Genomic DNA, 141,231 nt, shown 5'->3' with positions numbered 1-141,231 from the left:
CTCAGTTTCTTCATGTGTCCAATGGGGGCAGGAGTGCCCCATTGCTGGGCATCTCTGCTGAGAGGCTGAGAGCACACCCTGACATCTGAGGTCACCTTACTGAGACATCGGATGACTTGTTCATTGCCTGCCTCCCCCCAGCATGTAAGTTCTGTGACAGGCAGGGCCCCGGGCCGACCAAGGGCCTAGACCCGCACCTGCCTTCGGGTAGACGCTGAATAAACATTTGCCGAATGAGAGAGTCCCTCAGTGAAGGAGGCAGAGGGTCTTTCCATTTGCCGACAAGGCAATCGGAGCTCAGAGGAAGAGCATTTGAACCTGGGCTTGGGAACTGCAAGCAGCGTGCTGTTCTTCTCCTGGGCCAGGCCGGCCCTCAGGCCCAGGAGATGTCGCCTGAGAAGGGATAGTGCAGGATGAACCGTGCATGCAAATGACGATCCAGTATCACTGGGGCTGGCTTCCACACTGTCCCGGGGCCTCTGGGGGAACTCTGAGATGTGGCTGTTGGAAGCTCTGCTGCACGCTGGTCCCTCAGGAGGCCGCTGGGGGTGGGGTGGGGGAGACCCCCGGAGGAGGTAGGGGCAGGCCAGGTTATGACACTGGCTGGGGAAGGCTTCAGCTCTGCAGGGGCAGGGCTCCTGGGGGCAAGACAGAGCATGTCTGGAAGTTCCACACGGCCCTAGAAGTGGGGGTCACCACCTTGCCTTCTCTCAGCAGCCTCTGAGACTAATACAGGTCAGAAACTAATGAACCTACCATCTCCCAGCACAATGGGGAAACTGAGCTCTGGGAGGCCTGGGGAGGGGCGACGCACCCAAGGTCACACAGAAGCAGGACTAGCACTCTCTTGAGCCACCCTTGGGGACACCGAGGACACCCCATTACAGGGGGGAACAGCATCAAGCTATGCAAGAATGGCTGGGAGACCCAGCCGCACCCAGGCCTTTGGCTCTGCTGCCCCCTGATGGTCACTGGCTTGGGTCTCCAGCTCAGGTCCCTGGCATGGCGGTGGGCCGGTCCCCGGCCAAGGGAACAGACAGAATATAGGGAAATGGGGGGCCAAGGAGGGGGAAGATGTGAGAGGGCAGTGAGAGCGTGACAGGGAGAGATAGAGGCTTGGCCTTCTCCCTTTATCCCACTCCCTCCAGACAGAAAGAGGTCCTGGCAGGGAGAGGGGAAGCCAGTCAGCGTGGGGGACAGGAGACCCAGGAGTCCCAGCTGCCATAGATTGGGGTTTTTTTTTTTTTTAAGATTTATTTATTTATTTATTTATTTGAGAGAGAGAGAGAGAGAGAGAGACAGAGGCAGAGGCAGAGGGAGAGGCAGAGGGAGAAGCAGGCTTCCCGCGGAGCAGCCAGGCTTTTCACTCCTGGGCTTCCTTTCCCACATCTCAGCTAACCAGAGCCCACGGGTCTCAGAAAGGTGCCTCTGGCCCCCTGGCCCCACCTGTCTCCCTGACAGGCCCTGGACGAAAGTGAAGCCACATGTGACCAGCCCACATTCTCCAATTATTGGTCCTTCACACATATTTCAAGAACGCCCCAGGGTCCATGTACTGGGCTGATTCCCACACTTAAACAAAAAAGTAGGTGAGAACAGCCTTAAGAATCAGACAAACCTGGAACAAAGCAGACCCCTCTAATTCCCAAGCACGTGACTACGGGCAAGTCACCTAGGCTTTCTGTGCCCCGTTAAACAGCTAAATCCCCAAGTGTATGCACCCCTTCTAAGACACCTCCCTGTACCCCTGGACACCAGCATCCAAGGCTGAGTCTGGTGTGGACTGAACAGTGGGGCTGGTCTCAGGGCTCGGTGAACTCAGACGGTCTGCCCTCTAGGTCCACAGCTGAGAGGCTGGGTCTGATGCCCTCAGCCACACAAGAGCCTCCCAAACTCTCTGGACTTTGCTTCCCCCTCTGTTCCCAACTCTGAGCTGCTTCCAGGCTGCAGAGAAAGGATGGCCTGTCATCCAGGGATCAGTGGGAAATGGACCTGTCTTTTGATCACTGGGAAGTGGCTTTTGATCGTCACTGTCGCCTTTGCCTGATGGCCCCCTGCACAGGCACCTGTCATCATGAGCACACGACTTCAGAGAATCGGGCTCCACAGCTTTACTCAAAATCATTTCATCTCCCAGGACTCAAAATGACAACTGTTACCACTGTGTCTCAGGCACAGCGCTAGGGACTTGCCATGTGTGCACTCAGCAAGTGTTTCTCGAGCGCCTACTATGTGCTGAGCGCTTTGCAGAGCACTTGGGAGAGAGCGATGACAAAAACAAAGATCCCTGGGCTTGTGGAGCTGATTTTCAAAGAAGAAAATTAAAATAATAATAATATAACAAATAATGATAAGATAATAATAGTAATAAATAAGTACATTAGACCGTAGGTGGTAAGCACTATAGAAAAAGGAAAACCAAATAGGGAAAGAGGATGGATATTGTTAGGAGAATTTCCATTTTTAATAAAGTGGTCAGGGTGGGCCTTCTGGAAAGGTGACTTTTAGCAAAGACTTAGAGGAGGTGAGGGAATGAGCAAAGCAGGTATATGGAGAAGGTGTGACCTGTGCAAAAGTCCTGAGGCAGGAAGAAGATGCCACGTTCCAGAATAGCAAAAAAGCCAGTGTCTGGGACAGGGAAGAAGTAGCAGGAGACAGGGCCTTGTAAGGGCTTTGGCTCCATGCTGGGGCCACTGCAGGGTACTGAGCGGAGCTGCACCAGGATGTGACTCACATGTTAAAAAGGTCCTTCTGGTCCTTCTGCGTGGGGAGTAGGCTTGGAGGGTGGAAGCAGGGAGAGCAGTGTGAGGAGGCTACCCAGCAATGCAGGGCAGCAAGACGATGGTGGCAGAGACAGGGTGGTCCCCGCGGAGGTGGGGAGAGGCAGTCAGAACCTGCAGAAGTTTGGAAGGTAGGGCACTGACCCGACTCCCCAGCAGATGGGGTAGTGCTTTATTCCCTGCCCCTCTGAAGGGGGGCACGATTATTCCCATTTCAGAGTTAACTCAACTGAGACTGAAAACTGAAGTCTCTCTCTCCCCACTCACTCAGGGACATGGCAGTCCCGTGTCACTTCGCAGTGAGTGGTGGTGCTGGTGTCCAGACGCCACGAGAGATGAGCACGGGGCCTCGGGCAGAGGGTAGTTAAGGGGGCCGACACCTGGCAGCCCAGCACCCCATAAAACGAGCTGGAGCATGAATTGATGGCCCATTAATGGCCCAGAGCTCAGAGTAGCCCTGTCTTCAGCAGTTTATAAACTCATAAAAACGCTGTGGTCACGGCCACACATCCCTGCCTCCTTTAGCTGAGAATGAATGGGCTTTCCTGGGGGAAGAGGCAACAGGCTGCGGGGGGTGTGCCTGAGCTGGGGCAGTACTGGACTCCTGTGCCTCTTCCCTCTTTGTCGCCCCCCCTGCCCCACTTCCCATCCCTGCCTCACTGCCCAAGGAAGGCCCTGGCTGGGGAGGACCAGGGAAGGAAAGCTACCCCTGGCCGTACCCACCAGGTGGCTGGGTGACCTGGGAGCATCACGGCATCCCCATAAGGTTAATATCACAGCCCCCGTGTGACGCTGACGGATGACAAACTAAAGGTCAGAGCACTGGAGGACCTCACCCCACATACCCAAGTCAGTGTCCCTACCTTTATCCTCAGAGCCCCGGCTGCACGGATGGAAAAGGAGAAACGTGGCACAATGTGTGTGCACCAACGCAGGCCACCCAGACGTGACCCCACCCTGGCATGACCCCCCCACACTTGTTCTAGGGACGGACGAGGTTGGGATCGGAACCCAACCAGCACCACACTGCCCGCCTTGCCTTCAGCAGCACCCCTCCACGCATTCATTCGGCAAGCGCTCCCCGTGCACCCAGACGTGGCTGAACACTTTCTCTACCAGGCACGGTGCCAAGCCCCTATCAGTTCATTTAATCTGCCCAGTGATTTTATGGGAGGTACGCTGTATTCTTTTCCCTGACTTACAGGTGAGGAAAGCAAAGCACAGAGAGGTTAAGTAACTGGCCCAAGGTCACACAGCTGGTAAGGGGCAGAGCCAGACTTCAACCTCCCGCATTTCCAACCACAGCCCGTTACATTACACTGCAGGCTTCCCTTCTTGCCGGTCTGGGCTGCTCATCCCCCCAAGGCTCCCACTCACTCCCCAGCACGGGACTCTCCGTCCAGGCCCCTGCGGAGGGGCAATAGGGGGATGCCTGCAATGCTGGAGATGAGGCGGCCGGGGCAGTCCCCACCCCCACCCCCAGGGTCTGATAAGGCTCTGCTCCCACTCCAGGTCACCCCAGGGGGGCAGTGGAGCCCCCTGCCCTGGAGTGACTTCCTCAGGGGCACAGACATCCAGGGCCAAAGAAGACAAGATTCAGCCCACACCTGAGACAGGTGGGGTCTTGGCGCCACCTCGTGTCCTTTCGCAGCTCTGTCGCTGGCCACACAAGCAGGATAGGACATGGGCTGGGTTTCGAAACCCAGACTCAGACCCTTCCACGCCACCTTCAGTTTTTGCTACAAACTGTTTGCTACCTAAGCTCAATAATGATTGACTCCATACATTGTTCCTTACATCAACTCACTGTTTTCCTTAGCTTCATCCTAGATAATAATTCCTGTGAAATCCCAGGTCTGATGTGCCATTGTGTTTTTTCATACTTTATCTTGTTTTTTTTAAGATTTATTTATTTATTTGAGAGAGAGAAAGAGAGAGTGAGCTGAGAGGAAGGGCAGAGAGAGAGAGAGGGAGACAAGCAGACTCCATGCTGAGCAGGGAGCCCAGGACCCCGAGAGCATGATCTGAGTTAGACGCTCCACTGACTGAGCCACCCAGGGGCCCCCTATAATACACTTTAAAATAAATACTAAATACACAGTTTCAAAACTTTTATTCATGTGCCTTGTAAAATTGCACCCCCACTAGCATTTTGGGCAGCACCGCCCACTCAAGAGCTTGTCCCTTCCTTCGGCGGGTCAGTCAATGAGGGTGGTTTGGCTCTGATAAGTCAGGGAAGTCAGACACTGAGGTCCTCACCGGACTCACAGCCAAGTGGCAGAGCCAAACATTAATCGAAAAATCGCAAAAATAGTTTAAAAAATTATGACAACAATGTTATTAAACTATAAAACTGGTTTACTGGAAGGAAGTAGAACACACTAGAAATACTAGAAAGCCCACAATAAGAGGATTTGGCCTGGTAGGGGAAGTCAGAGAGGGCTTCCTGGAGGAGGTGGTGATCGAGCTGAGATCTGAAGGAAGAGCAAAAGTCAACTAGGGGAAGAGGGAAGGAAAGAGTGTCCTGGGCAGAATGACCAGTGTTTGCAAGATCCCTGAGCCTCTCCCATGAGTCCTTAGACCACACCTTGGAACTTGCTTCGCTGCTCATGGGCAGGGTGGGATTTCTGTCTGCGGGGACTCCTTCTTTTACCTTCCTTGCCTCCAGCTCCAGCCTCTCTTCCACCCACATCCCCAGCACTGTCAGGGCATTTGGTCTCTTTCCTTTTCATCCCTGAACTCTGCAGTTTGGTTCTCAGGACCGCCCCTCCCCCTCATTTCCAAATCAGAGAAATAATTTCATAGATGTCAAGTTACTTTCCCAAAGTCACACAGCTTGGCAAAGCCAGGATTTGCACCTGGACCCGGAGGCTGTGCACTCTTGCTACATCAGTCTACCCCTCAACAGTCTCCCAACCCTTACTCCTGTGGAACTCCAGTCAGGAGACCTACGAGCAACGCTTGACTTGCTGAGCAAATGTGAGCAGGTTACTGCCCCTCTCTGAGCCTCAGTCTCTTCATCTGTAAAATAAGAGGTGTGTACAATAATACTACCTAACATGTATTATTCCCCACATCGACTCTTTAAAGTCACCGCTAGTGTTATTCCCATCTCATAGCTGAGGAAACAAGCTCAGAGAGGTTTAGTGACTTGTCCAAAGTCACACAGCTGGTAAGTAACAGAACATCATAGAACTTTCTCTGAGGTCCTTTCCCGTAATAATGTTCTCAGCCTGAATTTCCCAAGGAGTCCCAGCTTGTCCCTGGAATGTCAACCCACATCTGGCCCCTAATCCAGTGCTGCCCACGTTAGTCCATGCCCTGCTGTCCATGGCCATGATGCTTCTCTCTCCAAAGAGGCAGTGGTCCAGAACACTGCCTGCTCCCACTCCACCGGGTCCATGGTGAGCCGAACACAGGCCCTGGGGTCTTGGAGAAGCTCATCGCTGCTTCCCAGGCCACCCAAGCAGCTTCCCTCCAGACCTGCCTCCCAGAGACGTATTGACCCATTTAGAGACCCTGGGGAAAGCATTTGCTCTTCCTAAGAGGTCCCATTCTTCTGGCCCCCAATACAGGGTTTGTTCCTGGCATTGGAAAGCACTTAATTGCCATCTCCACAGCCTTCTGTCAAAGCTGCCTTCGCTCCCAGGCTCAGCCCGGGCCCCTTTGGGAGCCCTGAGGCAGCTGGGCTGAGCTGCTCTGGCCGAGGGCAGAGCCAAGACATGAGTGCAATTCCGGTCGGGGTCTCCTCTGGGGCCCCAGGATGTTGGTGCAGCACGGGCTCTAAGACATGCCATCAGGAAAGGACTATACAAACCCTCTGGCCAACACTGGGAACTGGCCCAGGCCAAGTATGCCAGCATGGCCCCTTTCCAGTGAGAGCCCCCAGGCGGATGGGAAGGACTGAGCCTCTACCTTCAGGGAGCCCCAGTTAGATGCAAGAAACCAAGCTTCTGCATTTGCGAGCCTCAGCCTCGAAGGAGGCTGGACACCAAGATGAAAATCGCACTAGAACAAAGCTACAGATAGACAAAGCCAAACAAAGGCCCAGGAAATGGAGTCTGGGCCACGTGAGCTCAGGTTTGGACAAGAGTTTGGGGTTAATCATGGCTGGCTCCATGCGGGAGGTGAACGTTGCCCTGTATTTTGAGCAAGGGATTAGCCAAAAGCATAAGGGGAGCTTCTTGAGAAGGAATACCCTGCACAAAAGCTCAGGTTTGGAATGAGCTGAGCAGCTGGGCTGTTGGGGGTCAATCTTAGCCTGCTGAAGAAGAGCTGAGTTTTACTGAGCACTTACTGGGGCTCAGTAAAACTGTGTCGGCTCTGTTCTAAAGGCTCCACATGCATCATTTCCCACGGCCCTCATGGCAACCCTGTGAGACTGGTGCTACCATATCATCACCCCCACATTGAGATGGAAAACGAATGCACAGAGGTTAAGTAACTTGCCCAAGGTCACAGCTGGTAAGTGGCAAAGCCAGGAAGTTTCCAAGGAATGACCCAACGTAATCTGTCTGTTCCAAGCAGCACCTAAAGCCCAGAGAGGGGCAGCAACTTGTTCAGTGTCACATAGCTACCTGGTGTCTGAGAGGTAGAGCCAGAACGTGAGCCGAGGTTGGAGCATCCTGGAATGCAAGGCTGGGAAAGATGATCAGGAGCGTGGAGATCGACCCTCTCTGTCCTGATGGATCCACGGAGCGGGTAGAGGTGGGGTGGGCAGGCAAGAGCAATGTGGAAGGCTCGTGGCCAGCAGGGAGAGAAGGGGCCACATTGCTGGGGAAGTCTCAGTCCTGCCACAGCCATCTGTCCGAGGTCAAAAATAGCACAGAATTAAATTTTCAACACAGGCAGAAGATGAAAACAAGACACTTCACCAAAGAAGATAGTCCAATGGCAAACAAGCACAGGGAAAGGGGCTCAACCTCCTTTTGTCATCAGAGAAACACCAGGGAAAACCACCGAGAGATGTCCCTGGATGCCTGTTCGAATGAGCACAGTTCAAAAAGGCTGAGCGGACCCAGTGCTGGGGAGGAGGTGGAGGACCCGGCGCCCTCGTGTCCTGCTGCCGGGAGCGCAATGAACAGCCACTTTGTAAAGATTTGGCAGTTTCTTTGAAGTTAAATTTATACCTACTACACGATCCAGCCTTGGGTATTTACCCAAGAGAAATGGAAGCCAATGTCCACACACACATACACACACACACACACACACACACTTGGGCAGGCATGCACGTTGAAGCTTTATTTAACTAGCCCCAAACTGGAAACAACCCACATGCCCATCACCAGGTGAATGGAAGAGAGGGATTGTGGCGTACCCACCAGATGGCAACAGAGGGTCATCAGCAGCAACAAGGAACAACCATTCATAGACATGAGAACGTGGATGAATTTCCAAATAGTTATACTACACAGGGAAGCGAGACTAAATGAGCACATACCGTACCGTCCCATTTATAGAAAATGTAGAAAATGCAAGCTCATCTCTAGCGACGGAAACAGATCAGCAGTTGCCAGGTGACGGCTGGAGGACACGGGGCGACAAAGGGGCACAGGGAAATTTTAGGGGTGATGAGTGTGATTTTGGTAATGATTTCAACAATGTCCACGTACGTCAGAATTTATCAAATGGTACACTTTAAATATGTGCAGTTTACTGTGTATCAGTCATATCCCAATAAAGCTGTTTAAAAAAACAGTCCGGGAGGCGCCCAGGTGGCTCAGTCACTAAGCGTCTGCCTTCGGCTCAGGTTATGATCCTGCAGTCCTGGGATCGAGCCCCCATCAGGCTCTCTGCTCAGAGGGAAGCCTGTTTCTCCCTCTGCCTGCCGCTCCCCCTGCTGTGCTCTCTCTCTCTCTCTCTGTCAAATAAATAAATAAAATCTTTTAAAAAATAAAAAAACAGCCCTGTGTCGAGCAGCCCCAAGCTACAGAGAGATGCCCCTGAACTAGAGAGGTCTAAGGAGGGGGCACCTACAGACTCTCAGGGATTCACCAGGCCCCACGTAACCCCAACCTCCACCTCAAAGCCTGGGATTTCCTCGGGGGGCTTACAGGTTAATCAGTGCAACCCCTTTTGGTAGAAATCCACTGCATCACAGCTGTTTCCAGACTCAGGCCAGGGGGAAGTGCAGCCTACAGGGCATCCCTGCCCGGCCAGGCCAGAACTATGGTCATCGTTGCTAAAACAGCCCATGGCCCAGCGCTGGACACACACCTGGTCCAGGCCCACTCAGATGACCAACAGGCTTGGGTTGTTCTGTCTCGCATTCTCTGGCTGTAAATGGGAGTAATAATGTCAGATGCTTTCTGAGGATGCTTTCGGGAAACTCAGTTCAATCTGATTTCAAACCACAAAGGGAATCCATTGGCTCCCATAACTGTGTAGCCTGGTATTAGGTCTGGTCAGGCCAGGTTTGATCCAGCGGCAACTCAGGGGTATGACCAAGAAACTGGTTTCTTTCCATCTTTGCTCTCTGCCTTTTGAAGTGAGGCCTTCTCCCTAAAGCCGGCAACCCACGTGATCCCCAATGGGGGCCAGCAGTGGGTCAGCAGTTATAGGCGTCCTTGTTCATACCCTGTGTGAACCAGAGGGCATCTTTTTCCCAGTATCCCCAGCCCAAGTGAGTGTGTAAGCATCCTCCAGCGGGCAGCACCATTGCCCAGACAGGTGCAGGTATGAAAAGTCCACATCCCACAGGAACTAAAATAAAGGGCATGTTCTGGGGATCCAGGCTGGGGAAGGAGATGGGGGGAGGCCTGAGCGGGTGGAGGGAGGGATGGAAGGAGAGCAGAAGCAGTGGCCAGAACTGACCACAGCCACATCCCTGGTTAATCCAACAAGGATCCTGGGAATCAATGGAGGTTTCCAATTTGTGGGAAGACGGTAGCTGAGCCAGACAGAAACCACTCTCAAGATTTGGATTTTTGGGGCGCCTGGGTGGCTCAGTCGTTAAGCGTCTGCCTTCGGCTCAGGTCATGATTCCAGGGTCCTGGGATGGAGCCCCGCATCGGGCTCCCTGCTCGGCGGGAAGCCTGCTTCTCCCTCTCCCACTCCCCCTGTTTGTGTTCCCTCTTTTGCTGTCTCTCTCTCTGTCAAATAAATAATAAAAAAATCTTTAAAAAAAAAAAAAGATTTGGATTTTTAAACGTATCAGAGAGGGTGCGTTTGAGAACAGAGACGAGTGTATGAAGCATCATGTGGGTCCTTGGGCAGTTTTATTGTAAATTTCATTTCATTTTAATTTTTGAATCGCTAATACATTCACATGCTTCAAAAACCAAAAGACATAAAAATGCATGTAGTATAAAGTTCTCCCTGCACCCTGTCCCCCATCCGCCCATTCTCAGCACCCCTCCCCTGCAGGGGACCCCTGTTCACAGTTTCTCATGTATCTCTACAACATTTCTTCTGAATACCCACACCAATAAGAACAGAGATTCTTGGCCGTCCGCCTTTTGGCACAAAATGTAAAATATTGAAAACACTGTCTTTCCTCTTAATTTTTTTTCTCTTGACAGTGGCATTCCATTGTATGGATGGACGATAGTTTAACGAATCAGTCTCTTATTGCTGGGCATGACTGTACAGTTTCCAACCATCTGCTGTTGTAAACAATGCAGTGGTGAACAACCATGTCATGTGTGTGCAGGTAAATCTGCAGAGGTGGAGGTGACAGAAGGAGAAGAAGAGAGAGAGAATTTTAAGCAGACTTCACTCCCAGCACGTGAGCTCGATGCAGGGCTCGATCTCATGACCCTGAGCTCATGACCTGAGCCAAAATCAAGAGTCCGACGCTGAACTGACTGAGCCACAACCCAGGTGCCCCTTTTTAACCTTATTTTTATGTAAGTAAATGAATCAGTCTTTTTAATAGCTTCTAGATTTTTGAGTTATAATTAGAAAGTCTCCGCACTTGGAAGTCATAAAGGAATCCGTCCATGCTTGTTTCTAAAACATTTATGACTTCATTTTCAGATTCCTGTGTAATTTGTTTTAGTTTAAAATAGGAATCCAGATTTTTTTTTCTAGGTGGCTCTCCAGTTGTCCCACACCGTTTGTTGTATAATTCAGCTTGTCTTCACCGGTTCGGGCTGGTGACTCTATCAAACACTAAATGCCCATCTGAATTTAGGTCTCTTTCTGGTTTTTCCATTTTATTTCATTGGTCCATTTGAGAATTCATGAGTGAAAACCACATTGTTTTGATGATTGACGCTTCATACTATGGTTAGTCCTTTCCATACGTACTCTCTTTTTTCTAGAGTTTTCCTCACTGTGCTTATTGATTAATGTTTCATAGGACCATTAGGATAAACATACCCAGTTCAGCAAAAACTATTGATAATTTTCCCAGGATCAAAGTACGTTTATCAATGAGCTGAGAGAGAATTAAAATTTCATGGGGTTGATTCCCCTTTCTTTCCACTTGTACAAATCTTTTTGTCCTTCTGTAATTTTGTTCATTAAAACACTTACTGAAATAAAACATATATCCAGAAAAGTCATAAATCGTTAAGGGTACAGCTCGATGACTTTTCTAGAAGCGAACAGCCCCGTGAAATTGCCACCCAGATTGAGAAGTAGAAAATGGCCAGGGCCCCAGGAGCCCCCCTCCTGCCCCCTCCTCCACACCCACCCTCCCCAAAGGAGCCACTTTCCCCACTTCGGCTGTCAGGAGCATTTCCAAGCTTCAGATATTGTAATTTAAATCACACTGTACCTACTCTTTGGTATCTAGCTTCCTTCCACACTGTGCTGGTGGGATCCATTCACGCTATTACTTGGTTCGTGTTCATTACCATATAGTTTGTCACCGCATGGCTATGTTACAATGTGCACAAGCGTCCTGCTTCTGATGGCTATCTGGGTTATTTCCAGGTTAGGGCCAGCGAGGATCGTGCTGCTATGAACATTCTAGCCCCCCGTCTTTTGGTGCAAATGTGAGCTCATTTCCGCTGGGCCCTCCTGGGAGTAGCACGGCTGGGTCATGGGGTATATGTATATGAGTTTTGGCAGATACCACCAAATAGTTCCTAAAGCGCTGGTACTCACGTCCTCTCCACCAGCTGTCTGCTCCAATCCGTTCTTCCCTTCCTCCTGGGCACATGGCAAGATGACGTCCCCCAGCCTCCCTTGTAATTAGACTAGGTCACGAAGCAGCTCACCTCACAGTACCTCAGGTGAGGCAGGTAGACTTCTGTTCTCCAAGCCAGTTTACGTGGGGGTCTTTCTGTTATGAGTTGGATGTCTTACCCTCAACAATACAGGAATTGCCACCAGAAGAGGGGTACCAGTACGTGACACTGTTTTCACCATCAGGCAATGGATGAGTGATTCGTGGTGCTGCAAAGATTCTCTGTAGCTTTTATTTACCCTAATAAGGAAAGAGAATCGAGGTGTGTTTCTCTGTGCATTTCGTGTAACTTCCCCATCATAGACACACCCACCATGTTACCCAGGGCCTCGCTGTCCGTCCCTCCTGCCCCCTCCACTGGGGCTCACACACTCGTTTATTCCAAAGTGCCTTTCTTTGTCTCATTAAATACTTTTCTGGACTGAACTCCACATTGTCGACTATGATATATAGCAAGACGTTTATCTGCATTTGCCTAGGTTACCTCTGCTCAGCTTTTACTTTCAACTACTCTTCCTTCCTGAATTACTCCGGTTCAGGTTTGCCTCTTCCATGGGGCATGGAGCCGTATTTGGCTCCGGAATCCAATCCGATCACGTTTCTTCACCCAGGCGAAGAAACCCACGTACACGTATTGACATGTCTAACATTCTCTTCTGTCCTTAGGGAGTTTTTTAAAATCTCTGGTAACGCAGCTTGTTCTCTTTGCTTTTATATGCGATTCTTCCACTCTACAAGGAGCTTTGCACTTTCGTTTGTCTATAACTTTGTATATTTTTGGTTCACCGTGTCTTAGGAAATGAGAAGATGAACGTGTTTCTTCTTGTCTCTTCCCCCACCATCCCACTTTGAGGCACTAACGTTTCCTTTCTCGGTGATTTCCTGTATTCTGTTCCATGGTGTTAGACTTCTGTTTTGATTTGTCAACTTTGAATGGCGTTCTTTGGTCCCCAGCCACGACAGATGAGGCACTCAGCAAAACACACTCTTCTCTGTCCCGTCCTGACACTTCTTCTTGGATGCATCAGTTTTGCTTTGTCTCTTTTTTTAAGTGAACTCTACACCCAACATGGGGCTCGAACTCATGACCCCAAGATCCAGAGTCACCGACTCTGAGCCAGCCGGGCGCGCCTGATGCATTGGCTCCAACATCATCAAAATGACTGTCATTGACCTTGTCAAGATACCTCTCTCTGTCCCTCCATCCCCCACTCTCATGTTAACCTCCGTTCCAAACTTAACAGCAGTCAGGACACCCCAGTCCCCTGCCAGCCATGCGTGAGTGGCTGGAGCTCATCTTCACTGTGAGTTTCCTAGAGATGGACTCCGTGGGACCCACAGCACTCGCTGAGCTCTGTGAAAGTCAGAATTGCCCCTGGGGCACCGTGATACTTGAAGGACTGCTCAGCTCCATGTAAACTCCTGCGTCCCACTGTCTTCCCTCAGTTAGATCTCGTAGGCAGGCTCTCCTGTCTTACGATACCTTAACATTTCTGTTGTCCCGGTCCCTTTAGACTACAGACTGGGTAAGAGTCAGGTGCTCCTGGTCTGGCTATTTATACGCAACTCCTTCTGCTCTTGTGGGATCTGAGAGATAGAGATGTTACCACGTTCCGGGTGTGCCCCTTGCCGACAGGAAGTATGTTTCCCGAGACCTCCAGTGGTTGAACAATCTTGCCATCGATACCCTCTCGCATAGTTTCTGTGACCCTTCTCCCCATGTCGCTTTTATACCAATCATAGCTGCTGTGGACAGCCATTGTACATTATTTTTGAGTCTGTGTTTTCTGAATTCTAGTTTGTGGAGACCTTTAAATCACCTCTCGTATGATATCCAGTAGGGAGAACGTGAAAATTGCTGTCTCATGCTGACAAGCTCACAGCAACATTCTGTCGAGTCATCCCAGCAGCCGCCCCTCCCTGCGAGCTACACTCCAGGTGCCTCATACAGGGGTTACAGCTCCCACCTCCAACAAGGTACCCCCAGGGGCACCTGTCTGAGTAGGAGATCCCCTAGGGCAGGAGCTCTGTCTCCCCCCTCAGACCGGGAATTCTTAGAGGACCTGAGTGATGTCTCCCCCTTCAGACCAGAAAACTTCCGAAGGTAGAAGTTATGTCTTCTCCCACTGTCCCACATACACATACAAGTTTATAATATATTCTGAGTCCTGGGGAGAAAGTAAGGTAGGAAAGGGGAAAGAAAAGTCATGGAGGCTACTAGTTTAGTTAGGGCAGACTTCTCTGAGCAAGTGATATTTAAGCAGAGAGCTGAATAACATGAGGGGCAGGCCATGTGGGCAAGAGCATGCCATGCAGAGGGAACAGCAAGTGCAAAGGCCCTGGGGCAGGAGAAGCATGACTGTGTAATGAATGGCAAGGGGGCCCGTCAGTGTGGCTGGAGTGGAATGTGCAAGGGGCAGCGAGGTCTGAGAGGTGGGTCACTGGGGGCCTTGACACTGGTTTTGGCTTTACTCTAAGTGGGGTGAAAGCCACTGTAGGATTTTGAGCAGAGGAGTGACCTAATCCGACTTACTTTTAAAAGGATCACTCTGAAGCGACGTAAAGAATAGGCTGTAGGAAGACAGGAAGTAGAAACAGGGTCAGTCTCACACGAATGTGTTTCTTGCCTTTGACGGTGACAGGGATTCAGCCGCTGAGGCCCAGAGGATGCCCCGCGAGCCTCAGGCCTCCGCTCAGCCAGGCCAAATCCAATGGCAGGAAACAAGGGGCCTGAGGACCAGTTGCTCTACCTAAGGGCAGGGACCTTATATCTTCACTTCCTTCTTTCCCCACTGCAATATTTGCCCTCCAGTGACCAGATACAGAAACCCTGGCCACGGGGAGCTTTGCAGGTGACTTTGGAAGCCACGTTCTGGCTCAGCTCTGCTTCGCGCAGAGAGGGGAGCGAGATGACCGCTAGGTGGCAGCATCGCTCCGCTGAGAAGGCAGCGCGGCGTGGGGAGGGGGACCTCTCTGTCCTCGTCTGCGACTGGGCTCTTGGGGCTCTTCCCTGTTGGGGATGACCGCAGTCAGCACGGTGACTGCTCCCGGGGCTTCTGAAACAATAAACGCCTTTCATAGCAATTGCCTCGTAGGACTCTCACAGCAAATTGTGTGGGATCGCCCCACTGGAACCTAGTAGCCCATTTTACAGGTGGGAACGGGGACCCAAACAGGGCACCGAGGCTGGCCCCAAATCCTTCAGTGGCAGAGCCCAGGACCTCCCCTCTGATCTTGCCACTCCTCCCTGAACCTGGAACAGTGGTGGGGAGAGCAGCGGGGGGGCGGGGGGATGGGGGATTGCCTTTGCCTGTGCTGGTGCAAGGGTCCGAGAGGATGAGGAGCATACTCCGAGTACACATACGGCCTTGAGAGCTGACAGTAGCGTACATCCATGGGGACTCTTGGGGGCCACCAGAACCCCATCATATCAGCTGGTAGAGGGGTATCTAAAGTCAACCCACGTCAAATAAAAATCAGATCAAAAGTCATGGCAGAGAAGGGATTGTAACTGCCTGTCATAAACACTCAGTGAATGGTATTATTATTTGTTATCACTCAAAAAAAGAGGGAGTGGATCCCCATATGTGTGCCCCCCACAGACCAAGTCGAGCCCCCGTATTATAAGACACCAGGTACCTCTCCTTTAGCCCAGATCTTTAGATCTAAAAGATCTTTTTTTTTTTTAGACTTCATATATTTATTTTTAAGGAATCTCTACACTCGATGTGGGGCTCGAACTCACAACCCCGAGATCAAGTCACATGCTCCACCAACTGAGTCAGCCAGGCACCCGTAAAAGAAGAACTTAAGTAACTATTAGATTACTATCTCTGTCCCTCACCAGACTGTTAGCTCCAAGAATAAGAACTGGGCTCTTTGTGTTGCAAATGGTATCCTCACCTCCCAGCAGGGGGGCGGGACGACACGTAGAAGGTACACAAATGAAGGAATGCATACGTGAGTGAATCAACGCATGCATGAACGTCTTGGCCCAATCCCACAGCCTCCACGGGGTCCATCCTGCCCCCGAGCTTTGCACAGCCCACAGAGGGAAGCAGTCTTTTGCTGTTTCAGGGGCAACTGCGTTCCAGGGACCCGGAACTGAAGTTGATGGGCAGACAGAGCAGAATGTGAGGTGGCCCAGGGAAGCCAGTCCCACTCCTGTTCCCCCCAGCTCCTTCCCTGGCTGCATGTCATGCCCACGTTGCAGGATGGAGAAGCCAGGAGAGCCCTGCTCATGAATTACATTCCAGGCAGTCTGCTGGGAAGATTAGGATCACACTGGTTTGGAGCCAGGGCTTTCCAGCATCTTCCTGCAGGAAACGTGGTTCGGGGATAAAGAGACTCAGCAGCGAAAGGGAAGGAGGGGAGGAGAGGAGGAAGAGGGAGGGATGGGAAGGGGAGAAGGGTGAGAAGCCAGAGGGAAGAGAGGGAGAGAGAAAAAGTCAGAGATACAAAAGACAACCAGAGAGATGAAGACCAGGAATCAGAGAGAAGGACCAGGAGACAGAGAAGTAGACAGAGAGACAGCTGAGAGATACATCACTGAACACAGCCCCGACTGCCTCTCTCCTCTATGTCCTGGATCCTAGGTGCTAGCATATGCAAATGTCTTTCTCTAGAAGATGAGACTGATGGCCTTAATGGTCCTGAGTCCCAAGGAGGAGAAGATCCCCTCCAAGCAAGGCCCAGCTTGGGAAAGATCCAGGGACTTTAGGACAGGACACCTGAGCCAATCATAAATGCTATTCTCGGGGTCTCCTTGTCGGAAGTGGGGAACCTCAAGGACAAGGGTGCCAGGGTCACACATGCCCACACTTGCTCTGTTTGCATTTGTTGCTGCCTGCATCCTGTTTCTCACCCCTGAGACCCTTCGCCATTTCCCCACCATGATGTAGTGCCTTGCACAGAATGAACTTTTGCCTCCAGAAAGATATGCTTAAATTCGATTTCAAGCCATAACATTGTAGAGGGGAAATGCCTGTAGGACTGGGATTCAGGACACCTGGCTTTTGACCCCTGTCAGCTAGGAACTCACTGTGTGGCCATGGGGTAGCCACATGGCATCTCTGGGCCTCGTTTTCCAGGCAAAAGAGGACACTGGAGTGGTGAGCCCCAAAAGAGTTTTCCAGCGCGAAGACTCCATAACAGCCTGCACCCCTCTTCGGAGGAAATCCCAAGCGAGAGAGCACTGGACTGGGAGTCCAGCATGCCCTGCCCCTTCAGACTTAGCTTACACCTCACCTCGTTCGGAGCCAGCAACTCTGGTTAAAATACAAGCATGTCTCCCACCCACGATGGCATCTGAGCAACCCCGTGGGTCAGGCTTTGTGATTGGGCCCATTATGCAGAGACAAAACCGGGGGTGGACCCAAGGTGACTCAGCTCAGGAGCAGCAGAGTAGGAATCAGATGGATGCGAGTCCACCCAGCTCCGCAGCCCGGCTCGCCCCCTCCCCACCCACAGTGCAAGGCCTGAACCCGAAGAGAAAAACCTCAGAGGGGACACAGGGAAGATAATGGTCAAGTGCACCCCAAGGCATCCCTGGCTCATCCCCCTGTTTTTAGGTCCAGGAGATTCCAGGGACCGTCTCCTTCCTAATCTCTGTTATGAAGAGATTTCTTGGACAGACAGGGAAACCAAGACTCAGGGGAGCTTCCACAGCTAGGCTGGCCAGATAAAATACAGGGCAATGTTTAGGACACATTCATGCTAAAAAAATATATATATATATATGATTGTCAATCTGAAATTCAAACTTGACTGGTCGTCCTGCCTTCTTATTTGCTAAACCTGGCTGCCCTGTGTGGGACACGCCCCACTCCCCACTCCCCCGCAGCCCTTAGGGCTAGAATGGGTGGGAGTGACACAAACCCAGACTTTGTGTCTCTCCCTTCCCAGCACGAGCCACACTCACCCACAATCCTGGGCCCTGCAATGAGCAAACACTGAACAAACACGTGGGAAATAATTATTTTCCATGAAGCGGTGCAGCCCCCAACTCTCTGGGGTTATCCAAGGAGGGAGGCAAAAGGCTCCTCCCAAGCCCCTGCCCTTTCGGGCTCTGTGCTGGGACAGCCAAGTGGCGTCAGAATCCGTCAGTTCCTGAATCACTCCCCTGGGCCTCAGTTTCTACATCTGTGAAATGGGAGCCAGGTCCTCTTTCCCTGCAGCCCTGGCCCAAGAGACTGCCGCTACAGAAACATCGTCCCACCCCCAGCACTGTGCGCCTCCAGGGGCCCAGGCTCTGGGCTCTGGTAGAGGCTCTGCGTCCTTCCTTCCAGGGCAGGGGGTAGGAAGGCAGACCCACCCTGCCCCCAGGAGATGCTGCTTCTGCCTCACCTGCTGGTGGGCAGGTGGGCTCTGCCGGCCACGCTGACCAAGCACTGTGCGTGCCCAGCTGTGCGTGCCACATGTCCCCAGCCCCCAGCACAGTGCCCGGCACACCAGAGTCCCCTCTGATGCCAAGTAAACAGCGTCCTGCTCCGAGCCCCACGTGAAGCCGTCTGTGTGGATTATCTGGTCTAATCCCCACAACCACCTCACACCCCCATGAGCGCGCTCATCGCTCGGTGGCCCTAGATTTACCTGCTGTGTGTTATCTGCCTGCCCCGCCAGGTCACACGGGCTCTGCCCATCCCGTCTGCTTCATTCACTGCTGTATATCCCAGGCTGGCCGGCAGGGCCTGGCTCGGAGGAGCTGGGCCAGATGAATGGGCAACACTATACGGTGAGCGCTGTTAGCGGCCCCTCTTACAGATGAGGACACTTGAGGCTTGGACAGATGAAGGAAGTTGCCCAAGACACAGAAGAAATGGATTTTGAACCCAGGCAGCCTGCTTCCGGAGCCTGTCCTGTTAGCTTCCACCCTACTGAGTGGACACACCAAAAACGATTCTAGGTAAGAATGAATGAATGCACAAATGAGTTTGCCACCCTCCTCCTCTTACCCGTTCCCTCAGGGGCCCCTGGTTCCCTAACAGTGGGGGGCAAGGCAACCCCTTCAAATCTGGAAGCAATCACAAAATCTAAGATCTTGATCCTTGACCCTGAAGCATCAGCTCATGGGATCCTGCTCAGAGACAGAGAGCCACCGCCCTGAGTCACAAAGCACTTTGGTAGGAGACAGGTGCCCCATCTTACCGTAGGCCCAGGCCCTCAACCTCCGCCCTCTGAGACCACCCTGTGCTGATGATCGAGCAGCAGCTGGGGGTCCAGTTCCAGGCTTGTTCCTTGCTCGCTGTGTGACCTTCCCTGAGGCATCGCGCCTCTCTGAGTCTCTCCTGCTCTCAAGTGGGAATAATGCTCCCGAACCCACAGGGTTGTCCCGAATATCACGAAGTGAAATGCTGGACAGGCAGCTCAGCTGGAGAGAACAGAGCTCTGCTCAGCAGACCCCACCAGCCCCCTTCCGGCCTCTTGGCCTCCACCCCGCAAGGACTGACTGGGGCCTGACAAACCCCAGAGCCAACCTGACAACTCTGTGAAGTCTGAATCAGAGGAAATAATTGAGGTTAATTCCTCAGCATCTCCATCATACCACCCACCTCTCCTCCCAGCAGGCTGGGAAGGATTTATGAGTTAATGGTGGCATTGTCATGTAAAGGGCTTTGAGATCCTCGGAGAAAGCCCTGGGGACGTGAGAAGTATGAAATGGGAGGCATAATAGTATTAGCACCCAATTACTCCGGGATGATCACTCAGGCTCCCCCGAAGCCATAACTGAAGAGCTGTCCTCTCCCTGCTACCCCTTCCACACACCCCTGCGAGGACCAGGCTGGGCCAGGCAGGTGCCACTGGCTGGGGCCCAAGTCCTTCCAGCTTGCTGTGTGGCCTTAGGAAGTTCACACACCCTCCCTGGGTATCTTGCCTCATTGGTGTCCCGAAGGTCCCTGCGAATCAACACATCCGTCAAGCGCCGTGCCTGCCCCTCAGCCCCCGTGTGGCCCTTCAGCTCTGCATCGAGGGACACATGAGCCTTGCATGGGGTATCCACCCAGGGAGAAAGCCAGGGATCTAGCTCCCAGCCCAGGCTCCACTGAGCCTGGCCACCCCTTCCAGGGGCACAGAGTCGAATGGGAATCAGGCCCTTTGATAAGAGTAGCTCTCACCTAACACACTGGGGTGGGGCAGCTTCCATATAGCACATCCAATCCTCACCGGAGCTCCATAACGAAACTACTGTAATCATCCCCAGTCTACAGATGGGGAAACTGAGGCCAGGGGGCAGGTCCTTGCCCAAGTTCCCACGGCCAGAAAGCATGGAGCCAGGCTTCAAATCCAGGGGGCCCAGTTCCACTCGTCCCTCCTACGTGCTCAATAGAAGCTTGGAGGAACCACCCCGACCTTCTCCATGTCCCCAACAGGGACATCTGCCAGCTTTCTGCTCACCCCCCACCTCCACCGCCACCCCAGCAGGTAATAGAGCCTCAACAAAGCTTTATTGAGCATTTACTACACACCAGGCTCAGTGCTGAGTGCTATCCCTTATATCTAATTCACCTCCTGGGAAATGCGGGGTTTCCATCTCGTGCCACAGGGCAAGAGGCATGGGGCTAAAATGCAGCCACTCCACCGCCTAAGGTGCCACCTGATTTCATATTCTTTACAGCGCCTCTCACTTGCCTCGCTGGTCTTTTCATGTGTCTGTGTCCAAGAAGGTGCTTATCCTGCTCGCCTTGACTTTGCAGACTCGTCTGGCCCTCCTATGCCAGGCGGGGTACCCAGTGCTTGGAAGGGTGCCGGGCACCGATATTTATAAATACAGGCTGGAAGGCAGTGTCTTGTAGTCCCAGGAGCCCTCCGCACAGGGGTGGGAGGCTCGCACTTACAGGCGGCCTGAGAGAGGCCTGGGTGGGGTGGAGGCCATGGAGGCCACTCACCGGAGAATCAGCAAAGGTATCAGGCCAAAGCTCCGTCCGACCCAAAGCCTCGTGATTTCTGGGACCGACACGCAGCCCAGCCCATCTGGCACGGTTGGCAGCCACACAGAGAGAACTCAGATCCCCTCTCTCAGGCGGCTGGGGGTCTCTGGGGTCCCAAAGCCCCCTGCCGCTCCATGGGTGCTGGGGGCCCACCTGTCTTTCCCATGCACAGCAGCATATCCCTTCTGGATAAATCCAAGGCAGCCCCCTCCCTCCTCGGATGCCACCAGCAATCTCCTTGTCTTTGCCGGGCTCCTCATCTTCCTCCTTCTGCTCCCCCACCCCTGCAAGGCCTCCCCCACCCATCCGAAGTTAATTCCTCGGAAACTTTCCTTGGGAGCAATTTCCACTTCTTATTATGCCCGCTGCGCCGGCCCAGCTCGGTGCTATCTAGCTCCCTACAGCAGGGAAGATGGCTGACACTTGCCTGGAATAGCAGAGGTGACAGAGTGGGGGGGACAACTCCTGGGATTATGATAAGGGCTCGCAGGCCGTTTGGTATGCCAGCCCAGGCCACATGCTTTACCTTCCATATTGGGGTGATAAAGATGATTTTCCATGCTGGTCCCTATCTCCTATCAAGGCCAAACATTCAAATGCAGCCCTTCGTTTTCAACCTCCTCCCCCTGCAAGATACTCCCTCCTCCAAAGGAAATTGAACCTTACGATTTGAACGGGGGGGAAAAAAATTAATTGAAGTAGCCAGGTCATTCCCTCCCTATGACTCTCGGATTTAATGAAAAAATGGAGGTGGTTTTGAAGCCAGGCGTGCTTGTGGGGTGTAGAAAAAGAAGGGGCTGGAAGGTTTTTCTCTGGAGGGGGGCTCCGAGGAGACCCCACTCCAGCAGGAGGGCTCGGGACCAGGGCACCGAGTCCCACCCCACTCGCGGGCTGCGCTGCTTGCAAAGTTGTCACATCGGAGAGGAGTCTGCAACGCAGGAGGAGGATATTGACCCAAAAGAGAGGGGCTGGGTGGAGGGGGGACAGGGAGGGAGCGTGACTTCACTTCTCATCTCAATAAAATTTTACCAAAGGAGAAAGAGGCTTCAGGAAGGTGTGGGTTCCTTTTTTATTATTATTATTATTATTATTTTGGGGTTTTGGAATTGTTTCCTGGGTTTGGAGTCTGTCAGCAGAATATTTATTGTACTTTATGGTGCATTAGTAACGATATTGTCTTCCCTCTCCACAGCCGACTTCAACCCCCCCCCCCCAATCTGGAAGGAGAGTGTATTAAGTAGGAGGATTTCTTTTTTGCCAAAGTCAGCAGCAAGAGACGCCCCAAGTCCCAGAACTCTGGCTTCGGTGGCATCACCCACGGGGCCTCAGGGGCGGGGGGAGGCGACCTGGCTGGGCCTGGCACCCACTGCCGTCCTCATTCCTCCGGCCGCTGCCCACACCACCCCCTCCGGCGCCCCCACCGAGCACCTCCCGGATTCTTCAGCTACTGGGAACCCCAGCGCCCCCGGGGAAGGGCACCCCAGCTCACGATGGGCTCAGCACCAGGCACAAATTACAGCCCAGACAAGAGGATTACCAGCCGGCAGGAAAGGGCCCAGAGGTGGGGAGGCCGGGATGGGGAGGCGGCCCATCCAACCCCCTCCTGCAGGAGCAGAGGGACAAAGGGGCCTGAACAGAGAGGCTGGCCGCCCAGCCAGCTGCCCGGCCCTCCGCTGGCTTCCCATACAGGTTTTACAGGTCTGCCTCGGAGGCGGGGAGAAACCGGCCACAAGCCATTAATTACAAATTGGTTCAGGGAGGGGAAGGCTGGAGAAGACATTTCCCCATCCCAGCTCCGATCTCCAGTGGAAATTCCTGCGCCATCCGGGATGGACCCCAGAGCGAGCCCTGGGACAGGAGAGGGCCCGGCACCCACCCGCGTGTGCTGGGGACGCCACTCGGATGGCTGCCTCTCTGGGCCTCACTTTCCCCATCTGTCAGCCCAGGGGTCGGATCAGGTCATCTCTAGGGATATTCCTGATTCCGATCATCACAATGATAACAATGACGGGCGCTAATGCACCAGCTGCCACGTACACAATCTCTCAGAGTCCTCCCAGCAACAGCGTGGCCGGTACTGTTATCCTCAGGGTGCAGTGTGGGGCCGGAGAAGGAGCGGCGAATGCCATGCCCCCCCCCCCCCCCCGGAGGCCCAGGAAGCCTCACCATGGGGCAGGGAGGGGCGGTGCCCGGACACCATCCTGCCTGGCTCCCCCAGGGTGACCCTAGGCCACCACCTCGGACAGTTCCACAGGCCTCGGATTATACATTCATCTTCCAACTTTTCCTCATCAACTAAAAAGAAAGAAAGAAATGTGTCTGGAATCTTAAAGACTTCCGGAGGAGCCCCCATGCTGTGGCAGTTCTCTGCCGGGCCTGTGCGGACGCCGGCTGAGACGGGGAAAATCCAGGTCTGGGTCTTTATTCCAGGAGGTGGACGGGGCCACCAAGCCCAGTTAGTAGAAGCACCACCTGCCACAGACCCTATGAGGGCACTCACTGTCTTTCCTCTTCTGCCAGAACCCCTAAGCCTCCGGGTGTCTCTCCTCCAACAGACCCCCTGCCCACCCTACACACCTCCCAGGCCCCAGGGCAGGGCCTCTCAGGCTCAGCGCTGACAGGGGGCACCGATAATTGTGGGCTGGGGCCATCCTGTAGAGTGGGTGCAGTAGCTCCCCACCCCCACCCCAGCTGCTGTAACCACCACAAATATTTCCAGGTAGTGCCTAGGATTCTCTGGGGGACAAAATTATCCCCCATTGCAGATCCACTGCTCTAGCAGTGAAAGGTACAGGGACCAGGCTACCCTGGGTCAAATGCCCCTTTCTGCCATTTAGCGGAATCATTGGCATGCTACTCGGCTTCCTACGGCTCAGTCTCCACACCTGTAAAATGCAGGTGATAATGATATGCAAAGATACGATCTAGGGGTTCCATGAGGTGCATGTGAGGGGCTCAACCCAGCATCAGGCAAGTGTGTGCAACCAAAGGAAATGATCATGATTGGGGGGAACAGACTGTGTCACCCAGAGAAGATGAACACCAATGATGGCAGTCACTGGGGCTAGAGCCGATGTCTTCTTGAGCTGAGCACATCACAGGTGAAATTTTATCTTTGGGTTTCAAGACCTGATCCTGAAAACCCTGGTGGTCACATTGTCCAGTTCTTGATCGGAAGACCCCACGTCAAGGTTTGTGTCCTTTTATTAGGTCATCAGTTCTCAACCATGGGACAATTTTCACCCCCAGAGGACATTTGGCATTGCCCATAGACATTTATTATTATTATTACTCAGAGAAAGAAAGGGGGGGGGAGGAACACAGAGGGAGAGGGAGAGAGAGAATCTCAAGCAGACTCTGTGCTGAGCACGGAGCTCGATGTGGGGCTTGATCTCACGACCCTGAGATCATGACCTGAGCTGAAATCAACAGGTGGACGCTTAACTGACTGAGCTACCCAGGCATCCCTGGAGACATCATTGTCATAGCTGGGTGGAGGGCAGGTGCTTCGGGGCAGGCTATAGTGCAAGGGACTGCACTCCACAACAAAGAATTACCCAGCCCAACGTGTCAATGGTACCTAGGCTGAGAGACCCTGCATCAGATTGATCAAACCCACTTGCTTTCCCTTTTTGCCCTGGCCACTAGGAAGCTCGGAGCAAAATTTTATATTCAACTGTCACAGCTTCTCTCGGCCAAGGTTTCTGATTCAACTCTTAGCCCCACTCCCATTTTTAATTATATCTTCTTTTAACCTTCCCGAAATAAGCCTATAGAATTTTTGTCTCATTTTAATCATGTTTTATTGTTATAGGAAGTGGGCAAATAAACCAAACCAAACCTAATCCCTGTTGGGGTTTTTTAAAGGGATTTTTAAAGATTTTTATGGCTTGCAGTTTCTCTCAAAAGTTATACCGTCCTCTGGACAGCCATAAAAGGCGAGTAGGAGAGGAAGCAGCCTCAGCCAAGTGTCTCTGTGAGTAAATGAAACTGGGGCTTTCATGTGAATTAAATGAAATGTCAGCGACTGAAGGAATCCTATCAATGTGCTTCGATAGGGAAGAGTAATAACTCTTAATACATTAACCAATTAATCCCCATGGCAACTCTTTCAAAAACAACACTATTTCCTTTTTAAAGAGGAGACACCTAACATTCCCAACCAATGTGGATGACCCACTTAATATCCTCATCCAGAAGCCAATTTGATTAATTCTATGGTCTACACAGGCTACGTTCCCCAGATGGCTGGCACATTCGGTGCTGACTGCCCATTGTCAGCCAGCCTCATCACCCCAGTACCCCCTGCCCTCCGCTGCGCCAGGCTGCCTGATGGAACACTCAACTCAAAACAGCGAAAGTGGTACAACCCAACAGTGGAATGTTATTCAGCCATAGAAAGGAGCGAAGTCCTGAGTCACACTACAACATGGATGAACCAAGAAAACGTCATGCTGAGTGAAAGAAGCCAGACACCAAAGGACACATATTGTAGGACTCCATTTATAGGACCTAAATACTCAGAATAGGCAGATCTAAAGAGACAGGAGGTAAATTAGTAGTTGCTTAGGGCTGGGGTCAAGGGGAGGAATGGGGAGTGGTTGCTGATGGGTGGCCCTCTCCTTCTGGATGGGCAAGAATATGCTGAAAATGGATAGTGGTGCCGGGTGCACAACATTAGAAAGGTATCAAATGCCACTATGTTGTACAGTGTGGGATGGTAAAACATGGTGTATTTCATGTATGTGACTTTTACCATAATTTTTAAAAATGTATAAAGATTAATAAAAGAAAATAAGAAAAGGGGGAGGGAAGGAAGGAAAGAAGGAAGAGAGGAAAGAAGGAAGGAAGGAAGGGAGGGAGGGAAGGAGGGAGGGAGGGAAGGAGGGAGGATGAGCAGAACCAGTCTGACTCCTCTGGGCTAGGAGTGTGTGACCATCTTTTTCTTCTTTTCATTTCATCTCTAATATTGGAATATTGTTTGCACAACAAACCAACCAAAAACAAAACAAAACAAAAAGAAGAAATAAACAAAACCCAGACCACTGGAACAGCTGAGTCTTGCTAACATTGTGGAGAATCAACAGGTCAAAAAGGTGATCCGATCGGTCTGTCAAAGGGTTATTTTGTCTACACAACAGGGCACAGCTGGTTCGAAGTTTGGGGTTTTGTTTTCTTTTCCCTCGCTTTGACTGGCTGCCTTAACTTGGTGAATAAGCAATTTGAGAATGACTGGGGAAAAATAATATTTTTACTCAAGCCTGGGTTTCCAAATTGCCCAATTAATAGAAGGGGGAAAGTCCTTTCTTTGAAGGGTCTGGCCTCAGGCATTTGGAGCCCAAGTGAGTTTTGGTCCCACTCCAAGCCATGGGAAAAGGGCTCAGGGAGCCTACTGGGCTTCACTCCTCCCTGGGGCCGACAGGGGAGGCTTTTCTTCCACAGGTGTGCTGGGGGCTCTCCCCAGCATTATTTATCCTGGGAAAGGGGGAAGCAATTGAGAATCCTAAGGAAACTGCACTCTGTCCATACAATGGCACGTTCCATAGCTATTACATATGCTGTCTGCAAGCAAGCAAACAAACAAAAAACTAAGGACGCGAAGATACATTTTCACACAAATTTGAGTAAAACAGCCCTTGAACCCATGGGATTATTGCAAATGTAGGTCCAGGGAAAATATTGGCAGCAAATACTTGAAAATGCAAGGAATATCTTGTGATGGGCAGTCTTGATTTTGTTCTTATACTTTGCAAAGAACGAGTGTTGCTTTTATAATCCAAAAACTTTTTTTTTTTTTCAAATGTTTGCAGGGAATATCAAGGACCAGCTTTCCCTTTGAAATGGCTTCCAGCTTGCAAATGGTCTACACCCGTCTTTGCTCTCTGGCTGTCCCTGCAGCTCCAGTGGGGGAAATTCAGATCACAGGCAACGAAGCTGCTGGGCTGCAGGCTGCTCCTGGCCACCTCCCGAAGATGCAGCCTCGGCACAGAGCGATAGAGAAACCCAGCCCAAGAGAGGTAATGGGGCTTTTGGGGGTACACACAGCTTCCCCCAGGAATGTTTTTCTCCATCCCCCATTCCTCCCGTGATAGACTTCTTTCTCCGAGAAGGTCGGAAATGTCCTCTTAGATCGTTTTTTTTTTTTTTTTTAAGATTTTATTTATTTATTTGACAGAGAGAGACACAGCAAGAGAGGGAACACAAGCAGGGCGAGCGGGAGAGGGAGAAGTAGGCTCTCCGCGGAGCAGGGAGCCCGATGTGGGACTCGACCCCAGGACCCTGGGACCATGACCTGAGCCGAAGGCAGACGCTTAACGACTGAGCCACCCAGGCGCCCTGTCCTCTGAGATCTAAGTGCAGACGGTTCTCCCTGAGTCTTCCATCCACCCCCGCCACTCTGCTTAACTGGTTGTATGTCCTTGGGCAAGTCATGGGAATCCCTCACCAGGAAAAAGAGATGCTTGTTCCCGTGAGGTTCAAATGAGCAAGTCCGACTTTAACCCTGTGTTCAGGCCACTCGGGTCTGATTATTCGCCTATCTGGACGACCCTCCGAATCAGTGTCAACTCTACCAATGAGGAAACAGCGGCCCAAAGACATGCAGCTGGAAATTGGAGAGTCAGGACTCGAACCCAAATTCCTGGCTGCAGGACCCAAGCTCTTTTGAATGGTTTCTCATTTTTTTAAAGATTTTATTTATTGGGTGCCTGGGTGGCTCAGTCATTAAGCGTCTGCCTTCGGCTCAGGTCGTGATCCCAGGGTCCTGGGATCGAGCCCCGCATCGGGCTCCCTGCTCCGCGGGAAGCCTGCTTCTCCCTCTCCCACTCCCCCTGCTTGTGTTCCCTCTCTCGCTGTGTCTCTCTCTGTCAAATAAGTAAATAAAATATTTTTTAAATATATATATATATATATATATATATAAAGATTTTATTTATTTATTTGAGAGAAAGAGAGAGAGCACAAGCAGGCGGAGGGTCAGCGGGAGAGGGGCAGAGGGAGAGGGAGAGGGAGAAGCAGACTGCCCGCTGGGCAGGGAGCCTGATGCAGGGTTGGATGTGGGACCGGATCCAGGACCCTGAGATCGTGATCTGATATGAGCCGAAGGCAGGCGCGTCACCGACTGAGCCACCAGGCGCCCCACGGGTTTCTCATTCTTGTGTCCACACTGCCCCTCGGGCTACACAGCAGCTTGAGGACGGACACCACATCTGGTTCAGTAAACATTTGTGAAGAATCTAAATAATAATACTTCATTGTGCGACTACTGATTGTCAGCCACTGTGCTAAGTGCTGTTCATACATTATGTCCTTGCATCTGTCAACAGTCCCTGAGAAGTAAGCTTTGTTAATATCCCCATTAAACAGATGAAGAGATGAAGACACCAAGAGGGAAACTGACTCACCCAATATCACAGAACTGGTAAATCAGGGGATCTAAACCTAAGAGCGCCTGCGGGGTTGAAGATTAAGATTTTTGGCTCTGTGGCTTGGGAATTACAACTGTTATCTATATAGGACCGGGGGGGGGGGGGGGGGGGGTAATGGATTCCAAACGGACTGTTTGCGCAGAGCAGCCTCAGCCAATAGGGCTGCTGGAAATCTTGATCCCCGGCTCCCGCTTACAGCTGCGCGGCGATGCCCGGGCCTAGAGCTGGCACATGGAGACTCCCAGGATGAGGCGAAGACTGTGGGAGCGTTAGCCCGCTGTGGACTGGTGGGCATTATAAGCCAGCTGTAGGTCAGTGGACATTACCCAGCTGCCAGAGACAAGGTAAGATGTTCTTTTCCAGCCAGACCCTAGATGTGACCCGCTGAGAAAATGGAGGTGCTTACTTCCCAACCTTTTATACAATCATAGCAACCACAGAAATGGATCATAATAGGGATAGATGAGACCAACCACTCGCAGCCAGGGGCAACTGGCTCAGGACCCCACACCCCTGCACTCCCACCCCAGGTTTTGGGGTGTCCGAAGTTTGGCACACAAAATGGGAGGCATGGTTCAGGAGTATTCCTCACTACCCTCTCCCAACCCCACCCTCTAGGATTTACTTTTCACCTGAAGGAAAAATAAAGAATTTGCTTCTAAAGGATTTTTTAAAGGACCCCCAGCTCATTCCAGGGAAGCGCTGCTTTAATGCAGATTCCCAGCTTTAATGTAAAGCCATCAGTGTCCATGAATACTTGATAATATGTTTGACTTGACAATGAGCACATTTGAATGGCCCATATTTTGCAAATCACAGCAACCCAGTATCAGTCAACATTTTTCTGTGAACACATCTTTCAGGGAATAAAGAAAACTGAAATCTGCTCTTTTTATCTGCATCCATACGCACCTTCCTTCCTGTGGACTTCAGCCCACATCAGTGTTTTGGGCACGGATGCATACACGTGCACACATGTACGCACACTCTTTACAACTCCATGGGTTTCTTCCCTAAAATTAATCAATATGTGAGACACACTTCCATGAACCTTCTCGATAATGCCCAGCTCTAGACATTCGGGACAGAAGAAGATTTCCAGGTTTCAAATCATGGATGCAAGCGTAGGGACCATCTGACCCCATAATCAAAGAGAGAAGCACACTGAGACCCAGAGGGGAAGTGACATGCCCAAGGTCATACAGCCCACGTGAGTACCCAGGCCCCCTGGCTCCCGGTCCAGCACTGCCCAGAGAGGTACAAGAATAGAAGTCATTGTCTAAATTCAAAGGAGACAAATACCACTTCTCCATCCCCGAGGAGAGCCAATGGAGGGAGACTTTGCAGACACAATTGCCACAAAAAGTTTTCAAAGCCTTTCCGAACCTAATATATGTAAAGAAATCTTTGGAGAGTCGTTCCCCATTAATCAGCTGTCAGCAGCGTTCTGAGGGAGAGGAAGGGAGGGGAGTGGAGAATGGAGAAGACGAACTCATTTTCCAGAGCCTGTCTCCAGGATTTCAAAAACGAGTTTAGCAGAGCCAGTCACTTTGGGGGCGGCTGAGAAAATGAGAAATGGCTCTCACACCCTCGAATGCTCTAAACCTTCACGATGATCCTTCTGATTTAGTGACTCACACTTTAGCATGCCTCAGAATCATCTGGAAGCCTTGTGAAAGCACAGATTGCTGCCCACCCCCCACATCACCCCCCGCCGCCCCAGATACAGCACGTCTGATGTGGGGTCTGAGAAGTCACCTTTCTAACCAGCCTCCCCGTGATGCCCATGCTGCTGGTCCAGGGACCACACTGAGAATCAACGCTCTGGGCCATCGAAGCTATTTTTCACCCAGACAAAAGGGTGAAAAAAAAAAAATTAATTCACCTGGGGGCAGAATGATGTGGTGGTCAGGTACAAGACTCAGAGTCGGGCAGAGGTGACTGGCCCCTGAGCTCTGCCACACACCAGGGATGGAGGATTGTTTGCGGCTGTGCACCCGTGCCTGGCCCCGGGGGCTGGCACATCACCATGCCAGACGGACGCGTGCTTCCGGATGCTCCCTTTGTTGCGGGGTGGAGGCAATCACACGGGTGCCTGCCCACTCCCCGAGCGGAAAGGAAGCAAGAGATGGTCAGCGTCTAGGGGAACGTCAAGAGTGACCCATGAGACTCATTTCTTTGCCGTGATATTAGGTTTGGGGAGGTAATTAGGTGCTGAGGCATGAACGTGGCCCCAAAGTCTGTTTCTTTTCATTGTATCGCTTCCATGTGGATGCCTTCATTATTTAAAGGTGTAATCCTCGTTACAGAAAATTTAGAAAATGCCTGGAGGCAAAAAGAAGAGAATCAGTATCACCCAGAATCTTACCCCGTAGTAGCACTCAGCATTTGGCTATGCATTCTTCTGGGGTTATTGCTCTACATACATGTATTTTTTTTTAAAAAGTAAGATCATGCTGGGGTGCCTGGGTGGCTCAGTCGGTTAAGCATCTGCCTTCAGCTCAGGGCAGATGGGCTCCCTGCTCAGTGAGGAGCCTGCTTCTCCCTCTCCCTCTGCCCCTCCTGCTTGTGCTCTCTCCCTCTGTCAAATAAATAAATAAAAATCTTTTAAAAAAAATAAAGTAGGATCATGCTGTTTTGGAAGCTGCTTTTTTTTCCACTCAATTTCCATGAACTTTTTGTCTGATGATAAAAAATTCTGAGAGGTAGTACAGTTCACTCCAACTTCTACCCAGCACAGCATTCTGCAGAGACAAAAATGGAGCCATTCAAGATCCACCTGCATCTGCCTAGAATCATCTATTCATTCACTTAAGAACACAGACCCTAGAGGCGCCTGGTGGCTCAGTCGGTTGAGCATCTGACTCTTGATGTCGGCTCAGGTCGTGATTTCAGGGTCGTGAGATCAAGCCCTGTGTCAAGCTCTGTGCTGAGCATGGAGCTTGCTTAAGATTCTCTCTCTCTCTCTCTCTTTCTCCCTCTCCCCCTGCTCCTGTTCTCTCTCTCTCTAAAAAAAATTTTTTTTAATAAAAATAATTAAGAAGGGGCACCTGGGTGACTCAGTCGTTAAGCGTCTGCCTTCAGCTCAGGTCATGATCCCAGGGTCCTGGGATCAATCCCCGCATCGGGCTCCCTGCTCCGTGGGAAGCCTGCTTCTCCCTGTCCCACTCCCCCTGCTTGTGTTCCCTCTCTAGCTGTGTCTTTCTCTGTCAAATAAATAAATAAAATCTTTAAAAAATAATAATTAAAAAAAAAAAACAGACCCTACAGCCAGACTGCCTGAGTTCACACTGTATGTGCCACTTACCAGGTAGGGGACCAAGGACAAGCTACTTGACCTCTTGAAAGTGGCTCACTTTCTTAGCCAATACAATAGGAGTGATAATATTAGTACAGATCTCAAACAGTCGTGAGGATTAAATGAGCTAAGATGGTAAAAGAAACATTACACAAGTGTCACCTCTTAACATGTGTCCTTATGATGGCTCCAGAAGATTCCCTTATATGCATGTTTCATGATATATTCGCCAATGTTATATTGTTTGAGATTTTTCCCCCAGTTTTCCTTATTATTAAAAAAAATTGTGATGAACAACACACTTACATCTTTGCACATGTGCATGATAAGTTCCTAGAAGTATAAAGTGATATCCCAAGGATGGTTCTAAATATTTCTAGAGCTTTTAAAACATACTTTGCAAGTTGCCCTTCAGAAAGCTGGTACCAATTTACTCCACCACAAATAGCATATGAGAGTCCCAGCTTCCAGAACTCTCAGCAACTCTGGATAGCATTGCTTTTCCCCTCACAACTGCCACTTTAATGGGTGAACATGGCACCTCATTGTCTTCATTTGCTTTGCTTAGGTATCTGGTAAGATGGACAATTTTTCATATCCTCCTAGCCCTCGTGTATTAAAGACATATGTCCTTAATCAATTGCCTGTCTATGTCTTTTTGCCTAAAGATGGTGCATCATCCTTATTGATTTGCAAGAGCTCTTTATATAGCAAAGACATTGAAGTATTGAAAGCATGTTCTCTGGTCTGTCATTTACTTCTTAATTTTATTTTTGGTGGGTTTTTCCCCTTGTGTGATACTTTATTCCCCTCAGATCCACTTGTTAACCAGCCAGAGGTGCCCTCACTCTCCCCCCATCATATCCTCCTAGCCCGGTTCCATCAGCCTGGGGCCCTTTTAAGTTTGTAGCCTGGGGCAGTCCCTTTGATTTACTGCCCCCTACATAATGAAAAACCCAATTGGAAAGTGGTCTATCAGGTCTGTCCAGAAGTCCTAGATGACCCCAAATCTGCTGGGCTCCTACCCCTGCTGGCAGCCCAGGTCACAGGTCATCACGCCCCAATGACCCCCAAAAAGGAATAAATCAAGCCCCCTGGTGATAACAGTTGATGCCAGCCAACTGGTTTGGCTGCTTGCTTTTCTAAATTTCCTTGATAATTTCTGGTAGAATGTAAGTTATAGCCCAGGACCTCAAGGGGAAAAATAATACTCAACTGAGGACAAACCCTAAAAACTGCCCCTTTCTGAGCCCTGCTAAGTGCCAGCACTGTGCACACATCATCTCTCCAGCAATCCTCCACAAGCTGAGTGTTGCTGTGCCCATTTCCTAAATGAGGAAATGGAAGTTCGGAGAGGTGAAGTTACTTGCCCGAGGAAACCCAGCTGTGAGGACAGAAACCAAGATCAAAATGGAGCTCATCAGGTTTCAACGCCTGCTCTCTGTTACAGAGCCCCACTCAGTGGACCCACCTGGGTTAACCCCTGCTGTGCCACCGGCTCTCTCTAGGACACCAGGAAAACCACTTCACCACCCTAATCCCATTTTCTTTCATTGTGACGTACCTGTCCCTGTACCACACAATATGGAAGCGAGAATCAAGTTTTTAAAATGGACATGACAGGGACGCCTGGGTGGCTCAGTCGTTAAGCATCTGCCTTCGGCTCAGGTCATGATCCCAGGGTCCTGGGATCGAGTCCCACATCGGGCTCCCTGCTCAGTGAGGAGGCTGCTTCTCTCTCTCCCTCTGCTGCTCCCCCTGCTTGTGCTCTCTCTCTCTCTCTGACAAATAAATAAATAAAAATCTTTTAAAATGGACATGACAACTCCATAGACTGTAAAAGTGTCCAACAAAGCTTACTTTGTATCAACTTGTATTTTCTCATCAACGTGTATCAACTTAAACCAATCATACAAAACCAGGGACACTTATCACCAGCCCCTTACCCCCGGATTCACTAACACGCTGTTTCATTCAACAACACAGAATCCTGAATCCACCTGGAACCAGGTCCCCACATCTTTCCCTTGTTCCAGTGAGTCCTGACACATGGCAAATCCAAGTTCACAGAGTCCCTGGACCTGGGAGTGCAGGGAGGGCAAGTGTAACAGAGCGCTCCGCAGGGCAAAATGAGGCCAGGCAGGACCCAATTGTATCTGCCCAGAAAATTAGATTCTTTTTTTTTCTGCCTTTAAACCAACATTACTGGGGCGCCTGGGTGGCTAAGTGGGTTAAGCATCTGACTTCAGCTCAGATCATGATCTCGGGGTCCTAGGATCGAGCCCCGCGTCGGGCTCCCTGCTCAGCGGGGAGACTGCTTGTCCCTCTCCCTCTGCCCCTCCCCTGCTCATGCTCACTCTCTCTCTCTTTCAAATAAATAAATAAAATCTTTTAAAAAAATAAATAAATAAACCAACATTACTGGTGTCGATAAGGATAAATCTCAAAAACACTGTGTGAAGCTTCAGAATGGTATTCATGGCATACCATTATGTAAACTGTAAAAAGTACAGGATTTCATATAAATATGGAGTAAACTCACAAAAGCGTGTGTATTAATTCCCTAGGGCTGCTATAACAAACAACTTCAAACTTGGTGAAGTAAAATGACTGAAACTTATTCTCTCTTGGTCCCGGAGGCCAGAAGTCCCAAATCATTCTAACACTTGGCCAAAACCAAGGTGTCCCAGGACATGCTCTTGCCAGAGGTTTCTGTGGACATTCCATTCCTTCTTCTGGCTTCTGCTGGCTGCCACATTCTTGGGCTTATGGCCACATCCCTCCAATCTCTGCCTCTTCAACCACAGCACCTTCTCCTCCTCTGTGTCAAATCTCCCCTTCTCTCCTCTCTTATAATGACACGCGTCATGGCATTTCGGGCCACCCAGATAATCCAGGATCATCTCTCCATCTCAGGGTCCTTAATTTGGTCCCATCTGCAAAGACCCTTTTACACTGTAAGGTAAGGTAATTACACTGTAATTCCTGATACTCCAGGAATTAGGACGCAGTATCTTTCGGAGGCGTGATTCAACCTACGACAACATGTATGGAAATGAAATGTGCCAAATTCGTGACTGTGATTTCTTCTGGACGAAAAGAAAGGGGATGCGGGAGGAGACAGGTGCGTCAAGGCGTCAACTGTGTCTGGAAAGACCCAGCCTATTATAATGTCTGGGTGAAATATTTAATAAGGTGTTTTAAAAAAAAAAAAAATCTTAAGCCCTACCGGCTCCTAGCTGTGTGACCTCAGGCAATTTATTTCACATTTATGGACTTTTGGCTTCTCGTCTACCTTATGAAGTTACCAGTATCTACCTCACGGATGTGTACGAGCACTCAATCAGAGACTGTATGCAAAGTGCCTAGCAAGCATCTGGCTCCTAAGTACCGCATGACCACTACCATTGTTATTGTCGCTGTCTTTCTGAAACTGGGGAGCATTTTCTACTGCACACCCATGCACACGCACACACACACCCTCCTGAGTGAGAGAAATAAGTTTTTCTGCTCCCAGCCCTGGTTTCTGAAACTCAGCACTGGGAGGGGGTGGGGAGAACAGGCCAGCTGAAAACTACAATGGCAGAAGCGGGGGGGCGGGGGGAAGCCCCTTTGCAAAGGCACTTTTTGATCTGCTCTAACTGCCACTATAGAGAATTAGATGGAATTCATTTTTATGATGAAGGAATTAATGGTTATGGAGAGAATCAGGTGCAGGTGGAAGACTTGAATCCAAAGAAGGGAATAAAGCCTTGAAATTCAAATGAAAAATTATTATATAAGCATAAAGGAAACCTATTTTACACCTGTAAGACTAAATGTATAAATATGAACCAACTGCTCCCTCTGGGAAATGGGGATTGTGCTTTTAATTCACCTAGACAAATATGCAGCACACCCTCCCTTCTGCCTATACATTTCAATGAAGACCTGGCACCAGCCAGGGGCTCCTGGGTACCCCCAGACTGGCCACCTCTTCCCTCAGGGTAGGCACTTTTTAGCCAGGCAAAAGCCCCTCTGGCCTCCCCAGAGCCTGCAGGAGGGAAGTGGGCTCCTGAAGCAGAAAAGTCCTTGGACAAGGTCATCTCAAAAGCTCCCTCATGGAGCCAGCATTCTCTGGTCCTGCATCCCCCATCCCCACCCCCATGGACTCCGGAGGCAAGACATCCAATGCTACGGTCATTAGAATGTTTCAGCCTCATTCATTCATTCATTCATTCAGTAGCACCTCTGAGCACCTGCCATGTGCCAGTCTCTGTGCTCAGTGCTGGGGATCATCTGGTTTATAAAAGGGGAAACTGAGGCAGCAAGAGACCACATAGGAGCAAGAAAGAGAGCAGACTTTGGAGTCAAGGAAGCCTACGTTAAAATCCCTTCCCTACTACCTGATACTCTTTGACCTTGGACCAATCTTAGTTTGACCTTGGACATCCCCGAGTCTCAGTTTCCCCCTCTATAAAACAGAGATGCTGATAGCCACCACACACGGGGGCTTTGAGATTAAACAGTCTTCCCATTCAATGCCTGGCACAGGGTAGGCATTCAAAAATGCTAGTTATTAATACTGGTGCCCAAGAGCAAAAAGTAATATGATCATTCAACTTAGCTCTTTATCGAGCACCCTCTGTGTTCTTCTAGATGCTGAGCTCAGCCCTAGAATGCTTGTGGAGATGAATACAGAAGGGTCCCAGTGGCTGACTGCAGAGGAATCGGGAAGCGAGGAAGCCAGCGTGCACTGAGTACAGACTGCGGACCGAGGCTCACCCAGCTCTCATCACTGCCACTTCCAATGCTGCAGATCAGCCATGTTTTAGTTCCATCGGAGCACCTTTCACCATGCAGGTACGGCTTGTCACCCTCCTGATGCTCCAAGGCTCCAGGAGATCTTAGCACACAGAAGGCTCGATATCACTGCCGATCACCAGCCGCACAAGATTCAAGCCTAGGTCTCCCCCGCCTTTTCCCAAATCCAGATATCCTGCAGGTGCTAGAATCATTCATTCGTTCATTCATTCATTCAGCCAATGAAGATTCACAGAGCATCTCCTATGGAACTTGGGCTATAAGGGCTCCTGTACCCAGGAGAGGAAAGACCCCTCCCTACTGAGGCCATGGTAGAGGAGGGGGCTTCCCAAGGAGACCAGGAAGGAGGAGCCCTGGGGACCAAAGGAGCCCAATTCCATCAGCCTCCCCTTAGCGATTTGAGGTGGGGACCAAGCAGCCCTTGATCCTTTTGTCCTCATTCCCATCCCACCCCACCCCCCAAAAGCCTGGGGGCCTGGAGGGAAAGCTTCCTGGGAACTTGTGTACAGCCGGAGCTCCAGGCCAGCCAGAGCTGGGCGCCAATACCCCCCTTTGATTTGTTCAATGAAAATGCTTTGCCGATTCCATAGATGCTCGGCTGTGATAAGGTAATTGTGCAAGGGCGCAGTCTACAGCCCATTAACGCTGGACTCGGCGCAAACTGAACTTGGCGTGGTGATCTAAAGGGGCCAGAGAAGGCAGCCCAGCGCCATCCATCGGACACTTGGTCTTTTGTTCAGGCAGCTGGGAGCTTGGGAGGAGGCTTCCCTCCTCAGGCTCCCCAAAGGTTCCAGGAAACGGAGATTCCGCTTGCTCACGCACCCCCACCTCCTTCTACTTGCAGGTACGCACGCGCACTCCTGGGTGCACACCTGCGAACACGCACACGTCCATGTACAGGCACACTCACATGCTCTCCTACACTCTGACACAGGTACACACACGCTCTCAGCCTCCCATATGGCTACGTGCACCCTCACGGGCTCGGTCACCTCTGCCCCCAATCCATCCCCTTTGGGCTACCGGAATGGAAGAAACTCATTCCCACACCAGGAGTGAAGAGGAGACAGGGACTGCCGGGCAGAGGGGAAGGTTTCTAGAGATATTCGGGAACACACTGTAGAGATAACCTTGATTGCATTTCTGGAAGCCAGTGGAAAGCAGTTAGCAGGAGCCCAGAGGAGCAGGAGGAGGAGGAGGAAGAAGAGGAGGAAGATGAGGCAAAGAGAAGAGGAGGAGAAGGGAGGGGAGGAGGGTGGAGGAAGGCCAGGAAGAAGGGCAGAAAGAGGCTCACCCAGATCCTATGAAGAGGTGGGCCTGGGAGAAGCCTATTACTATTATTGTTGTTATTTACCTTGGGAACTGGACTCCAACATGTACTATTTTGGTACTGTTCTATTTTTCTGGGGCAAAGGAAAATGTCAAGCCAGAAAATGTCCCAGTTTCCCTCCCATTCCTATTCTGGTTTGGACAGATATTTCAAGGTCGCTCTTCCAAGAGTGGGACTTCTTACAAGAGAAATCATAATAGAAGATTGTGGGAGTGGGGGAAAGGTATTCTTTTTCAAGGGTGCCCCTTCATAGGCGGCACTGAGGAATTCCAGCTTCCGGAACCCGAGGGAGCCTCTAGAAGGTCTTTTGTTCATGGATATTCCATTTCTCTCCCTACCCCCACGCCCACCCCCTCCTCTCTCATTATCAAACATTTGAAGATTGAATAATTCCATTTGTTGACGTCTTTGGCCAGAGCCTCTGAAAATGCAAAAGGCCCGCCGAAATCAAAACCCCTGGTTTTCAAGGTGGATTTATCACACTTTAAAGGGAGATTCATTGGGTAATCGCTTTCAGAAAGTGCTCATTGCACAGGGATCTAAAATAAAAAGAGTGTCCTCTCCCTTGGCCCGGGGGAACAGGCCACTGGCCACTGGGGGCAGGAACAAGAAAGCCCCAGTTGTGGCCCTCAGTCTCTTACCCGTTGGACCCATCAATTCACAGTCTGGGGCGGGAGCATCCAGAGAAAGGCCAGCTTCCCCAGCTGATGTCAACCTGGCTTCTTGCTCCTGATCCTTGGGCGTAGGTCTCTCTTTCCCATTGGGAAGGCTCATTTGGGGAACTTGGGAGGAGGAATTCCTAGGAACATTGTTGTTGCCCTTAAAAGGAAGTGTGGCAGGCAGGAGGTGGGGGACAGACAAGGAACTCAGACGGGACAGGGAGAGGTGGAGGTAGGGATCAGTTACCCAAGCCAGAGAGAGGGAATACAAGAGTACTTTCTAGAGGGAGGGGGTGCTAGAATCAGGTGGGCTGGGCCTGGAGATGTTCCTTTAGAGATAGCCCCAAGTAGATGCAAAGCAGGGGAGGGACCCTTCTGGAAAGTCTTTGCCCAACCCCATCTGGACCAAAGAAAGGGCTTTCCCAGGAAACAGGTCTGAGGTATAGCCTGGTGCATGCGATGGAAGTCCCTACATACTTCAGGACACCATGGAGGTAGGAGGTGGTGGCTATGATGAACAGATTGAGAGAGGAAAACACTGAGGAGAAGTCAGAAAGGCAAGGAGTCAAAGGGGGTGGGGACAAAAAAGAGATGGAGGGGCCTACGAAACAGAAAAGTGTGTGTGTGTGTGTGTGTGCGCGCGCGCGCGCGCGTGTGCATGCGCATAAGACACAGAGACAGAGAGAGACACACAGACCAAGACGGAGAGAGAAGAGGGAGGGAGGAAGAAGCAGGGAGAGAGACAGAGATTAGGGTGAGGGGCTGAAGGGAAACTTTCCAGGCCAAGTCCAGCCTAACACACACAATGCAGACCTGAGCCCCTCAGCGCTTACAGTAGCAGCTGGAGGTCTTAGGAGTTGATGAATGTCTGTGTGGGGAGTGAATTTGGGCAAGGGGGTTAGCCATGAGGAGCTGAGAGGAGAGGGAAAGATTTTTTCCCCACCTCCAGCTGCAGCCGCCCCAGTTCCCAGGTGAACCCCCCTTTCCCCCACTGGATGTGAAATTGCCATTTCACCCCGCCACACTTCTTAATTGTTGCAAAAATCATTTGTGAAATTGGTCTCCAACAGGCGAGAACGGCCACGCTCATTCCAACAGACACCCCCCTTCCTCCCCCTCCGTCTGCCCCGCGGGAGCCCACGGAATCCCCAAGCTGCAAAAACTCAGGGTTGGTGCCTCCAGCAGAGAGTTTAGGGAAGCCTGCTCGGGGCCTCCCTGGCAACTGGACCCTCTGCTGGACCCTCTGCAGGGCACGGTGGGAACCAGGCGACAGGTTAAGTGGAGCCCCATGAGAGACGCCTGGGGCTCAATGTCCCCAGCCTCAGCCAACTGGGGGGCCCTGAACCGAGGGGTGGGGCTGAGCTCTCCCCAGTCAGCGAGGAGGGACTGAAGGCTCCAGGGTCCACGCTGGCGCGGCCCAGAGGTCTTTCCTGGCCCCGGGAACTGACCGAAACAAACATTTACACCTTCCTGACTGCGCTGAGAGCTAGCCAAGGCAGCATGGAAGCGACCCCAAAACATAAACACAGACACAGACCCTCCCTTAGAAACACAGAGCTACTCAGACGGCCTACAGGAGACCTACACACAAACCCACCTTCACCCAGACACAGGCAAAGACGCTCCGGGGTCCACCCACAAATACAGAGAATCTGTGCCTTAAATCCCTCCAAGCCAGGACGGAAAATACTGATGAATGAATGAGTGAGTGAGTGTACAACATTTTGTAATATATACATGTATATGTGTGTGTGTGTGTGTGTATTGTGTGCCTATCTGTGTTTATCTGTAATATACATACATATATATATAATACATAGCCACCTCTGGAAGTCAAGGCAGGCCAGACCCTCCAGCAAGACAAGAAGTAAAGGGCCCCAAATCTAATTCATTTTCCCCAGATACACACACTGTGGCTTCAAACTGCATCTCCCTGTCCCTCTCTCAGGGGCTGTGGGTATGGTGGGGTACACCTCCAATGAAGAAAGGGGCCCAGAAAACCTTGTAGGGCCCCTATAACTCAGGCAGCCTGGCACCCTGACCTGGGCAAGGGACCCTGGTGTCCCCCTTTCCAATTCCAAAGCGACTTGGACCCCCCTCAATTCTGGAGCCACCAGAGGGTGTGGGTTTAACTGCTTTTCCGTAAGCCCCCATTCCCAGAGCGCCTCCCCGCCAAGAGCCTGATGAGCCCCTTTGCTGGGAGAGAGGGAGAGGAGGGTGTCTGTCACATGCTGAGAGGGGCAAAGGTCACAGGTGAGGAAAAGGGGAGGGCAGGGGGGCACACTAGGGCCAGCCCGAGGAGAGCCCCCCAGGCCAAGACAAGGCTGACCCCAGGACCGGGAGAGGGCGGGCAGGGGGCGGGCTGCGGGGTGGGGGCCGAGATGGAGGGCTGGGTTTATTTTATTGTATTTTGCCTCCAGTGCTGGGCCGGAGACACTCTTTCCCGGGGGAGACAAAAGGCCTGCTGTCCTGGCGTCCTGCCCCGCTGGGAGGGCGTTTCGCCCCCGGGACTCGTGTCCTGGGGCAGGGGCGTCTGGTCACTCGGGCAGGGGAGAGCGCAGAATTGCAGGACCTCTGATCACCACCCCCCCTCCTGACCCTTTAATTGGGACACCTCCCCCCTCTAAATTCTGAGCGGAGGAGCTCAGAATTGATGGGCTGAAGGTGGAACCAAGTCCTGACCCGCCTCCCTCCCAGATCCTGGGCACCCACTTGCTGTCAGCCTCAGGGCAGTGGACTGCCTGCTGGAAAGGGGTTCTGGGTTGTGGCCAGGGGGCCTGAAGAGGAAGAGGAGTTTAAACCCGGCTGGAGATGGGTGAGGGGAAGGGGAAGAGGAGGGGAGAAGAGATAGTTCCTAACATTTGGCACACTCAGTTTTCTAAGCACTGTGGGCTTTTCAGAGCTGCAGGAAGCTGGGCAAGAACTGGACACCGGGGCTGAGACATTATTTCACAGAGAAAGTCATAAACCCTTTCCTTGAAGTCACCCTAGGCCAGTCCCCCATGTGCCCTACTGGCGGAAATTTCGGAGTGTGTGAGTGAGATGAAGGAGATGTGCAGTCAGCCGACTCTGACCCTGGGAGGCCAGAGAAAAGGCGAGAATCCAGAGGAGCCACCAACCGGAGGCAGACATTCCCAAGCAGCCGGGACGCCGAGAGGGGCGGCAGGCGACCAGGGGGCCGGGCACTCGGCCGATCTGGCCCATTCGTCAAAAGAAGACACTTGCACAAAGTTGCCCCCTCCCCTTCTGCGCCCCCCCCCAGCCCCCGCGCCTTGCTCCCTATGTGTTAACGGGCGGTTCAAATTCTCCCCCAAAAACGAGGTCGACCCGGGGATTAGAAAAGAGAAAAAAATATATTCGTTGGCGATTTCTTTTCGTTATTGGTCCTCGGCTCCCTTCCGCCCTGGCCCCCTTCCCTCCTCATGAATAAAAGAAAAGTCCGAACCTATCAGATCTCGTTCGCTGCCTCCCCCCCCCCCCCCGTACTCCCGTTGAGCACTTTTGCACAACTTACCCAGCGGATCACTCTCCCCCTTGCTTGCCCTCTTCTCTTCCCAACCCCGTCACCCCCTGTCGCCTCCCCTCAAGCCCCGAAACTCAAGAGCCACCGCCTTCCCTCCGCAAGCCTGGTGGGGGGCGGGGTGTGAAAGCCGGTGCGAGAGGGAGTCGGGAGTGTGGTCTGGAGAAAGGCGTGGAGAGAAGTGCGGGGAGGGAGCGAGCGAGCGAGCGAGCGCGAGAATAAATATATAAATAAATACGAAAGAGAATCCACTCGGCAGCGTCTCGGCGCAGAAACTTTGGCCCGGAGCGCGAGAGCGCGCGGCTGCCAGTCGGACGCCACCCCCAGCCCCGCTCGGCAGTCCGGCCTCGCCTCCCGGTTCCGCCCGGCGCATCCGCCCGCACAACTTCTGGCCGAGCGGAGCGGGCAGAGGCGGACTTGGGGTTGCTGTGTTTGTTTGTTTGAACTTCCTTGTCACCACCTTCCCTCCCCCCAACCTCCGCCCCCACCTCGCCCCCCTCCCCAGCTTCTGGACGCGTTCGACTGCAGCCGGGGGTGGGGGGGGGGGGGTAGGGAGCGTGTGTAGAGGAGAGGAGGGGGAAGAGGTTAAAAAAAGAGAAGTGGAAGAAGAAGGAAAGAAAGAGATCGCAGCAGGGGTAAAGGGAGCGGACGGGAGGCGATTTTTGCCGACTCTGGATTCGTCCCCGGCGTGCGCAAGAATGGCGGCCCTTCCCGGCACCGTACCGAGGATGATGCGGCCGGCTCCCGGGCAGAACTATCCCCGCACGGGGTTTCCTCTGGAAGGTAAGAGCGCCTGGGCTCGCCGCGCCTCCGCTCCTCCGCCGGGAACCCGAGGTCCTGGGAGAGGCAGCGATCCCCAAGGGGGTGGCGGCGCCAGCGGCAGCGGGAGGGGAGGAGGAGGGGCCCCTTCTCTTCTGGGGACCGAGTCCGGGCGCTGGACCCCCGGAAGTTTCCAGGGGCCGACGCCTGTCCGTTTTTGCGCGGCTTTCAGTGACCCGCGGCCGCGGCTTCACAGGTCGCGGGCTCTGGCCTTCCCCCGCAGGGCGAACTCCCGGCCGCTTTCGGCCCCTAGTAAATTTCGAGTCCTAGCGAATTTCAGTTCGTTTCCACTATTTTCAGATACTTTCCCCGCGGATACTTTCTCAGCTCTCTGCGTTCGCCGGCTACAGCGCTTTCTACTCTCGTTTCGAACTGTTCCTTTTTTCACTCCTCGTATGGTCCTCCAATCCCTTTTATTTCGAAATACCAGCGATGTGGGAGAGTTTATATGTCTCAACTAGGAAGGCTATCCGCTTCTTCCAAAGCACCAGACAGAAACTCCTGCCTTTTGGTTTGGAAACAAAGTAATTTGAAATAATAAATAGTAACGATTTTCCCCAAAAAACTTTTCACTTGGGCTTCGGAACTCTGCAACTCTCCTGGGAGAGACCCTCAGGACCGTGAGCGGGCCCCGCGGTGTCCAGACAGGGGGAAAACGTGAATTCTCTAATGTGTCCTCGGTCAATACCCAGCACCGGGGTGAGCAGAGACGACCGACAGGGGACGGGTTCCCGGCTGGAGGAAAGGATGGGAGCGCTCTGCCAAGACCCTTTCCTGCGTTTTTGTTTTGTTTTCTTTTTAAACTAATGGAAGGCCTTCGACCTGTCAACCGAGGGATCACTGGGTTTCTGGGGGTGGGTAGCCCAGGATGTCATACAGGAGTGGTGAGAGATAGGTGCCACTTTCATTTTTTAATTACTCTTCTTGTAACTGTCTGAGCCCCTTGTGCGTGAGGAAGGGGAAAGGAGGCGGGGAGGGGATGGACGGGCGGGCAGCCTGCGATCTGGGGAGGGAGGGGTCCCTCTGGCAGCGGGATGGCGCGGGTCCCTGAATTAGACAGAGGCGAAGAGAGTGGCTTCGTGATCAAGTGCGCGCGAGCAACCACGCAGGCGGGAGAGCGCGCAAGCCCGGGGATTTGCCGTAGCACTCTGCTGTAGCGAATGCAAGTAAAACAGGCGGCCGAGGACGCGCGGCGGATTAGAACAATATTTGCCCAACATGACGGAGAATACTGAGGAGAGCCGAGCGCCGGTCGCTAAAGAGGCTCTTGAATATAAAGTTGGGCGCTCGAGAGCTCTCGAGCGCTTAATGGCATATCCCGCCACGGAGACTGAGTGACTCTGACTTGGCGACGCACGATTTCTGATTAAATCCGAGGGTGGCTTCAGACACCTACTTTTACAAAGAGAGGTGGGGGGACCGGGAGCGCGAGGGAGGAGGCGGCAGGAACCGCTCGGCAGCCGAGCCCCTTCTCGCCTCCTCCCTTCCAATTATACTGGCAGCTCCCTCCACTCCCGCGTCTGTGAAATCGTTCTAATCTGCCAGATCTCTGCAGCCGCCTGGTCCCCAAATTGGGGGGGATGGAGGCCGGATTAGTGCACCGGGTGTCCCCCAACCTTCTGTGAGGAAATTGTGTAGACTTTGCATTAAGGCCTCCGAGGAGCTCTCCCCTCCGCAGCAATACAGCAGGGGTGTCTGTCTCCCTGGTTCCCAAAGTCACCCACACAGAGACTCTGGCCCCTCTGTGTACCACCCTCACAGAGCCTGCAGGGACAGATCTTGGATTTCTGAAGCCAAATAGGTATTTGATATGGGAGCTCGCTGACAGCGGAGCGTTTCCCCCAAATCGCCCCAAAACGAAATTAGAACTTTGAGAGGGGTTGGAAGCAAGGAGAGTCCCTCAAGGGACAGCCAGGTGACCCCAGAGGCAGCGACCAACAGCTTCGTGTCACCAGTCCCTCGGCTGTTCAATTATAAGTAGGACAGATCTGCTGCCCAGGCCAGGGCTGTAAATACTGGTAATTAACCAGCCTCTTCCGGCTCCCCCCAAAATGGATCAGTCTTGACCACTTAGGGCATGGAACTGAGCAGAGAGAGGGGCCACATCTCGCCTGCAATTGGCCTCCCGAAGAGGCAGGCAGACCTGCGGCCCAAACTGCATCCTGGGGGACCGAGCCCCTGGTCCCACAGACTCCGGAGACGAGACTCCATCAGCCTCTTGGCTCTGCCCTCTCCCTCCCCATTCTCAGAAGCATCAGATCCCTCTCCAGTGTGTCCTCATTCCCCATAGTGTGGCAGGAATGGGGGCACACGGCATCTGGGGGACTGTAGCAGGCAGCTGTGACTTTTCTCTCCATCCTTCCAGGACCCTCTCTCAGCTTTCTGACAGTTTTTTCCTGACCTCTGAACTGCCGCACCTCCAAATGTGGGGAACTCACAGTCCCTCTGTCAGGGCTCTTGGGCTCCAACAAAACTGGAGTCAAGGGGTGTGCTCGCTGTCTCCTCCCCATCCTCACCCTGTGCCTCTCTCCTTCCTGGTCTCCCCTCCCTTCTCCAGTGTCCACACCACTTGGCCAAGGCCGGGTCAATCAGCTTGGTGGGGTCTTCATCAACGGGCGACCCCTGCCTAATCACATCCGCCACAAGATCGTGGAGATGGCCCACCATGGCATCCGGCCTTGTGTCATCTCCCGTCAGCTGCGTGTGTCCCACGGCTGCGTCTCCAAGATTCTCTGCCGCTACCAGGAGACCGGGTCCATCCGGCCTGGGGCCATCGGCGGCAGCAAGCCCAGAGTGAGTGTCTTGCTGCAGAGCTGGCAGCCGGCCTTCCCATGGTTGGGGGATCCTGGTTGTGGCCCCTCTCACTACCTTGTGTCATCCAACACCACTGGGGTGTCCAAATGCTTCCTATGGAAAGTACAGGAAGAGGGTGTCCTCACCCCCAGATGTCCCTCTCATTATTTGGATTTCTAGGGGATAAGATAACTGAGGTTCCAGGTTGCCCAGGACTTTGAGGCCAACGAGTCATCCCTGGGCTGCCCCTACATCTGCCCCGACCCCCAGCATCATCCCAGACTAAGGGAAATCTCCCCCCTCAGTCTTGCCTGAAATAGTGAGCGGGGCGGTGGGCGGGGGGGATCCCAAGAGTCCTAATTAGGTTCTATCTTATTACCTATGACTACCCTATGCACCTGGCTGCCTTCCTTGGAGCCAGGCACAGGTTTTGTGAAAGGGTAAAGCCAATCTCCGAAGGGGGGAAAGGGGAGGGACATGGGAACCAGAGCCACCAGCCTGGCCTGGGGCTCTTGGGAGTTTGATATTAAAAGTGTCTCCCTCCCCCCAACCCCATCTTTCCACTCCTGCTCTCCCACCTCCACCTCTGAAGCAGGTGGCGACTCCGGATGTGGAGAAAAAGATCGAGGAGTACAAGAGGGAAAACCCAGGCATGTTCAGCTGGGAGATCCGAGACAGGCTGCTGAAGGACGGACACTGTGACCGCAGCACCGTGCCCTCAGGTGAGAAGGCAGCTGAGCCGGCCAAGCACAGTCTGGCCGGGTGCCGGCTGAACGGGGCTGAAGGCGGGACAGGACAGGACGGAAGGTGATGAATGATGGGGAGCTCCAAGGAGAGTTGTGAGGAAAGGGAGCAGGAATGAAGAGTTAGGGCAAAGGAGGGGATCAAAACCGAAAGGAAGATGGACGGACAGAAGGAACAAAGAAAAGAGAGAAAATTAGGAAAGAGAGAGAGAGGAGAAAGAAGAAAGAGAGGAGGAAGGAGGGAAGGAAGGAGGGACAGAAGGAGGCACAGAAGGGGCAAAAAGTTATCCTGTAAGGCTGGGTGATAACAGGAGCTCCCTTGAGGCTTTCTTTCTCAGAGAAGTGGCCTAGAGAGATGGGTCCGTCCTAGGAGGGTTGATCTCCATGGGCTCCCTGGACCCCTTTCCCCAAGTCACTCTTTCTGTTCTGTCAGTGCCACCAGCCAGCAGTGGCTCCCAAGGAGGCCTCCACCACGCTGCCCGTGAGACAGAAAGCGGCCTGGGATGGATGTGCGCGTGTGCACATGTGTGTGGGGGGCATCCAGGCATGCAGCGAGGGGACACACACCTGGGTGTAGAGGTGGCAGCCACAGCGGCTGGAGGGCCTCTGGCAAGGTCCTGGGGAAGTGGGTGTGGGTGTGAATGCATCTAGGCGATGTGACCGTGTCAGGCACAAGTGTGTGCAAGGAGGAGTATAGGAATGCCACCGTGAGAGTGTCCCAGGGGAGTCAGCTTCCCTAGCCAGCGACTGTACTTGGATGTAAACGCTTAAATGGGGGGGGGGGGTTGTCAGTGGGTGTGAATCCCCTTGCAGTGTGTTGCAGGGACGGACTGCGTTGCTTTCTCCTGGGGGCCCAGGTCGCCCGGCTCCAATGCCCCAACAACTTATACTTGCTCTTTTGCCTTTGAATTTCTGAGGTTTAGTGAGTTCGATTAGCCGCGTGCTCAGAATCAAGTTCGGGAAGAAAGAGGAGGAGGATGAAGCGGACAAGAAGGAGGACGACGGCGAGAAGAAAGCCAAGCACAGCATCGACGGCATCCTGGGCGACAAAGGTAGGGAACCTCCGAGGGGGGGCGAACCCCGCATCCCCGCGCGCGAGGGTGCGGGCCAGTGGTTGGCTTCCGCCGCCCAAGGCTAGCGACAGCACTTTAGCGGGCGGACTCGCAGCCCCGGGCGGAGCCGGGAGTCCCTCGGGGTTTGCGGAGGGCGCCCCCTCAGTGTGCCCCGGACTAGGGCAGAGCGCGGAGCCCGGGCGCAGACGGCCTTGGTGTCCCCGGGGAGCCGGCTGCAGGTTGGTGCACTGCGCGCCGCTGAGCGCACGAGCCCCGCGCGCAGGGCCTGGCCGGGCACTCCGGGGCGTGCGCCCTGCGGGGCCCGCGTTTTGGCGGCTAGTCCCAGTCCCGGTGTGGATCTATTATTTATAGGACGCTTGGACAAGGGGGCGGGGGGCGAGGAAGGAGGAGCCGGCCTGCGGCTCCCTAAATGAATTTGTTAACCAGACCCGCACACGCTCTCTAAACGGTCCCTTGAAACCCTGCCTGACAGTTGACTGACCGCTGCAATCAATAAAAATTAGCGAGGCCCGCCGCCTAACCCTCAGCCCCGCGTTGCCAGGGCCCGAACCGAGAGCGTGGCGGGTGGGTGCAGATGGGTGCACCAGTCAGGCACTTGCCTCTGGCGGGGCCAGTCGTTGAGACCAAGTTCCCCAACGCCCAGGATCGGAGGATCTCAGGCGGGGAGAAAGCTTCCGACTGCACCCACCCTCTCCCCCCTTGCAGCGCCGCTGCCCCACCGGCTGGAGTCTGAGCCTTGCGCCCCGCTTTTTCTCCGGTCTGCTAGGGAAGGCGTTTATCTTTCAAGCGCCTGCACACCCGGGGAAGGGGAGTGTGCTTGTATTTATTGGCAGGGGAAGTTTCGGGAGAAGGGAAAGTCTTCCTCATTATCCCCTCCCCTTGAAGTTCTCTTTGAGACTTGGTAAGCGTGCCTTAAGTGGGGGAGGGAGGGTGAGAAACAGAAGTAGAAGGCCCAGAGTCACAAAGACTGGCTGGGGAAAAGAAGCGAGCTCACAAACGGGCATGCCGGGAGGCAGCAGCAGACAGGAAAGACAGTGGTCACGCAAACCTGCAAAGCGCTCGCTTTGGAAAAAGTCGGGGAGTTCCCCAAACCTGGAAACTTGTAAAGAGCACATTTGGCTTGAATTTCTTTCCAGAGGTGTCTCAGGGTACCCCTCTCCTTGCCTCCCGTGAACTCCTCGCCCAGGTCTCTCTCTCCAGTTGTCAGTAGTCTCTCCCAACCTTGAAGATGAACTTCACAGACAAAGCCCGCTTCCAAAGACAACACCCAGGAAGGCCCAGCCCCCACAGGCCTGGTTGAGGGGGAAGGTGGGAGGAGGGGCAGGGGCAGCCCCTTTGAGAGAGCAGCCTAGAGCTGGGGAAGGGGCGGGCTACTGACATTCAGGGCCCCAAGTGGAGCCCTGTCCCGCCAGGGACAAAAGGGCGAGGGATGAAAGCGAGCGAGCTGTGCCTGGCACCCCGCTGTGCCGGGCCGGCCTCGAAGCCTCGGGTCTGCAGTGGGAAGTGCCCCTGTGCTGCTGAAGAGCCCCAGGCTTGGCGGAGGCAGCCCAGAGCCCTGGGACCCCTGCGGGGGGACCCACTCCTGACTTCAGTTTGTATCGGAAAGGGACTTGGTTGGACTTCTTTTTTGTGGGGTGGGGCACATTGAACTTGAAATGATCTTTCCTGGAGAAATACCACACAGCAGACACCGTTTCTGAGAAGTACCGGGGAGAGGCAGAAGGAGGTTTGGTTTTATTTGGAGACACTTTAGTGTGTGTGTGTGTGTGTGTGTGTGTGTGTGTGTGTGTGTGTGGCGGGGGTTTGTCCAGCTCAGTCTGTGAGGAAGCAAAATAAGTCTTTTCTGAGAAAGAAGGAAAGGAGAGGAAAGGGATAGAAAGCCTGTGCTTTGGGGATCCCTTTGGCTCCAGGGAGTTCGGGTGCTTCTGGCGCGGGTCAGGGCTTACAAAACTGGCTCACGGGCAGCTTCGCTGGAGAGAGGATTTCCCTGCAGCAGAACCAGGAAGCTCCAAATCTCCAAGGGTTTAGGAGGAGCCTGGCGGTTCCAGATGGGGAGGCAGAGAGCACAGGAGCTGAGTCTGGAGAGGAGCTGCAGAAACGAAATGGAATCCGTGGGTCTGGTATCCAGAGAGCCTGGCAGGTTTTGAGTGACAGTGGGCACATCGGGCGCTGGGACCGTGAGCTGGAATGGCTGCATAAGCGCATGTGACTCTCTGGGTGGCTGTTTGTCCGTGGGCCTTTGGATCATTGTGCCGTGGGTCGTATTCTGTGCAAGTGGGGTTCTGCGTGGATGTGCAGGGTGACTGTACGTGGGTGGGAATGGGCAGAATGACAGTGGGGATGAGGGAGGGTTGTCTGTCCCTCCGGGGACAAAACATATCGGCCCCCTGAGTACCTGGGTCAGTAGGCAGGCATCCCAGTGAACCACCCAGCTGGAACCTCTCCTCTCTCTCCCAGGCCCCAGCCATCAGTTTCATGGCCAAGTTAAAAGTGAAAAGACCTCCTAACCTCCACCCAAGTCGACCAGGTGGGGAGAGGCAGAGATGCCTCAAAGGGCAGAGCAGGGGGAGGGGTGCACACCCACAAACTTTGTTTTGGTTTCTTGCTCTTGACAAATGCTTTCTCCGGGGGTTGCCCCTCTCATGGCGGGGAGCCTTCCAAGAAGGGGTTTAAGAGCTCTCCTCTTTAAGCGCTAAAGAGAGATCCCTCCCTGAGTCCGTTTTTCCCTATCGTCCGCTTGGCATTTAATAATGTTAAGACTTATTAGAGCTGGTAATGAAAACTGGGGCTGCTGAATAGGAAACTGTGTTGCAGAAGGGTGTTATAGCTCCCAGGCATGGTAAGAAACTATTTATCCGCAATCAGTCCTCACTCTCAGAGTTTGAAGCACAAACGTTAAGTTGAAGGGTTTTAAAGCAGATTAAATTGAGCTTTTATTTCTGTGCACTTTCATCTCTGAACAGCTCACTCCTGCTCCCCTTGGGCTGATATTCATGAGGCTGTTCATATTTTTTTTTTTCTCTTATCCTTGTTAAGACTGAGTTATTAGGATTGTTGGTTGTGAGAATTTCAGACCACAGCGGATAGGGGCTCCAGCCATGCTCTGCTCACCTGGAGAGGGAAATGGACAGTTCCTTGCCCTCATCCACTTGGACTCTCTTCTCCTCACCCCTTCTCGGAGAATCAGGGGAGACAGACCAGAGACCCAACCGGGAAAGGATTTGAGGAGGAATGGGAAAGAAAAAGATTTTCCTAGCTTGAGCCCAGGGAGACTCTGGTGGGAAATTTGATAGGGGTTTGCAAAAAGTCAAACCATTTCTCTGCGGGAGCTAAGGGAGTCAGTGTGAAGAAATAATAATAATTTTAAAAAGGCAATAACAACAGCAATAAACAATAAGAACACCAAAGCCTCATGCATCTGACAATGTACAAACTTAGGCTGAAACTGACCAGATCAGACATGGGGCTCCACCTGGGTCTCTAGGGTACAACGCCCAGAGAGGTCACAGTTAATATGAAATAAGGGGGGGGGTGTCACAAGATTTAAAAGAAGAAGAGCGTGCATTTCCTCTATGGGGAGAAGTGCCATTGTCAAAGTCCATCCAAGAATTTGCCGACTTCCCGGGTATGAAAGACCATCTGGGGTGGGGGCCGAAGGTGGTGTGTGTGAGGCAGATCTGTGTTTCTGTGCATTTTTCCTTAATTTATTTTTAAAGCAGCAAACTTACAGGTGTGGAGTGGGAGATGACCGAGAAGGCTCGGAAAGGAGGGGAGAGCCCGAAGTGTCGGTTTTAGACACTTGTAAAAGGAGGTGGGAAACAATTTAATTTGGCAGGGCCGCGAGCTGCTAATGCGGTTTTCGGTCGTTTGCTACACTGGAGGAAGCTGTTTTGATTGTGTGTACAAGGACCTGCCAAATTTAATTAGGCTCCGGGGGAGCGCATGAATAGGGGAAGGGGGGCACAGCTCCCCTCAGCCCACACCGTTTTTTTTTTTCCCCCGGCTTCACACCTGGAAGGGGCATTGTTTACCGGATAGGCGAGATCGGCAGAGGGAAGGGGAGGAGGCGTAGAGGGAGAGGGGCCTGGGAAGAGGGAGTGAGGGAGGGGACAGAGATAGTCCATTTATCAAGAAACAATCTGCATTGATTTAAACCAACAAGTTCCCTCCTCTGTAAATGTGTGTTTAGAGAAAGGTAATTGACACTCCACCAAATCAAAGGATTACCCCGGGTTGGCAATCTAATCAAACAGAGTCCAGGCGGGATTTGAGGCTGTTCAGAGTGGGATCAGCTTCGCATAATGGGGGCTCGGAGGAAGATGGGAGGGTGTCAGGCAATTCCCCGGCTTTAGGCTGCGCTCAGTGGTGGATATTCAGTGAGACCAGAGGGAGAGAGGGAGGGGGGACGAGGGCTCCGCCGCGCCCGGGCAGTGGGGGGATGGGGTGAGCGGAGAGGGGGCGAGCCCACACTGGGCCGACAAGACTCCCCCTTTCTTCCCTCCATCCCCCCAACCGAAGAAGAGAGAGGGGAAGGAGGGAGCTGAGACTAACGAAGAACAACAATGAGATAAGTATTACAAAGGCAAACACTGGCGCTCGCTCTCTCGCTCGCTCGCAGCCCTGGAACCCGCGGTAAATAAACAAAGTCGGCAAACTGTTTGCCAGATAAACTCGTGCCTAAATCGAGTGTGACGGGCAAGGAGAGTAGAGACAGAAGGAGATAAGGTTGGAGGGGGAATGAACGAACATAATCTAATAGAAGACATTTAGCAAACAAACTTGAAACAAGGGAGAACAGGCGAGCGGAGGGTAATTATCCGCCCCAGAGATCGAGGGAAGCCTTTGGAGGGCTGGGGGGGCGGTGGCGGGGGGGGGGCAGGAGCCGCGGAAGAGATGCGTGTTGGGGGGGTGCCTTTGGGACTCCACGGGGAACCGGGAGAGGGTCCCCAGGGCCTGCAGAGGAAGGGCTGGGCTCCCAGATTGAGGTTCCCGCGCAGCCCCAGTCTCCCGAACGCGTTTCTAAACGGGGTGAGGTCTCCCGCCGCGAAGGCGTGCGGGTTTTATGTTCACCTCCGGGCACGCACCGCCACACACCGGCTGTTTGGAGGCGTTTGTACCTAAAAGACTCGTGTGCTCGGCACAGCGGTGAAAGGAATTAGATATTTACCAGTTTGAAATAAGCCTGGCTAAGAAGAGAGGAGAGAGAGAGAGAGAGAGGGACATTGAAAAGATGAGGCTGGGGGAAGACTTCAAACGAATTCATCATTTGGAATGGTGGAGGGGAGATTTACCAGACAGTATTGGGAAGTTATTTAGATATTAATAACACATTTTCCTGAGGCGCGACCACGGCAGCCATCTGCGCTGCTCTTGGAGCTATTTGGCTGGGTGAAATATGGGCGTCTCAAATGTTGGGAAGAGATAAGGCAATCAGGCTAACCCTGGTCCTAAGACGGCATCTCGGCGTTAAACCCGGATTAACCTCCCCCCACCCCCGCCGCCCCCTCCCCTTTCACAGCTTTCCAAATTTTTCAGTGGAATTTACATGGAAGGATTTAAAAGCACATATAACAGTAGACTTAAAGCAGTACGGTGATTATTTGGGCTTTTTTTTTTTTTAAAGAATGTCTTTCTGAAAATGAGAGTTGTCACACACTACATTTTATATAAATAATATTATATAAAAACACGTCTATTTTTATATAGGGAGAGAGGGCAAATGAGATTTCCTTCCAGGTTGCCTCTTTGGAGTTCCCGTTTGCCATCATGGGCAAAGTTGATGAGGGCTTGGTTCCTAATGGGCACCTACAGAAACCTGAAATGTATAAGGCCCCCTGGCTCTGGCCCAAGAGCTCGCCTAAAGCCAGACAGAACTCACACCCACAGAAGAGACCCAGAAGTGCCTGGTGAGGGGAAGCCTTCCTACTGTTAGGAGCACAGCGGAGAAACCCCAAAGGGGAGATGCTTCTGGGGTTTTGGGGCCTTGAAGGCCATGACTAAGATGGGGGGGCACATTCCAGGAATTCCAGAAAAATAGCTCTTCCCCCTCTCCCACCCCAGACTAATGAGGTAATTAGGAAACCCAGTTGGGGATGGGGATAAGAGGGGATTGGAAGGTTGGGTTGCCCCCCTCAGTTTTTGCTGTCCTACGCCTTCCTTCTTTTTCCCCCTCCCCCCAACTCTGGCTGAAAGAGGAAAAGGTGGAAGTGGGGTCAGCGCTTTCTGACCTGCTCTGGAGCGATTGGCCCCGGCTGGGGTCGGGCAGGGGGAGGGAGGGAACTTGCCTTCCCAAATCGAATCAAGGCAGAACGGTGACCTAAGGGGGAAACTTCGCCATTAGTAGATAGATCTCTCCAAAAACTTCAAACAGAGTGGGGTGGGGGTGGGGGGAAGGGAGCGGTGAAGCAGGGTAGGCAGAGGCCAGGCAGGGAAGGGGTCCAGAAAGAGAGCACAGAGGGGACCAGGAGCCTGCGAAGGGGAGGGGCCTGGAGGAGGAAGAGAAAGGGTCGAGGGCAAAGGGGAGGTGGGGGCCAAAGGAAGGGGTGTAGGGAAGGGGACGCCAAAGGGGGGGTTGGCTGCACTTGGAACTTCAGCCCCGGGGGAGAAGAAAGGCTTCCCCGCACTGCAGCTTCAGGAGGGATGAGGGGAGGAGTGTGCACCCCAAGTCAGGCTTCGAGGAGGAGGCCCCAGGGGCATTCCAGGGCACCTGGGGCGCTCGTGCTTGGCCCTCTGGTGGGCAGCTGAGTGAGGGTGGGTTTCGAGGACCGCAGAGCACTGCAAGCTTGCTGAGGAAGGATCCCTCTGGTTTCCCTGAGACTGCGGGTCAGCTAATGGTCCAAGATTTGGTCGCCGGGGTCCTGGCTGGGCGCTGGGCCTGAGCCCAGGGCGAGAGCAAGAGAGGGATGGCAGAGACCAGGGAGACACAGAGCCACAGAGGTGGCACGAGAGAGAGTCAGAAAGGAGGAGAACAGCAACAGGGGGGAGAGAGGGAGAACGCTGTGCGCTGTGCGCTGGAAAATTAAAGAGTGAGAAAGTCGGAGCGCGGCCCTAAGAGAACCTGCCTGGAGCGTTCCAGGACGTTGAGAAATGCAGAGGGACCGAGAGGGGCGCAGAGCAGCAGGGAGAAAGACAAAAGGACGCAGAGTCACCGAGAGGCTGGCCTGGGACAGGCAGATCAGGAGAAACCGCGGGACCTGGAGCCAGCCCGCGGGAGAGCGCGGGCGGAGAGGGCGAGCGCGCAAAGCTGGGCGGCGGCGGGAGGCGGGCTAGCGGCTGTCGTCCTTTTGATCCTCGGCGGCTTCCCCTTATCAGAAGCGCTTTCGGTGACACCGGCACAAAGGCAGTTCATCATATTACAGCGCGGCCCGGCGGCTCGCTGCGATCCTGCCGCTTAATTAGAGGCGAGCGAGTGGGGCCGGCGGAGCGGGAGGGAGGCCGACCCCGAGGTGGGGGCTTGAGCTCCGCGCTCCGAGCCGGAGTGCTGGGAAGGGGCCGGCCCCGAGAGCCGGGCCCAGTCGGGACTAGGAACAAGGAGGGGGGCGGGCGGGGAACCCTTATTCAGAGCGCTGCTAAATAAACAGGCCTGTCGGGGTCTCACTGCCGGAGAGGGAGGCTCGCTGCCTTCCGGGTTTTAGCCCCAGCTTTGGGAAGGGGTGGCGCGCAGGCCCGCTGCCGCACTCCCTGGCTTCCCACGCTGCAGAATGGAGGGTGAGTAAAGGCGAGGTTGCAACCTTGAAGAGCTGATGGCTTCGTGCTGCTCTGGGCCCAGTTCATACCCACGGGTTCCCAGCGGCTGCGTGCCTCATTCCCTCCTCCTGAGGCATGCCCTGTCTCCCTCTGAAGCCAGCTGCGCTAGGCAGGAGGAGTTGGCAGGGGCAGAGTGCACGTGGTGGGCCCGAGAAGTGTCTATCCTGCCCCCAGCTCATGAGCAATGTCATCTTGGACAACTTGCTCAATTTCTCTGGGTCTCAGTTTTCTCCCATGAAAGCCAGAGAACTGGACTGAGTCAAAGCTTCTTGTCCTTTTGGGGGAGCCCAGACCCCTTGGAGAATTGGATAAAATGGAAAAAAAAAAACTGGCCAATCATACAAGTCCATACATTCAGAATTTTGCCTACAGTATAAAGGGGCCTCTGGGCCTCTAGAGGCCACACCCCCTTAGGAACCTGGAATCTGCAAGTTTCCTGGTGACTCCAATATTCTCGGGGGAGCAGCTCATCCCCGGAGCAGGAGCCCAGGAGCTCAGGATGAGGAGATGGAATTGGGGGGAGGGAGGAGGGTAGAGTTTGAGGCTGAAAGCCTGCCCTCCATCTGGCCCTTGCTGCTTCCTCCCCTTTCCAAAACAGAGGCAGCAGAGCCCACCCCCCCCCATTCATTTGTTGGAAGCGTCCTTTTCGGGGGATAAAATGAGCAAAAACCCTGTTTTCCCCTTTTGTCTGTCCCACAAAAAAAAAAAAAGGCAGAAAGAAAGAAAAAGAAATTGCAATTTGTTTCAAAGGGTTAATTTCTTCAGTCTGTGAAATTTTGTTGAGCACCTACTATGTACCAGACATTGCGTTAAGTGCCCAGGAGTACCTGAGACATCAGGAAGGTCCCGGCCTTCAGAGAGTTTTGAGCCAGGTGGTTGAGACAGAAAATAAACAAGCCTACGATGAACAGACCTGCCTCAGTGCATGTGTCTCTGGGCGTGTTTACCTGGGTCTCTGTGTGTGCCTGCCCCCTTGCCAGGCTGCCTGTATGTTTTGGTGTTTGTGAGTGTTGCCTCTGTGTGTGTGTGTGCGCGCGCGCTCGCGGGTCTGCGTGTGCGTGCAACAACAGGATGTGTCTGGGGCCAGAGCCGGATATGGCAGGCAGCCCCCAACCTGGCTTCAGGAGTCACAGGCATCCGACAGGGCCTGGGAGCGCCCTGGGTTCGAGCTGAGAGGAGTAGGTAAGGAGAGGCCGGCCGCTGGGCTCCGGAGCCTCTCCCCTTTACTGTGCTCTTTGTCTGCCGCCGCAACAAGATCAAACAGACCCTAGGACCGGACAGAAAAAGGGGTGGGGCGTCAGCCCAAGAAGTAGCTTGGAAAACTCCACCCTGAACTTTTCTGGGGTCTTTTCCATGGGACCCAGACCCAGAGGAGCCCCATTTGAGGGCGTAGCTGCCTTTCCGTTGCCAGCCTCCGTGGGGTAACAGGTGGAGAGGGTCCACTCCTGGTTCGAATTACACTTGTGGGTCTCTAGGCGACTGGGGAAGGTGGAAAGAAGGCAACATTTGGGGAAGTTTTGTGGGGTGTCCTGTGTTTGGGTGGTGTGTTGTGTATACTTCTGCGTGGAGATTGTGTGTCTGGGATCAAGCCCTTCGGTTCCCTGGAAACGTACCTGTCCTATAGTCCGCACCGGATTTATCTGGGCTGCACAAAAATCAGATTCAGAGTTCGCCCGCAGAGCAGCAACTTTGGGGTTGGTAGGAGTCAGGGGGAGTTCCAAGGAGCCTTCTAGGACTCTGTCATCCCCAGTGGAAGGCTGCAGGAGAGCTTCTTTCTCCTGCACTCTCTTGTAACCACAGAACCAACTCCCACTGTTGGTGCAGAGGCAGAATGGAGGAACCTGGAACTTTCCAGCCCGACTTTGCATGAACCCCTCCACCCCCTGTCCACCCCCTCCACCCCCTTGCTCCTCATCCTTGCAATTTTTTCTCCTTACCTGGACTTCTCGAGCTCAGATTCGCACTCTTTGGGGAATCAAAAGTCCTACAGAAAGAAAGAAATTCCGATGTATGTGTGTGTGAGAAAGGGCGCAGCTAGGAGATGCCCCTCTGCTTTCTTCTACCGCTTTTTGTCCCCTCCGCCCCAGTCTATACCCCTTCCTCTATTATGGTCCCTCCAGCTGCCAGCAAATTCCCGCCCTCTCCCATCTTTAGTGATGGGGTAAGATTCTGAATTATGGCGCTGGCATTTCTGGGATTGATTGGAGGTGCTGGGAGTGAACCCTAATTAAAGAGGCTCTGGAACTTTCTTTAATAAATGAGGGATGGACAACTTTCCTCTGTCGGGAGTCGAACTGTGCTCAGGTAGGGACTTTCCCTTCGATGGCCTATACAGGTGACAGGACGAAGTGTAGCTGGTGCGCTCAGAGCTTTGCGCCAGGGGGCGATTAGCGCTGTAAAAGCGTCTCCGCCCCCCTTGCTAAAAACAAACAAACAAGCAAACAAACAAAAACACCTTTCCCCCTTTTGGCTGCAGGGTAGGTTTGAATGCTGGGAACTCATCTTCTGCCGCGGAGCCCGCCTCAGTGACTTCCAGGGCCCCGAGCCTCAGTTTCCCCGTCTGATTAGTGGGGATAACAGCCCCTCCCCACGTCCTGAGGCCGGAGGAAGTAAGGGCGGGGAAGGCTCCTTGGAAACTGGTCAGCGGGTCCCAGGAGGGGGAGAGGGAGGCTCCAGGAGTTTCTCCTCCCCCAGCCGCACCGCCCCCCCCCCCCGCAGTCCCCGCTCGCGCCTCAATGGCCACTTTAGAAATACAAACAACTTTAGAAATAAAGTAACCAAACCCCGAAAGGGGCTTTGAAGGGGCGAATGCCTGGTGGCGCTTTACTATGGTGTGGGCCGAGGCCCCGGCCTAATCCCGCTTTCATTTTCACCGACGGCCGCGGGGGAAGCGCTCCCGGCCTCCTGGCCCCTCAGGAGGCTGATTAGGCCACAAAGAGCCCCCATTATCCCAAGAAGAAAACCGGGGGCGGCGCGGGGCGGGGGGAGCGGGGGGAGCGGGCCGCCCGCGCCCGGGCTATTGACTTAGTGGATGAAGTCAAGAGCGGGCACGCTGGGAGCCCCGGGGGAGGGGGACGGGGGCGCCGGGCGGGGGGGAGGGGCCGGCCCCGCGCGGGAAGGGGCGGGGAGACCTGAACAAAACAGGACGCACAAAACCCCACAACAAAACCCAAGCTGCGGGCGAGGGAAGCTGGCGGCGGAGAGGGCTTCGTCCCTGGGCTTCTGCTGGGTCAGCTGTCCCGGGCTGGCGGCCCGCGGAGGAGCGGGGTGCGGGGCGGAGGAGCTGGGCCAAGGAGCTGGGCCCGCCGGAGAGGGATTCGGTGGCTTTCGGGGGGGGGGGGGGGGGGAGGAAGGAGAAAGTCACGGCCGGTAAGACTGGTGTATCTGTCGCTGAGCAGCGTGGCGGTGGCTTGGGCACGAGGCTCTGGCTCTCAGAGGCTCCCTTCCTCCTCTGTGAACCTGGGGAGCTGGGTCCAGTGTGGCCACCTGCGGGTCTGTGATGAGGACATCTGGTGGGCAGAGGCCACTCCTCTGAGATGCTCTCTGAATGGTGCTTGAGTTAGGGCTGCTGGGGAGGAGGGAGATGAAGGAGAAAGAGGAGCCCCCTCCCCAGCCTGAAATATCTGGGCGACTTTGAATGAGGTGCCCCTGGAGCCTCAGTGCTCCCACAAAACCGACCCACCCATGATACCTGCAAAGTTCCTGGGGAAAAGTCGGTGGTAGAATTACATAAACCGTAGGGCAAATTAGGAGGCTGGGTAAATAGTATTCCCCAATCCCTTCTATCTCCTCTTCTCCAAGGCCACTCCCCTGTGACTTGAGAAATAATAAGGGCTGTAAATCTATAAGTAATCACCACATTTGGGCTGGGGTGGGGTGGGGGCAGGTGCTGAGCCAGGCGCAAATGAATGGTGTCCCTCCTGATCTAAAAGAAGTAAGTGGGCCCTGCGGGCAGCTCCTCATTCAACAGAAGGCCAGGGGAAAAGGCAGAAACAAACAGAGCCAGTTCTTGGGACCCAACGGACACTGTTAGATATGTGGAGTCATTCCTCCTCAATGAGTTCTGTCCGCTCCCAGCTTTGGTGAACAGGGTGGGGACAGTCAGGGTGAGCCCTATTTGGTGATTGAAGGAGATGGCAGAAACCTCCAGGTGTAGAGGAGGCTGGGGAGGGTATGGGACACAGTCCTCCCATCATATCCACTCCCCAGGGATAGCTGTTCCAAGGATAGCTACTCGCCGTTCCCTTGAAATAAGGGTTAGGTCTAGGCACTGGCTGGAAAGACTTGGAAGTGCTTTGAAGTCACCTTGGCTCTTCATCCCTTCATCCCACAACTGTCTCTTAAGCCTGGCTTCCTGCAGGCTGCTGCCCTGGGAGGTCATACCCCTAGAGCCCAAGTGGTGGGCATCTCCAGGCTGAGTTAAGAAGTTAGGACTTGTTCCAAGTGCGGTGGGGAGCCAAGGAAGAAACTTTAGCAGGAGAGTGATGGATTGAGCAGAGAAGGGACTGGAGAGTGTGGGGAGGCCAGCTAGGAGCTTAGTCCTGCAAGGGGAGTAGGAGAAAGGTACAGAGGAGGTGGAGAGCAGAGGATGGGTGGAGAGATGGTGAGGAGAGATCGCCCCCGCCTGAGAGGGAGGAGGCACTGTTCCAAGACTCCCCTTACCAGATACCTTGGGGTGCTGAGCCTGTGGCTGGCTTCTAGAACAGCTAGCCTGACCCCGGGATTAGAGGACTCCAGGCCAAGATCCCAAAGGGTGAGGCAAAGTTGAACAGGCCTTAGAGCTCATCTGGCCATTTTACAGACGGAAAAGCTGAGGTCCAGAGAGTGTGGCATGAGTGAGCCCAGAGGACAGAAAGGTGACTCTGGTTCGCTGGCAGTTGAAGTCTTGCTCCCAGGAGCTCAGGAGGTACGGGGTGAGGGCATGGGAAGTCTGGGCTTTGTCCATCCCCGCCGCCTGTCACCCTGTGTGCTTAATGTGATGCCTCCTTTTTTTTTTTTTTTTAGTTCCATTTCACAGAGGGGGAAACTGAGGCTCAGAGAGATTTGCTCAAGGAAGTAGGGAGAGGAGGGTTTTCTCCTAATAGTGTCTGTAGGACCCCGAGACCTTTACCCTCAGAGGCCTGGAGGGCACAAGTCCGGCTGCTCTTCCTGTCCCATTGGGACAGTTGCAGCCACCAACACCTGCCCCCATTCTTGAGGAACCCTAGATCCTGTGGCTCCAGCCTGCACCCCCCACTACCACCCACACTCCCAGCGCCCATGAGCACCTGCTGGGATCTTGAGACTTGACAGAAGTCACAGACTTGGCCACCTTCCTGGGAAGAGTCCTCTTCCAGGGAAGAGCAAGGAAAAATAAAGCCCAGAGGAAAAGGACCTGCGGCAGTATTGGGGCTTTTCGTCTGCAAGGCACAATCGGTCTAGTGGTTTTCAAAGTGAGTTCCACGGAGCCTTGGCTTTCTGAGCTGGAGCTTCTGGGGAGATGTAGCAGGCGGGACCCTTGGAGCTCTGACCCTCTGGGCATGTTTGCACTGGAGCTCCGGGAGGAAGTCAAAACCTAGCGTGTTCCCCATGGACAGAGGGAACTCTGGTGAGGCGAGGAGGGGCTTTGTCCAGGAGGAGCAGGGACTACCTCCAAAGGAGGCTGCCCTGGAGGAGGGGGAGGGCCAGAGAAGCTCTGTTTATGCCTGGAATCAGAGCCCCAGGGCTGTGGTTATTGGTCTTCAGAGATAAGCTGATATTGCTTATCTGGTGACAAATGATTCCCTTCCTCTTCTCTTCCCTGCATTAGGGAACTTTCTCTCCTGGCTAGGAGGTCTCTTCGGGAGAACAGACATGGCTGGTCTCCAGACGCTGGGGTCTACGTTTTGAGTCCTTGCTCAGCTTGCTGTGTGACCAGGGAGGGCCGTTACACTCTCTGTGCTTCACTGGGGGGTACCGGTGGTATCATCCTGGCATGGTCCGGGAAGGAGGATTCAATGCAGAGTATAGGAGATGGAAAGATCCGTGAGCAAGGACGGCAAATGGTGTGTCCCAGAGTCATCCTGGTGCTTTTGCAAAGTGTGCACACACACATGGGCACTTGCTTGATTTGGGACATGGGAGAGGAGTGTTTTTTGGGGTGAGCTGCCCTGGTCCATCTGATGGCCACCCCAGTTAAGAGTCACTGGTCCACTGCAACACACCATTTTACGGGTGGAGAAACTGAGGGCCAGAGAGGGGAAGAAACTTGTTCCTTGTTGCACAGCAAATCGGGAACAGAGTCAGAGCGGGGACCCGGTCTCCAGACTGCTCAACCAGGCACCATGAATGGACCATTCTTCCAAAGTCCCTGGGTCCCTCACTTTTATTACTGTCGCCTGCCCCTACTGAGGGTCTGACCAGCAAGGGCACCATGCCAGGAACAAGGGGGCTGTCAGGGCAAGACCCCTGCCTGTCCTGCTGTGCCGGACTTCTGCCCACGCCACGGGCACGGCCTCCCAGACACTCCCTTTCATCTCAGCTCTGGGCGCAGCCCTTACATCCGAAGGGAGCAGTGGGCGATACAAATCGCACTGGACTCATAATCAGCAGGACCCGGCGGAGCCTCCCCACTGCGGGTCCCCCAGGCCCGCTGCTCACCTCTCTGAGCCTTGGTGTTTCCACCCATCCCATGGGGATACAAACCACAGAAGGAACACAGGAGTTGAGACACAGAGAAGGGGGCTGGCACCTAGGGAGTGCGTGATCAAAATGAGGTGAAAGCTCTGAAAGCAGCGGGTATGGAACAGAGGACCCGTACAGGCTTCTAAGGTAAAAATTTCCCAAATCAAATGCAGATGGTTTTATCAGGGGCTCTAAGATATATATGCATATTTTTCCATAAAGATTTATGACCGAGGTCATATATACTTGTAATATTTCAAATTATTTAAAAAGCCGACAAAATAAAAATGGAAAGTCTTTCTCCTTCTGCAGAGATGATCTTGTTGAGTTTGGGGGTATCGCTGTCTGGATTCATGGATCCAGATCTGTATCTGCATCTATGCATCCAGCTCTGCATCTAGATATAAACATGGATACTTAAAATAAACTGGCATCGTAGCAACTTATGCTGGGGACTCTAGTGGCTTCGGGGATGAGCATGAGACCCTAGAATTGAATCCCAGTTGTAGGTATGTGTAGGTACACGTGCATTTCCCCCGGGATCCTTAGTTTCCCTGGGCCTCTAGGGCTCAGGGTCCCCAAAAGGTTAAGCACCTCGAGGTAGGAGATTTGCAGCTGTTTTTCCTCTCTAAGGAGGGGCAGCAGAAGCTTTCACTCCCCCCACCCCCTCCACTCCTCCCCGCTCCTCCCACAGCCCCTCAGCGCCTCTCCCCTCCTCCTTCCCCTTGTGCACCTGCCTGGGCTTCCGGGCCTCCCCTGCTTCAAAGCAGCAGGCTAGGCTTTACCTGCCTCACCTCCAAAGGGGAAGTGGCATTTCAGGCACTTAATTAGACCCAGAACAAGAATAGAGGCTGACGGTCTGGTCAGGCCAGGGGGGGATTGTTGGGGGATTAACACCCAGGTAAACCCATCAAGGCTCACCGGCCTCTTGGCTCTTGGCGGGAGGCAGCAAGAGAATTCCAGGCCCACAGTGGAAAGGCTGGGCCAACAGCTGGGAATCACATTCCCAAGGAGGGGGGGGCGACGTGTGTGCAGGGAAGACAGGGCATGGGAGGAGAAGGGCGGCCCCCTCCACCTGCAGCTTCCACCATCTTTCTTCCCCTCCCCCCTCCCTATTGCCCTGGGAAGGTGGAACTAGAACTACCATTTTATTCCCACAGCAACTATGTATGGAGCACCTACTACGTGCCAGGCACATAGTTCTAGGGGCTGGAAGTGCAGCCTCGAAATGCACAAAGCCCTGGCCTCCCGGAGCTGACGCCCTGGGGGTGGGGAGGCAATGAGCACGAGCAGGTTCACAAATCGGGGAATACATTCAGAAGGTGGACAAGGATTGGGAGAATCGAACACAGAGTCACAATGGAAAGTGGTCGCCTGGGGAAATGATGGGTTATCACAGAGCCCTCCCTGAGGAGGTGATATTTGATCTGAGACCAGGGTAGTAGGAAAGCGGCAGCCGTTTATTGAACATCTATTACTCAGGAGCATAGCCCCGTGGCAGCTGACGGTGTGCCAAGCATTGGGTTAAGCACTTTCGTGAATCCATGAAATCCTCCCAAGGGTACCTTAAAGGAGGGATTTATTAAGATACCCATTTGTAGATACAGAAACTGAGGCACGAGGAGGTGCCTAGGCCCTCTGGGCACAGACGGGCAGGTACGTCTCATTGGAAGCCTGAATTCTCAACGTGCCCACCTCCCGCTACAGGTCAGGAGGCTTGCCAGGTACTCTATTCACTTCCTGTCACCTGACCACCACCCCCCAGCCCTGCCCCACAGGGATCTAGTATCCCAACTTTGCAGATGAGAGCAGAATTCAGAGAGGTTTGCTCAGGCCCCTAGAGCCACACATCCAAGCAGCAGAACCAGACCTTGCAGCGGGTGCTGCAAACTCTTCCGGCCGTGACACACCAGCTCTTTGGCAGGGACCTGACTTTAGGATGCCCTCCCTCCTCTGATCCACAGAGTCCTGTGTTCCTGGGAAGTGGCTTCCCTATCTCTGGAGCAAAGGGCTTGTCATTAACCGAAGATGCAGCAGGAAGGCTTGCTGACGCGTCTTCTTGCAGGAGTGCCCTCCCCACATGCATGACTTGCGTTTGGGATTATGAACGGAGAAATCCCAGTTGGCCTTGGGAGTGTGTTGGAAGGTAGACGCTGGGACTCTGTTGAGGAAGTGTTCCTTCTTGTGTGCATTTTGTTGTTGCAACTGTCCTGTGTATGCATGGCTGCTGATGGACCGTATTTTGGAAGTCAGGAAGGGAGAGAGCGGGTCCTGGTTAGATTGGGTAGACTGGGGCGGGGGGGGGGGGGGGGTCTGTCTTCGTCTGTTGGTGTGTGTGGGTAGGTTCTTGTGACATGAAGTGTGACAGCTGGGTGTGAACGTGTTCAGGGGTGTGTGGTTGTGTAGATAGGGGTGTGCATCCTTTGGTGCAATGGGGTGGATGGCCCCGGGGCTGTCACTGGAGAATAAGGAGTGTGTGTACTCATGGGGCTGCATCAGTTCCTCAAGGGTGCTGGGCAGTGCGTTTGCCTCTGCTCTAAATGCATCTGCCCTATTCTGTAGATAGGATACTGAGGCTTAGGGAAGTCAAGTCAAGTGGTCCGCCAGAAGTCGCTGGCCAGTAAGTGGCTGAGCCAGGAAGGGAAACCAGGGCGGGCTGCCTTCCGAGTCCAGCCTCTTTCCCCGGCTCCCCAGGAAAGGTTTAAGTGACAACAAAAGGTTTAAATGCCAGGGAGAGCCTGGGGGATGTATGTACGTTCGGTCACATGCATGTCCCCCTCCTCTGCCTCTTCCCCGGGCCCCCAGCCCAGCCCTGTTGCACGCAGGCCTTTCTTTCTTGGGATTGCAAATACGTCAAAGATTAACACTGCAGCTGGCTACAGCCCTGAACAATGGTGAGATCTAGGAAGTGAAGAAGTAGCCAGAGAGCCGCAACAGCCCCGTCCGGAGAGGCAGTTCACAGGGTCTGCCCACTTGACTCGGAGTGACCCCCCCCCCCGCCCCACCCCAGCTCTGTGCTCCCAGCTGGAAAAGGAAAACAGAGTCTGTAAAGAAATTCTCGCTGGAAAGAACGCTTCTCACAAAGTGCCTCTGCACTGGACCAGAGGTTAGGGGAAGCTTAAAGGAGGGGGCGCCCCCTCCCAGGGAGAAATAGCCAATAAAGAAGCACATGAGAGAGAGAGAAGCAGGGAGGGCAGCGGCTGGAATCCCACCCAGACCCTATGACCCAGCCCGAGATGCGTCACCTCCAACTCTGTTCTGAACGCGGACCACAAAACGCAACAAAATAAATAAAACCCAGGCACAGGGATGCAACACCATTTTCCTTCCTGGATCTCCGCTCACCCACTTCCTCCTGGTGAGTGGCGAGGGAGACAGATAGCACCTGAGAACTTCACGGGCTACCCAGGCTAGCAGAGGAGGAAAAACCAAACAACATTGGGTGGGCTCCTGGCAAGGCTGCAAGAATTAGAGATGAAGAGATCATCCTCACCTGCAGCGGGGATGCAGCTCTGGGAAGCAACCTCGGGACCGTGGAGGACGTACCATGTGAGGGGCACATCCCCCCCCAGTAAGCCCCACAGTCCTGCGAATATCACAGGTCTTGCTAATCCCATTTTACAGATCAGGCAACTGGGGCTCAGAGTTCCCAAGATCAGGACTAGAGAAAGAGGCGGAAGGCATTAGAACCAGGCCTGTCCTTTCTGCTTTGGGTCCAGGACTCATGTCAGCCCCTGGGTGGCTTAGGAGGGGTCAGTCAAGGGGAGAGCTAATCTTGGTTTGAACATGCCTATCATGCCACGGTAACATCCGCTCCTAGGCCACAGCGCATATGTATCCCTTTATTTTTGGCATAATGTTTATGATTTCATTTTGACTCTGTTATTTCATCGGGAGCCGGTCAGTTTTCTGCAAGCTCCTTCCCAGTTCATCTCTCTGCAAAAAATAAATACTATTTTAGACAAAGGCTGTAACATACTCCCTTCCGGCGGCCAGAAGCTGGTCTCCCTGGATTCCAGTTTCCACGGTCAGAAACAAGGGCTGCGGCCCGTCCCAGCCCAGGCCTGGGAAGCTTAGAAATGCAGGTGGCGCGTCCCCTCCGCAGATGAAGCCACTTAATTACCACGCAATCAATATGCAAACAAGTGCCAAACTGGGTTTGAATCAAATTTCTCATTGGGGACCCAGTGGGGGAGGAGAGTCCAGCAGAAGGGGGGCCCATCAGGGGTGGACTGGCAGGGAAGGGGGCTACAGGATGAGGAGATGGGCTTCGGCTGGGACCCAGGCACCCGAGGGCCGCTCAGAGGCCCCTGGAGCCCTCCCGGTGTCTGGCGTGGGGCCCGGCTCCCATTGAGGGGAGCCAGGGTCCATGGCCCAAGGCTGCTGTCGGTGGGAGGGTTTCCAGACCTGTCAGCTGAAGTCTGGTGGTCTCCACTAATTCATTTGACTCGGAAATCTCAAATTGACCAGGTTCCCCCTCCCCTCTTTAAAACAAACTCATTAAACTTGTCAACACTCATTAGGCCTGTAAAACATTGAACTAGAGCCACTGGGGAGACTTGCAGAGGGTGTGTGTGTGTGTGTGTGTGTGTGTGTGTCTGGGAGCATGCACTGCAAAGCTGAACCAGGCCCTGGGAGACCCACCTCTGAGGCTTGGCTGGGGCAGAAGTCCCGATTCCTTCCTCGTGCATGTGCCTTTCATCGAAGGTGGAACAGTGTGGGGGTTGAGGCACGGTTCCAGAGTCAGACTCCAGTTGGAATCTGCCTTTGCCTTCCTGCCTGTCTGACGTGGGCCAGTCCCGTATCCTCTATGCCTCAGTCTCCCCATCTGTAATATGGGGATTTTAATAGGACCTGCCTCATTGGGCCGCTGGGAAAGCGCTCATAACAATGCCTGGCACATTCTAAGAACATGGCCACTGGTAGTGATTACTGTTGGTGGTAGTAGTAATATTTTTAGCTATTATTATTACTAATAGCTTCAGATGGGGGCGCCTGGGTGGCTCAGTCCATTAAGCGGCTGCCTCTGGCTCAGGTCATGATGCCAGGGTCCTGGGATAGAGCCCCCCATCCGGCTCCCTGCTCAGCGGGGAGTCTGCTTCTTCCTCTGCCCCTCCCCCTGCTCGAGTTCTCTCTCTCTCTCTCTCTCTCTCTCTCTCAAATAAATAAATAAAAAAGATTTTTTAAAAAATAATAGTTTCAGATGTAAGAGACAGCTTAGTTGGGAACTTGGAAATTTGGAGTTGATAAGATTCGAGTCTAGACCTCCGCTTCCTGCTTCGGGACCCTGGATCGGGGTTCATTTCTCTGAGGCTCAGTTTCCCCAAGGAAGATGAGCAGAATGTGTGTCAGAACATGGGCTTGTGCTGAGAAGGGACTTAGCACAGACGGAGCGGGAGCCAGCGTGGTGTCTGGCACTGTAGGAATGTGAGCGATACCCTTCCTTCTTTGTCCCTTACCCCCCCCATTCCACTCGCTTTCCCATACCTTACCATGCAGCACGGAACGCGGGGTGCATGTCTAGAGCTCGCTCCTTTGGTGAGGACCACGGGGGGCACTTTCCTACAACCCAAAGCAAAGCTGGGGGGCGGATATCTGCTTCCAGGAGAGGCCAGGGATGCCAGCCCCACCCCACCTGAGAGCACAGGTCCCCGTGGCCTTAGAAGCAGAAGGAAAAACTGCGCCCACCCTGCCCTCAATGAAGAAAAACACCTCCGGTTTTTAAAAACTGCCCAATGGGAAGGCAACCAGGTGACCGCAGATGTAAGAAAGAAGTTGGAGGGCGGGCTCCTGCCTGCTGCTGGTTCTAATACACACTTTGCTTCGAAGAAATTCCTTCTCTCTCGGCTCCCTACAGCTGCGAACTGAGCCTTCCCCACCTCGGCCAAGGGGACCGGGCTCCGGCGGGCCCAGAGACCCGAGGCCCGAGGCCGGCTCCAGGGCCCCGATGAATAGCGGTTTTGTCTGGGCTCCCATTTAGGATTTGTGGCTGTCATTGCGATGTGTTCTTTTTGCCTTTAAAGTGGGGTGTCTACAGGCTTTCTCCCTTTCTCTCCCCCATTCACCTTTTTATTGAGAATGCCTCCTTAAAAAAAAAAAAAAAAAAAAAAACCACGCCGGCCTTCTGCTACTTTTCTTCTCTCTCTGAAAATGAGAACATCAGCTATTGAAGTGGATTGATGAACTCTTCCCAAAAGTTTATTAAGGGAAGGTTAGACAAAAGCCCCCAGGCCCACAGGCAACTGAGCAGTCAGTATATATACTGGGCCCTTTTGTCCCCCCAGGGCCGACGCATGAATACCTCTCAATGGCCCTCTTTAGAGTGACAAGATCAAGCCAGACAAGGGCTTGTTAAAAGGAACTTCGAGCTGTTTCTCTTTTCCCGGCCCGAAGCTCCGTCCCCCACTCCCCCTGCATTAATGTACATCTGCAGCGGGAGGAATAATCGGCTGGAATTCTGTCGGTTTTGTGTGGGTTTTTCTTTTTTCCTAAATACACCCTTCCTCGCCTCTCCCCTGCCCCCACCTGCCCCTCCTCCCCAGCCCTGCCCGCCCCCTCGCCCAGCCAGCGGCCCTCCAGCCATATGTTGCAAGAGCAGCCTGCTGTGTCTTTGAGGGACCCCAGGGTGGGTGTTTCTGGAGAAGAGCAGAGAATGGGGTTCTCAAGCCTCTGGCTCTTGCCGTGTCTGTCCCCGTAGTAAGAAGCACCCTAACGGAACACTCCCTGTGGCCTGGGGCTGGAGGAGGACCTTATGTGTGCATTTACAGCAAGGTGCGTGTTACTTCCTGCAAGTTAGGATAGAGCAGTGAGGCGGGACGGGCGGGCCTTTCCCAGGACTTGTTGAGTTGGGGGGTAACTGTGGGCCCGCCGACTCTGGAGCCTCCCGCCCCCCCCCCCGCCATTTTTCAGCGGCTGCGTTCAGAAAGGGTTGAGGCCAAAAGCCTATGTTAGCCCCAGTTATAATGGTGGCTTGTGGGTCGGCTGGCTGGAGCTCGGTGGGCTCAGGGAGGATCCACGTGCTCTGAGAGGGAGGTTGTCCGGGAGAGGCCTGGACCCCAGCTCGCCAGGCAGGCGAGGCTGAGAGTGATCTGATGGGATGCTGGGACATGAAGTGTCCCTGGGAGAATCGTTTCCTGCCCATCACGGCTGGAGGAGGAGACTCTACGGCTCCAATAAGGCCTGGTGCCCTCTAACTGGGATGGGGAGTGTGCGTGCACCCATGTGCAAGTGCATGCACGTGTGAATGTGTGTGTACATGTGCACGTGTGTGTGTGTGTGTATGCACGTGTGTGCACTGCGGATTCACTGTCCTGGTGAGGTTAGCTCTCTGCTTCTATCCCTGTGCCACATTAGAATGTTCTTTGAGGGCTTTCTACCCAGTACCAGCACCACGTGGTAAGCAGAGTAGGTGCCCAATAAGCGCTCCCTAAATCTAGAACTTTCCTGAGACCCATGAGCATCGGAGAGGAGAGGGACAACCAGGCCTCTGTGGGGGTCAAGGCCTAGCCCTTCCCTCACCTCCCCTTCCCCTGCTTCTTCTCCTTCTCCCCCCACCCCACACCTGTCTTAATTTGGGTTCCCAGGGGGCCTAAAAAGGGAGTGTCCCTAACGATCATGGCATCATTTACCTTCACCTTCTGAACAGCTGGCCTCTTAACAGAGCCAGGGAGGGTGTTTGCAGCCATCCTCCCCGTGGGTTTTTCCCTGGGGAAAGGGATGAAGAGATGGGATGGGGGTTCAGGCAAGTAGCAGGTAGAAGGAAAACCACTCTTGCCCCAGAGGTAGGAGCCTGGCCTTGGCCCCTGGTCTTGCCTCCCCCGTGGGGCTACTCGCTGTCCCAGCCTGCCTGGGACTGCCTGGTTTCAGCACTGAGAGTCCCATGTCCCAGGAAATCCTCAGTCCTGAGCACACTGGGTGGTTGGTCATTCTGTTCTCTGGCATGCTGGGACAGGTCCTGTGGCCTGTGAGGCTCAGATCTGTCACCATCCAGTGGGGGCATCTCAGCCTTGTGCCAGCTCTGTGAAAAGGCCGGGTGGACAGGGAGAGGGCCTGCAGAAGGACTTTGAAAAGCATGGGGGTGCCCAGTGCTTGGGGGCATTCCCTTGGAGAAGGCTTTTGGGCATCTGCACTTTGTGCTGGGTGTCTGGGTGTGGGGGGTCCCCCGTGGCTGGAGTCTGGGGGAGCCTGTCAGTGGGGAAGGGTGGAGGGAGTTCGCTGGTTTCAGCAGAGTCATCCCTGGGCCTGGGACACAAAAGTGATACCATCCAAATCCAGATCTGCTCACAACAAAGTGGGCCTGCAGCAGATGCTAAATTCCTCCCTTCGTTTCTACTCTGCTCATCCCCCAGACCCCTGATTTTTTTTCTGGCTTGAGGACAGAATTAGAGGGAAGGAAACGGGAAATCCAGATGCGGAATCTATCCGGAGAGACTAAAGGAGGGCAGGGGGATGGGGGTTGAGTGGGGCACGGTGGGGCAGGGGGGAGTGGGGCACAGGTGAGTGAGGCATGGTGGGGCAGGGAGGTTGTTTAAGTATCATCCTTATGTAAGAAATCTGCCTCTCCTCCCTCCCCGCAGATAAGAGTTGCTATTTCATGGATGATTCAAGTCGAACTTCCCCCAAGGAAGGGCTATGACCCCTGACCCCTGTAACCCGTATTTAGCACGTTCAAAAGCCCCTGCTAGCCCCAGAGAGCTGACCTGAGCTGGGGCCAAGGCAACCGGGCAGGCAGGGCTATAAACAAGCGGGGCTCCTTGGGCTCAGGAATCCTGAGCGAAAAACCAGAAGGGGCCCAGAGGTGGGGCCTGTGAGCACATGGCCGAGGAGGGGGTGGGTACCGGTAGGAGGGCCGTCGGGAGATGGAAGGGGTTGGGGGAGAAGTGGTAGCCGTCCCCTCGGCTAAGAATAGCTTTCCCCTCTCTGACCCTGTTTTCCCACCTGTAAAATGGAACCAGAACCGCTGTCCCCAGTAGGGTTTTGTAAGGATTTGGTGAGATACATGGGCGACAGCCACTCCCACGAGCCTGGGGCGTCTTGGGGGCTCAGCAGTGCCGGAGGGGAAAGATGACAAGAACAACGGGATCAGCTGGGGGCACAGACTAGGGGTCGAGGGAGGATTTCAGGAGTTGACCCTATTGTCAGGGGATCAGTCTGTCCTGTTTGGGAACCCAGTAAATGCCAGGCTCAGGGCTGAGGTGGATGGCAGCACGGGAACGTCCCTGCCCTCGGGGCCCCCTTGTTTGCTGGGGAGACAGGAAAACATACCCCCCATTTTCAGTGTTAGAGGTGCTTGGGGTGGGGCCCAGGCACTGTAGGAGATTTGGGCTTTGGGGCTCATGAGATGGAAATGCATTTTTCTTTCTTTCTTCAAACTCACATTTCCTGTGCATCTTTCCAGAAACTTTCTGATCTCTGTTCCCACCCACCACCCTTGCCCACCCCAAACCTGCCATGGTGTGTCCATGTCTCCTGCATTAGCCTGCAGCTTCCCCTCCTCGAGGCCCCCCATCTCCCTGATGGGGAAGCAGAGGCCGAAGAAGGGAAACGGTCTGTCTCGCTCTCCTTCCAGATCTTCTGGAAGCCCATGTGGGCCTGGGTACTGTCAACTTAGCTCTTTCCTGCTCTGTCACTTCTTGCAAGATACAACCATTCTGAGCCTCAGTCTTCTCATCTGGAAAACAGGGTGAATGGTACCCAACTCACAGTGTGGGAGCCGAGTGCCTGGTGCTGTGTCGGCGCACAGTAGGTCTTCAGAGCTTGGGTGCTGGTGCGAGAGGCAGGCCCGGAGCCCAGGCTGGCTTCTGGCTGCCACACAGGAACCCGGGCTCCAGCTCCCGTGGCCGGGCCTGGCCTTTGAAGCTTTGTGCAGCTCCTTATTACCGCAATTAATTACCCGGGACAATGGCGCTCAGCCCTGCCCTCTGCCCGCGCCTTCGAGTGGCAGGGGGTGGGCGGAGGGCACCGGGAGGAGGGAGGTTAAGCGGCTGCCTGTTTGTTTATGGGCCCAGGAAGCTTTATTGGTTTTACACTCCAGCCTGTTTTAAAATCAAAGAACGTTTCCAAGGAGGGGGTGGAAGCCAGCCTCCTGGAGCCCAGAGAACAGCCTTATTTATTTTTTGGTCCCTGGTGGAGCACAGCCTGGTCCTCAGAGGTCTGCTCCGGGGCTGGCCCAAGGGGCTTGGCGCTTTGCCAGGGACAGGGCGGGCACTCAGGGGCCAGGGAAGCAGCTTCTCTTCCATGAGCTTCTGTCAGGCTGGGGAGGACCCCGAATTGGGCGGTGGGGGGAAGGGGTGGGGGCTCTGGCTTCCCAAAGCCCGCAGCGAGCACTTCTGAAGCCTGTGACCGGGGCCCAGGCCAAGTCACGCCTCGCCTCTTCTCTGAGCTTCGGTGATCTTGTCTTCGAGAGGGGCCTGAGGATGGTGACCCCTGCCCCGCGTCCTTGCCGGATGCGCTAAGGGCTGCTCAGTGGTGTGATAACACTAGGTAACCTTTGTGAAGAAGGCCTGGCGTTTGCGTCTTTGTTCCTTCTGCAGTTCGCTCCTTCCTTCATTCATTTGTGCCGTCATTTATGCGCTTAACCCGTGAGAGAGGCTGCAGCTTCAGGTCAGGCTTCTGCTTGGAATGAGGGAAAAAAGGAAGCTGGTTTCCAACATTCGAAAACATTGTATTGGTTCTTTATTATACGAGAATGACACGCTTGTGGTGGGAAAAAGAAAGTCACATGCTAGAAGGGTATAGAAAGTAAAAGATTTGTCATCCCCCCCCCCCCCACCCCCCCGAGCCCAGAATTAAATATTGTGAATAATCTGGGAATCTGATCGGCTAGATATTTCTCCTCAGGGAAATGTGTGCATGTACACATATGCTTACCTTGGCAAAATGGGCTCTGCAACACGCACTGGTCAGGACTTCAGTAGTGAACAGCACATCGGGGACGTCATTTTCTGGAGGCTGGTGCAAGGGGCTGCAGCTGGCATTTGAATGTGAGTTTTCTAAGTCCTCTGGAATATTCTGCAGTGTGTGGAGGGGTTGGCTCCACCCGAAAATACAACCGCTGCGTTCGGTGGACAGACTCTAGGTTAGAACAGCAACCTCGCTCTGAGGCGAAAACTTAGCAGCATTGATGTTCTCCTGACAGGCCAGGAGCCATTAGGTGGCTTTAACATGAACTAGAAGTGAAGGTCGGCTGCTACCAGCCTGTCCAGGACGGGCCCCTTCCACCACCGCCTCCCCTTTCTGCCCCCGGAGAGAGACCCTTAGTCTGAGAGGGAGGCTTAGTAAGCCCACACCTCACCCACTGGCATTAAGAATGTGGGGTGCCTGGGCTCTAGTTTTCTTTCCTGATCTGGGATCTTGAAACTCGCAGCTCACAGATCACTGTACAAAGATTAGGATTTGGAGCAGAAAAAAAGCGTCTCCTACATCAGAGCCTCCTCCCATGTCAGCTCTGGAAGCATCCAGTCTGACCCTCACACGCTCACAGATGGAGGGGCAGAGGCCCCAGAAAGGTTAAGTGACTTGCCCAAGGTCACACCGCTAATTAGCAGCAGGGCCTGCATACATCCCATCTTGCTGGAAAGATGATCTTATTCCTCTGAGGCAGCGGTGACCTCTCTTGCGGCCCCCACACGGCCCGTAGCCACATCTGGGTTTTTCCTTCCCCACGGTTGAGAGTCTTCCGAACCTGGAGGAGGCCAGGAGGCATAACAAATGGGGAGCTGGTGACCTGGGAAAAGGAAGACAAAGCCTAGGGGTGGGGGGTGTGGTGCTGCGGGCTGAAGAGAGGAGCTGCTCCCCGGAAGGGGGGGGGGGCGAGGCGGAGGCCCCCAAGACCGCGACCCTCACAACCCTCTGTGAAGTAGCCTGTCACCCCTGTTTTACACATGGGGAAGTTGAGGCCCAAAGGGTGACTGACACCAATAGTTCAGAGTCACACAGTAAACGATGGAGTGTCAAACCTGGAGGAGGGGAGAGCTTTGGACCATCTAGTTCGATGCGCCCGTTTTACAGATGAGGAAGGTGAGGCCCAGAGGAGGGGGAGCCAGGAGCTCCCGATTCTGGGACCTCTTCCCCTGACACATGCTGTCCCCTTGGACACATGACAGGGGAACCCCAGATCCTGTGGGGAAACAGGCTAATGCATGACCTTTCCCAGGGAACATTTGATGAGGCCCAGCCAGGGACGCCACCCTCTGGTCCTAGTGATTCTAAACATGGCAGTATAGGATGGTAGCGAAGCTCCCAGGTTCCAGAGTCAGCTAGACCCAAACGCCCATCCTGACTCCGCTGTGTGTCCTTGGGGAAACGACCGCATCTCTCTGGGCCTCAGCTTCCTCAGGTGCAACGCGGGGCTCGTATAGAGTGGCTGTGCCTGTCAGATGATATACGCACGCACACAGCTTAGCGGGCGGCCTGCTTACCGTAAGTGCTCGATAAATGTGCGCGGCTTATTGTTTTTGCAGTCAGGGCAGACGGAGAGGGGTTGACGGTGACACGGCTCTCCACGGCAGTGGCCTTGACAACACTGTGGCATGCGTCCTTCATTGTCTCGGGCCAACTCGGAGGGCCAAGGAGTGAGACTGTGCCAATGAAATTCATCCCATTTCAAAATAATTTAGTGCGGAGGGGAAAACGCCTTGCTCTGCACCCACCTGAAACCTCAAGGCTCTCCCCACCCCCCTCCATGCACAGTGGCCCAGTTGTGGTCTAAGGGAGACCCTGAGGCCTGTGGGGAACTCATGGGCTGGGGGGGGGGGGGGCAGCGGCACAGGTGAACACACCTGCACATACCACATTCTCTCTAATAGCTGCGCAGTAAGAGCCGTGGGAGCACAAGGGGGCCTGCCTCCCCCCATCTCAGCCCCCCATGCCAGCCAGTGACTGTGGGACAGGCTTCGGGGTGGTGGGAGGGGTCGGTGGGTCCAGAGGTGACTGTGGAAGGTATCAGGCCAATCGTGGAGCCCAGGCACCTCCCCATTCATTCCCTGGAAAAGTCCTGGGGGGGGGGGGGGGGGTTCAGCCCTTCACCCAGGTGCTCTGTGGCAGCGTTCCACCTGAAGACAGGCTTTGAAAGTCAATTATTTGAAACCAGGGGAGCCAAGGCCTCAAGGGCCTCTCAGAGCAAACAAGCTTTTGGCACGTTTGGAGGAAAGGAAACAGGATTGAATTTCTCCTCCCAACTCACCTGGGGGAAAATTCAGACTGTTTGGTTGGGGGGTGGGGCATCTGGGAGCTTGACTCCAGTGGTAAGCTGAAGGGGGCAGGGGTCCTTTGGGGTCATCAGGAAAGGCCCCTGGGACATTCTTTAGCTTCTCCCAAAGCAGCTGGTTGTAGGGCTTAGACTACTGAGAGTGAGCAGTTCTTCCTCCCGTCTGACTCCGTTCCCTCCTGCTGCAGATCAAAAGATGGCAGGCCCTCAGCTGCTTGCTCCTGGCTCAGCGGCTGAGCTGAGGAGCCAGCTTCGAGGCCTGACCCTACCACAGCTAGACGCACGTGCTGCTGGGCAGGCTGCTTTAGATGCCTGTTCCCCATCTGTAAAACGGGGGAGAATAATAACACTCTGAGGTTCTTGGTCAAGTGTGAAGTCCTGCAGAGAGGGAAGGGGCGGGGAGAAGTTTGTTCTGTGGCTGGGCTTCACCTACATCCTTCAGAGAGCCGCAGGGCGAGGAAGGATGCTTCGGTCTGCATGCAGCCCTGACTTTGCAACAACCCCATAAAGGAAGACCTTTTCCCAAGAAGCCAGATCCTCACACAACAAGGGAGCACAAGACAGACCAACTCCGGCAGGTGGATTCTGGAGGCTGCCGTCGGAGGGGTTTGAGTTCAGATTTAAGGAAATGCACACCTATAGTCTCTACAAGTCACAAGGCCCTTGGGGTGAGGAGGGAGATTAGTGGGGGAGGGGAGTGGAATTTGCTCCGAGAATGTGGTAGAAGCAGTGGAATGGTGTCAAGGACACCCCCCCCACCTCCCACCCAGCCCAGTCCCAGGAGCGGCTGCCCCACCTGTCAGCTTTGTCTGGGACCCCTGCCCCTGAGCTGGCCCAAGAAGCACCAGGGTTTGGGGAGGGTCCAGTCTTTTCTCTACCCCCAGCCAAGGCCAATGGGGCACATGCCCCCTCCCCAGGTCCCAGTTCTCCCCTCCGTCCGACATCTCCATGATTCTTCCTCCCATACTCTTTCTGAGCCTTGCTGCCTCGGGAGCTGAATAGGAGATGGGCAAATCCAGAGCAAAATCCAGGGGCCCAGAGAGGTGGCTCTCAGCCTCCCAATGCCCAAGCTGCACCCCAGACCATTCTTCCGGGATTCCAGTGAGCAGCCCAGGTTGAGAAGCCTTTGTTCAGAGTCAGGGCTGGGGGAGCCACAGCTACAGGGATGTCTGGGCCGCACCCTCCCGGCTCCCACAGCCTCACCTGCAAACACGGGGGGGGGGGGGGGGGCCGCCAGCACCCTCTCACAGAGCAGTAGGGCAGATAGAAGGACAACCGACCGTGTGTGAGAAAGCACCTGGTACCTAGTAGGTGCTCATTAAATGCTTGTTAAAGTAATAATGGTTTCCATTCACGGAGCTGCTCAGAGCCAGGGGTTTTGCATACATTTACATAAGCTTTCCTCTGGACCTGGATTCCTGGATTGGCATGCTTTTCCCCAGAAGGAGGGTTGCCTTTGTCCTGGTTTTGGGCAGGCCGGTGTGTCTGGAGGCCCTGCAAGAGGACCCTGGCTGGTTCTTGTCTGGACACATCTTAGGTAACCTTTGGCCAACAGTGACTCAGCCTTAGTGGAGCCCCTTCCCAGGCCAGGCCCGTCTTCCTCAAGTTTCTTCCTGCAACATGTCAGGGCCCACGAGGAGAGGGCAAGCGATTGTGTTGGTTTTCTTTGGGGCCCTTGGGAGGGATCAGGGGCCAAAAGACAGGAGTCTCTCTTTTGCCTCCCCTTCCTCAGACGCTTTGCCTGAGCACCCAACTTCCTCCTAGATGCTAGGACTCAGAGAGGCTAAGTGACCAGCTCGAGGTCACCCAGGATTCGGACCCGCAGTGCTTGGTCTCCAGAGCCCCCTCCTGCTGGCAGCCTGCCGTTCCGCGGCAGGAACAAAGGAATGAGGTTTCTGGATCCTAAGCCTGGCCGGACATGACTCATTTCCTAGCACTTGGCCTTACTCTGCCTTCTCCTTTGTCCTCCTCCCAGGTCTGGAGCATCCTCAGACTGGGGGTGGCAGCCCCCTGGTATTGCTTCCAGCCTGACAGGGGAGGCCAGCAGGAATCCAGAGCATCTTTAGAGCTCCAGAGCCTGTCCTGACTCAGTAGCCCCAGGACGTAGCTAACATGGAGTTACTGGCACAGTCAGGGCGTACCTATCTGGGGAGGCCTGCTGTGGGCCAGACCCTGAGTGTGTCTGTGGGTCTCTGTGATTAGGGAGGGGGCCTGACCCCTGACAGCAGTATGAGCTCTTCAGCTGACCTGCTGTGTGGCCTCTGGCAAGTCACATGCCCTCTCTGGGCTCCGTGTTCTCATCTGTAAGACAATGAGATGGGGCTGAATTATCTCTTGGGTTGCTTCTAGCTTGAACGTCTGGACTCCTCTGACACAAAAAGGAGGTCTCAAACGTTAGAGACCCAGTCCATGGGGAGAAGCCATCCTAAACAGGGAGGCCAGTGTCTGCACCAGACCTGAGATCGACCCCACGCTCTGCCTCTCTGAGCCTTGGTTTCCTTATCTGGAAATGGAATAACAGTGTGACGTTGTTGCAACATTTAAATCCGCTAACGCACACATAGCCCTTCACGGTGCCCGGCACGTAGGAAGCGCTGCCTGGGAGCTGGGGCGACCACTGGTGATGGCCTCTCTGCATTCCAGAGCCCTTGTCCCTGAAGTGGCGATGCTGATGTCAGGATTCAATGCGGTCATAAGCGCCCGGGCCTTGGTGCCTGGCGCGTGGTCCCAGTTGCCGTAAGATCAGTTGTTTGCATGGGTGTGGCTGGATCTTTCTCCCACTTCCAACTCTCACAGTGGGAGCAGGGGCAGTAGAAGCGGGGAAGTGGGCGGAGGGTGGCGGTGGAGTGGGTAGCTCTTGGTTGCCCTGCTCAGGGTCCCATTCTGTCCCACACGTCCTGAGTGCCAGGCCCAGGGACCTGCCGCATCCCTCCCTGGCTCCAGCTCACGGCAGTGGCCATTCCGGCTGCCCCGGCTGCCCAGCCCTGGCCCAGGCCTCGTTCTCCAGCAAGCACCTTCCTCCATCCTCTTGCTCCCCCCTTGGGGGGGCTTTCAAATCCTAATTCATGAAACCTGCTAACTTAGAGCCCAGATCCGCAGTCCCCCCGGGGTGTCCGTCTCTCTGTCCATCTGTCCATCCATCACACGTTACTCGCTGGTCTGGCCCTGGGGCCCGGGAAGTGGGTGCCAGCCGGCTGGCAGGGGCTGCGGGCTGTGCGGACCACAGCCCACACCTGCGTGCCACCATCCACCTGGCTCCTCGTCCTATCAGGCACCATTTAAAGGGATGTACCCTTAAATGTGGAGGGCGAAGGCAGGGCGGGAGATGCCTTCAGAAATGGAAATGGGACCCATTTGTTTATAATTTACTCCCTGACACTTAACGGGAACCCGATGGGACTAATAAAGGCCCCTCACTCATCCAGCTCCTACCTCAAAAGTGCTGGAGCCGGTCCAGTTCTCTGGAGGCAAATGCATCCCGCAGCGAAGCGGACTACATCGCCCCACACCGCATGCCTCCCTCCGGCCCCCTCTCTAAACTTTTGAAAGACGCCTCACTGTTCCCAAGATCAGTTGGGGCTGCCAGGCTTTCCAGGCTGTGGGGCAGGAGGGCGGGGGGCCTTGCTTGCAAGGTAGAGAGGGGCCAGGGACTAGAATAGTCTGGGCACAAGATAGGCAAAGAGAGGGGGCCGGTGATGGAGGAGAAATCCAGTTTTCAATTTTCCTTAAGAGAAAAATGAGTGCATGAGAGACAGAATAATTTTCCAGTGTGCAGGCTGTAAGTAAAACCTCCTTGAGACATTGCGAGTTATTAAGAGGAGGAAAGAAAAGAAATTGTGAAATCAGTTTGCCTTTAGCGGGACTGTACAATGCACTCTTATTTCCAGGGGAATCTAATTAGCAGGCAGGCGGCCGAGCCTGAGAGCAATAGGAGCTAGAGGTTGGGCTGGGGGGCCCCCGTGGCTGCGTGCGAGGGGGCTGGGAGGGTAAACACTGGGCTTTGGGGAGGCATTTCCCCTCCCCGCATCGTGGGAAGCTCAGCTGGCTTGGATTCGAATCCTGCATCTCGGCTCTGCTTTATGTCTTTGGATGCGCTCGACACTCACTGGGCACTCAGTGTTGGCTTATTTCTGTCCTTCAGCCGCTGGGGTTACCAGCCTCCACACCCCCAACACGAACCCCTTCCTCATCCCCAGGCACTCTCGAGAATTCCCCTGACTCAGGATCTCCCCTCTCTCACCACTGACCCTCTGAATCTAGTCACTGGGTCCCCTAACCAGGTATCACACGTCTGGCATAGGCTGTGAGGCCACCAAGCCGTCCCCCTCCCTTGACCTCTTGCAAGATACATAAGACTCTTTTACTAAAAGATTGTATTTTGTTGTCGTTTTTCAGAAATCTGTAATAGAAAACAAATTGTCCCTGATTATAAGCACATGCACGCACATGCATGCGCACAGTAGGACCATGCCTAATGGTAGATGTGTGTCCTTCCACATTGATTCCTCAAGGCACAAGACCTTCCCATGATATCCATCCGTTTCTCAAATGCCACATCCCCTCCGACCATATGCAGCCCCAGGCCAGAGGGTGCTGGCCTTTCCAGCTGCCCTGATCAAGGCTATTTGGAGCCAGCTCAGTATGGCACTCGGGGAGAAGGGAAGGGTGCCAGGGAGGGTGGGAAAAGAAGCATTGGCATGGGAATGTTCTCCACCTTCCAAGGCAGGGGGTCTGCACGTGGGCTCAGAGTCCTGATGGACCAGAGCCCCAGTCCTGACATGGCCACATGCAGCAGCGTGACCTTGGGTAAAGCGTTGCCCTTCTCGGAGTCTTCTCCTTGGAGCTGCTGGGATATCAGTGCCCGCCAGTGTTGTGGGGCGATGCCAGTTATGTACGCCGGGCACAGTACCTGGCTCCAGGTAAGAGCATCGCTGTTTTATCTCTGTGGGGAGGACCACTTGCCTTTCAGAACTGGAAAGCCCCATCCCTCACCTCCTAGACGCCTGAATTTGCCCTCTGAGAACTAGTACATTTTCAGATTCCATCCCCTCCCTGCTGGTTTAAGGTAACTAACCTATGGCTGGCCACATTTTGGAAAAACAGCATTATTTATTCTATCAAGATTCAGCAAACTGGGCCCGGAGCAATAATTGCCCCAGGGTGCGAGTAACAGATTTTATTTTTATTGATCAAAAAAAAAATTTTTTTTATCAAAAACACATCAAACTAGAAAAGGCGTAAGCAGCAGGATCAAATTGGATTTTAACTCCCTTAAAAACTGGCTCCCTCCAGCAACCCACTTCCAAAGCCGTCGGACTCTTTGCAGGGAGACGCTTGCAGCTTGCAGTCTGGGGTTGCTGAGGGATCATCCTGCCTTCATTAAGACACCACATTTGCATTTGGGCCACCTCTGAGTGGACCAAACATCTGGATGCAGAAGGGTGAATTCAGTGGAGTACCTGTGTGTTGGTTTATAGAGTGTCAATCCTCCGGACCTCTTGGAAGGGTTCAGCTGGCTGGCTGGGGCTCTCAGCGTGGGGCCAGGTGTCTGGTGTTACATAAATCCATCTCTAATGAGACAGTTGTGCAGGATGATCCTAAGCCACTCACCAATAGTCACGTTGGCTTGAAGAACAAACTGTCACAGGCGTCTGTGGAAATGTTCCAAGTTATTGCATGGATCTGGGCACACAGGAAGAGGCCACGCATTCATTCACCCTCTCGCTCATTCATTCATTCAGTCACAGGACAAGCATGTGTTGAGCTCTTCCCATGGGCCGAGCCCTCTTCTGGGAATTGGGAATAAAGCGGTGAACAAAACAGATTAAAAAAAAATCATCATCCTTCTGCAGCAGAAACATTGCCCCTCCAAATAATTCAAGCTAGGAGACGGGAAGATGGGTCACGGGGGAAGCAGGTGTCAGGTGTGGTCCTTGACATCAGCCTTGTAAAGGTCAGTCTCCTGATACTGTGATAACTCTTTCCCTTTGTTAATACCAGTGACAGAATCTGACTGGTGAATGCGGAGGGAAGGCTGGTGGGGGAAGGGAAAGAGGACTAGGTAGGGAGCCAGGGTGGAGAGAAGGGGTGGAAAGAGGTAGGTCCAGAGGCTGGGGGTGGGTGGGACAGGCTGGGTCCTGGTGAGGACTCCAGGCATCCTGGGCTGTGGTCTGTCAAGAATCTGATGACCCAGGGATGCCTAGGTGGCTCAGTCGGTTAAGCGTCTGCCTTCAGCTCAGATCATGATCTCGGGGTCCTGGGATCGAGCCCCGCATCAGGCTTCCTGCTCAGCAGGGAGTCTGCTTCTCCCTCCTCCTCTCCCTCTGCCCCTACCTCTGCTCGTGTTCTCTCTCTCTCGTCTCAAATAAATAAATAAATAAATAAAAATCTTAAAAAAAAAAAAAAAAAAGATACTGATGCCCTAGACACCATGGCAAGAGGCAGGAGCAGGGACCACAGAGAAGAAAGTTCACCTGCCAAGCTTGCCCCCTGGCTGGGCCCACCTTGGGCTGAGTCTTCTTCCTGCCAATCCCAGTGTGAAGAACCTGTCAGGTTTGGGGTCCGTGGGGGGCTGGGGCTGAGGGCTTGGCACTCTGTTTTAGTCCCTCCATTCTGATAAGAGGTAAGAAGAGTTGTATGCTTCTGCCTTTCCACAGAGCAGCATGGTTTTTGTGTTTGCTCTTGCTGTTTCTCTCTGAATTTCTGTAGAACAGTGGTTCCAAAGTGTGGCCCCCACCACAGCATCAGCACCACCTGCAAACTTGGTGGAGATGCTCCTTCTTGGCTCCATCTACCTAATCAGAAGCTCCCCCCCGGGGCCCCAGCACTCTGTGTTTCAGCAAGCCCTCCAGGGTCTTCTGATGGCCTGATGCTGGTCCAGAAGGTGCGAGGGAGGGGGCTTGATTTACTTGAAATGTATTTGGTGACTTTGGGGACCCACCTGGCTTGGGTGAAAGGAGGCTTTACCACTTAGCGTCTGAGAAAGGCTCCACACCTTTCTGAGTGTTTCCCAAGGAGCACCAAGATGACCGGGAGGAATTCCGTGAGAGGACACAACGCACGCTGAGCTCCTGGCACACTGGACGCCCTCAGTCAACCGTAGCCCCCTTCTTCCTTCTGTTGCTACGTTACTTGTTAGCGGTGAACCAGTAAGAGAAGAGCAAAGTGTTCCACAGGGCAAGTGTTGGTCACCTTTGAAAAACCAACCTCGCCAACCATGAGAGCAAGAGAATCACAGCATCTTGGAATCACAACTCAAAGGGGGATGATTTAGTCCTGCCCCCTTTCTTTTTGCAGGGGACTCAGCACGAGACAGCCACCCCGTCCTCCCCCCACCAGCCCTCTTCTGGCCACTCAGCCCGCCTCCTCCCACCTTCTGTCCTGTCCTGAGTTATCTTGCACAGAGACACACAGTGAGGAGTCCCAGATGAGCCCCTAGCTGCTTTCCGCGAGTATCTTTGGAAGCCAGACGTGGTGTCTGTTTCATTCTGTGCTGCACCAGCCGTGGCTGACTCGGAGCCTGCACGCGCTCAACACCTATGCGTGGAGTGGGTGGATTCCCATCCTGGGGGCAGGAGCCTGGGCAGGGAGAGAGGGCGGCAGGCCCCGGGGGCCCCCTGCTCTCGGTGGGTGCAGGTGATGGCCCTCCCACTGGCCCGCCAGCACCCCGGCACCGGGACCTGACTCCGAGCCGGTGTCTGCTTCAGGACCAACTTTTCCAGGGTTGGGGCATTCGCCTGACATAATACGTAACAGTAATTAAGAAATAAGCCGCCTTGCCCAGCTTCACAGCGATCATTTGGCTAAGTAACTACCATGGTCCAGTGCCTCAAAAATCACCATTAGAGTACGCTCCTTATGGCCATAAAATTTCTCGTTTTCTGCCTTTCATCGGCCTCCCCCTGCAATCTTCGCCTTGCTTTATTTATACATTCGTCCTCAAACAATGGCAATAAACTCTTTCCCAGAGTGTTGCAAATCAGAAATTTGTCCACATTTTTCCACCACCTTCCACTGTGGACCTGCTCTGCCTGGGAACAGCCCAGCCAGGCCAGCTGGAGAGGCCGGGTTGAGGCAGATTGATGGGAGCATGACAGGGTGGGGTTGCTGGGGAGAGAGGGCGGGGAAGGGCGGCCGAGAATGCACCATGAAAGGCCTCCGGCTGCCCAGCGACCAGCCCAGCCTGAGACACAAGGGGCCCAGGACTGGCCCGGGGAGGGGCAGGGAGGGGAGGAGAGGGATGGAGAGGGGAGGGGAGAGATAAGCCTTCTTCCCTACCCCCTTCCCCTAAGAGAAGAAGGGCCTGGGGATGACTGAGAAGCAGAATAGGAGGGTCATGAAGTCTGTCCTTCCCTGTCCCCACAAGAATCAAATAATCTCAGGCTGTCCCACACTGCACCAACGTAGAATCCCAGTCCCTTCTGGAGCTCCTCCCTACCCCCATCGATTGATCATTATTTATCCAGCAATAGGCATTTATTGAAAGCTCTATTCTGTGCCAGGAGCAGTACTGAACTCTGGGAGTGTGAAGTAGTGAGTAAATCAGATATAGCCCAGGCCCCCTTCTCAGGATTGTTCCTGAAAATCCAGGAGGACCTCTGGTTTTTAGGGGTAGGAGAAATGGTGCTCAGAGAGGGGTTCAGACTTGCCAAAGGTCACACAGCAAGTTGGAGGCAAAGTCAGGAACAAAATTCAGGGCTCCAATCCAGAGCCCCTAGTCTTTCCAACCAGCACCACAGACTCCCTGGGGACCCGCCTCTGGGCAAGGTGACCATTGCCTGATCTGGGGGGCGCTGTGTGCCGGTAGCCAGGGTGGAGGGCGCTTCTGCGGTGAATATTTGCATTTTACTCTGGAATTCCTGGAGGCAGCAATAGGTGGGGAAGTAACTCCGGTTGATGGCTTTGGTGTTCATCTACAGAGAGGAAGTCTGTTCTATGAGGTGGCCTTCCCAGGTGAAGCTTTTAGTTTCTAAGGAGGGAGGCTGGCCTCCATTAATGCCCTGTGGCGGGAGGGGTGGGGGGTGGGGGGGAGGCCTGGCTTGCTTTTCCAGTGATCCCGCTCAACCTTCACCCGTGTGTTCTAGGCTCGGCCTGCACCCCTGCCCACCTTTAAGGAAATGGTTCTCTCTCTAAAGGCAGGATTCTGAGATACCCGCTGGGTTCCACTGTGGTGGACATTCATTGCTGGAGCTTTTCTTAGTGTGAGGCTATGGGGCACCCAGTAGGTGCCTAATAAATACCTATTAGGCACATACTCCTCTGTATTCCTTGACATGCAATGTGACATTGGCTGGGTGTTGGAGTTTTCTGGGAGGCCTATTGAAAGAAAGGTGGAGGTGGGGGTAGTCGGAAGTTGATGGATAGAAATGACACAGCACAGAGTCCTGGGAGAGAACCTATGGCTCTGGGGAAGCTTGAGTCACTTCTTACTGTGTCTGCAATGACAAGGTGCGTGATTTCTTTGTGAAACCGATGGCTGCCGTTCCTACCAATGACTGTCATTAAGAACATTCTAGAATGATAGGAACCACAGCGCTGTTACCCAGCGCAGAGTAACACCCAGTTATAATAGAGAAATCAGAGTTTCCACCCTCAAGATACTCCCAGTCTTATTGGGAAAGCACGACCTCTCTCTACGCCTGAGTGTCCTCAGTTCGATGGCGGGGAGACCCCGTCCTCACGCACAGGAAGTTCAGCTAATGCTCTTCCAAGCCAGATGATCGGGTGTATTTGGGAAACAGAACAGATGAATTAAACGTTCGTCAGTCTCCAGCCGGAGTCGATGCCCAGTGCCGGGAGGGTGGCACGGGTGGCCGGCCGATGCCTCAGGGATTCAGGGAGAGCTTCATGGGTTAGGTGGACTCCTGGTCTCCAGGTGCGGCTGTGCAGGAGGGGGAACTAGGAGGTAGGTTAGAGCATCAGCCCAGGCTGCAGCAAAGGCCTGGAAGGAGCCCACGGGGCAAGGCACTCCTGGGCCCGTGCAAGGCCCTTGAATGCCCGGCTCCAGTGGGCCTCCAGGGCCAGCTGCCCGGCTTTAACCATCACTCTGCCGTGGAGTTCATTTACCCCTTTGAGCCTATAAAACGGGGCTGATCATATCCGTCCCTCTTAGGGCTTCTGCAGGACGCTGTGATGCGCTGTAGTAAAGGCACACGGTGTGGCCAGAACACATCAGCCGCTGCTAGGTTTATTCTCCTGAGGCCTTCATGCCCAGTCCTGCCGTAGGAGGCTTTGTGCGACCTCAGAGCCCCGTCTTCAGGGTCTGAGGGTCCAGCGAGCCCCAGGTGGAAGCCCGTCCTCAGGGCCAAGTCTGGAGGCAGTGGCTTCGATGGACGAAGGGAGGCAGGGGCCAGGGGTGCTGAGCCCTTTTCCATCTCTGCCTCCTTCAATGACTTGGCAACCGGCTGACCCCCTCTGCCTCCTGGAGTTCCAGCAGTGAGCAGGGGCGAGGGGTGGCAGGCAGAGCTGGGTTGGCGGACGGGCTTGACTTCTCAGGCATATGGCCCTTTCACAGTGGCTTTGTGGGGCGCCGACGGGTGGCCGGCCTGCCTTTTCCTCACCGCCATGCGGGGCAGCTTCATCTGGCCTCTGGGGCCCCAGCTGCTGTTTCCCCTTCGCTGACCTTGAGGCCTCGAGCCAGGCCTCCGCAGGCCCCGCTTCCTGAAGGCCAGGCTCCCTCTTGGGCCCTTCGTGCCTGCTCTCATGCCCCAGCGGCATGGCTTCCCTGGGCACCTGTCCTCAGTGGGCACCTTCTGCGTCTGGGATGGCCTCTCCTGGGGGAAGAGGACAGGGGCGGTCTGTGGGCCTGCTGGGGTTTGTGCCAAGCGCTCGCCATAGGAGAACAAGGGAGGGCTGACAAAGGGGTCGCCATTCATTCAATCATTCATTCACACGTGCTCTCATTCCTTTGTGTTTTGTGCCCCGCAAACGTGCTTGCCTCTGGGGGCATGCAGAGGGAGATTAAGTTCTCGCCTGGCCGGCTCAGTCGGTAGAGCATGCGACTCTTGATCTCGAGGTTGTGAGTTCGAGCCCCACATCGGGGACAGGGACTACTTAAAAATAAAATCTTTTAAAAAAACCCAGCAGTAATAATAATAATAGCTCGCGTATATTGAGCACTTACTGTATACCCAGCACTGTTATGAACCCTGGTCTTATAGTAATTCATTTAATCTTCGTGCATGACGACTCTATTATTACTTTCCTCATTTTACAGGTGAAGAATCTGTGACCCAGAGGCGGGGAGTAACTCCCGAGTCAGTGTGGGGAGCAGCCTGCGATCCCTGTGTCAGAGGCACCGCTCGGTGTTTCTTGAGAAGCAGGCACATGGCACCGCGGGGAGTGGGCACACGAGGTTCTTATTCCCAGGGATGGGTGGGGAAACGGGGAAACCAGGAGGGCAAGTGACATGCTCAGGGTCACACGGCAGCTCAGGGCATGAGCCTGGAGGACCAGCTCCCCCAGCCAGGCTCTCTGAATGAGAGGAGACTCTGGGTCTGGAGGCACAGCTGCTCGGGAGGCCGGGGGCGGGGCTAGATCCCGGCACTGTTCCATTTTAGAAATGAAAATGAAGAAGATGAGGCTCAAATGTTAAACAGCGCTGCCCAACATCTATAGCTTGTCGGGGGCGGATCCAGAATTCAAGCCCGGGTCCATCTTGACCCCACGTCTTCTCTCCCCGCCGCCCACCAGCATCTGCCCCTGGCTGCCTGAGCCACATTCCATAAGGTGGGAGCCGTTGGCAGGCTTCCTTTAGGCGCTGACATACCGAGTTCTGCTGTCCGCCCAACACCAAGCATGGCTCTTCCTGTCCTCACATGAGGTCGGTGAGTAAATGGCTGAAATAGCCCAAAGAAGAAGTAAAGAAAAACTGGTGATTATTTGCAAGATTGTCTTAAGGTCACAGGAAGAGTGTTAAAGCGGATAGTGAGCTCCTATAGCTCCTCCTTCTCCTGCCCCCAAGTCCCCTGCTTAACATGTCCTGCCCTCTCCCCTCCCCTAATGCACAGCTGCTGTCCCCCCTTCCAGAACTCCACATTTGCTGTGAATGATGCCAACAGGTTAAAGAGACCAAGTTGGAAGGACCCTCTTGACCTCTTTAGTTTCAACCTCTTGCTTTAGCAGGGAAACCTTAGTTTTGAATATCTGCACCCAAACAATTCCAGTCCTCTACAAACCCTCTCTTCTCTCCCTCATGTGACTTGTGCTTGGTTCACAATTCCGTGCAGAGACAGCTCTGGTTCCATCGTGAGACAGTGTGGCTCTGAATTCTGGCTGTGCAACCACACAGTACCATTTCAAACAGTACTACTTCCTTCTTCCTAGAGAGGCCCCCCCCCCCCTTCCTGGCAGGAATGTATAAAGAATGCCCTCTAGTGCCTGAGAACAGTACTAGGCTCTTAGCTGAGAAGTCAGGATCTGAGAACACCCCACAGGGGCTCCACATTTTGTCATGCAAATTATATACCTGCAGTTTCAAGTTTAAAAAAGGCAGCCTGGTGGGGATGGATAGGGACTTTCTGGAGAAAGAAAAGTTTTGTTGGGAGAGTTGGGAGTTGGGCCCATTGACTCAGGTGCTGGCGTAGAGTCTGACAGAAACCCCCACCTCGCCGCGGCCTCTCGACCCCCAGGAGGCCTCCTAGAAAGCAGGACTGAAGTGAACCAAGTGTGGACAGTTTTGCTGAGCCCCAACAATGAGAGCACAGAGGTGGGCGCCTCTGAGCCAGATTGGGGGGTGTGGCAACCTCGGAAGGCTTCCTGAAGGAGTGATCCCAAGCTGATCAAAAAGATCGAGGATCAAAGGAAGCTCACGTTGTCCCGGGCACTTTTATTTACTTATTCATTCAACAGATACTTGGTCATCCACTCTCTGCCGAACACTGGAGATATACCAGTGAACAAAAAAGACGAAACCACCCACCTTCATGGAGCTCTAGTGATGGCCAGGACGATGGTGGGGGTGGGCAATAAAATAAAAGAGTTAGCCCATCTGATTGTGATATGTGTGGAAAAAGGCAAAGCAAGGAAGGTGGGCAGAGGGGGCTCCCTAATATCATCCATGTTTTACATCCAGGCAGGCTGCCTCTGGAGCCTGTGCTCCCGGATGCCCGCTCTACTTTGGCCTGGACAGCGGCTAACTGCAGCCCGAGGAGGGCACCAGGAGCGTGCTCCAGGCAGAGGGCACAGCCTATGCAAAGGCCTGTGGTTGCCGGAGCAGGAGAGGGTTGCTGGAGTCCAGGGAGAAAGGAGAGGGCATACTGAGGCAGGGCCGGGGGTGCAGCAGCTGTGGGTGGGGGTGTTCAGAGCCGACGGGGATTCGGAGTCCCCCGGCTTTGGTGCTGGGCTGGCTGCATGGGAGGCACGAAGAGAGAGGAAGAGGGTATTAGGGCTGAGCGCCAGGCCTTCGATCTGGACACTGGGGTGGCAGTGCTGAGATGGGCACCCAAGAGAAGTGTGGGCAGAGGTGGTGGACAGAAGGGGCTGGCTTCCAGGGAGCTTTCACGTGGGGTCCGAGCCCTGCCTCTCTGTCCGCCCGAGCCCAGGATCCCGGGTCCCAGCGCTTGTATGGGGCCGGGCTCCCGCAGGGTTACAGCTGAGCAATTCTGCGGAGGGGCCAGGAGGGGCTCCCGCCCTGGCCCCAGCTCGCCGGGCCCCCAGCTGAGCTGTAAATGACTTTTCCATTTTCCGAGACCTGCGCCCAGGCCTGTTTGGTATTCAGGGACGCCAGGCCCACACTCGCCAGCTCTCGGCTCTGCCCGAATTACTTGATTAAAACGCATATCAACTATTATGTGATTCGTTTCTCTGCCGCAGCTCGAGCCGGGCCTATGTTAAACTGTAATAAAGACCTGGTTAGGAGGCAGCAGGGAGGGGGAGCGCAGGAGCGGCAGGGGGCGGGGAGGGCGTCGCTGGGTGGGGGTGCAGGGGTGCACTGAGAGAAGGACCCCAAACCTCAAGGCCACGGCTGGCTTCCTCAGATCTAGGAGGCCAGGGATCCTGCCTTTTGAGACACTTCATTTCAAGAGTCTTCCTCTGGCCAGAGGGAGAGCAGGGAAAGTTTGGGGGCGGGGATGGAGAACAAGCCACCTGGGCCCCCCCCCCCCCCCCGCCCCCCCCCCCCGGCCCCCCCCCCCCCCCCAGAAACGGAATTCTCCATCACCTGGCAAAACTCTGTGGGGAAGGTGACTCTCGCTGGGCTGTGAGTCCTGAGTCCTGGGTTTTCTTCCCAGCCTCGCTGCCCCAGGACCCCACTAATCATCTGTAAAATGGGGCTAATACGTCTGCTCTGTCCTCCAGGGTTTTTGGGAGAGACTGTGGTGGAACAGGGACAGAGCTTGTAAACTGTAGGGTGAGGTGCACATGCATTGGGTGATGACTATTGCTGTGTGTCCGAGTTCAAAAGGCACTTTGTAATTGTTCCGCCAAGCCCTATTCATCTCGGAAGCCTTTACTGAGTGCCTGCTGGGTGCCAGGCACAGTCTCTGCTCCATTCGGGGATCTCCCAGTCTGATGGGACCGAGAGACCCAGAAACAGGTAGTTCGGGGTCCCCTGATGAGCTTTGAGAGCCCATGAAGGGGCACAGAGACCGGCGTGGAGGCGCTCAGGAAGCCTTGCTGGGGGAGGCCCCCCACGAACTGGGATGAGCAGGAGGGAGCCCAGTGGAAGGGGGTGAGGCATTCCAAGCAGAGGAAGCTCACGGTTAAAGGCAGGGAGGTGTGAGACAGTCTGGTTCGGTCACTTAAGGATGCCAAGAGCTGGCCAGAGAAGCTGGTGGAGTGACGGTTCGTCCGCACACATGGTGGGGTCTCACTGGCATCACTGAAGCTTCCAGAGTCAACGGCTGTGAGCACCGACAGGCTTGGAAGGAGGGGCAGAGGCTGAGGTAGAAGCTGGAAAGGATGCACCCCGGGGATTTTCTATCCACTTCCATCAGCCTAACCTGGGCTGGACTTGGCCCTGAGCAGACCTCATTCCTGTCCACTCTTAAGCTTCGACAAACCATACAGCTCCCGTCACCTTCCCGTCCCTCACCCATTCTATTCTCAGGGCACTCTGAGGCTCTCTGAAGTCCTGCAGCTGTCTTGTGTTCTATGCCTGTCCTGGCCCCAGTTCATATGGAAGCCGTGTTTCCTCCATCGCACTGGGAAATGCCCAGAGTAGGGGTGATACCTCCTCCATCGGATTGGGAGCTTCCTAAGACGGAGGCTGTTTCTCCCCCATAAGGTTGGGAGGTGGGGCTGTTGTATCCTTGCTCCGTATTGGACTCCCCATATCCCTCTGTCTTGGGGGCTCTCCCCACACCTGCACCAGCCCTGTCCCTCCCCTCTTTGGGAGCTTTCCATCTCACGGCTGTGTGGGGGCAGGGGCCAGGAGCTGCTGCTGGCCAGGAGGCTGCTCCCTCATGGCCCACCCCAAATCCTCTGTTCAGTGAACGTGCTCCATGTCCAGTCTGCCCACGTGACCCCCTCCCTGTGCCCCTCTGGGTTATGCAGTGAGTTTCAGGATCGAATCCTTGGGACTAGTTGTCTTTGGCTCTGAGCCCCAGATGTGTTGGGGAAGGTGCCCCAGGAGGCCAGCTGTGTCAGCGTGGTCTCCTCTCAATGATGGGAAGCCAGGCAGCCGGGAAAGGGGAGATGAGGGGTTGGATGGGACCCCAGGTCTCTGCCTTTAGGGATGGTGTAGGCAGTGATGAAGGGAGGGCTCCCTTGTCATGTGGCGTCATAATCAGGAACAGCCTGGCAGTGGCCAAGACAAAGCAGGGATGACCGCCCAGTGGCCAAGATAGCAGGGTGGAGGGAAGGGGACCTGGGACAGAGGGGCATTACTCAAGACGGCATGACGTCCGAGCTGTGGATCCAGCCCCATGACAATGTTGCACATCGTGCCCTTTGCCATGCCAGGCCTTGGCACATGCTCTTCCCATGACCTGGAATGCCTGTCCCATCACCTAACATCTAAAAGGCTGTATTAGGTGTTTGGGGGAGGCAGGAGGAGGTTGTCCCTTGTGGAAGAGGCCTAGACTTATTTGTATAGCAGACATTTAAAACAGTTGAACAAGAACGGGGTGGGGATGGGGTGCCGGTGTGGACACTTCCTGAGAGACTTTGTGACTCAGTTTCTCCCATCTGTAGTGTGATCACATGATCACTGAGGCTCTTCCACCTTGACTCAGACTGAACGCTGTGAGCACAGTGTACCCAGCCCAAGGAGGGGGGGGGAGGGGCAGCACCTAGGAGGTGCTCTACTGATGCTCTGGTGAACAAATGAATGACAGAACACAGAAGTGCTCCCAGGAATTCCGAAGATGGAGATGGGAGGGGAAGGGGAGAGAAATTGAAGGCAAAGAGGAAAGAGAGAGGAGGCAAGAATGGGAGGAAGATAATCTCTGACAGCCTGCTTCATCTTTCCTTCTCCCTTCCTTGGTCTCCTCTTCTCCTGGCTCTCCTCCGTGCTCCCCACAGCCCCCCAGGGGCCGCAGAGGGTGCAGCTCCAGAGCCCTGACTTGGCCATTCCTTGCTAGCGTTCCCTCTGCTGGACCAAGATGGGAAAGAGGCACAGGATCAGTGGGGTTGAGAAGCCAGTTCAGTCCCCAGGGCGTCTTCAGTTCTGATGCCAAGGAGCTTGATCAAGCCCTTCCTGCAACCTCCCTGGCCTGGACTTAGCCTGATAACTCCATCCAGGGCTGAGAAGTAAGCTGGCTCCAGACTCCTGGGCTCTCTTTGCACAGGAAGCAATGGCCTTCATCCACTCCTAGACTCCAGGGTGGGGATTAGTGGGGACTATCAGGTAGGGGCCATGGCCACAGCCAAGGTCATCAGGTAAGGTCTCCTCTTCCAGCCTCAAAGGTTACTCAGAGATCCTGAAACATCCTAGGAAGGGCCTGTGTGCAGAAGTCACAAGTCCAAACCCTTCATGTTACAAGCAGGGAAACTGAGGCTCAAGGAAGGAAGGTAGCCTTCCTAGGGTCACAGTTCTGGGCATTTAGGGGTGGAGCAAAGTCTGGAGTCTCAGCTTCCTGGCTGCCAGCCCTAAGCACACACGTGTGCTCTCTGTCTCCCTCCCTCCCTTTCTTCTGGCCTTCCTCCTTTCTTTAGTTTTTGCAATATTTTCCCCAAATTCAATAGCATTGCTGTTTAAATGGTCATTTAAAAAATACTAACTATAAACAAGTGTAAAGAAAAAAAAAACAATAGCTCTGTCACCCTGAAGGCTAATGGTTGTTAATCTTTTGAGTATAGTGTTCCATAATGTGTCATGCATGCTTTTTCCAAAAGTGGGATCGATCTTTGCACACTGGTTTATACCTCGCCTTTTTCTTACAGTTAGGTGTATGGAGATACAGTTCCTGCATGGCAAAACTCTCTCATTTTGGAGAATAGAGTTCTAGAAAATTTTAGCAAATGTATTTCATCATGAAACTACTCTGAGTCCTATGTCAGGGACATCATTCCGTGTCAGTGGACCTAACCTAAATGCCCAAAAATAAGGGATTGAAAAACAAAACCAGTCATGCCCTAAAGTATTGAACCAACCCCCTAAGGCTGGGCATGGAGGTCGCCTCACACCCTCCGCTCTGGTGAGCAGTGCTGTGGGAAACATGCTCCTTGTGCTCAGGAGGGGTCTGTATGTCAATGCAGCAGTGGGTGGGAAGGTGGGCCCAAAGCAGCCCACCGTCTCCCTGGGCCCCCACCCTCTCCTTCCCTCTCGCCCGGCTGTAGGGAACCGGCTGGACGAGGGCTCGGACGTGGAGTCAGAACCCGACCTCCCTCTGAAGCGCAAGCAGCGCCGTAGTCGGACCACATTCACGGCTGAGCAACTAGAGGAGTTGGAGAAGGCCTTTGAGAGGACTCACTACCCGGACATCTACACCCGCGAGGAGCTGGCGCAGAGGACCAAGCTGACTGAGGCGCGGGTCCAGGTGAGGCGGCGCCTTGGGTGTTTGCCCTGCGGGCATATTGAAGAGGCAGGAATGGAGAAGATGGAGGTGGCCAGCGTCCCAGGGTTTAGTGGGCCCCCAGAGGGGTCTGCAGCGGGTGGTCCAGGGACTGTGTAGACCAGGAATGCCACTGGCACTTGATGCAGAGTAAGTGGGCAGCAAGTGGTGCTTGACTGACTGAGCAAGGGGTGGACAGCCCCGGGGCAGCCAGGATGTGCAGTGAGGCCTCCTGGATTGTGCTCATCCCTCCAGGGATGAGCCAGGAGAGAGGGCTCGGGATGCATAAAACGGCTCCAAATCTCTGATGAGGGGAGGAAGTGATGAGGAGGAAAATTCCTGAAAGGCCTAGCTTCTTAAGACAGGTAAAGAGTTTCCCGTTACAGGCAGCATGCAAGCACAGGGTGCAGGCGTGTTCCTGGTGGGTTAGAAGCATCAGAGGGAGGGTGGGCAGACCTCGAACACTCCCTCCACGCCCTCGAGTGTGCGGTTCTTCATCAGTGGGGGGCTGGGGGCAGGGAGTGTGGAGAAGGAGCAGAGCCTGGGCTTGGCCGGCCCCTCACCTGCCCCCCTGGCCAGCAGCGGTGGAGGGAACAGCCCTCTCTCCCCAGGTGGAGAAGGAAGGCAGAGGGTCGTGCTGCGCATCTCCTGTGGGAACCCCTTCCAGGCCTGTCTTCTCCGCAAGCGAGGGAGGTGGGTCGGTAGGAGGGCCTCCCCCCCAAACTGCTCACTGGGAACTCCCAGCTGAGGGGAACCAGCCTTTGCTGGACACCCACTTTGTTCCCGCCGGAACGCTCGGGCCTTCTCACACATGACCTGGTGGAACCTCAGACCCCTTGTCAGGCAGGTCACCTCCGGGCAGGCCGCAGGGGCAGAAACAGGCTCAGAGAAGCGACATGCCCAGGGGCACAGAGCTCAGCTGGGGCTGAGCTGGGCCCGGAACTCAGGAATAAGTTGACTCAGAGCCTGGGATGTGACAGCAATAGGGAAAGTTCTAGAAGCAAGCTGGCATGTAAGCGCTCCAGGAGCCAGCGTACCTCCCTCCACCCTCCCCACCCCCACTCCTGGAGTAGGGGGTCCATGGCTGCCTTGGAGGGAGACCCCCAGGGGAAGGGGCAGGCGGCAGCAAGCAGCTCATCTCATCCCCTCCCCTCCTCTCCAGGCTGATACCCGAGCCTGCCCTCGCCTCCAGGCCTCCCTCCCCCTGCTCTGATCCTCCTGCAGCTGTTCTCCTGGGCACATTCCTGGGTGCTTTCTCATTCCCACGTCTGGCGGCCACGGCTGCTTCCCACCACCTTGAAGCCTGACCGCTCCTTGTAAAATTTCCTGGCTGTCAGGGCAATGCTTTTATTGGCCCAGGGGACCCAGAAACAGGTGTCACTCAAGGTCCAAGGAGGGAGGGGGGCTGGGAACAGGGGGAGCAGCCAGAGCCTAGGCAAACCCGTAGTGAGGGGGCCCAGGCAGACCTCTTGCACATGCTGACTCCTCTGTCATCCTTTGGGCTCCCCCAGGGCAGTGAGTCTCCCCAACTCTAGCCTGAGAACTTAGCAGGGGAGGGGTCCGTATATGTTGAGTTCGAAAAGAATGAACAAAAGCTGACCCCCCAAAAATCAAGACAAGAATGATAGAACATTTGACCTGGAGAAGAGATTTGGAAGATAGAGCTAAGAGGCCCCAGAGGGTGGGGACTGGGAGCCACAGGCCTGGGTTTCCATTGGTCTCTGGCTCTGATCAGCTGGATCACCTTCAACAGATCAGTTTCCCTTCCTGAGACTTAGTCTCCCATCTATATATAAAGGAAAGGAACTAAGTGATCACTAAGCCTCTTAAAGTTCTAGGATCCTTACTTATTGACAATCAGAGCTGCATTGTGAGGTGATGAGATCCCCATTACTGGAAGCATTCAAGCCAAACTACAAAGTCCAGTCGATCAGAAGCCCTGGTGAAAGCACTCCTGCTGTGGATAGTAGAGTAGGGAGCTCAAAGCCTCCTGAGCACTGCTCCAATTCTATGGTGCTGGGGTCTCGGGTCTCTGTTTCTAAGAGTCTGTGGTTCTGGGATTTTGCAGTCCTGAGACATGTCATCTCAGTGGCCCCAGGGAGATGATGGGAGCGGGCTCAGAGCCAAATGCCGAGGTGTGAGGTCCAGCTCCAGCACGTACACCTCCGGCCTTAGTTTCCACATTTGCAAAGCAGAGATGGCAGTAACAGCAACCCCCTCCTTGTTCTAAGGGTTCCATGCTTACATGTGAAAAAAAAACACACACTCAAGGTTAGGTAGCGCCATAAGGGGGGTACATTCTTATTAAACTGCACCTGTTCTTGGTGGTTCCAATTCTGGCCACCCTGGAACCTCCTGGTGCATTCATCCGGCACTCACTTATTGAGCACCTACTCTGTGCGGGACGCTGTTCTGGGCCCTGGGGACTCAGCAGACAGAAATCTCTGCTGTCATGGAGCTGATATCCCAGGAAACGAGGAAACAGGAACACGTGTCAGGCGGGGTTCTAGTAACTCAAGTGCGTTCCCTCCCTCGGGCTCTGCTCCAGCCCGGCTTTTGAAGCCTCCAGGTGTTACCTGGCATCCCTGATGTCTGGGGGAGACACCCCCGTCTCAGCTGGCAGCAAGCCACCAGGAAGTGTGGGAAAGGGGGTCAGGCAGGAGGACACATGCCTGGGGACCAATAACTTCCTCTGGAAGAATCTTCATTTTTAAATAGCTAGGGACCAACTGTGCATCTTCCTTGGAGGTAAGCGGATCTGAATCTTCCCGTAACGGTAGATGATGTTTATGGTGCACTTCTCATGTGCCAGGCATGATGTGCTGTGTTCTACGTACATTATCTTTATCACCCTCCCCGTAATCCTAGGAGGTAGGTATGGTTAGTCTCTCCCTTTCCAGGTGAGAAACCTGAGCTTTAGCTAAGGGCACAAATTTCCTGAAGACACAGTTACTAAGCAGCAGTGCTGGGACTTGAACCCAAGTCTGCCTGTCCCGTTCTTTTCTTCTGTGCTCCATTGAGAGAGGGGCCAGATGGACTATTCAGCTCAGTAAACAGCTGCTTCCTGCAGCGTCCTGCCCCCAGTGCAAGGTGTTGAGGGAAGGATCAAAAATGGATACTAAAACTCAGCCTCTGCTCTCGAAGAATGTAGCCTCGATCAGGGCTTCTGGGTGGGTGCTCGGGGTACCCCTGTCCCTGCTGGAGCCTCCATTCCCCACCTGTGAATGGGCAGCTTGCTCTTTCAGCTGAGCCATCAGAGGCTTTCCAGCAGGATGATAGTTGCAGATGTTGTTCTAAGCACTTTTCCCGTGCGAACTCATTCAAGGTTCAGAACCACCGGAGGGGGGTGCCAATATTAGGCACAAAGAAACAAAGACACAGAGGGATAAGGGAATTTGCCCATCTTAGTAGGAGTTAGAGGCAGGATTCCAAGCCCAGGCTGTCGGGCTCCAGAGTCCCTGCTCTTAATCATCCCATTACACTTTGTGAGGAGGGAGGTACCTGTTAGGATGGAGACATCCCTGGGAAAACAGAACAATAGAGGAAGAAGAGGTGAGAGAATTGATAGCAAAGGGCATGTCATCTCCTCTGGGAAGTCCTCCCAGATTCTGAGAGGTAAAGGTGGAAGCCTGTCCTCAGACCTCCTCCCAGCACGTGTATGTCCCCTGAGCTTACCGCCCTGGGAAACAGGCATTCTTTGCCTTGTCTGTCATGTGCCCAGGTGGAGGGCAGCTTGAAGGAAGGCTAGGACTGTCCCGTTCAGCTCTTTATCCTTAGCATCTTGCTTGGCACGGAGCAGAGTCCCAGCAAAGGTTTGAGATGAGAAGGAGGGAAGTCCGAGAAGGAAAAGACGGAGAAGGATGGATGGGGAAGAACGTTTCCAACTTTCTTTAGTGTTCTTTATTCGAGGAAAGGGTGACTCCCAGCTAAGGGACAGCGACAGCGTGCCACACGGGAGCAGCGGGTCCCACACCTAAGTCATTCTCTAACCAGCTTCGAGATTGCTGCCACGTATGCAGATTATCCATATTGTTATTCACTTCTAAAATAAAATCAATATATTTTAAAATGAAAGCGTCCATCACTGTCACGTAAGGAAGGGCTTTGAAAACACACACCAGGGAAGACCAAACAACATGATGGAGGTCCAGCAGGAGAACAGCACATGCAGGGGCTCCCCTCTGTGTGTTAAAAAGGGACTAAGGCCTCATCAGCACCAAGCCCAGACCTTGTCTTCCACACGCCCAGAAGGCCTGGAGGACAAGTAAAGCGGTTCCGGGCTCTTTAAGGTCTGTGTCGCTGCCCACTGGGATGTCCCTCCAGCGTGGGGTGCTAGGAGGCCCACCCTTCGGGAAACACGGAATGGAAACAAACATGAGCCCCCCACCCTCTCCCAGAGGCAGGGATAGAGGAGACACTGCCCGCTCCTCGCCAGTTCAGAAGCCCCTCGGTCCGACGGGTGGCATCCATCCCACCAGGACGCCCTTGGGGAGACCCTCAGTGCCCTGGGGAGTGGAGAGAAGCTGGGACCTTAATTTTGATTCAGAGCCCATTTTCACTCCTGATCTGACTGCCTCATCCCCTTTCTCCGTACGTCCTAAACACGTCAGGGGCAGCTATTCTGTTCATCTGGCTCGGAAAGCTAAACATAGCTTCTCTCCTCCAGAAGGATCCAGAAAACAAAAGAAGACACCAGGGACACATAAACACCCCCCCTTCCCTCCATCCAGCTGAGACTGCCCTCCCCCATGTCTGCAGACTTGGTCTACAGGTTGGGGGGGTCTTAAGTGATCCTGTGCCAGGAGCGGTCACCCATCCCACCGCATGGGCAGGGGGCGGGGGAGCTCACGAGGAAGCTGGAGGCCTCTGGTGAGGAGGCAGGACCTGCCTGAACTTGCCTTAGATCCAGTGATGAGGGAATCAGAGAGGAGGAGGCATTGCAGCTGAGCCTGCTGGTCGAGGAGTCGGCTGCGGGAAGAGGGTCTGGGTTAGGGGGAACTGCATGTGCAAAGCCCGGAGCTGGAAAAGGAGCCCCCCTGAAGTAGCCCCTGTGTCCCACACTCATTCTCCTTTTCGGGCCCAGAACTCATTGCAAATCCAGACAGGTGAGTTCTAGAAAGTCAGACTGATTTAAGTTTGAACCTCAGCTTCGTTACAGCTAGCTGGGTGGCCTTGGGCAAATTGTTTGACCTGTGTGAGCCTCAGTTTCCCCTTCTGTGAAATGAGAACAGGAGGACATGTCTCATGGGTCTCCATATGGACAGACGTGAAGCACTAGCACAGGGCTTGCATCAGAGGAAGACTCAAATGCGTTGTTATTTTTCCATGGATGCTTAATAAACACGCATGTGTGTGTGAGATGGGTTCTCCTGATCAAGGGGGCCCATGCTGGGTAAGCAAAGTTTAGCAAAGCCAAGCCTCTGGCTCCGAACAAAGGACTGGTTCTCACATCTGCCTCTGGCAGGTGGGTCTCATTCAGGCAGGTTCCCGACATGGGGCTTCCTGGGGGGGACCGTGTGTTAGAACAAGGATGGTCACCCACATGTCCATCCATCGGGGCGGGAGCAGCTGTAATGGAAAGAACACTGCACCCAGAGTCACCCAGACCTGTCTGTGCCTCCAGCTCACCCTGTCACGTGAGCAAGTCACCCACTGTCTCTGCATCTCCGTTTGCTCATCTGTAAAATGGGGATAACAGTGATAATCCCCTCACTGGGTGGTGGTGAGGGCAGGATGGGATCACGCCCACAGAAGTGCTCTGCTCGCTGCCCCGTGCTGCAGGAAGGTGCAGATCTCTTCCCACGGAGGAGGATCCTGGCTGGACAGAGGGTGATGGCTCGGGGACCGGTTCTAGCTGTGTCACCGCTCTCCACCTGGAGCCGGGCTGAGGGCTCTCCACTCTCCACTCTCCACCCCCAGGTCTGGTTCAGTAACCGCCGCGCCCGTTGGCGTAAGCAGGCAGGAGCCAACCAGCTTGCAGCGTTCAACCACCTTCTGCCAGGGGGCTTCCCGCCCACCGGCATGCCCACACTGCCCCCCTACCAGCTGCCGGACTCCACCTACCCCACCACCACCATCTCCCAAGGTGAGTGCGCAAGCTTATCCGGGTACCTCAACCACACCCTTTCACCCCCCCCCACATTCCTCCCTTCCTTAACCAAGAAGGAATCATAAGGGCTATTTTTTAAAGATTTTATTTATTTATGTGAGAGAGAGAAAGAGCAAGAGCAAGGGGAGGGTCAGGGGAGGAAGCAGACTCCCCGATGAACGCAGAGCCCTATGCGGGGCTCAAAGCAGGGCTCGATGCAGGGCTCGATCCCAGGACCCTGAAATCATGACCTGAGCCCAAGTCAGACTCTCAGCCAACTGAGCCACCCAGGTGCCCCAGAGCTATTTTTTTAAGTGACCATTTGTCTATTTGCATATGGATAGATGATTAAGACAAAAAAAAGGTTTTGCCATTGAACTTCTTGGTTCTGCCAACAGACCACAGAGCATCCAGGTGAGGATGCACAACGTAGCCTCCCCACACACCTTTAGAACAGAGCTTCTCAAACTGTAAAGTCATGTGCATCTCCCGCAGTATTATTAAAATGCCGAAGTGACATTCAAGGCAAGCCTCCCTCCCTGGACCTTCCCTCCATTCTGCCCTCCTCCCACACTCTCCCCCACCCAGCACACATTAGCAATCCCACTACTTGACATCTGACTCATGAAGTCCCCATGGCTCCCTCTTCAAGGGCTGGCAGGCTGGAGTTCTGGAAGGCGAGGAGAGAGGCAGGAGACCCTCCCTATGATTCTTGATGAAAAATTGAGGACCATCCCATTCTCTGCAAGGCTGCATGGAGGAGCCCTGGCAAACAGAACAACAACCCTGCAGCCAGGAGCATAAATGGCAGCTCAAACCCTGGCCCCACCACTCACTAGCCTTGTCACCTTGCACGAGTGCCCCGACCCTTCCAAGGCTCGGTTTCTTCATCTATAACGTGGGAATCGTATTCTTGCCTCATCCCCTTAGCCAGTACTTGTAAAGGCACCTGGCAAGTGGTTGGTGCCCACAAAATGTCATTGGGACAGGCCTGGGTAGATTAACAGAGTCCCCAGCAAGGTCTGACTTTGAGTCCAGATGACATTTATCAAGCACCTACTGTGTGCCAAACACTAAGCCACATGGCTGGTTCACAATTCCTTTGAGGTTATGTGGAACGTTGTTTAGCTGTCAGTCAAGACTTGGCTAGTCCCTAGTGCCCTGCCCAGAAGCCAGCTTGTCCCATCCTGAGTAGTGAGAGTAAGTGGTCCGTCCCTCCTTCCGCTGGATGGAGACTGGGAGGAGGAGGGTCCTGGCTTGTTTTCCAAGCAGATGCTTCTTTCCCTGCTCTGGGACGTCCACCATCTGGGCTGGGACCACTTGCTCAGGCCCTCTCGTGGGTCTCTCCACAGATGGGGGCAGCACCGTGCACCGGCCCCAGCCTCTCCCACCGTCCACCATGCACCAGGGGGGGCTGGCCGCGGCCGCCGCAGCCGCCGACACCAGCTCTGCTTACGGAGCCCGCCACAGCTTCTCCAGCTACTCGGACAGCTTCATGAACCCGGCGGCGTCCTCCAACCACATGAACCCCGTCAGCAACGGCCTGTCTCCCCAGGTAGGTGGCCTCACTGGACCAGTGTCCAGGAAACCACAGGCTCTTGGGTATCTTGAGAGAGTTACAGTGGCCAGTGGGGATGCTCCTTCCACTTTCACCGGTCGGTATTCTGGGATCCTCCGCCCTGGGTTTATGCTCTTCAAGCTGCAGGTCTCGGTGACCCAGCAGGCAGATATGGAGAAAGGGTTCTGTCCACCAGAAGCACACAGAGACCGCATTATAGATGTGCTCCGGGCCCAAAAGCCCCCCCAGAGCTTATGAAATGCCCCCACCCACCTCATGGCTGTTCGGCCCATAAAAGTCGGGCATCTTCAGACAGCGTGTGGGGGGAAGCCTTGTACCATTTCCTGTGAGGTGCTGACTATGGTTCGGGCTTTGTTCTAGAACCAGGAGTCCTTCCTGGATTCCATCCTGTGCTCCATCTCTTGCCTTTCCCTAGGAGAGACCTATGAGTGAGAGGCAGGACCACATCCGATTTGTAGCGAGAAACACGGCTGAGGTTCTAGACTGGGAACTCTGCTCCCACTGGGTCTTGGAGCTCATTCACTCATGCGCGATTGGTTGCTGGCAAAGTCCCTCGTTCCCTGTCCCTGCTGTTAGAAGGTGTGGGGCCACCCTAGATCAAGTCAGAAAGACAGTGCTGAGGCTGATGGCGGTGACTGGTGGGTCTGGGGAGCAGGACGTGGTGATACTGGTCACCTTGAGGGTTCCTTTCTGTGGCTACAGCAGGCTCTCAAATATCCATGGAGGAAAGAATTAAATCCAAGGCTGGCTTCACCCTACCTCCCACCTTCTGAGCGGCCTCTCTCATGTCTGTGGGAACACACATGGCGCAAGCTTTTCTGAACAGCTGTGGTTCGGGAGGAAAGGTGGAGGCTTGCAGGGGGTTGAATCCCAGCTCCAGTGCTCAGGGGATTTGGGAAGTTAGCATCTCTGAGCCTCAGTTTATCCCCCATTGACTAAAAAGTGATGAAACCAGGTGTTGCTGATCTCCTAAGAAGGGTGTTCTAACTGGCCAAAGCCTTAGCACTGAGCATGGCACAAAATAGAGGCCAAAATACATTAGTCCTCCTGCCAACCGCCCTCCCCCGCCCCCACCATCACCAGGATGATACAATTAGTATGAGAAACCTGTTACTTGAAGAAAAAAGGGGGCCAAAGGGGAGGTCAGCCATATCCATCTCGCTTCCTGTTTTTGTCAATAAAGCTTTATTGGCACATAGCCATGCCCATTTATTTACGTATTTATGGATGCTTCAGGGCTACAACACCAGAGCTGAGAAATTTCAAAACAGACCACATGGCCCACAAGGCAAATAATATTTGCCATCTGGCCCTTACAGAAAAACAATTGCTAACCCCTGGTCTAAGACCTTCGCAAGAATGTTCATTTTCTATGTGGTTTGGGTTCATCCCTGTTTGCCTGTTAGTGAGTGTGGTTGACAGCTGAGTACATTTTTGTGTCATCGTCTATTTATGGGTAAGATGCCTTCCCCTCTCTCTGCCTTGATTTTTCCCACCCATGAAATGGGGATGACACTAGCATCTATCTCATAGGGTTGTTGAGGAAGGTATGAGCTGACGCGCATAAAGCACTTAGCCCAGGTCCAGGGCAGAGCTGAGCTCTGGGGAACTTGAGCAGCTCCATGCAGAGCTCTTAATGGTGATGCACCAAGTCCTGTTGGGGCCCACGTTATGGGGCGGGGGTGATGTAGCCTGCAGACCCAGAATGCTTACCCACTGGAACCTAGTTGGCCTCTTTGGGGTTCAAGGCCTTGGCTTTGGTACTGAGGACAAACTGGCTGAGCTAACCTTCCAGAGAGTCAAGAGACAGACAGGACAGGATCCCAGAGCTGGCTGGGTGACCGTGGCAGCAGAGACCCGAGGTCTCTACACCTGAGGATGTGGTCCAGGCCTGGCCTCACAGTACGAAACAGGTTAGAGGAGCATCACTTGGAAATCTGAAGAGAGACGTTAAGATTATATGGGCCAGCCTTCTCACTTTACGGATGGGGGCTGGGGACACATCGGCCGGGCCAGAGCCAGGAGTCTAGGGCACCTGGCTCGCTGACTACTGTTCCTCGTAGCCCACTGTCTCAGCATGGGCTGAGGTTTCTCCCCAACACGACAGTTTTGTCACAGGGCAGAGGAGAGACAAGCCAGTAAGGGGACCCTGGCGTCTGGAGCGTGGCTCGGCAATGGGATAAAGGGTGAGGATGTCCCATGCACTGTGTGGGTCCAGAAACAAGCCTCGGGGAAGGAGGAGAGAGAAAATACAAAACAAAACAAAACAGCCATTACTGTAAGCAGCCAGTAGCCCAAACTTCTCCCCGCCTGAGCTGGATCCTCACCTCTCCTCCCAGAGACCCTTGCTTGGGAGGCTTCCTCCCCGCACTTCAGGCGGAGAGGCTATGAGGACATGATGGATTGGGCCAACTCCGGAGACTTGCCCAGAGGTTCCCCCCGAAGGTGTGAAGACAGATGGAGGGTCTGACAGGGGCAGAGAGGACCAGGAGGTGAACAGCTGCCGGCAGGGAGAGGGGGCTGCGCGCAGGGAGGGCAGGAGGGCAAGCTGTGTGCGCTTCTGTCCGTTTGAACTCCCGGGCTTCAGCTTGGATCACTTTCGGAGGAAGGGGGCAGCGAGCGGGTGTTTCTGGGTCTGTACAAAAGTTTCTGTACAAAAGTTTCTGGTATTTGTGAGTCCTGGGACGCCCCCTCCTCCCTCTGAGCAGGCCAACTGCCCGTCTTGGGCACATCTCCGCGGTCTCAGGAGGGGTGGGGGGTGGCGTTCTCCACCAGGACGGATCCCCTTCCCTGGGTCCTGTCCCCCCAACAGCAGGGAGGTTGTCTGGAGCTCGCATGGGCAAGAGGGATGGGGTGGGCTCCGCCTGGGATGGGGCTTCCCCTCCCCCCGGACTGCAGGTCCCCACCACTGCCACCCAGATAGCCTTGGCCCTTGTTCTTACAAAAGCCCAAGGCGATTCTGTTTGGGGATGACATCGGGACTCTGCTGAGCACCTGCTCATCACACTGGCCGGTTTGGTGCCACCTGCAGTGCTGCCCCCTCCCGGGGCCAGACCCGGGTCCTTGTCTCAGACCCAGCCTGGGAAGTGGGGGCTGTCAAGCCTCAGAGATTCCACGGAGAGACTGCCCAGCAGAATCCCATGGAAAAGCCATTTATTCAGCTCTGCCCTGGACCCTAGCTCTCACAGAACAAATAGTTACGGAGGGCCTGCTATGTCCAGGCACTGTTCTATAGGCCCTGGGGATAAATCAGTTAACGTAAGGGATGGAGACCCCTGCCCTAAGGGAGCCAGCGGTCTAACAGGACAGACAGACAGTACATAATAATTAACAGCAAGTTCACGCTATGTGTCTGATACCGCTTTGACAAGGACAGCTAAACTTTCAAGCCCCTGTGACTCGGACCCTGTTCTGAGTGTTTCCTATACCCTCACTACTTGGGTGGCAAAGCCAGGATTCAGCCCTCCTCTCTGGAGCCTAGAATGGTAACTGCCCTCCTGCCTCAGAAATGTGCACGCTTACCCTCTTTTTTGGAGATTGGCAGCAAGAAGAAATCCTCTCCCCCTTCAGCTCGGTGGAGGGGAAAGCTCATTCAACCCATGTCTTGGATGAGGAGACTGAGGCCAGGGCCTCAGGTCAGGGGCCACTGGGCAGAGTTGAGTCACATGGGCAGAAAAGCCTTCTGAGAGGTTCAGACACCAATGAGGCTTGGTTCCCTCGTAGCCCCGCCCCTCAACCACCTGCCAAGCCCAGCTTTACAAGATCAGGGACTCAGCGCTCAGCACACGGACGTCCCCAGCTTTGTGCCTGGGGTCCTTCTGAAGAGGCACAAGGAAAACCAACACAGCTGACCCTTGAACAACATGGGGATTAGGGATGCCCACCCCCCACACCGTTGAAAATCCACATATAAGTTTTGACTCCCCCAAAACTTTACTAATAACCTGCTCTTGCCCTGAAGCCTTACTGAGAATGTAAAGTGCATCAATACCTATTTTGTAGGTTCTATTCCTTTTATACTGTGTTCTTACAAGAAAGCTAGAGATGTTACTAAGAAAGGCATAAGGAAGAGAAAATACATTTGCAGTGCTGTGCTGTATTTATTGAAATACAGCACCTAGGACAGCACCTGCCACAGAGTTGGCACCCCAAAACTCTCCCGTATGTGAGAGCTGGGGTCCAGGGCAGAGCGTATTCAGTGCCCCCACGCAGTTCAAGCCCGTGTTGTTCAAGGCTCAGTGTACTGCCCGTAAGACATCGGGAACTAGGATTCGCAGACCCCCTAGGCTGAGGTCCTTGGAAACAACTCTTAGAAAACAACTCAGGACAACTTAGGGCAAGAGGAACCTTCTGTGGCGTGAACGGGAACGACAGCGAGCAATCTGATGCTTGCTATGGCAGGCTACGCCGGTAGGGGGAGTGGGCAGGGATACAAAGGGGACACCTATGTAGAGGTCCCTTAGGATACCTGCCCTTGGGAATTCCCCAGTCTGATGGGGGAGACACGGCTCCTGCCTTGAGGGGCTCCTGGTCTGAGAGAGGAAGGACTCTGCTCCCGTCCTCAGGAGCTCACAGTCAGAAGTGGAAAAAACTCTGTCCTTAGATGCCCTAGGGCGACGGTAGAAGCCAGTGCTGTCCTGGAGAGCTCCCAGTTTGAAGGGACACAGGCTCGGAAAGTCATTCACGGCTGCTCACCATCCAGAGTCCCGAGGAAAGAACCAGGAGTGCAGTTCTGTCCTTTGGCTGAAGGCTACGGGCAGGGTGGTGCCCTGTGCTGGGGGCTTCTTTGGGGTCCTTGTGGGTGTGTCCCCAGGGTGGGAGGACCCTCCCTTGGCTTGAGCTTCCTTCTCCCCCAGTCTTTTTAGATGCAGATTCTATCAGAGTTGGAATTGGAAACTGAGGCCCAGACAGGGGGAGAAAATTGCTCCAAATCCTAGTCGGGTTAGCGGCAGGGCTGGGACTGGCCCCAGAGCCCCAGACCCCCAGCCAAGGGCCCCTGCCACTGCTTCTCAGAAAGGGGACGTTTCTTTCTTGCCACCACAGCTCATTTTGCTCCTTCATAAGGCCCCACATTCGTCATGTCCTTGGCTTCTCTCTGGAGCTTAACGGGAAGGAACCTGTAAAAGGGATTTACATATTTACCATCCCCCCCACGCTGAACTAATGAAACGTACTCTAAGTGTGTGGTTCATCACATGGCCACGATCAGCGTACAAGGCTTTTTGTCCTTCTGGGCTCCTTGATATTCTTTTCTCCTTTCCCTCTTTTGCCCGGAATAATTACAGCGACAGCTAAAGCGGAGTAGACGTTCCTGGCGGGCCGACTCCGATGGAGCCAAATGTTATAGCCACTTTCACTCAGAGTCTTGGCCGTATCTTGTGACCTCCAAATTACAGATGAGGAAACCGACTTGTCCAGGGTCATCCATCCATCCATCTATGTACCTACCGTGTGCCAGGCTCTGTGGTAGGATCTGGAAAGTGGCAGGGCTGGGACTGGACCGGTCTGCCTCCAGAGCCCACTGCGCTTGCTGTTCTGTTGTATCTGCCCCCCCCACCCCCTGAGGTTCGTCCTGCACCCCATCTGGTGAAGCTGAGGTTTGCACCCACGGGGCATAGTCAGGTTCAGAGTCCGAATCAACAAATGCTAAGTTTTCCCTTCCTCCTAAAACCGGCAGGAATAAAGCTCAAGGCTTTATTTTAATTTCTTTATGAAAGGTATCTTCTGAATGGCTCACCATAGCAGATCTCCCTCCTGGCCTCCTTCGAGGGCCCCAGGGGAGCCAGTCCAGCCAGGGGAGATGCTCCATCAGCTGAATACCTGCAGAGTGCCAGATCCCACGTAAGCGCTTTGGCTCTATGAAGTCATTCAAGCTCTGCAGAAACCCTCCGCCTGGGGAAACAGGCTCAGAGAGGTTCAGCAACTTCCTGAAGGCCACAGAGCAGCTGAGTGGCAGAGCCGGGACTCTGACACAGCTCTACCTGACCCATGCACCGCGCCTTGTGGTGACCCTCAGCAGGATACTTCCGCTGGCTCCAGGGAACCGAGCTGTGTTGCTCATGCAGTGGGCCCTGGAAACTCCCCGTGCTTCTTTCTCCTCTCACTTCCTCCTTGTGTTTTTTTCTCTTCATTGGCGACACTGCGTTTATAATAAGCATTTAAAATGAGTCTTGCTGGACCAGGGACGGGGAAGGAGGAGGGAGTGGGAGATTTGTAGGCAGGAAGACGGGGAGGGGGATGGTGGGGTGTTAAATAGCCCAGAATTTTTAAAAAACGGATGCAAATCACTGGTAGGAGAGAAAATTATGTGCAATTACGTCCCGATATTGGAAGGTTTTGCCTAGCCCAGGCAACAAGATCTCATTAACAAGCAGAAAATAAGATTGAAATGGTGTGTAAAAGAGCTGAAAAATGAATTTGAATGCTGCGTTTGTCCACAATTACCCCCTCCTTCACACGTATTTTATTGCAATTTTTTTATTATTCTTAATCTCTCCATTCCTCAAAGCAGATTGGGGACATCCTGGCATTACCAGGGCATCGGGAGGAGGTGTGGAGGATTTCCTGCTCCCCTGAAAGGAGACCCTTCTCTCGCACATTTTCCAAGGTTGGGTTTTGGAGGGATCAGGATTCATTTCTCCGGCTTAGTGGGTTGTAGGAACACGGGGCTTTAACCCCAGCCCCCAACCGAGTGAGCGCTCCTCTGCGCCCCGCCCAGCCCTTCCTTCTCCCTTCTGGGCGCCTCTTCTGCCTCCAGCTTCCTTCCCTGTGCCTTCTCAGGATCTCTTCCAGGCTTGCCCCCTCCCTGAGGGTCTCTCCCGCAAGTCCCCTGAGTAGGAGGAAGGGGGGTGGCAAGAGAAACTGCAAGGCCCATTGCCAACAAGCAGCTCTGGGGTGGAGTTCTGGTCCTGCCATTTAGTGAGTTGCTGTGTGGCTTTGGAGTGGCTTGCTTAACCTCTCTGGGCTTCATTTTTCTCATCTGAGAACGGGAGTGATAATCTCTAACTCTCAGGTGGTGCCATGAGGATGAAGGGAGAGTTTTAGTAAAGTGCCTGGTACATAGTAGGTGCTTAATAAATTCGAATCCATTCTCCATCCCCCCACCACCCTCCCCGCGTCTGTGCCTTGGCCTCCAACTCTGCCTTACTCCCTTCCATCTCTTTCCCCCTTCCCTTCCCTCCTCTCCCTCCTACCCTCCCTTCCGTTGGTTGGAAAATGCCTGAGTGGGTTTCTAGTCCAGGACAGTGCAGTATGTCCCCCTGACCCCAGTCCTGGGAAGAGAGGATGCTGGGTGCGGAAAGTGCCCTTTTCTGCAGAAAACACGGGGAAAGGCTATCTCTGCTCTCCCGCCTCGGGTCCCTGGAAAGGATGAGCAAGGCTGGAGGGAGTGACTGGCTCAGGTTGGAGGGACATGGCTCTGACCCTCAGTGGCTTTCCCCAGGATTAGGGAAGAGCTGAGTCACCCCGTCCAACCCATGTACCCATTTCTCACCGTGACCAATGGTGAGGGGGTCAGGGGTCAGCTGGTGGGAAGGGCGACAGTCTATGGCCAGAGTTTCTTGGCCCCGAAGCCAGATGCCATTTGGCAGCGTCTGCCCCCCCCAACCATACCCAGTGCTAGCCCAGCTTCAAGACACCCCTCTGCCACAAGCCACATCAGAGCCCTGATGGGGGTGCCAGGTGGGGGCGGTGGGTCGTGTCCACTCAGCTCATCAGGTGACCCCACACCCCAAGGGCCCATTCCCCTTAACTCCTGCCAGGCCAGTCCTGGGACAGGGATGAGCCACAAGGCTCAGAGAACCGGCCATGGGGCCCTGTGCATCCTCGAGCCCTGCCAGCCCCTAGAGGGACAGACCCTGCCAAGATCCTGCTCTCACATCCAGCTTTGCCTTTGTCCACAGTTAACCCACCTCAGTGGGAAAAGCTGAGTTATTTCCCTCCTGGCAGCTCCTCGCCAAACAAAACCACCTGCTCACGTCAATCAGAGGCTCAGTTCCAGCCCACAGGGAGAGGCCCGGACAGAGCCTCATCTCCTGTGAAAACAGACTCCTGTTTATTTCTCTGCCTTTCTCACTCCTTTTTCCTGGGTGGAGGGGATAGGAGCGGGGGAGGCGAGCCTGGGATCAGGAACTTTCCAGACTGCGATTGAGGGAGGCAGGTTGTATTTATGTGCAGGAACTGCCAGGAACTGGGGGGCCGGGTTTATTGCTTCTGCGCGACTTTAGAGTCTTTTTATCGTCGAGGGAGAAGTAGGAGGGTCACCCTGGCCCTTTCTCCTTCCTTAGAGGACCAGGTGGGATTCTGGAAAGATAGCATCTTAAGTCCATATCTCTAAGTCTGGACAAGAGATGTGGGTCGAGGGCTGCCCTCAGTCAGAGCTGCTCTGGGCCTCTTTTTTGCCCACCACCCAAACATGTGCAGCAATTTGGACTTCGCACCTCGAGAAGCTATGGGTGCGAGCTTCCCACAGGCAGAATAAGGCCTGGCGTGAGCAAGTGGGGAAGGGGAGCCTGGATGGCAGGGACCACACTCTTCAGTGGGACCACAGGCGAGGCAGCAGTACCCAGTGGCTGATGATTCATTCTGGCACGGCACAGAACCCAGTGGCCGGCACGTAGTAGGCCTCCAGCCACCGGTGGTGAGCCCCTGGGCCTCTGCAACCTGATCACACGCAGCCATGCTCTATTCCCAAAAGGTTTCTGAGGCAGCTGATCGTTCAGTTTGTACTTGAATGTCATTACCTACAATTCCCTTCAAGTTCATTTCCCTAGCTCCTGTTATAAACGCAGCCTATAGGGAGGCTCAAAAAAGAGATGGACATGGCCGTCTCTCTCTAACCAAGTATATTTCAGGGGAGACAATATTTAGGGAAGGGGTAGGAGGCTGGTGCGAGCAAGACAGCAGCAAATCATAGGGCAAGTACTAAACCAGTGTCTAGTGCAGATGCATCATGAGCAAGTGGAATGATCATACAGCCCGGGGTTCAGATACCAGCTTCTCTACTTACTTGCTGTGCGACCACAGGCAAGTTACACGAGCTCTCTGAGCCTCAGTTTCCTCAGCTGTAAGATGAGGCCGATACTACTCACCTTGCAAGATTATGAGCAATAATGAGACCTTGTTCATGGGAAACACCTAGTACCATGCGGGGCATATAGTAAGAGCTTACTAAGTGACAGTTTTCTCCTCTCTGCTTCTCCCTGCCCCGATTAGAAACTGAATGAGCGATGTCCATCCTCAAGCAGAGGGCCATTTCCTTTCTGGGACTGGGGGTCTGGCTTAGCCAATTTCCAATTGGAACTTCAGGAGATCTGAGCTCCCTGCTGGCTCTGCTTCTCACTCACTGTGTGACCTTGGTAGATGCCGCCCCTCTGGGCCTCAGTTTCTCCATCTGTGCAATGAAAAAGATGGACCAGTTGCTAGTAAGGAAACTTCTTGCTCAGAGTCTGTGATTTCTGTGGGTTCTTTGTACGAGCACATGAGCCACAGCCTCTAGATCCGTGGGCAGGGGCTGGCTCTCCTCTGTGTCCCGCATCTCCTCCTCACCCTCGTGGGGACCCAGCCTGGGCCTTCCGGGCTTCCCAGCAGGCCGGGGCTTTAGCCTCCTAGAGCTGCCTGGTTCGGTGGGAAAGAATGCAGATAGCGGGTTTGCCCTTCTTTCTGATTAGCACGGGGGCTTGGAATGAGACAGTCCCGGCAGATAGAGAGGAAGAAAATGAGGGAGATTAGCAATTAATACAGCGGGCAGACGCGCTGAGCGGCTCAAGTCCAGTCCCTGGGGTCCCCAGCAGGAGGGAGGCCGCCAGGATGGCCAGCAACTGGACCTGGGAGGCCGGGCAGTACCCCAGCTAGGACAGGCAAGGGGACTGGGAGGGTCCCCAAGGGGTCACGCTCTCCCCTGCCCCTAGGATGTTGTGCCCACCGGGACTCCTTCTGTGTCTCTTTGCTGTGTCTCTCTGCTGGGACTCCTCCTCCACCACCCTGTCATCTCGAAACCACTCCCGCTTATTCCTTAAGACTTGGCCACCTTCCGGGACGCCTTCGTTCACCCCCTCATGGTGGGTTAGTTGTGATTTGCCTGTGCATTTATCACATTTTATCGGTGTATTAAAAGTGCTTGTATTACTAGACAAATATTATATAAAAAGAACTGCTCTCTTTTCCGGAGCACTTACCACAGGCCAGACGCTGTGCTAAGCCCCTCACATGGATCAGCTCATTTAATCTTTGCACCATCTCCTTTGGAAGGGGAGGGCTTCACAAATGGGGGGACAGAGGAACCAAGCAGTTTAAATCATTTGCCTGAGATAAACCACTAACAAGTGGCAGGCCCTGGACTTGAACCCAGCCTGCCTGGCCCCAGAGACCATGCTCTCACCTGGCACATGTCATGAGAATGGTCTGTTTCCCACTTGCTGGTGAGATTTTGATCTCCGCTATTCCCAGAGCCCCAAGAGGCAAAGAGCAGGGGTGTCAAGACGTGGGCTCTAGGGTCCCTGCGCCTGGTCCCAATCTCTAGCACTGTCACTTCCTACCTACATGATTGCAAAGAGGTTCTGCTCTGCCTCAGTTTCCGCCACCATCAAGCAGAGCTAGCAGCAGTTCCCATCTCATAGAGTAGTCTGAGGAACGAGCACGTTGTGATATGCAAAGCGTGTTGGCATCTGGCATGCTTCGGGGTAGCTATTTGCAGATGGGGGCTCCAAGGCCACACAATGAGTTGGGGCAGGGCCAGGCCCCAGACCTCCTGTTGCAGAATTAATGTTCCCCTGGTGCCCTGGAGTTCCCCTGCTCCTTCCTGCTTCTTTGTCTAGGCATCTGCCCTGCCCCAACCTCAGCCCCAGGGCTCCCCTCTCTGCGGACCCTGCCCACAGCCCCTCCTCTCTCCTGGCCCTCTCCCCAGCTGTGAACTTTTCTCCAACACCTTTGGGAGTGGGGACAGGTGTTCTGAGCCACCCCTAGGAGTTAGGCTGCAGGATAATGGCTGATGGGGAGGAAACGGGCAGAGGATGTTCCTCCCCTGGGGCTCCTGGGAGCATCTGAGATCTCCACCAGTGTCCCCCAGGCACCGCTGGTGACCTTTGGAAGGTCAGGCCTGAGTGCCACCCCCACTCCTGCATGGCCTTGGCCAGTCACTTCTACTCAGCACCTGTTTCCCTGTGAGTGATGAAGGCCAGCACTTTCTTTAGAGGGAGGACAGACTCCCTGGCACCCCTAGCCCAGCCAGACATGCCCCCCACTTTCCTTCTCCAGCCAGTCTTGCCTCCATGTCCTATTGTTCAGCCCAGAACTTTCTCTTGGTCCCACCTGATGGGAAATGAACCTGGGGTTTCTTCTGGGCACTTCCCTCTGCTTCCCATTTCTCTGCTTCCCCCACTCCTCCCTCCAGCACCCCAGTTCTCCCCACCCCTTGTCCCTCCCCCCACTTGCACCCAGGCTGCTCTCAGACCCCTTTCCTTCCTCCTCCCATCTCTCCGCAAATCCAGTCCTGCTCCCCATTCTCTTTCTCCTAATCTCTTATTCTTCTCCACTCCTTCTCTCATTTCCCTATGTCTCCAGCCCCCGCCCCTCCCACCCCCCATTTCTCCTTTCCCAATCTGCCCGCTCACGACCCTGGCGGAGGGGAGGGAGGGGGTTGGGTTGGGGGTGAGGCTCCGGGCGGGGGCTGGGCGCGGCTCCAGGCCGGGGGAGGCGGGGCTGGGTCCGGGCAAGGGGGGATAGAGGGGCGCGGGATCGGCCGGATCCGCGCGCCCACCCCTCCCCTCCCCTCGCTCCGCCGCCGCCGCCGCCGCGCCTTTGATCCATGGCCTGAGGCCGCCTGACAGTGGAAAATGCGGGGAGACAAAACCACTCAGTCAAAGTGATTCCCAACAACTGTCTCCCCGAGATAAGGACGCGCTTGGGCTCGGCGGCCTGCTTAATTCCTGCTGCCCAGGCCCGGGACCGGGGAGCAGCACGAGCCCGGCCGCCCCCGGAACGCGCGCCGCCCGCCCGGCCCGGCCGTCCATCCAGGCGCGCGGTGGCCCAGGGGCCGGGCGGCGACGGTGGGCGAGGCGGCGGCCGGGGCTAGCGCTCCGGAGACACGCAGGCAAGAACTCGCTTCCTCGGCGGGGCCAGGGCTCCTCCCCCACTCCCCAGGCATTCATTCCGCCCCCTTGCACGGATGCACTTGGCCTTCCCTCGCCTAGAACATGCTCGCCCTCCCTCTCTTCACTTAGCCAAGCCCCATTCATCTCTCTGGTCTCAGCCCAGAGGCCACTTCTTGCGAGAAGCCTTTCCGACCCTCCAGTCTGGGTGGCCAAACCCCCTCCCAGGGTAGCAGTTTTGGCTCTGAATTCTAACTTTCTGGATACTGCTCTCTCCCCCTAAAGCCAGGACCAGGTTATGCTGGTGGCCCATGTCTCCACCACAAAACCTAGCACACGGTAGGGATCCAATGAACAGCTGTGGGCATGGCTGGACACCCTGAGCATTCATTCTTTGCCCAACTCCATGGCCCCTCCGTTCGAGGACCTCCCTTCCGGTTGGTTCTGCAAGAGACAAGCAAGCAAACCAGGAGCCAAAAGCCTCCAGAGAAAAGGGGATGCCCCAGACAAGGAGAGGGATGAGGGTAGAGGGATATCTGTGACCCCCCCCCCCGAGTCCCCTTACAAGGGAAACCCCTTCCTCAGGGCTGGCCTGGCTGGGCTGGACGCGGACCACCTGGAGGGGTCCAGCTGTGCTTCCAACCACCTCCCTTGGCAAGCTGCGGTCTGACTTGGAGGTTCGGGAGGTCAGATTTTGTAAAGTAAGCCAAAAGGGAACCTCCACCATTCTACCAGAAACCTCCACAGAGCTGTCTTCTGGGGGCAGAGAGAGCCAGCGCATTCCCATTGGTGGCAGGGGGTGGAGGTCACAGGGCAGGGGTAGAATTCAGCTCAGAGCGTCCGCATCCAAGCCGGCATGGAAGGGGTGGCCTTGTAAAGCACTGAGCAACCTGATTAGGGGGCGGGGGAGCAGCAGCAGAATCTGGTGTCGGGGATTCATAGAGACTGTGGTTCCCAAGCCTGTGCATCAGAATGATCTGGAATGCCTGTTAAAAATCTAAATCCCAGACTCCACCCTGATTGGCTGATGCCGTAGGTCTGCATGGGAACCAGGAGAATCCATATTTTAAAGAAGACACCAACTGAGGCAGCCTGGATTATCAAAGAACTGGATTAGCAAGCTTTCACCTTGTCAGCCTCCCAGGAGCACCTTGACCTCCCCTTTCTTTAGGAAGTGACCTCAGAGTAGGGTCTGTTTGAACTGAACGGAGATCCCTTCTCCAGCAATGTCCAAGGCCAAAGGCATCCTAGAAATAGTTAACCCAGTGCTTCCTCTTACTAAGAAAGATATCCACAATGGCCCTGCACGCCTTTCACTGCCTAGAAGGACTCAGGGATTAACAAGGCTTCTCCGAGGGCACGAGTGGGTGTGCCATGGGGGGAGGGACAGCCTTTACCTCCAGCTGTGCTTCTGCTCCGAGTGCCATGGGCAATCCCCACTTTGACGCAGAGCCCTGGGGAATCTCAAGCATGGAGCAGAGCCGGGTGGGATGTGTGAGGAAGACACACCCCTGGCCAGCTCCTGTCCCTCCATCCTGCTGGTCTCTTGGGGACCAGCAGAGAGTATGAGGGCTCAGCATGCATCCCTCTCTCCAGACAGTGGGTCTGACCTTTGGGGTCGGAGGATGAAGGTCCTACGAGGGCCCCTGTCAAGCATCTTATACAAAGGGGGCACATCCAGGCTGAAATTGAGACGTGATGCCCAGGGCAGAAGTCCCTGAGCCTCCCACAGGGCCTGCCTTCCCTTCCCCACCACAGATAATGCCCCCACTACCCTACTCCCCTAACTCCCCAGGCCCCCTGGGTGCTGACCTCAACCCCAGCTGATTCCATGCTCCCTCTCTAGGGAGAAAGCAGCTGTCCCAACTGCGGTCCCGCCCTGCTTTGGCCCCCGAAGGGGCGGGAGCGGGGTGGCTCTTTCAGCACCGTTATTGTCCATAATAATGGCAATGACATCATCGATTTGTTTAGAACCTGGGGGTCAGCGAGGCACTTTTGCCCTGTTCCGTGATTTGATCTTCGCTGCGTGCTGAGGGTCTGGAATCGTCAGGCCGGTTTTGCAGACTCAGAGAGGCAAAGCTCAAGATAAGCAGCAAGGGATCATGTCGGCATCCAAAACCCAGGTCTGCCGGATGGCAGAGATGAAACTCTCCTCCGGCCTGGGCTGCCAGCACAGGCAGAGGCTGGACTAGACCCTGGCTGCTCTGGGTCTGGTCTGGACTTCAAGGTCCCAGGAGATTCACGTGTGTAGGAAAGTTTGAGAAGCACTAGCTCAAGTGCCCTCCCCAACCGCCCAGCTCTCACAATCCCCATGAGCTCCCTGCAGTGACTCAGTGGACCACCCTGGACAGCAGAGGGAGGAGAACAGGAGGGGCCTGGGAGGGAAGGCCCAGAGGAGAAGCAGGGGAGCAGGGGAGGTAGGCTGAGGGTTCCCCTGGCCCGGCAGTCCTATGCAATGGCGACAGCCAGTTGGACCAGGGTGTGAGCCTGGCACCCCGGGCGTGGTGGGCTCAGGTTTGGTGCAAGAAGCTCCAGTGTTGATTGGGGAGGTGCCTCCTGCTGGAGGTATGCAGGAGTGAGGGGTAGAGAGGCAGGGAGGTGCCCAGACAGACTGACAGACCCATAGAAACGGTCTAAGATGCTGGTGTAGAGAACACCAGAGTAAGGGAGCAGCTGAGGCACAGGGAGAGAGGGAGAGAGGTAGGGGGAGATAAAGAGAGTCTGGAGGAGAAACACATGGAGGGATAGAAACAGGAAGAGAGAGACACCCAGAGACTGTGAGAGACAGAAACGGGAGGAGAGAGAAGGAAAGAAGGAGAGACAGAGAAATGCGGAGAGGGGTACGCAGGCAGGGGCAGGGACAGGGGCAGGAAGACAGAGCAAACAAGGGAGGCCAGCGGGCAAGGCGTGATGGGGACTCAGGGACACAGCTGGAGGGACACGAACTTACAGAAGTGGGGTGGGGACAGGGAGCTGAGACAGGAGGGGGCCCCCAAAGCTGGAGGGGGTGCACGGAGAGAGGGCTTGAGGGAGACACAGGGCGCTCTGCAGCACGGACCCCAGCCCCACCACCTCCCAGCTGTGTGCCCTTGGCTCCCTCCAGCAGGAAGGCAGCAACAGAAAGGTGCCTTCATCCCCCGAGTCTTGCTGCTCTGTGCTCCCTCCTCCCACCTACAGGCCAGGTGTCTGTGGCAGGGCCTTTTCCCAAACAAAGGGGGCTGCCCGGGCCTGAACCCCAGATGCCCTGCTCCCAGCCCTGGCCTTCTGGGGGGGTGGTGGTTGGTCTCAGAGCCCTGGGAGCTTGGGGTGAGAAGTCCTGCCCTTCTAACGAGTGTTTCCCTTTAGTTCCAGGTGCCCCTCCCCCCACAGATGCTCCCTGTGATTAATGTCCCCATCCCCTAGGTCTGAGACCAGCCCCTCCTCCCCAAGCCAAGCTGGTGGCTGTGTGGGCAGCACAGGGACTGAGCCTTCCAGAATCCTGTCCTGGTTCCTCCCTCTTCCTGGACCTTCTCCAGCCACCAAGAGCAGAGAAAGACCCCTCCTCAAAGCCACCCTCAGATGGGCAGCTTGACTCCGGCCGAGTTTTTATTGAAGTCTCCGTCTTCCCATCTGTGTGATGGCATTGATAACCCTGCTGCTGTGGTTAGGAAGAGATGGTGTCAGCAAAGGGCCTGGAGCCCCTTGGGGCAAAGCCGGGGGACCTCTGGGCTCCGCGAGAGGGCCCCCACAGCCCTGACGCCAGAGTCCCTGATGGTGCACGTGGGGCACAGAATAACGTTGGCTCTGACAGAGGTACAGGGAGGTGAACTTGGCATCATCAGATTGTGGGGGAGCGGGCATACAGCCTCCAGCAACTTGAAGGCTCTGTGCCGTGGCAGGGACGGCATCATGAATCACAGGGGTACGGCCAGGTAATTGGGGGACTGCCGTCACGGTTGGGGACCATGGATGGAGATGGAGGCTGAGTTTGAATTGGCCAGGGGTGAATGGGAGAGTTTTCGATAATAATTCTCCAGCTGGGGGCAGTGGCTACCAGCTGTGTGACCTTGACCAAGTGACTTGACCTCTCTGTGCCTCGGTTTCCTGATCTATAAAACATGGGTGGCCAGGGTAGCGATTTCCCAGGATTGTAGTGAGGAGCAAAGGAGTTAACACAGGCAAGGCTTGCAGCAAAAGCCGTGAAGAACTACTAGCCAGGATGCCGAGCAGTTATATTTGGAGGTGTGCTGGGCACAGGGTCACGGAGTTGGGCTGTAAGGGGAGCTGGGGCCCCGGGCTGGCACGGGATGGAGCCGGGACTCCATTCCAGCTCCTTTCCCCACCTCGACCAGCCCCCTTCCCGAATAACCCATGGCACCGCCTTCCCAGCCTGCAGTACCCGTGAGAGAGCTGCTATCTCTTCCCGCATCTCTCCGGGGCCCGGGGACCAACGGGAGACAACATCTCTCCGCAGCCATCCCCAGCCTCTTGTTTGTTTGGTGCGTCGGAGCCGTGGGCACATTTTTGCTAATTTTGTGACTGCCTTTATCAAATGGGGATTCACGGGCGCTTTATCCTCGATAAGTGGATTAGTCGGTGAACTAAATAAGACGGCGTGGGACGTGGGGGCTGCTCTGGAGAAGATATTTGTTTCGCGAAGAATGGAACCTGCGTTCCCTGCCCCGTGCAGGCGAGGCAGGCCGGGCAGCGAAGTAGCTGGAGGGCCCTCCGCACTCCTCCTCCTGGGGCACGGAGCCCAGACTGGGAACTCTCTATGAGGCAGACAGGAAGTGGGAGGGAGGCTGGGTCCCTGGAGGACAGGCCCCTGGGTCCCTCTGGGAAGGGGCTGGGGATGGAACCTTGGATTAAATCCAGCCACTGCAGTACACCTGGGCTCATCTGAAGAGTATCAGGTGCCTGATACTCCTCCCTACCTCCCACCTCCCTACACCTTTCCCTTCCTTCCTCCCCTGTCCTCCTGGCCCTTCCACTTCCATTTTGTTTCGTTTCCTGGTCCCTCAAACACTTCCGGAGGCCTTTTGCTAAGTACTGTGAATCCAGACATGGGTAAGACATGGTCCTTGTTTTTGCAGACAGAAGCCCAGAAGCAAACCAATATGATAGCAAGAGGCGACTCCGGTTGCACCCCGGGGCCTCTCAGCTTCTCTCCAAAGTACCCCTGCTGTTGGTTGAGTGTGTACTCTTGGGGCTATGGGGACACAGACCTGTGACACAGACATGCATGCACCTTATGGATTCTTTGCCATTGTGCCGCCATAGTTGTTGGTCCTAATAAGGTAATAAAATAGCATCGTGTCAGGTTGACTCACCAGGAAGTCGCACCACGTTCAGCTGGTGACTTTGCATGGCGCGTGATGTTGTCAGCGGCATGGGTGTCAGGCCCGGCCGGGGAGGTGAAGATGATGGGGCCGTGTGGGGTCTGCATGACTGAGAGCCTGATAGATCACAGAAGCAGAGAGTGCAGAAGCAGGACCTGGATCAGGGCAGCTGTGTGGAGGTCAAGGCCAGGAGGCGGCCTGCAGGGTGCCCGGATGGGGGCATAGGGGTCAGGACAGAGATGTGGATTTCAGAGGCGAGTCTCTCTAAAAGACCCCCAGGTGGAATAATATGCTTAGGGAGAGAGGATAGGAAGAGGCTGGGAGGATGCATGTTCCAGCAGTTCTCCCACAGCTGGATGAGAACGGTGGGGGGGGGGGGGGGCGGAATCCAAATATTTTCTTTTTCCCTCCCATTTTCAATCCGAGTGGCCAGGAACCTGAGTTGCAGGTGCTGCAGCAAGACTTCCTGCAGCAAGATTCTGGTTGCGGGTGAGGGGGGAGCAGAGACTCTAAGAAGGAAAGAAAAGGCTGAAGCAGAGCATTCGGGTCCCCAGCTGGTCCTTAGCAGCGTCTGTCCTCCCCAAGCTGCCTCCAGCTGAGTGTGATTTTGCTATTTATTTACATGTAATTATTGCTATGAGGTGCAGATATTAACGCTGTCAAGAGCAATTTGCTCTGACATTTTTCACTCGCTCAGTGCCCCCGCCACTCTCGATGGAGCCCAGGGCTCTCCCTGCTCGGGCCGCTGCGTGCTCGGTGGCCCGGCCGGGAACCACCCAGCCGGCAAGGAGGAGCGTCAGCGAGCTCACCGGGCTCCTCTGCAAACTCATTAAGCTTTGAAATTGAATTTGGTCCAGAAGAGGGCTGGCTGGGCCCTGCTCCACCCAGCCGAGGCTGGCTGCAGGCCTCCCTGCCCCGCCTTCCTCGGAGAAAACTGGGCAGGGGCTGGCAGCTGAGGTTGGCAGAGGGCGGCTGGTGAAGACAGTGGAGGGTCATTGTCAGAGAGGAGGGTGTGCACACAGCCCCGAGACAGCCACGGCACAAGGGGAAGGGGCATGGCAGCGGGAACCCTCTCAGTTCTGTTCCCTGGTCATCCTCCAGGAAAACCAGGCAGCTCTGACTCTGGAGGTTGATAGCTCTGACTCACTGCGATTGATAGCTGTAGGCACCCGACAAAGAGGCTTTCCTATGGAGTCCGCCAAGCATCTTAGCCAGCCTGCAGGGGATGGCACCGTGGGGGTAGGAAGGGTGCTGAGCCGGCCCTGCAGTGGGTCCCTTAGGTAGATGCTAGAGAGAGAATCATCTTCAGAATTATACCTTCTGAGCTCAGATCCCAGCCCCATCACTTATTCATTGTGTAGCCCGGGACTTCCCAGAGCCTGTTTCCTGACCTGTAACATGGAACAGCCAATACCCATATTTCCTTGAACCTAAGACAGTCTGATGCTGGCCCATCCTTGATCTTCTCAGAAGGTGTCAAGAAGAGCTTCACACCCAGCCCCGTCGTCACTGCTGCCTGACACGGTTGCTACCTGGCTGCTAGGACAGCCCCAGCAAGACGTTCCGGGTGGTAAAATGCATTCCAATTTCAGGAAGATGAAAACACCCATCCTCCTGACTGCAGGTGTAAGGGGTGAATCGCAGTGCTGCCTGCCCATAATAGGTGTTTGGCACACAGTAGGTGCTTAATAATGGAAGCTGACGATCAGTTTTCCTTCTGAGCCTCTCAATACCCGGGGGCGGCGGGGAGGGGAGGGCATTCGTTCATTCTGCTCAAGGGACTTGGCTCCTGGGAGAGGGGGAGCGGGCCCTGAGCTATCATGGCTGGGAGTCCTTAACGCATTGTGATATGTGCCAGCTTGTTTGCCCAGGTACTAACGAGGCCTCCCTGCCACGGCCAATCTGCGTCCTCGTCTCCAGCAATTACCAGGGGGGAGCACCCCCCACGCCAGGGGGGCGAGAGCCTGGGCCTCCCCCTCCTCCTCCTTTCCCAACCTGGGCCCGGAGTCCAGGAGGCCCCCCCGCCGCGGCCCCCCTCTCAGCCCTCCCACCCCCCCCTCCCCTCAGCTCAGCCAATTAGGCCCCTGACACCTGGAGCCACTGACAAACTGTTTCTGTCACTTGCTCTCTGTCTTTCATTAGGGCCGCGGAGGAGGGGGAGAGGGAGGGGAGGGGGAGGAGATGGAATCTTTCATGCTTAGTAAGGCCAGATACATTAATTACAAAACGGCCATTTGCCGCGTGAAAGTGTGCTAATTAAATTTATGCAATCATTATCTTTAAATAGTCATATCTTTCCCGGCGATCGGCCCCTTCCTTCTGCAGCCCTGCCGCCGCCGCCGCTCAGAGCGGTCGCTCTAATCCCCCTCCACCATTATCGTACCATCAGAGATGGTCCCCAAATCCCACCGTACCCCACTAGCTCCAGCCCCTGCCAGGAGCCAGGAGTCCTTGGACTCATCCTGGCGGGGACACCTAACCCAGGCACCACCCAGGGAGGGGAAGGGGACGCCAAAGCCAGCCCCCCTCCAGTGCTTCCAGATATTTCTAGATGTTTCCAGATTTTGGAGATTAACATCTCATAGAGCAAACATTGGAAATATGTGTGTGTGTGTGTGTGTGTGTGTGTGTGTGTTAGAGAGAGAGAGAAAGAAAGTCTTTAACTTCTTAGACAACGAGTGGAAGTCATTCTGTCAATCCCCCCCCCACTTCTAGTCTTTAGCTAAGCCTCAAGGACCCCCAGGGTGGGGAGGAGGCTCTGAAATCCATGGAGTTGAGGGACCGTGTGAGTGTGCCACAAGACCCCTCCATTTTTTCTTTTCATTTATGCAACTCTATGCCAGGCCCTGCGCCGGGGATGACAGATAAATTCATTCATTCATTCATTCATTCACTCACTCAACCAATATCAGTTGGACACCTGCTCCGTGCCAGGCACTGGGAATAGGATAGACCTCCTGGGTCAGGGTCAGGATCAGGGTCAATGGGTAGGGCCACAGCAAGGGTGATAGCATCCTCTGGGTGAGGCCCAAGCCCAAGACTTCCCACTGTTTTCCAGCTGAGCCTTCCTGCATCTTCCTCCACACTCCGGGAGTTCTTACCAGAGCCTAGGCTGAAGCCTTTCTCTGCAGAGATTCCCCTCCCTGCCTCCCTCCGCAATCAGACAGAGCCTGTCCCCTGAGTCTTTTTGGGTCAGCTATGTTGGACTCGTACATGGAAGGAGAGTTAACCCGAAGGAGTTTGGGGCTGGGGAGCAATATTCCCACATGTGATACTCCCACGTGCACCCCACCGTACACACACGCACACGCACGCACGCACACGCACACATGCACGCACACACATGCACACGTGCACACACGCACGCACACACGTGCACGCACACACATGCATGCACACAAGCGCACACATGCACGCACACATGTGCACACACATACACATGCACACACGCACGTGCACGCACACGCACGCACACATGCACGCACGCACACGCATGCATGTACACGCACACACACGCGCACACACACACGCACACGCACGCATGCACACACGCACAGACTTAAGAATGACCGAGAGCTGTCTATGGTAAACGAAGACCACAGTCAGGTGCAGGACAAGAGTATTGGACTAGGAGTCAGAGGTCGAGGGCTCTTGCCCCATTGATACCACTCATTCCCTAGGTGACTCTGGGTGAGCCCCTAAGCCTGTCCCTCATCTGGAAAGGTTTGAGGCTTGAAGGGAAATGCTTTGGAAACTGTAAGGTGCTGTGCTGGGCAAGAGAATAGCAGTAGCCAGGCTTAGAAAAGCATTCACGGAAGGCTGGTGGTGACGCAGGAGAGGGGCTGGGGTCTGGGGGTGGGTGGAGGGGGGCAGGGGAGCTTGCTGGCCAGGCGGGGCACCAGCTCTCCTGGTTGAGATGTGGACGGTGGAGGGAGGGTGAGGGCCATAAGCAGAGAGATGGAAGGCAAAGGGGGGCGGGGACGGGGAGACCTGCAGGAAATCTTGTTTGGAAGCTCAAAGTCAGCACCCGAAGCCCATTACTGCTGTCCACAGGGGGCAGGAAGAGGGGAGGGGGCCCGATCCTCTTAGCAAGCCGGGAGCAGGAGAGGGGGGAGCGGGGCGGGTGCTTGGCTGCCTGGGTGGGTGATTTCTCGCTTGCACTAATCCCAATGTGGAGCTGGGGACAGGCGATGGGACAGGCTGGAGGTGTGTTTGTGTGATGTGTGTCTGCGTGTCCATTGGGGACTGGAGCAGGGTGAACAGAGGCTTGTCGGCTTGCATCAGTGAGCTGACAATTGTGGAGTTGTGAGGTTGCGGTGTGTGTGAACGTGTGTGCGTGTTTGCCCGAGCGTGGGTCTGTGAGGCATGTGATGGGCTGTGGCCTAGCTGTGCGCATACGTGCACGTTTTCGTGTGTATCATTCTTTGTGTGTTCGTGTTGGCGTGTCTGCTTAATGCCATGTGCAACCGGTGTGTCAGTGTGTTTTGTGTGTGCGCCCATGTCTTCATCCGTGTGGGTGAGGACTTGCAGTCATTATTATGCGTGTGTAGCGAAAATAACAATGATTTGAAAGCAGTGTTTCACAAACTTGGCTGCACATTAGAATCACCTGGGGCAGCAGGCTGGAAACGTTCCTGATGCCCAGACCCTCAGACCAACTAATCAGCATCTACAGGGTGTGAGATCCTGACATCTGCATTTGATTTATTTTTTAAAATATTTTATTTATTTATTTGAGAGAGAAAGAGAGCATGAGCTGGAAGAGGGGCAGAGGGAGAGGGAGAAGCAGGCTCCCCGCTGAGCAGGGAGCTCGATGCGGGGCTCGATCCCAGGACCCTGGGATCATGACCTGAGCTGAAGGCAGATGCTTAACCGACTGAGCCACCCAGGCGTCCCCTTGGCATCGTCATTTTAAAAGACTTCCCCGGTTGATTCCAGTGGGCAGCCAAGGTGGGGAGGCGGTAACGGAGCAGACAGAGCCCAGTGGTGCAGTCGTGTCCCTCCTCCCAGCCCTCAGCCTGCCCCCATGAACTCCATCTGCACATAAGGAGGGACCCCAGGCCCTCACATGGTGAGCTAGGCTGCCCCCAAACCTGCCCCCCTCCCTCAGCTCTTGTGGAAGTCAGGAGAACGAGCTAGTGAGCCGGGGACCCAGGGCTGGAGGCGGAGATGAAGGTGCTCAGTGAGTCACACCAGCCGGTCCTCTCAGAGCCCACCCCCAGGCGGAGGGCCCGAGGGAGTGGCAGTAAGCCCGGGACGGTGTGCCATTAGTTTGTGGTGACTCTCCTGGAGTGGAAGTTGCCGCCCCATTTGGGCCTCAGTTTCTCCTGGAGACTTCGCACGTTGGCCATCAGGGCCCCGTGCCCTTCTGTGTGGGGGCAGGGCCTCTCCACTCAGAAAGTTCCCACTGCGCGCCAGGCCCCTGGGGAAGAAGAGATGAGAAAGACACAGTCAGGACCGGGAGGAGTTCCTGGAGTCCGCCTTCCCGCGATGATTTCGAGCTCGGGCCCGGTGCCTTCTCATCCAGGTGAGAGCGGAGGGGGAGAGCGAGCCCGTGCTGAGAACAGACCGCATGCCCGGCACTGCCTTAAGCGTGGAAGGTGCATCTACTCAGTTATTTCTTACAATGCCCCTACAGGTAGCTACAATTCTTGCCATGCTCGTTTTATAGATGAGAAAGCTGAGGCACAGAAGGTTAAAGAAATTGCGGAGGGTCACAGCTCACCCGAGGTGGAGCCCGGATGCTAGTGCTGATACTCTGGCCCGTGGTGCCACAGGGAAGCCCCTGGGAGCACAGCACGGCTGAGTCCCTCTGGGGCCTCGGGGTCCCCTCTGGTCGTGCAGAGGTGGGGCTCCCTGACCTGCCCACGGGTCCAGGTGGCCCTTGGCCTCCTTCCAGCCCTGGTCCCATCTCCAGGTCCCACTGTCCTGACCTCTCCAGGCGTGATCCCTGCCCCGCCTTGTCTCCTCTGTGTTCCCCTGCGGCCCCCAGCCGCCCACCCCGCGCCGTGCCACGGAGCCCCAGTGATGGCGATCCCCTTCTAATTGCAGCCTCACTCCCGAAGCGCGCTCGGTTATCACAGAGGGTGCAGATCCCACCGCTCAGCCTCCTCGGTCCCAGGCCCTGGGGCCAGCTCAGGAGCGGAGGGAATTAATTACATTTTTCCCATCCCCTTCTTTTAAAGGAGGGGAGCTCGCCACCGCGTCCTGGGGAGGGGGTGGCAAGCGGAGGATGTGGAAGGAGGGCTGGCACGGGGCTCCCGCAGCCCTCACCCCCCCAAACCTGCGAGCCTCTCCCCAGCGGCGGAAAGGGGATGAGGCCGCCCCTTATTGATTTAGTCTGGTGGAGGCTGGGACTGATTTAGAGCAGAGGGAGAGGAAGGGGCTGGGGGCGGGCGGGGGCCGCGGCGGGTGGGGGCCGAGGAAGGGATGGCTGTCACTCAGCCTGACGGACAGCCCGGAGATTTGCCTTCAGATAAAACCTTACAGATGTGGAGGTCGGTATTGATTTTGAGTTAGTAACGGTAACGTACCAAGAAGTAATACATTAGCGAAAGCAAGGTCACCGGGAAAAAAGTAAAACCCACCGGGGGAGAGGCCTTAGCATTCTTGAGGGGGGTGGATTACCGCATCAGACTGGGACTTCCTCAAGTTCAAAAGTTTGCAGGCCCCAGACTTTAGCTGGGCCCCTAACCCTGGGCAAAGCTTCCTGCTTCTGCGGGCGAAGAGGGGCTCCCAGGGGTCCAGGGGCCAACCGGCTGCCGCAGAGGGCCACTTAGGTCCACAGCACTCCCCACCGCAGAGTTGTCAAGGGCCTCTCTCCCCACCGTCTCTGGCACAGCCTGGTGGGAAGCAGCCGAGCTCCCGGTCAGGGAGACGCGGGTTCAAATCCCAACCCTGCCTCTTCCAGGCTCTGTGATCTCGGGTGTGCCTTTCCTCTTCTCTGAGCCTCAGTTTCCCCGTCTGCATAATAGGGGTAATAATAGCCTGTTTGCTCAAGGAGTCAACGCTCCCATGTCTCTTCAGTTGGGTCCTGTCCCATTTGCTTGGAGACAGGGGGTTGGATGAAATGGCAGCCCTTTTGATCCACAGGCCACCAGGGACTCTGGGAGAGAGTAAGCAGCCTCCTCGCATCCCCATTCACACCTATCCCAGATGTGGATTTGATTTGATGTTCCAGGGCAAATCCCATTGAACAAATCCCATTACAGGAAAATCTCCCCAGGCCTGAGCTGATTCTGAGACCTCCCGAGCCACTGGGCACCACACAAGCCCCTTCTGACAAACTCTAGGAGGCCCTGCAGCTCTCAGGATTTTCACTCTCCACATTGAACTTGTTATTTCTTAAACTTGCTGGGTGTGTTCCCACCCCAGGACCTTTGCACTTGCTGACTCCTCTGCCCGCAAAGCTCTTCTGCTACATCCTCCCGTAGCTGGCTCTTTTGGGTCTTGCTGGATATCACCTCTTGGGGAGCTCTTGCCTGACTACTGCACTTGTCCCCTTTGTTTATCCTCTATAAACACTTCCCGGTATCAGAAACTATATTATGTATTTGTTGGTTTATTGTCAGCCTCCTTCATGAGAAGCTGGCTCCAGGAGGGCATGGAGGGCTGGTGCTCACTGCTGCATCCTCCATGCCCAGCTGTGTCTGGCACATAATAGGTGCTCACTTAAGATTTGTTAAGTGATATCCATGAATTCAGCCGGGTTTTTCTGGGCTCATAGTATGTAGCAGGCACAATTTCGGTGCTGGGGCAGCAAGGGTAGGTGAGCCACAGTCCTGTCCTGCCCTCAAAGAGCTCATGGGCCAGCTCTCTCTGCAGCCTGGCACATGGCAGCACTCTATGAAATGTTTGTTGAATGAATAAATGAATGAATGACAGATGTCTTCGGGAAACACCATATCATGCGGTCTAGCTGGGACACAAAGTGTAAGGCAGGAAGAAGGGGAGGGGTTGACACAGGTAGGTAGTGGTCTGATCACTAGAAGATTTTGTCCTGTTTATCTGGGAGGTAGTGAGGAGCCACTGATAATTCTTTTTTTTTTTTTTTTTTTTAAGATTTTATTTATTTATTTGAGAGCGAGAGTGAGAGCCAGAGAGGAGAGAGCACAAGCTGGGGGAGCAACAGGGAGAGAGAGAAGAAGGACCCTGGGATCATGACCTGAGCCAAAGGCAGATGCTTAACCAACTGAGCCACCAAGTGCCCCGCCACTGATAATTCTTGAGTGCTGTGGTCAGATTTGTGGCAGTTCTCTGTGGGTCTCTGTCCTGCAGGATGAGTACTGTCTGTGCATAGCTCCCAGCCCATCCCAAAACATGCTCCTCCTCTCCCGAACCCCTCCCCCTTCACTCCCCTCCCATTCCATTGTCTCTTGTGAGCTTGGCATCTTGGCGTGTGCAGGAGGGAAGGATTAAACTGGGGTCTCAGCAGAACTGACAGACCCGCCCGAGAGTCTCCCTGTGCCCACAGTTATCCTCCTGAAGGAAGGGAAATGGGGCCTGTGTGTTTTCCCTGAGCCTCTGAGTCTATTCTTGGAGTCCAGGCCTCCTTCGAGGGGAGAACAGGGTTAATGTTTATATGGGGGGGGGGGTTGGTGATTTTCTTTTTTTTTTTTTTAAAGATTTTATTTATTTATTTGACAGAGAGAGACAAAGCAAGAGAGGGAACACAAGCAGGGGGAGTGGGAGAGGGAGAAGCAGGCTTCTCGCTGAGCAGGGAGCCCAATGCGGGGCTGGATCCCAGGACCCTGGGATCATGACCCGAGCCGAAGGCAGACGCTTCACGACTGAGCCACCCAGGCGCCCCGGTGATTTTCTTAATTTAGATGGAAAGTGGAGTCTAGATTGGACACCTGACAGGCAACATGGAAGAGAATCAGGTCTCCTAACCCCCTGGCAAGTGCTAGATTCCTTAGTTCCCCCTAAGGTCCCACCCAAACATACACCGAATTTCCTAGGCCCCGGAGAACCCATCTCCAGTCGGAAAGCAACAGACACAGCCCAGCGGTGTCAGCCATCCTCCGCAATACCCCCTTCATGGGGCCCCTCCTGCCACCACCCCTGTACCCCGACATGGACCCTCCCACGTAGGAGATTCCACGGGTCAGGCCACTGCCCAGAGTAGCCGACACCTGCCCAGACTCTCCCCTTCTCACACACCCATCCCGTCGGGTCTTTGCCTTGTGGACAGGGCTGATACACTGTCAAGTCCCACCTGAGCCCCACCAGCTGCGGTGGAGGCAAAGACCAGCCCCCCAGGCCCAGTGCCCTTGACTCTGGCTCTGGGGGGAGGGGGAGTACAGGGACCCAGGAGGGTGACCCCAGGGTGAGGGGATTGTGCTGGGAGCATCCAGGGGAGGGTCAGGGAGAGGCTGTGCTCATGCCCCAGCCACGGGGGGCCCCAGCCTCAATCACCCCCCGCCAGCGGCTGCCCAGGGTACAGGCTGGCCCCTGGACTGAGGACCTCTGAAGGGCTCAGATGCCCGAACGCATCCTTGAGAGCCAGTCCTGACCCTATCAGGCGAGTGGGCTCAGGCCTCTGGACCCTGAGCTGCTCCCCACAGATTTGCAGTGAGGTCTGGAGAAGACACAGCCTTTTGAAGGCCTCTGTTCCTTCGTCTGAGGAAGGGGCATCACGGCTCAGCCTCACACACCTCTTAGGGCTCTGGATTGGGCGAGCCATGGGAGTTCATGCCAAGAGGAAGGAAAGGAAGGAGAAAGGGAAGAGGAGGCCTCGGGGAGCTGGGGCCCTGTTTCTGGGAGCGCTGGCCAGGCATAAAGCCCTCTGCACGCAGACCCCACCTCATCCCCCCAGCCACCCTCTGAGTTAGGGACAGTCGTCATGTCTTTTCCTCAAGACTGCAGGCAGTCACAGGTGCTAAAGGACATCTGAGGCTGTAAGTGGAGAAGCCCAGGGGCTGTCCCTGGCCTGAGGATTCCACATCCATGCTCTGCACCCCCGCCCTGCCTCAGTGCCTGTGGTAGGGACAAATCACAGAGGAGAAGGTAGAAGTTTCCAGAAGGTATCCAGTCGGCAGCAAGATTGCTTCTAGCAATGCCCGTAGCCTGCCTTCTCCCGAGAGGCAAGTGGGGAAATCAGAGAACACAGCCGTGTGCCCAGCACGGACCACAGCCTGCTTCTTTAGCTTGCTGCTGGGCAGGTTAGCAGCTCGGCTTCCCACCTGGCACCGAAGCCTCCCTCCCGCAGGGGGTGTGGCATCACCAGGAGGTCACCAGGGTCCTGGGCCTTGCAGGTCAGCTGCACAAGGGCCTGCCTCTCCATCGTCTCCCGGGACTGGCCGGGACACCCATGCTGCCACATGGAGAGACACCTGCTGCCTGCACCACCTTTCCCCACTCTCTGTCCTGGAGAGCTGGACAGCAGGTGTCACCTCCTCCAGAAGCCTGCCTGGACCACCAGACTGGCTGAGTTCCCTTCCCACAGCCCCCCTGAGCGGCCTCTGTCATGCCCCTCACCACTTCATATCTTGATGGTCTGCTCCCAGTTGCCTCCCCCTCCTTACGCAGACATTCCCCCTGCCGAAGGCAGGAACCATGGTTCTTCCTCCTCTGAAGACCCAGGGCCCTGCCTGAGGCCTGGGGCTGCAGTCACCATCAATGCATGTTTGTTGAATGAATAAGTGAACACATCAGTGAACCAAACCAGGTTCTTTAAGCTGAGTATCTAGAGATGAGCCTCACCCTGCCAGTCTGGGGTCGCCAGCACTGGTGGTGAGTTCCTGTTTGCTGTCCCGGCCCAGCAGGGAAGGCTTGATGATCACAGACATCTGAGAGCTACCAGAGTCAAGGAAGGGTACCCGCAAGGCTCTTTGAAAACGTTGGCCGTGGATGTTGGCATTGTAGGAGCAGGATCTCAAAGTCAAGAGCAGAGCAGGCTTACCACAGGACCAGGGGTGAAGCCAGACTAGATCCAGAGTCCTGTTCTAACTCTGTGTTGGAAGATGGGGGCATCCAAGTCTGACAGGGGAGGCTCGGCTTCCTGTCCTGGAGGAGCCCCTGTCTGATGGGAGAGACATCATCAGCTAGTTCATTCGTTCATGCATTCATTCATTCATCAGACAGGCACCAGATGTCCCTTAGAACCAGGCCTGGGGATATCCAAGACGGGAATGAGGCCCTGCCCTGCCCCCTGGAGCTCTCGGCGAGGGGTGCTTCCATGGGTCAGGACCTAACCAGGAAAAACCACTAACCGTCTTACCCATAAGGGCAAGCAAACCAGGTAAACTGAGGCTCTTGGGGCTGTGCAGGGATTTCAAGGGAGCAACCCCAGCCAAGGCCTGTTCGGGGCCAGCCTGGCATCGACCCCCGACACACCATCCTCCGAGCCCCCCATGCCCGCTGCTCGGGCCGCACCGACCGTCTCTCCCCCACAGGTGATGAGCATCCTGAGCAACCCCAGCGCTGTGCCGCCGCAGCCTCAGGCCGACTTCTCCATCTCCCCGCTGCACGGCGGGCTGGACTCGGCCACCTCCATCTCGGCCAGCTGCAGCCAGCGGGCCGACTCCATCAAGCCGGGAGACAGCCTGCCCAGCTCCCAGTCCTACTGCCCGCCCACCTACAGCACCACCGGCTACAGCGTGGACCCCGTGGCTGGCTACCAGTATGGCCAGTACAACCAGAGTGAGTGCCTGGCGCCCCAGGCGCCATCCTCCCCCTCCCTGCCCCGCTCCGAGGACCATCTGTTTATTTGTAGAGCGCTGCGAGGCGGTGTTGGGGTGGGGGTGCCCATTTCACAGATGAGAAAATCGAGGCCCGGGAAGAATGGACTGTTGTCCTAAGCTGGTACTGAGCCCGGCCCCTGCCCTCCCCCTCCTGTGGCCTTGGAGCGGCGCTGTCCCAGAGAACGGTACCAGGAGCCAAGAATGGCATTTAAAATGTCCTAGTAGCCATAGCTTAAAATGCAAGAAGAAACAAGTGGAATGATTTTCGCTAACATATTTTGTTTGACCCAGTATATCTGAAATGATGATCATTTGACATGTCATCCATACAGAGTTATGAGCGAGCTATTTTGCATTTCTTTTTTCATGCGGTGTCTTTGAAATCCAGCCCATTTTAATTCAGACACTAAGTTTTCATTGGAACTACTCGATCTGTATTTAAATTTCATAAAATTACAACTGAGAAGTGGATTTACACACCCAAGTTGTTCCAAATATACTGTAAAGTTTCCCAACCACTAAGCTAAATCGAATTTCAGTGTTCACATTTAAATTAGATAAAATTAAATTAAAATGTAAAATCCGGTTTCTTGGTGGTGTGGCCACGTTTCAGGGGCTCGGTGGCCACGTGTGGCTGGCGGCCGCCATGTTGGACGGTGTGGTGCTAGAGACCCTGCCGCTTTCTGCCCCCTGGGTGTGGACGACAGCTGGATTTTCATCTCTGTCCTGTACCCCAGCCCCAACCGTCCTCAGCCCTGTTTGCCCCAAACTTTGAGCTGGTCTCTTGGACCCTCCCCAGTCCCCAGCCCCCTGGCACCTTGCTTAGATGCAAGGGGGGGGGGTGCGTGGAGGGGGGAAGCTGACCCTCGGACCAGAGCCTGCAAAAGGCAGGCCCGGCCACAGCCTCCGGCTGCCAGATGGGGCAGCGTCAGGGCAGGCCATGAGGCACCGAGAGCCGAGGTCACCGGGCTCCCCTCCTGCCCCCTCCTGGCAAAGGCCTCACCTGCTGGTGTCAAACTAATCAGAAGGGCGTGCGGGGCGAGGCTGAGGTCCCAGCCCGAGGGTGTCCTCTACCCCCTCCGCCGCCCCCCCCTCCCCGGCCCAGCCTCACTGACCTCTGCTTCCTGCCCCCACACCAGCCGCTCCTCCTTGCTCGGCCTTGGCCTCCACAGCTAAATGAGGGCCAGCTGTGCCGGCCTCCACCTCCGAGCTGTGTTCACGGCCCCCGCCCCATGGATGTGTGTGTTTGGCATGTGTGTGTGCGCACGTGTGTGTGTGTGTGTGTGAGAATACGTGTGTCACGGATACGTATGATTCGCGTGTCTGTGTGTATTGTGTCGTTCAGCACACGTGTTTGCGCACGCATCCTTGTGTGTAGGTGTGTGTTTGTATGTGTGAACGTGTGAGTGGCACACGCATGTGTACACCTGGCTATTCACATAGCGGAGTTTAAATGAGCCTATCGCGTCCACGTGATACGCACGTGAGTCTGTATGTGAGCACACAAGTGCTCACGTTTGGTCCCGTGAGTATATGTCTGTCACACACACACACGTGGGCTTCAGTGTACATTCAGGTGTGTCCGTGTGGCCGGGTGTCTCCGTGAGTGCCTGCGTGTGTGACGTGTGTGCTGGGCAGATGTCACTCTGCGGACACGTGTAACAAACGTATGCGCGTGTGCAGATGTGTGTAAGAGTGTGCGGACATGCGTGGCTCTGTGTGTGCGTGTGTACATGCACGGCGCGCACAGATGCTTGTGTGTCTGCGGGGGCATAGATGTTCCGGGGGACGCGTGACGGGCATGCACGCTACGCGTGCGGTGCGTAAATCGGGGCGCGGGCACTGCGGTGCGCACAGAGGCGAGGCTGCGCGCACCTGTGTTTAGCTGTGCGTCGGGCCGTGGACACCTGGGTTGCCTGTGTGCGTAACTGCGTGGAGTTGCGCGCGGGAGGAGCGAGTGTGTGAGGGGGTAGAGCACGTGTGTGCAGGTAGGGTTGCGAGCGGGGCTCGCCCATGTGCACGCGAGTGTTTCCAGAGGGGCCCAGCGCAGTCCGCGGCCCCAGCCCCCGTTCCCGGGCAGAGCGAGCGGGACACACATGCTCTTGATAAAGAGTTGAGAGCAGCTGCGCGGAGGCAGCAGCCCCGGCCTGGGGCGGGCGTTAGTCACACCCGGAGCCCCGCGCCCTGCTCCAGGGGTGCCTGCCCGAGTCGGAAATAAAATTAACCCCAAAGTCAGCATGGGGGCTGCAAGGGAGGGGGGATCAAAAGGGAAAGGGCCCAGGAGGCCAGAAAGGAGTGTTTGTTCCTCCTTTGCTAGGGGAGAAGCTGGTCAGAGCCATTTCCCCTCCCCCTCCCTCCCTCCTTTCCGTTCCCCCCACTCTCCCCCTCTAGCTCTAGCCCTGCCCCCCTGGCTCCTCCAGGGGTGGCTCAGAGCGCCTCCTGAGCCATATTCTCCAGCCCGATCCAGAGGGAATCCCCGGGGCAGACCCCACCCCGCCCCCACAAAGGCTCCAGGCTTCGGCTGGGAGGGGCCCAAGGGAGAGTTGGCCCCACTACCACTGATTCTGCTGCCAGGTCACCCTGCCTCTGAGACTCAGTTTTGCCATCTGGGAAATGGGAGTCCAGGGATTAGACGCCCAGAGTTTTTCCATTGTGCCGTCTTCCTCACCTTTGACATTCCGGGACAGTCAGGGACAGGGACACATCATGATGCCGCTGACCACCTGCCCCATGTTCATGGGACACTATGACTGGGCTCCCAGTCCATGTGCAAGAGTGCACATCCCAGACAGCCCCTGTGCGTGCTTAGGTCCACCCATCACCTGCTCCCATCTGTCCTGTGCATGAGTCTAGCCCAGGCACACAGCAAATTGCATGTTCCTCATTTCATGCCATCCTCAAAACCCCACCCAAAGTAGATTTTATTTGTCCTCAGCTTACAGCTGCAAGAGCTAAGGCTCTAGGGACTTTCCCGAGCTCACATAGGTGAATGGTGGACCCTAGGTCCCTTAACTTCCAACCTGGTTCTCTTTTGGCCAGACCACAAACTCGTGTAGGACACTCAGTAATGATACACACCTGGGCCCACCTTTGTGTGGATTCACGTCCATGACTTCACAGGCACCTACGCATGGGGAGCTGCACACACACCGATTTATTTCTGAGGGTTCACTAATGTGTGTCTGTTACACATGGCTTCGAGGTTTATTGAGCATCTACTGTGGGTCTGGCAGTCACGGCTGCCCTGTGTGGTGTACGTGGTTATTCCTCCCGGACAGACGAGGAAGTGGATCCCAGAAAGGCTATTTGCCCGAGAGCCCGCATCCACGTGAACAGAGCCACGCCTACAGCCCTCAGAGAGGCTCCCTTGCGGGCGGGCGTGGAGTGTGCCCGTGGCCAGACTCCTCAGCAGGAGAGTCCACTCCTCTTCCCGGGCCCCTTGTCTTCCCAGGGACACCTCCACACCTTCTCTTCTGCTCCCGGCCATCATCTGTCCATCTGTCTATCTCTCCTGTCCCTGAAGGGGGTGGGGGCAGGGGGCAGGGACGGGGCACATGGCAGATTAATATGGCCCTGGTGTTCCCAGAGGCCAGGGCCGTACTAATGATGGGGCTGATAGAACGCAGAAGTGTGAAAAGAATTTTAATAGATCTGACAAGTCTAATAAGAATTTGTGTCTAGAAGGGTCCTCCTCTGGGGCCGCGGGCTGACGAGGCGCTGACGGCTGAGATTTGTTTACTGGTTGGCATCTCCTGCCAACTCCCGATTAATCTAATTTGAGACATTTAGAGCCCAGGCGCGGGCACAAGGCAGAGGAGAGGGGACACGGAGAGACAGAGGGACAGGGAGGGCCATTGACAGAGGCCGTAATGAGAAATGTCACAGCCCTGCCCTCGCCGGCCCCTGGCTCGATCCCAGGGAGAGGCAGGCTCTGCGGCACGAAGGGTGCCCTTGAAGTTGGCTGCTCATCAGTAAAGTTGGGCTTCTTGGTGTCTCCTTGCCCACCTTGACAGGGCGTGGGTCCTACTGTGCGCTGAGCCCGGGCTGGCAGCCGGGAGAGGCTAAAAAGGATGACACGGAGTGACCACAGGCACAAGCAGGACAAATTCGGGTTCCTCTAGCTCACATGCCGTGCCTGACTGTGGGTCAGCAATCTTGCTGTGCCTCAGTTTCCACCTTTGTAAAATGGGAGCAGCTGTACCATTGTTGAGATTGTTGGGACTGCTGAGACGTGAAATGAGATTGTGTCCACCCAGCCCACGGTGAGCACACAACAGGCAGGGGATCAGGCTTTGTCGTTCTGATTGCTCTTCGGAGCCAGACCTTTCCACTCCACCCCCAGGGAGCATTGCAGAGGCGGGCACAGAGTCGGGCGTGAGGTAGAATCAGGGGGAGTAGGCAGAGCCTTCGGTGAGTCAGGAAAGGTCACCTGGCTTGGCCACGTGCCCTTGGACAAGTCACTTACATTTCCTGGAGGAGAAAAATGGGGCCAATGCAGGATTTGGGGTGTAGAGTGCTTCCTAGCCTCTAAAGTGCTGTGCACACACCAGGGGTTATTCCGTAGGAGGCTGTGGGTGAAGCGCATGGGGGTGGTTAGGAGTTGGCATCAGACCGCCTGGCCTTGAATCCTGGCTCCACAACCTGAGAGCCATGTGACCTTTCAAGTTACACAGTGTCTTAGGGCAGGGCCTCAGCTGCATCATCTGTAAAATGGGGTCACGGACCTGAGATAGTCACGGAAGGGCTTAGACCAGGATCCCCCTCTCTTTCTGCTGCTACTCTGCAGATCAGCGTCCGCGAGGTGAGGTCGAGGTCGCCCGGGATTCAGATAAGATCTGCTCCAAGTAGCAGAGATGAGATGCCTGAGTTGCAGGCTCCCGCTGAGGCCAGAGATCAGAGCTTCTCACGCTTCCACCCGGAGCAAGGGGCAGCCCCAAGGCAGGGCAAGGCTGGCCACCACCACCTCTGTGCTACCAGCTGGGAGTCTGGAGGCTGGGTGACCTCAGGGGCAGCACTCAGGGGCTCAGCTCTGGCCCTAGAGCCTGGGAAGCTGAGGAACACGGGGCCCAGCCAGGCACTCCCAAAGCCCCAGGACATTTGCATATCCTTTGCGAATCTAGGTGCAATCGCTGAGCCCTCTATGCCCAGCATCTTAAAGCGCATCATCTCATTTGATCCTCATAAGAGCCCTCGAGGAGGCTGGGATTTGTTCTACCCATTTTACAGACAAGGAAATGGGTCCGGAGAAGCAACGTGATTTGCCCAAAGCCACATGAACAGGAGATAGGTGGGACTCTTGAGTTGCTCCATTTGCTGTTCCTTTCCTTCCTGCCTCCATCAAAGGTCACATCTGCTCACTGAATCCCAGTCGCATGAGAGCCCAAGGCCATTGAGCTCACCGGGTACCAGGCGCAGTGCTGACTAACCTCTTCATCTGCATTTTCTCACCTCATCCCCACAATTCTTTGCCGTAGGTGCTATCATCATCCCCACTCTACAGACAAGGAAACTGAGGCTTGTATAGGTGAGCTGGTGTGCCCCAAATCACACAGTAAAAGTTGGCGGGTGCAGGATTTGAACCCCTAGGGAATATGGCCCCAATTACCGGTACTGACCATCTCACCCCTCTGGGCCTTGCCCACTGGCTGTGCCCACACCTCCTGGCTCTACCCACAGGGTCCCTCGGTGGGCAGGTGACAGGGAGAGTATCGGGCCCGGCCTCGGGATTCCAAGGTAGCGCTCATTACATTTCTTCTCACCTCTGGATCCGAGAGGTCCCAGGGGTTGCATTGGCCACAGCCACGGATTCCAGCTTGGGAGGAGGCATCTCTACCTCAAGAGGCCTTGGTCACATGCCAGCCAAATCACTTGGGCAGGGCTGATTTCTGCTGTAGCCTCAGGCAGGCGCGGTTCATACAATCAAGACAGAACACGTGCACAGGCATCCCCACGTTCTACTCACACAGGTACACACAGCTCACCCGCGTCTATCCACATGCACGTGTGTGAACATTGATCTAGTGCCCATTACTACACAGAGATTTTTGTTTCCACTGTTCAGGAATACACACAAGTACACACCCTCAGACTCTCATCTCCCTCCTCTGGATTGGCCAGAACTTCAAGACTAAAGGTCTCAGCTCCCTGCATATCAGGGTCCTGGCTCCTCCTTCTGCATGGACCCCTCCGCTCAACAGCAAAAGCTGCTTTGCTTTTGAGTAAGGGATGTTGCTTTGCCTCATGCATGAGCTGGCTCAGGGTCCAGAGAAGGCAGAAGGACCTTGCCCTCATTACTACCTGGGCTCTGTGGGATGTACTGGACATTCCCCATAGCAGACATACATACAGGCGTGTTGGAACTAATTCTTCATTCAGCAATGTGGATATCCTCTGTATCTTCTTACAGAACCTACGAGAGAGCTGGGCAAATAATAAGTGTTAAGTAACTATTTGCTCAATGGTTAGAGAGGAAGTAAGGGAAAGAGCTTCATGAAGAGATGGATGGATGAATGGATGGATAGATGGATGGATGGATGGATGGATGGATGGATGGATGGATGGATGCTTGGATGGATGGAGGAACAAGTGGACAGGTGGACAGAAGGGTGAATGGATGAATCAATGAATGAATAAATGTATGGATGGATGGATAGAAAGATGGATGGATGGGTGGATGGATGGATGTGGGGCAGATGAAAGAATAGGTAAAAAGAACGTCAATTTCTAGGAGTTTCTCTTTTTTTTTTTCCCTCCAGCTGCTGTTGATTACCTGGCCAAAAACGTGAGCCTCTCCACACAGCGTCGTATGAAGCTCGGGGAGCATTCTGCTGTGCTGGGACTCCTGCCTGTGGAAACTGGCCAGGCCTACTAGGGCCCCTGGGGCGACTTGCCCCAGACCAAGTCCCAGCCCAACCCTTACTGATCCCTGAGCCTCCCGGCCTCAGTCTTTTCATCGCCCTAGGGTCCCAGGAGGCCAGGGAAGGAGCCCATTCCCTTCTCATAGCCAACCCTGGAGATGTGCAGCCAGTCTACCATTCACCTATGTTTAGGAACCCAGAGTGACCCCCTTGGAGTCTTCCCCTCCACTCTCTCCCCAGGAGGGTTTCGGGTCAGCCTGCAGTCCTCCCCGCAGTCAAATCCTGTCCTGGCCTCTGTGCTATCCCAGGCACAGAAATGGAAGCTCACCCTGAATAGAGCACCTTGGGCACCCAAAGGAGGATGGTGTCTGGGATGAGGTACGGGAGCCCTTTGGACCTGACTCCAGTGAGTACCCTGGCCAGAGGTGAGGGTGGACCTCCCAGGGTCACTCTCAGCTGGAAGTGCTGGGAGCCAGCCCTCCCAGGTGGATCTCTGGCTCAGGGCCAGAACCACAGCCCATTCCTCCTCTGGATGCTGGGACATCAGCAGAGAGGGGACCCTAGCCCTGGGGTTTTCCCAGGAGAATCACCCAGGAATTCTGAGGACTCCAGGACCCTCCCCCACACACCTCTGCTGGGTGTAGGAGAGGAATCTAGCCCAGGCAGGGGTACCAGAAAGGGAAGGAGGAGGCCTACCAGGGGGCAGGGCTCACCAGCAGTGGGCCGCCAGGGGTACAAGGACCCAACCCAGGCACCCAGAGGCAGCAGGCTCCTAGACTGAAGCCCAGATTCCAACCTTGCGCACCCCGTGTGGGGCCTGGGGAGCCCACGGGCCCTTCAGTTTTCTCATTCTCTGAATCGGATGGGAGGGGGAGGGGAGCAAGTCTTGTGTGAAGAGGCATAGGGCCGGCTCAGAAGGGGGCTTCATAGCTGGGGTCCCTCTGCTTATGGGCAGCAGACCTTTGTCACCAAAAGGCTTCAGTGCTTGCCTTCGAGTCCACAACCCATAGAGCTGTGATTTCTCACAGAGTCTCCCTCGGAGACCTGACCCTCTGGGAAGGGGACCTCCATCTGCCCTTTAAGCTTCTGGAGTGCAGAGAGCTTCCCCTGGAGCTCTGGAGGAGGTTTCTTGGACCAGCAAGGACTGCTTACCCACAGATTCCCCTTAACATTTGGGAGGAGAGGGGGCGTGTCCCTGTCCCACTGACAGTGGCACCTTTCAGTGTGGATCCACTCTAGGCTGAGAGGGCCCTGTCTGCTCATCCAGCACAGCTAGGCGGGGGCATATGTGACCAGTCTTCAGGCCACCGCTCCTGGACAGGTGGGGGATGCCAAAGGGTTCCGATAATAGGGGAAAGGCGCCTTCCTTGGCCACACCCATGGCTTCCTCATATCCCTTCTCTTTAAAAGTCAAGACCTTTGGGGAATGGTTCAAACCCCTGACTATGCCTCCTTTGGGACTTTTCACCACCTTCACCTACTTATCAAAATTATATTCATCTTCACCATCACCATGATTATAATCTACACTTGGATCACCTTTATCAAGTGCTACTAGGTTAAAGGCACTTGTGACGGGAGACACAGCACTGAATCTGCAGAGACTGGGCCAGATTGCTTGTCCCCACCTGGGTACGTGAGGCCACCTCTTTGCTCAACCCGTGCCGCTTGCTCTCAGCCAACAAGACATTCCTGGAAGGAAGGGCTGCTGCCTTATGAGTCAACCTGAGTTCCTCCCTACTGGAGAACAGGACTGGCAAGATGCTAGGACACTTTCCTGCATGGACACCACCTCTGTGACAAATGCTCACCTGTTTCTCATCTTCAGACGTGGTAATATCAAGCCTGCCCTGGACTGTGGCCAGGGTGGCTCGTATCTCTTGTTTAGAGAAACCTATTCATACATGGGGACAAATAGACTCTCTGGTAGCAGCAGATACCTGGACATGTGTAGCCCATGGAGTTCAGCCAAGCTTTCAGCTGGAGCATCTACTGCAGGAGACTTTTGGTTCTTCAAGCTCTGGACGGAAAGGAAGACTGTGTCGTCTCTTGATGACCCAGTTCCTGTGTTTGTAACCATCCCAGCCAGGAAGCAGCTCTTAAGATCAACCACGGTCTTCACTGACATTCCTTGAATGGTCAATCCTCCCCCCCTGGAGGCCTGGCTCAGAAATCATCTGAGGCCCGTTATATACACACGAGCAGGGCTTTCAGGCAGATGACATCAAAACTGCCCAGCCTCACCCCAAGGAGGCGACATTCCTATGCTAGGACCAATCCCAAATATCTGCCCCCTGTGATGAAATGGGAATAAACCAAGTGACTTCTCATTATGTCCAACTTCTCTGGAGTTCTCCCAAGCCACCATCTTGGTAGTAAATGGGATTTATTCCCCCCCTGGAGCCCCACCCCCCTCAGAAAGAGACCCTGACCCTGGCAGGTTTTCCCTAAAACTTTGTGTATTAACGTGTCTAGCCAACTCAGTTCATAAAACTCAGTCTCGTGCTGGCAGCTCACACCTTTACCAGAGAGATAACATGGGACAAGATGTACAAGCCTTCAAACTCTTGAGGGTTGACCGCAGCCCGAGAAAGAAGGCCTGAATCCCAGTGGCCAGGCCAGCCCAGAAACAATCCCTATCCATTCCTGTAAATAGAATCTGTAGCAAAATAAGAGATGTTTCCTCCAACTTATCACAAGTAGCTGTTGGTCCTACCTATGGGGGGGGGGGGTCCCTCTTCTGAACTCATTGTACATTAGTTGGAAATGTGGTGATGTGCTGTTCGTTTATAGGAAGTTGACTTTTATATAAATATATATATATATACACTACAAAAAGAAAGAAAACCCCCACAGTGTGTGTCGTGCTAGTGCCAGGGACCATCTGTAGGGATATATCTGCATATTGTGTGTTTCAAAGTATACATTCCAGGCTCTGCTGGGTTCTTTCATTTTTATTGCTTTGTTTTCTCATTTGGTATTTCTCTCTTGCTATGAAAAAAAAAGTGATGTGTAAGAACCAAGCTATGCTTTATACTCTTATTTTTTACTTGATTTACCTTTGCCATTCTTTTGCCAGAAGAACATGAAGAAGAGAGATAGAGGAATAAGAGAGAAGGAAAGAAGGATGAAGAGGAAGGTTTGCCCAGAAGAAAAATGAGAAGGTCAGATTTCCAATCTGACTATGGCTTGAGAGCAGAACAGGTCCAAGACTTTGCCCAGACTCCACCGAGATCCAACGTTGTTTTAGTTGGAGCTGGCGAAGCATTCTGAGATTTGGATCCTGGAACTTGGTGAAATTCCATGATTGCCCAAAAAAGACATTCTCTGGGGCCTCTCTCAGGTTGATGTTCTCGCTGAGCTCCCGATGTGCCCTTCACTACTGGACGCTTTTTGAAGTTGACAGCCCTGTCCTGCAAAGACACCTACCCGAGACCAAATGGGGAGTACTCTGGCCACCATCTTGAAATGCTCAGACAACTGTGTATTGAATGCTTTTTCTGTCAACTCTAACATGGCCAATCCCCCACCTGGGAAATACCTACATAGCGCTCTAGATCATTCCTTCTGCCTAATAATTGCAACTTGGTTGCTTCCGTGTTTGACTCACAGCCATATTCCTCCATGTGGAAGTGAGTGTGTGTGCATGAGAGTATGAGTGGGGTGTGTGCGTGGGCCTGTGGGCGCAAGGGTGTGTGTTTAAATATAATCGCACCATAATTTATTCAGCTATATGGAGTAGTAGACTAGAAAGAGAAACTGGCATTTGCTTTAACTACCTGCTTGTAAGCGCTTCCTCTGTAACTCAGGCGTAACTGTTATACATTAAAAGAAATTAAAGCATTTCCAAGGTTCCATGTACTCAATTGACTGTCATTAGGCAGCTGCCCTAAAAGGAACCAAGGGGTGGTTGAGAAGCCCTTTGACCTAATTTAGAGGGTCAGGGTAGGACCACCGGGTCCTCCAGTGCCAAGCAGCTGTTAGGCATGTAGTGGATGCCTAATCAATATTTGATCAATGAATGCTGTTGCTTAAGCATCTCTGATGAAATTTCAGTTCTGTTCACTAGGCCAGACTTCTTGCTGCTAAGCTTAGAGCTCTCTCTGGCCCTCTCCCAGTACATTGAATTTAGAAGGTAGGAGAGCACTCAGAAGTGTTCATGTTTTAAAAAAAGGAGAAGGAGAAGAAGAAGGAGAAGAAGGAGGAGGAGGAGGAGAAGCTTCCATGTTCCCTTAAGAAGCAGAACCTGTTATGGGGACTCATGGGCAGGCAGATTTATGGAGGGGGAACCCTCAAGAGAAATGCGTAAGGGAGTGAAGGAAATGACAAAGGACAGGGGAAGGAGCTAAGCAAAGAGGGGGCTTTAACTGGAATCTAGTTTCAACCTGATAGTGCAGGGAACTCTGGAGCATAAGTAGCACAGAGTTAGTCTCACCTTGAGCCTGGAGGACTGGTCTTTTGTTCCAAAGTGTCAGTCATTCATTGGCTGCTGGCTGTCCCTGGGGATGTAGGTAGGTAGGTAAAGGCTAATGTGCCCAAGCAACTCTGGTCAAAGTGGCTCCTGTGGGCTGAGGGCAGTTCTCCAGAGAAAGATGCGGCAATGCACCCGTAGCAGCAACATCACATCCATTAGGGGACAGGTACGCTGGCCCAGTAAAAGGGATCTGGGCAAAGAACAGCAACATCTACTCCACATATGTTCCCCTCGCTCTAAACCAGGATACCCATGTCATTCCAGTGTACTGGTTTACTTGGATGATCTGAATAAGAAGGGCAAGGT

General features: G+C 54.5%; 1 protein-coding gene across 2 annotated transcripts; it reads left to right on the top strand.

Moving 5' to 3' along the window:
* Positions 1-42,581: 42,581 nt before the first annotated feature.
* On the top strand, positions 42,582-136,465 carry PAX7 (paired box 7). Of its 2 annotated transcripts, none has more exons than XM_032418239.1 (9): positions 42,582-42,666; positions 45,260-45,495; positions 46,088-46,217; positions 47,162-47,290; positions 92,625-92,824; positions 98,759-98,924; positions 100,280-100,482; positions 129,307-129,553; positions 136,350-136,465. In XM_032418239.1, exons 1-9 carry the CDS (start codon positions 42,582-42,584, stop codon positions 136,463-136,465), a joined length of 1,512 nt encoding a protein of 503 aa, XP_032274130.1. The 2 variants fall into 2 exon arrangements, with proteins under 2 accessions (XP_032274130.1, XP_032274123.1); XM_032418232.1 differs by having other exon boundaries at positions 47,156-47,290.
* Positions 136,466-141,231: the final 4,766 nt, after the last annotated feature.

The sequence above is a fragment of the Phoca vitulina genome, unplaced genomic scaffold (genome assembly GCF_004348235.1).
Source record: "Phoca vitulina isolate PV1807 unplaced genomic scaffold, GSC_HSeal_1.0 scaffold2, whole genome shotgun sequence".
Taxonomy (NCBI): domain Eukaryota; kingdom Metazoa; phylum Chordata; class Mammalia; order Carnivora; family Phocidae; genus Phoca; species Phoca vitulina.
Note: the sequence above shows the minus strand (reverse complement) of the source record. Positions and strands in the feature narration are given on the sequence as shown.

Coding starts and splice junctions, on each gene's coding strand:
- PAX7 (XM_032418232.1), top strand. CDS start 42,582: ATGGCGGCCCTTCCCGGCACCGTACCGAGGATGATGCGGCCGGCTCCC. Junction 42,667..45,259: donor CACGGGGTTTCCTCTGGAAG/GTAAGAGCGCCT, acceptor TCCCTTCTCCAG/TGTCCACACCACTTGGCCAA. Junction 47,291..92,624: donor CGGCATCCTGGGCGACAAAG/GTAGGGAACCTC, acceptor GCCCGGCTGTAG/GGAACCGGCTGGACGAGGGC.